At 46.6% G+C, this 144,179-nt stretch overlaps 4 protein-coding genes across 4 annotated transcripts in view; 2 read left to right on the top strand and 2 right to left on the bottom strand.

The window, feature by feature from the left end:
• The first annotated feature begins 24,945 nt into the window (after positions 1-24,945).
• Positions 24,946-47,534, top strand: LOC120836004 (elongator complex protein 5-like). The gene is made up of 8 exons (XM_040222004.3): positions 24,946-25,128; positions 26,385-26,445; positions 30,310-30,390; positions 31,536-31,723; positions 34,916-35,079; positions 42,212-42,292; positions 45,766-45,860; positions 47,343-47,534. Exons 1-8 carry the CDS (start codon positions 25,074-25,076, stop codon positions 47,440-47,442), a joined length of 825 nt encoding a protein of 274 aa, XP_040077938.1. The 5' UTR covers positions 24,946-25,073; the 3' UTR covers positions 47,443-47,534.
• A 3,958-nt stretch (positions 47,535-51,492) lies between these two features.
• LOC120849770 (28S ribosomal protein S22, mitochondrial) lies at positions 51,493-72,013 on the bottom strand. Its single transcript, XM_040222003.2, has 8 exons — positions 71,533-72,013; positions 71,225-71,409; positions 65,945-66,109; positions 65,280-65,423; positions 61,937-62,020; positions 60,762-60,907; positions 53,230-53,332; positions 51,493-51,955 (listed from the first exon to the last, which is right to left on the bottom strand). Exons 1-8 carry the CDS (start codon positions 71,651-71,653, stop codon positions 51,830-51,832), a joined length of 1,074 nt encoding a protein of 357 aa, XP_040077937.1. The 5' UTR covers positions 71,654-72,013; the 3' UTR covers positions 51,493-51,829.
• Positions 72,014-85,211: 13,198 nt separating this feature from the next.
• On the bottom strand, positions 85,212-109,465 carry LOC120849772 (glutathione S-transferase 1-like). The gene is made up of 5 exons (XM_040222005.3): positions 109,325-109,465; positions 97,003-97,061; positions 92,071-92,212; positions 86,519-86,683; positions 85,212-85,355 (listed from the first exon to the last, which is right to left on the bottom strand). The coding sequence occupies exons 1-5, from the start codon at positions 109,463-109,465 to the stop codon at positions 85,224-85,226; spliced, it is 639 nt and encodes a 212-aa protein (XP_040077939.1). The 3' UTR covers positions 85,212-85,223.
• A 32,557-nt stretch (positions 109,466-142,022) lies between these two features.
• The window catches only part of LOC120849776 (WAP, Kazal, immunoglobulin, Kunitz and NTR domain-containing protein 1), a 3,243-nt gene continuing 1,086 nt past the window's right edge, over positions 142,023-144,179 (top strand). Inside the window, exon 1 of the mRNA XM_040222013.2 lies at positions 142,023-142,153. Within this exon, the coding sequence (XP_040077947.1) occupies positions 142,084-142,153 (70 nt within the window). The 5' untranslated portion in view covers positions 142,023-142,083. The remainder of the gene's footprint in view (positions 142,154-144,179) is intronic.

The raw sequence follows: 144,179 nt of genomic DNA, 5'->3' as shown, positions 1-144,179 counted from the left end.
TAGTGTTCGTGTGGAAAAAAAAAATTGAACTGAATGGTAAGAAATCGTGACAACCGTATAGCAAACGTAAAGGTATACGCAGGTCAAGTTCTATATGGCCCTACAGTCCCTCGTGCTGTCACCATAGCGATTGCACTTTGTCAGCAGTCAGCGTGTGCTTGTGGCAGTGCATAGAGATTTAGATGAGGTGTACGCGGTGTCGCTTCTGCCAGCATACTATGCGTCCCTTTAATTCAAAAAACAGCCGACGATACGAGCTAATGGGAAATGAAGCAGCGTCAAAAGCTCAAGTGACGTGAAGTTGCTGTGTATACGTTATTTCATGTCACGCTGCTGGTATTGCTGTGCTGATGTTCGGACGTCCTCTTCTTGGTCGTTGACGTGACGACTGCGTTGTTCCGGAAAATAACTCGGTGAATTATCTCATCAAAGAAAGCACTCCACATAAACTTCCATACTTAACCGTCGATTCTCCAGTGATTCCGAGTTTCATTGTAGTTTTCCTTAAATTCAGATTTGTCACTTTTTTTCTTTTTTTTTTTCCTCTTCAATTTTTCTTCATGAAGCGTGCAATACTTGTCCGGAATTATCATCGACACGTACGATGGGAACGAAGCTTCTTTGGAGGGCATTCCTCCAACGAAATTGGCCCTGCGTACCCGCGAGTGTGGGATGGCATTTCAGTTCGTCCCATCGGCGCCAACACACGTAGGCGTCACTGGTACGAAAACAAACGCAGAGCGAAAAGCGGCAGTGTGGAATATGCCAGCCGTGCCGACACAGTGGCAGATATGATCGGGAGACTAAAATTCTCGCGTAGTACGGCACGGTCCATCGTTGTCGCTGTCCCGCAAAACATTGGCGAGGTGAAAAACTGTGAAACTTTGTCCCCACGAGATACGACGCATAACTATTGAAGCACTTGACGACACAGCACCGGCAGCACTTCATGCTGTGAACCCAGAGCAACCGCACCGCTCCTACTTCAATGCAATGCGTACCAACGTACGTGGCGTGGTTTCGGTTTCGTTTTCTCTGGGTTCTCACTGCCTACCTTCGGTAACGGCCGCGCGGCGGCGCGCCAGTCGCGTTGCACGGAGTGTATAGAAGTTGTCACCCACAAATAGCGCCAAATCTGGAAAGCACCGGTGGCCGAGCTCTACATCTTGATCGCTCTTCGGGCGCGCAAAATTTCGTATAAATATTATAAACCAATAAACGCAGAGCCTTCTAACATATTCCAAAAGTCTCTTGAGGTGGTGCATTTAGCATACTCCAATTTAATTAGTGTAGGTTTCAAGGGAAAAATGATATCGCCTCTTTTCCAAAAAATAACAAAAACAGAGACAAAAGAGAAACGTTCTCTTTTTATGCGCCGGAAGCAAAAAGGCACCTTTTAACGGGTAATAACAGCGCGGGGACACGAGCAGAGTAGAATACGGAAAACAAACACTGCGCTGACTTACAACTAACCTTTAATGAATCTGACAACGCGTATAAATAAAGCATTTGCCCGAACCAAAAGCAAAGAAGAGAAATGACACTTAAAGGAGCAATGCAACAATTTTTGTACTTTGCGCAAATACCGCTTAAAACGGATCCCCAACGTTAATGACCTGTGAAACACGCGTTCGTTTTTCACCCCACGCAATAGAAGTCCCAGAAAAAAATTAAAGAAAAACGAGCAGCGTTCACCCCCTCAACTCGCAGCCAGAACAAGCGGCCACGCGATCTGGAGCCGATTATATGCCGCCAATGTTGATCATAGCCACGCGCTGGGGTTGGCAAATCACAGGACACGCGCTGAGTTCCAGACATTGTTATGGCTCGGCTATTGTCGTCGTTGCAGCGATTGGCGGCGGGCGACTACCCGAGTGCTTCTCGAGCTAGTAATTATCACGAGCACAAATCGAGTGCCCACGCAGGGCTCGGGTCCAATCTATGAACCGCATTCAAATATCGTCACTTGGGTGTTCTGCGATCCCCACGTTACGTCATCAAATTTTGCAAAGGAGAGATTGAACGAAAATAATTGCCTTTGTCCTTGAAATTTCACCCCAACAAAGGAGTTTCTTGGCCAGTGGCGTTGCGTGCGAGTATCCTTGAGTCCCACTAGTGCCAGTAAGCTCATGTATAGTGAAAACCATTCCAACTGAATATCGTTGCACAGCTCCTTTAAAAAGGACGACACGTGTTCCTAGAGTCGTGTGGGCACACTGCTGGTCGCCAATCTACAAGGAAACACGCTCGTCTTTACCGACAAGGCAAAAGACGGCGCTCCACCCCCCCCCCCCCTCACCCCCCAAAAGGGGGGGGGTGAGGGGGGGGGGGCGCCCATAACAAAATACTGTATGAGGGGGATGGGGAAGAGGAGGTCCCAGCAAAATGGAAAATTTCGGAGGGGGGGGGGGGCGGGCCCTATGCCCCCCAAAAGGAGGGGGGTGAGGAGGGGGGCGCCCATAACAAAATGCTGTATGAGGGGGATGGGGAAGAGGAGGTCCCAGCAAAATGGAAAATTTCGGAGGGGGGGGGGGGGGGCGGGCCCTATGCCCTTCCCCCCCCCCCCCCCCCCCCCACCCCCCGGCTACGTGTCTGTTTCGGGTGTTCATCTCAAGGATCCTTTCACGGTTTTGCTATGTGTTGTGCCGTCTGGGAGTTCGCAGCGTCAACCAGAAGGTGTTTGCCGTTTCGCTCCCGTCGTAGGAAAAGAAAAGATTTTTTAGGCTTAATTTTATTTTATTAAAACCTATACTCATAAAAAAAATTAGTATGATAAGTGCACCTTCAAAAACACATTTGTGAAAAGTTTCAGTGCAGTCTGTTTCTTGTTTTATTTATACGAACATTTTATCCGGCTTAATAGTGCTCGAGAACACGCGCAGAATGGGCGGTGAAAATGCCGAAGCATTGCAGTTATCTGCGAAACGAGTGTCACTGATAAAACTATCGGTACTGAGCAGATTTATGTACAAGAATAAACAAAACGAAAAGCCGCGAATATTTGTTTGCGGTGAACCTTTTTGTTGTGTCAGGTACAATGCTAAAAGACAAGCTGTTCGTCACTGCCAGACGCAGAACATCTTGCGCTAACAGATGCGCGCTGGCATTCCTGGAAAGTCCTCTCTCGCATTCAGGCAGGTCTCGTTATTTCTCGTCCGGACGTTAACAACGTCATCACACAGTACTCCTTGGGAAACGTCAGCGCAGCCTTACATAAGGTGGACGGCGCAAATGATATAAAATAAGATAGGTTGCTTTGTTCCGAAGAAGTTTACGTAAATACTCTCAAAAGCCTCTGCTCGCCAGTGGCGAAACCAGGGGGGTGAAGGCTCCCGAGATCTTTGAGCGGCCCCCCACTCCCCCCCAACCCCCCCTTCATCACCCGCCCCCCCCCCCCCCGCCCCCCCCCCCCCCCCCCCAACCGACGACGCTGCGCGGACTGCGCAAACCAGAACCTGGCGGGAAGCTCTGATGAATTCAAAAGGCTTGTATCCGAGCACAGGAAATCCAAACTACAGACGAACCTTTGAGATGTTTGTCCAAACCATGACCTGGGGTCGTTTCCTACGACTTTCCAGTCAAGGTGATAAGCAGGGGCCCCAGGCGTCGAAGCGCACCTGCATCCTCGTGACAATTCGCGCCGTATAAAAACAAACAAACAACGAGCCTGCTTTGATTTGGAAATTGGCTTTAGAGTAGCGACCTTCATCGTCGTTCTCGGAGGGCTTTGCCCGACCAGAGGGGATTAAATGTCGCCATTCTACGAACAGAAGAAAGAATGTCGAAAATACGCAGATTTGAGCATGACAGAAATATGGAAACCTACCGCGGCCGTCAGGGTGTCTGGTCTTTGAGGGTCATTACTTTCCTTCGAGCACCCTGTCCAGGAGAGTTGCCTTCAAACTACCATTAGCACTTCTGAGTGGGAAAGGCTACGGATTACCAACTTCGAAAACCTCCTGTTGCCATTCACAAGAATTCACTCAGATAGGCAAAAAGGGAGGAGCTAGCGTTATTGTGAAGAATCTCAACGTTATTGGCTGTCACTCCGATCTCATGTGATACCCGCGTAAAGACATAGATGGAAAAACGTTTGGCTTAGACGAAGGTGGTCAAGCCTACGGCCTCTGGCCACACTGAATGACAACGAGCAATTGAATTTTATTCCCGGGATTTGTGATTGGTCTTTGTTTCTGTATGGTGTCAGAGTTGACCAAGTCTTGCTTGCCCGTTTCGACTTTATCGGATACATCACTCCCCATCCAGTACAGCGAAAATGGTAGGCTTTGGTTCTTTTATATTGTCTTTAACTTATTTGGTGCTTCTCTTTCTGGTTATATGTTAAAACAACCGAGCCAGCTAGATAAAAGAGTAGTACTCGGGAGATAATTTGATAAAATGTTCTAACTTGTTAAAACATTTTATCAATTACACATTCTGCTGTAAAGCTTTTAGGCGAACGTTTCGTCAGATAATAGCCCACGTACAAATTTCCCGTGGCAATTTCAAAAGCTGAAATTTCTCATGAGGATCGGAAAGAAATTGTCGCACATGAGTAAGGTTCCGTTTTTTTTTTTTTTTTTGTTTTTTTTTTTGTTGTTGTTGTTTTTTGTAAAAACTTAAAAAACTTGAAAATTAATCTCACCACTGCTTTTATCGAAATCGAAAAAAACGGGGAAAAAGACCCGAATTGGAGCTGTCCTTGAACATGAAAATCCGAAGATTCACAGGAACAAAACAGTTATTACAGCTTGATTTTGTTTTGAACGGGGACACGGCCCATGCTGAACTGTCCGTGAGGGATAGGCCCTCATGTTTCTTAACTCCACCTTACCATTAAAAATAACAGACTGGAATAGCCTGCCTAACAATATCGTGAACCAGACAGATCATAACACATTCATATCCGAACTGACCATTCATCTGCATTTACACTAATAGCAAAGTCAGTTCTTGTTTATAAAAATGTTTTCCTTGTGTATTTTTCTGTTTGATCAGCTGTTTTTCCTTAAAGATATTTTGAGTGTTTATTTTTGTTCTGTTTTTGTTGCTTTATATAACAATGTTCTTCAGCATCTAACCCACTTTTTGTTTGTTTCTTTATATTATGTTTTTTTTTTTCAGCAGCTACCCCCACCTTGTGTAATGCCCGTAAGGGCCTTCAAGGTTTAATAAATGATGATGATGATGATTTTATTGAAAACGCTTGACGTAACTCTGATCGATAAATCCTTATGTGCTACAATGTTTCAGGAAGTGCTAATGAGGTCTTTTTCTAGCACCCCCATCAGTACAAACCCAAGCTATCACACTGATTCCTTCCCGTTAATGAATCCCATCATCATCTCTCCCGATGGTGTTCTGAGCATCATAAATGATCTTGAGCTGTCTTCGGCGAAAAAATTTACGGTTGAAATTTTTATACAACATTTATCATGAAGCTACTGGTATTAATAGATCATCATACCTCTTAAAACCAAATTATTTTTCCAAACGTAATGATCATGTGCACAAGATACGCGAATACTGTACTAGGACGGAGCTCTGCAAAAATTCGTTTTTTGTGAGGACGGTCAAGGACTGGAACGCTTTACAGGAATGTACAGTTTGTGCTGCAAATGTTGATATGTTCTTTTCGTTATTATTCGCCCCCTGCAATAATGCCTTCTAGGCGCTGCAGGAGTTCCCTGAATAAAGAATAAAGAAAACTAACTCAAAATTTCATAAAGCTACAAACCAAAACTCCTCCGTGATCCCCGCACATAGTTTTCAGCACTCACTTGAGACATCATTGATACCATACCACTGGAAAATTGGTAAAGTTATTCCCTTGCAGAAATCTGGTAATAAGCACGTTCCTATCAATTATAGACCCATCTCACTAACCAGCGTTCCCAGTAAAGTCTTTGAACACATACCCTATACGCCACTTGTTAACTTCCTAGAATAAAATTTATTTTTCTCCTCAGCTCAACGTGGCTTTAGAAAGTAGTTGTTTAGTGAAATGCAACTTCTGTCTATCACCAGCAACTTTCATTCAAAATTTTACCAGGAATGTCAAGTAAACCGCATATTTCTAGACTTTGCCAAAGCATTTGACAAGGCATCGCACCAATTTTTATGGATCGACTCTAGCGTGTTTCACTGGTTGGTATCATTTCTAACGAATCGCTCGCAATTTCTAACGTGTAGTGGTACTAACTTCTCCTCCGCCCCTGTTTCCTCCGGGGTACCTCAGGGGTCCGTTCTGAGACGATTACATTTTATATATATAATAATGACTCACAAGTGGTGATTTATTCAATCAAACTCTTTGCTGGCGACTGTGCTATTTATCGTGTAATATGTAATGACTAAGACTCACAAAAACTACAGGACCTAAACTCCATACCACACTGGTGTAAACTCTGGTCAATGGCGCTGGATATTAAGAAACGCAAAATGATGCGCATAACAAGTAAAGCCAACTTCACTTTTGGTTAAAGTGTTAATAACAGCAGCCCTAGAACTTATAGACTCATACAAGTATCTGGTCGCGCTTTTAAGTGCTGACCTTTCCTGAAAACTTCATATTAACTATGTGACCAAAAACACCAATCGAATGCTTGGCTTTCTCAAACGTAACTTTCATCTCGCCCCATCATCATTAAAAATATTTTTTGATAAAACACTAGTTAATTACTAGTTAGCTCTAAGCTAGAGTATTGAGCTTCTATCTGGGATCCCTCTACTAGCTACATCATTGATTCACTTGAAGGGGTTCAAAATATGCTGCACGTTTCATCCAGGCTACTTTTAACCACACCGCAAGCGTAACATCAAGGAAAGATAGTCTGTTACAAGCCTCGCACATCGTCGTACAATTTCTCGTATTTGTCTTTTTCATAAAATCTGTGACCATATTCCTCAGCTCAAGTCACAACTAAAAATCGCCCTATTTTGTTTCCGCACGCCTTGATCATTGTCACAAAGTCAGTGTCCCATTTTGCCAAAAACGCTTACTATGACTCTTTTATTCCCAGAAATTCCCAAGACTCGAACCAGTTACCCGCATCGCTCACATCAATTAATGACCACGTACTTTTTTCTACATCTATATACAATTTTATCTTCCCTGTTGTTTAAGTAGTGTAAATATTGTTCCTTTGTATAATAATAATAATAATCTCTATTACCTAATTCTTAGAATCAGGAGCAAGTTCCATGTCTTGTAAAAGCCTCAAGGGCTTGTGGGACTAAACCCAGCAGTAGTCAGAAGCATATTAGAAATTTGCACATCGTCACGTGCACACACTCACGCACACGTACACGAATCACACACCGATGATATCTTCTCCTCAAGGCACATGTCACATTTCTGTCGGTCTTGAAAATGAGCGGGAAAACATACGATCTCATCAGAAGAAGAATCGCGCACATGTGCGCATACACTGTAGACCTAGACGGCAATAGACACCGTAGTCGCTTCGGAAGCAGGAGCCACCTGTCGGAGACCAATTTATTTCCTCACCAAAGAAAAAAAAAATCTTTAAAAAAAGAACACGCACACACACTTGTACACAATTGTTTTTTTTTAAGAAAGAACAAAAGAAAAAGCGTTTCATACTTTTCAGGAGGAAAAAGAGGAAAAGATATTGTCAAAATTACTATTAAAATTACATACACGATAACTTTTCACACAGAAAAAAGAACTTTTCATGTTTTTTTATACTTTTCATAAGAAAAAAGAAACAGGAAAAAATATTCGTAGGCAGATACAAATATTTCTTCCAATCAGTTTTTCAGTGATTGCTCGAAACGTATAAAAAATAGAGGGTAACAATGGGGAGAGAGAAAAAAGAAAGGAAGATGGACGTTTTGTGTACCGAAAACCTTCCCACAAAACTAAGGTGGAAAAAAAGAAGAATGTATATGTCACTGTTTCAGCACATCAGAAAACATGCCCTTCAGACGTGTTCTTTTTTTTTTTTTTTTCAAAGCTTTGTTGGAATTGGATGGAAAGCAGTGATTCTGAAACGTCATTAAAAATGTTTGGCACATAAAATGTGCGCAAACTTTCACCATAGTGAGTTCTCACCCTCGGAGCGAGGAAACGTAGAGCAAATCTGAGTTCACGAGATGGACTAGACGCGTGTTTGAAATCACTTTCCCAGAAATGCCGCCAGATGACACTTTGATGGAAAAGCGAGTAAAAGGGCGGCAACTTGAGTGAAGCAAGGAGGTTGGCCTTGGATGAAAAGTCGCTGTTGTATGCGACAATTTTTAGAATTTCTTTTTAAACTCGGTCAATTTTTAATTTCCAGCAAAGTGGACAATAGAGAAAGACAGTTATGCCGTACCTTAGTACGCTGTAAGCTAAGGCGTGCATTACGTTCCTTCTAACTGACAATGGTATAAAGCCTTTAATGTATACATCATGCACGACACACTCCTCAACCGTTGGCATACGTGAGACATGTGAGTTCTCCATGTAAGATCACAATCAAAGTGAGGACCCAAGTATTTGACTGAGTTAACATATTCCACAGGTTTACAATTAGAACTTCAACAACTGGGGTTGTGAACAAATAGTGGAAAATTTAATCTTACATTTTTTAAAGGACTACGAAGCTGATCGGTTTTGTTTTCGAAGCATTTACGCGTAGTTTGTTTTCCGAAAACCAGTCAGTTATTTTAGTTGCATCTGCCTGAAGCATTTCCATCGCAAGGTGGTAGACTAGGTGCCGAAAAAACAAAACAGTGTCATCCGCATATTGAAAATTCGTTGAATTTGCCGTTACCGCAGAAATATCATTTACGTAGAGGTTGAATAGTAAAGGAGACTGGCAAATCTTTTTTGGTCTGAGGTCGACGCTTTGATCTAATAAAACAAACTACTTTAATGGACCTTTTCCACATACCGACGGCACCAGGCGGTGGCTGCACGAACTAAAAATCGAGGAAATGATCTACCTGCGCTACCAATCGATAATGGGAGCTACGCTACCAGTTTCTTCGCTCTCTGAGCAGCGGCTCCTGCGCAACGCGACTTTAAAGAGGGGCATCCGTGGCGTCCCCCCAAACGTCGTGTTTTTCTTTCCGTCGACGTTCTTTTTTTGTGTAACAGAATTATATATATGCTGCAGTTACGTGTTCTACTCGCTGATATACAGCCTCCTTCCGAATTTCCTCGATTTTTCGTTCCGACTTCCGCCCCTTGGCATCGGGTGCTCGCGCGTGCGCAAAACACTTCTCGGAAAAGGTCCATTGTCCGACATCGGGTACAGAACTGTCAACGTCGTTCGGGAGCCATCTCATCTTCTTTCTTCTCTTCGTAGTGCACAGCTCGTGATCAAGCGTTCGTGGTCGTGGCAACTCCAATGCTTTGGTCGCGTGCTTGCTCCCTTTTCCCTGTGTCCTCGTGCGCTCTGAATAGTTCTAACCACAGTGTAAGATAGACTTTTTAGGTGAGGACACGGCGGGGCTGAATGCGCGGCGCGAGGAACCAGACAGCGTTCGTTCGACGGGCATCCGAAAGGCTGCATTATTCCGCGGCCACCATGCCCGCTGCTGACAGTGTCGCCGGCGGCCAAACGGCGAAACTGTGTGAGAGCGAAAAAAATTATCTCGTTGCCATGACACCCCGGTACACCGTGGTCTTTCTGCACGTGCGACAACCTCGCTGGAGCTCTGCGTGTGTGGAGCATGAGGCGGCACGAGCCGTCTTGTGCACTGTTGCCTGCCTCCTGCGTCTTACACCGTGCTCACGGGTCGACGAGTCATCTGCCGCTTGAAACCATGCATAGTGATAGAGAGAAAAAGAGAGAGTGAAAAGCGAACTTTATCTGCACTGCGCGAGGAGTGCGCTGTCCTCACCTGAAGGGTATTATTATCTTACACCGTGGTTCCAACAGAGACAGCATGGAGCCCTGCGGAACTCCGTTTCATCTTTTATTTGGAATTGACATTCAGAACACTGGGCGTAAGTTTGTTGAAGAATGCTGGGACATTGTATTTGCTCATTTTTTCCATATCCCGTGGAACAGCGAGGTGTCCAAAAGCTATGTTTGGGCCTCAGGTCACGTGCAGGGACGTGGGGGTCTTGTGTGCCCAACATAGGTTAATATTGGGACAATCTATACAGCCGGAAGATGTTACCAATATTATTCAGTGTAAGCCAATATTGGTAGATATTGGGACAATTTTGTTATGGCTGCACATATTACCAATATTACTTGTAAGTGAACAATATCGGTAAACATTGGGATAATCTTGGTATAGCTGCCCAATATCATCCAGTATGTGCCAGTATAGGTAAATATTTGAATAACCTTGGTCTAGCTGGAAAATATTTCGAATATTATTCAGTATGCCCAATATTGGTAAATATTGGAATAATCATGGTATTGCTGTCCAATATTATTCAGTATGCGTCCAATACTGCTCAGTATAAGGAGAATCTTGTTATAGTTGGACAATATTACCGATAATATCCAACATGTGTCCAATCTTAGTAAATATTGGGATAATCTTGGTATTGTTGTCCAGTATTATCTAGTATGTGTCCAATATTGGTAAATATTGGGACAAGCTTTGTATATTTTGGCAATATTGTCACAAATGACGAGGTGATGAACGAGGAATAACTGAGGAAACTGATTTATTGGGGCGAACTTGTGCCCAAAACAAAAAGGAAACAGATTACAATCTGACTATGCCGATGGTTTAAAGAGCTTTTTTTTATGTGTGTGTATTTGTGTGTGTGTTTGTGTGTTGTCGCACGCGCGTGTGTGTCTGTGTGTGCATGTGAGGGAGGTGTTGTTTTCTTGCTGCTAACTCTAAGCAACATTCCTCAAGGAAGGAGAAAGCAAATATAACAATTACTATAAAAACAAAAGGTTGAGAGCAGTCAGCGCGTTTGTTCCGCGCTGGCAAAATCTGGAGGCGCCAAAGGGCGAAACCGCGACGAGCGCGACAATGCGGTGCCGGGCGCCTGAACGCCAGTCGCCAAGAACCCTGGATGCTGCTTGAAGTTTTTTTGTTTTTTTTTATGTGTGCGCGCGTTTTCTAGAAACAGCAAGGCTCCCGTTGTATGTTTGTCCTTTTAATGCGAAATCATTAAATATCTCATGGAGAGAGCTGACGTCATCAGTCTGAAGCGCGAAAACGGCAGATATATAGTTTCCTTCGGTTTCATTGACTGGCGCGCATCGATGGGGCTCCCATTGGCCGCTGCGCTCGTCAGTTTCCACGACCGCTCACCCCATGGCGCTGCGTGTCCATCAGCGCGGAGCGTCCAAGGTCACCAGGGAAGCACACGCGCCGACCGGCGATCGACGAAAAGTACGCAGCAGAAGGAAAAGGGAGCGGACGAGCGGCATGCATTCACAACTTATGAGGAATGCTTAGGTACACCTCGATCTTTTTTAAGGCGAAAGCTTTACTTGTCCCATAACCCGGAAAGCCGTCGGCGTTGTTTCCGAAAGATGGTCATAAAACTACGTCATTAAGCACGCGCCTCAGAAATAAAAGACAAAGAAAAGCACAGCCACGCAGATGCTTTGTTACGGTAGCCGTTGTGAGGCTGGCGGTGTTCGCCGCGCCTGCGCAGTGGGGCAGCGTGATGTAACCGCCGGAGCGCCTTGTGCGAAAGGAAGACATGGCGCGCTGCTTGTAAGAATGCGCTGCGTGTAGAAATGCGAAAGCATTCCTACACGTAAGCAGTCTTAAGTGTCTTCGGCGAGTTTTTGTTTTAATCGTCTTTCGACGGGACTTCGCCACCTTTGCGCTCTTTCTCTTCAACTCAGCCGTTCGGTTAAGTCGTACGGCTGTGCGGTATGAGCAGTTTGCCGCTTCGGTCTGGATGGGCATCGTACCAAGGCAGCACAACATTTCGGGCCAGTATCGGGGTAAATACAAAACTTGAAAGTATAAAACAAAGGGGACGAGGACGGGAACAGGACATCTGTAAAACATGCCAACAAGTTCGTAGAATGCGAAGAAAGGAAGGTTTATTCGATTCCACTAAGCTGTGGCAGTCAGTACATATGACAGACTGGGAGATGCGTCAACCACCGACTCAGAGAACATAACTTGGAAGCATCAAAGGCTTCAACTGAGTCGTATCACCCCATTGTCGTTCACAGCCGCACATGCGATGACTGTACTCCTTATTTTTCTGAAACTAAAATACTGGGCGGGCACAACAACAGATTTGGGAGAGAAATTATCGAATCATTTGCCATGGGGACTGTTAACAACAACATTTCTGCACCTTCATTATCATTGACAAAGACAGAGGTCGAATTCTTAACACCAGAGATGACTAGAATATTGACACCTCGTCGTGACGCTAGAGCTTTTTAAAATATTTTATATTTATAGTACAATTCCCTTTTTGGACTGCAAACAAGAGTAATTCTTCATTTTCACTGACAATGACAAAGGGTGAATTCTAAGTAATCGGAGATAACTAAATTACTGATGCGCTTTTCAAACTTTTTTTTTTTAGTGTATTCTTTTTTCTTTATAACTAGCATCTCCTTTCCCTCTTTGAGAACGTTGAGACCCTTGGGGGGCGGTTTTATCGTTGTGCCATTCTATGTTGTTGCTAAAAATGAAAGATGTCCTGTTCCCGTCCTCGTGCTCTCTGTTTTATACTTTCAAGTTTTGTATCTATTAACCAACACGCTCGTTTTTAATTGTAACTGATATCGGGGTAAAATTGGGTAACTTGGCCCAAGCTGGACCGGCTTCCACAATATGAACCCAATATCTATAAATGTAGGGAAAATCTTGCTATAATTGGCCAATATTCCTTAGTGTGTGCTCGATATTGGTAAATATTGGAATAATCTTGGTATAGACGACCAATATATCTACGAGTGTGTGCACAATAATGGTAAATATTGGGACAAGCTTGGTATAGATGGACAATATTATCTAGTGTGTGCCCAATATCAGTCGATATTGGTATAATCTTAGTATATCCGTCCAATTATATATACAGTATGTGTCCAATACTGATGAATATTAGAAAGAGCTACGTATAGCTGGACAATATTGTCCAGTATATGCCCAATATTGGTAAATATTGGGACAATCATGTTGAATAACCTGAGACTGGGGCAGAAGTGAACAAATAAGTCCTTCGACTTATTTGTTCACTTCTGCCCCAGTCTCAGGTTATTCAACGTGGTTAACATTCACCTGCTCGCCTGCGCCCCTACTATATTATCTCTAATTGGGACAACCTTGGATATGCTGGACAATATTACCATATTACAGAGTATGTGCCCAAATATTGGTAGATATTGAGATAATCTTCTCATAGCTGTCCAATATTATCCAGTATATGTTTAAAGGGGCCCTGCAATCATATTTAAACGTCTGCCTTTTTTGCGATTTCCAAGTCTTTTGGGGTTCGGGCACGTCAGCGGGCACGGAGAGAGTAACTAAATATCTGTGCGTCATATTTTAAACGGACGACGCGAAAACCTCCTCCACCTACGGGGGCGACCCGCGGTACCGAAAGCGCGCAATATGTGACGACATCGTGTCGTTTTAGGTCCTGGCCTCTCTACTGGACAGAGCCGCTAAAAGCTTATTTTTAGTAAAATACAAAATATAAGTGGCGCGAGCCGTTTCAATTATTTATAAAAGTAGTTTTTGTCCAGTGTTTTAGGTCAGAAAAGAAACAAATGCAGTTTATAAAGTACGGAAACAAGAAATAACCCGTCGACATACCTGCCACGAAGCGGTGGAAAGGGCGGCGCATACTAGAATGGTGTAGTGGGATCAGGCACCGACGAACGGCGAGCGTATAAAGGTCCCGGATGTACGCGGCTGCGCTGCAGTCGAGGATCCGACCGGTTCCGAGCGTTGCGAAGGCCTTCGGCGAGCAGCCTTGGATTGCGGTTTGGCCCTTCGGCGGTATGGCAGCGCGAAGTGGCTCCCGTTCTGAACTGATCTTTACCCCGTGTTCGCTGTCGTTTGTGGCCAATGAAGTGTCGTGCCGAATTTGTGTTTAATCGCGCAGCAAATGCAGTGCGAGCCGCCCTGACTGCCCGCTTCATACAGCCTATCCAGAAGATGCTTCAGTGGCGCCCTCTCAAGTCGTCGACACGGAGTGCGGCAGCCGTGAGCGCTCGCTGAGCTCACTACCCCTCCACTAGTTCACGGCCGCTCAAGCAACCAAGGACGTCATGAGGGAGGTTATTTTAGATGCGGAGCATCTCTTGCTCGGGTCTATGTCCCGCGGCGTCGTAGTCCGCACTCACACTACGCATGCGCAACTCTCCTCCTTCCCTCTCTCCAACAGCTGCGCGTTACCCTCTCCGCTCTCTCTCTCTCTACCAGCTGCGTGCACTTCGCGTGCGTTCGCTTCTACTCACACCGCGCGCGCAACTCTCTTCCTCTATACTCCGCGACAACTTTTCTTGGCAATGCAGTGGAAGGTACAGGCCCGCGTCCCCTCTTCCATTTTGAGTGTGCGCGGGCTCTCCTCCTCTCCCCGGAAATGGGGGAGGAGGAGAGCCTGCGTACACTCAAAATGGGAGAAGAGACGCAGGCCTGTACCTTCCACTGCATTGCCAAGAAAAGTTGTCGCGGAGTATATATTCTCCTCTCCTTCAAGTGTGAATATAAGCAGCGGTAGCGCGCTGCGCGCGTTCAGTTCACCGCTGTTGACTCCACTTCACTCCGTTCTTCCGATGAAGTGTGACCCCCCATTCACACTGGAAGCGAATCCGCGTTCGCGAAGCGTTTGCGAACGCGGTTGTATAAAGATCCAGTGCAATTGCACGCGCATTTGATGTCATCAAATGCGCGTGCAATTGTACTGAATCCTTATACAACCGCGTTCGCAACCGCTTTGCGAACGCGGATCCGCTTCCAGTGTGAATGAGCCCTGATGGAAGCAACAGTCCCGTCAGTTAGTGGGTTGGCGCAAGCAAGCGTCAGCACCACCCCACAAACTAACGTAATAACACGCAAGTTAAGGACGTTACTAACAACGTCACTAACACCGTTAGTAACACCCTTAATAACGATCCGCGATGCTCCGCATCACCCCATGGTTCACCTCGGGAAGATTCCCGAGGTGAACCATGTTGAACGTGTAAGGGTAGTGCCGAAATGCCGTCGGCGAAACAGCGACAGAACTCTTGAACAACCAACCAACTTAAAAGCTTCTTACTCCCATAATCGAAAAGAGGAAATGGCTACGTCCCAGGCATGTCCAATGTTGTGAGTTCATGCTTATGCAGGATATTTGTTTTTATTCTTAACAGAACTTTACGGAATTAATTAAAAGGCGGTAGTAGATACGTGTATGTCGTCTGCACTGTACATTCGTAGATCTCTGCGGACCCTACATGGCTAAATAACCGTTGCAATATTTTGATTACTTAGCCGAATATGGTAATTAACTTTTTAATGAACGGTTTAATGGGCCATGTCGCAATTGCAGCTGTAAAGGGAGCCATTATTAAAGGCCAACCCAATTTAGAAAGTTCGCGAACAAACAACGAGCTTCGAGATATTCATCGCTAAAATTTTGCCTTCTTCGCTTAATTAGAAAACCGCGCACTGAAAGCGCGAATGAGGTTGTGCTGATATTGATGCGTAGAAGAATGACGCAGTTGTTTCTGTTCCCTCGTCACTAACTCGACAGCGTGTTTTCGGTGGACTCACCGGCGTCACACTTCAAGACGACTAAGTCACTATTCTACCTATTTTTTTCATAACGCGGTTTTTGACTCAAGAGAAGAAAGGCAAACTTTTACGATCAATTTCGCGAACCTCGTTGCCTTTTTGGCGAATTGTCTAAATTGTGCTTGCCTTTAATAATGACTCCTTTTAAAACTGCAATTGCACCATGGCCAATAAAGCCTTTAATAAACAAGTTAACTAACAGATTTTGGTTAATTATTAAACATTGCAACGGTTATTCACCCATTTATTGTCCACCGAGGCCTACAGATATAACGAAAGACGGCATCCACATATCTGCCACATCCTTTTTTTGTAAAATATGTAGAGTTCTGTAAAGAATAAAACAAAAACACCCTGTATGTCTCCGTGAACCAGATACGCCCCCTGTGGAACCATTGGTCTTTCCGTTCGAATACCCAGCTCAGGCGAGACTTACCTGGTTGTCAGAAAGCAGCTGTAGGTTAAATGTATTGTTATGAGCGCGTGGGTTTCAGATGCTTTACCCTCAAGAGGATGATGCGCTGCTTGTTGTAACCATGTACGCGCTGAACATTGTAACCATTATTTCAATGCCGTGCTGTAAACTATTACAACTTTTCCATTGCCTGATCTACGTGTGGTCTCGTTTTGCTTGATTTCTTCTTTGAATCTTATAAAGCATGCTTGTACAGCCCACACTGTTTCAGTTTTTGGACTTAAGTTCAGTATTAAAACGCGTGATAAAAATTGTCACGGCTTATAAGCCATTTCTTACAAGTGAACGTTGGGTGGTCCTCGGATGGTCGTGGCAGCCATGAAGAAATAAAAGATTCTCACCCCTTGCGACCGTCGCTTGGGTGGTTCGTCGCATAAATGAACACAAAAATGAGTGACAAGTGAAGCGAGCTGACTAAGGTCAAGAAAAAGAAGACGGGCGGAGAAGTTAACCGGGGGTATTAAAAACATACTAAAACAATCTCGGACTTTAGTATGTGCCGTTTCGTTCCATTATAAAATAAGATAAGAAAAAAAAAAAAAAAAAAAAAAACTGCTTCCGAGTTTTAGATATTCCTTTCAAATATCTAATGTTCGGCGAATGCGACCAAGGAAATGAGCATTTCATTTAAAATGCTCACCATCCGACAACCGAAAGTCGCAGCTAATTCTACGCTGAAACAGCTTGCAATCCGCTTCTTTAAAGTCGCCAATGTTTTTATGTAAAGGAAGGATAATGCAGCTTGTACCGTCCAATACACTGAAGCCATTGATCAGTGCGCTGCGTGCCGCAGCGTACTGATGCCGCGGTACGACCGCTGGCAGGTAGTAGCTGTCTCAGAAATCCCATGTGCACTCCACCAAAGCGGCACCAAGGATTCATATTTTTGCGCGTGCAGCCGCGCATGCGCACACCTTCTGGATAACGCGCCGGTGTCGACACCTGTCGCGATCAATACCACGCGCTTCAGGCGAGCCGAGCCCCTCCGGTCCCCCCAACACTACCCAAATGTTCTAGTACACTGTAGCGCAACTGAAAGCATGAGCAAAGCCTGTAGTTCGTCCCACTCGTTCCTTCTAGTATGGTGCCTGGAACGCGTCTCCGACTGGTGTGCTTACCGCGGCCAAAAAAGTGGTCCCTCGATTTCCGCCTGATGACGTCATAAAAGTGTCATGCTGTCGCCGGTCGCGACCCTGGTGGCGTCCCAACAGTTGTGGTAAAACTGGCAGACGCCTGTTCTGCTGCAGGTCGCTTTCCATTGTGACAGTTCACGGAAGCTAGGGCAGCCGGAAGTTGGGATGCCTAAAGCGACGCCGTGACGACAGCGACACTCACGTTCGCTCGTGCTTTTCGCCAGCATTTCTACGGCCAACCGCCAGGATCGCGACAGGCAACAGCATGACACTCGCGTCATTTGTTGCCACATCGGGACCACTTTTGATGTATGGGCGGGATAGGACGCTAAACACACCAGTCGAAGACGCGATCCAGGCACCATACTATGGTGTACTAGAACTGGGCAGTGTGTCGTCCGCGCCGAGAAGCAACGGAGGGAGGAGGTCGGCGCAGCGATGACGGCGCGCAAGAACGCCAGGGGGCGCTGCGGGTAACAGGCGTGCTTAGGGAGGCTGTAGTGAGGGTGGGCGCAACTCAAAACCTGGTGAGCGTTTGCAATTTAATGGCGGCGCCTGAGGGAGAGGATTCGAGAAAGGATATGGGCCAGTGTTGCCTGCACGAGAGCAGGCGCCCGCTCTGTTGCAACTCTGTTGCTCCATGCGCCTTTCCTCCTCTCGCCTCCCATTGCAAGCAACGAGCGCCTTGGCGCAGCCTCTCTCGCTTCCTTCTCGCACCAAGAATTGCAAACGTCGAGCGGAGCAAGCAAAGTTGCCAGACAAGCAGCAACGTCCAAGATGGCGGAATTTACCATTTTTCGCGTTTAAAAAATACTTAACCTATCGCAACAAAACTGGTGGCTATGGAAAAGTAATCATTTATACCTTGTGTAAATTATTCAAGCACCTTAATGGGCTTTTATGACCCGAGTTAGGAAAGAAAACGACCCTTTGCCCCATAGACTCCCAGCAAAATTTAGCAATTAAATGGCGTTCATGTCCCGTGATCGCCGATCTAGCAGTTGCACCCACCCTCACTTGAGCCTCCCTAGGCGTGCTCCTTCCCGCTCGGATTGCTGTGTGGTCGTACTGCTTGTGATCGCGTGGTTCGCGTCGTCGCCTTGTTTTGCTGTAGTTTTTTCTTTTTTAATGGTTGAGTGAAATGGATTGTGATCGGCGCCGTTCAGTGTGATGTAGACAACGCGTGCAATGACGAAAGAACGGCGGGACAAGAGAGACGGGACGTGTTTTGCGTCGGGGCAGTGATTTCCCTACACCCCTCTACGGGGGTGTACTCCCCCCTTGTTTTTCCGAAAGCAACCCTTTAATTCGCAACGACTCTTATATTCTCAATGCCCCCCGAACACCCCCTCCCTAACCTCAATTCCTGGGGCCCGTGCCGGGTTGCAACAGTGGCTACCGGTCCTGCAAAGAAGACCGTTCCCTTTTTCGTGCCCCTCTGGAGTTCGATCGGCGTCAGTCGTCGTCCCGCAACATTAAAAGGAGTGACAGGGAGACTCTGCTTCATGTAATGCAGGCAGTCATGACAGTCGTCCTCTACATTTTTTTTTTTCGGACTTTTTGCACTCTAAAGTATCTGCTAAATCGTTTGGACACACCGAAGGGTCCTGTGCACGCTGACTGCATCAGAAAGGCTTGGAGAAGTGACTGTGAAAATGTGACGTTAAAGGTTATGGCCTCAAATCAGCAAATTATTTTTTTTTCCTAACAGCTTTAAAAAGATGAGGGTTGGCCCAGCACTCCGTCTCTTCAATGAGGAGGTGCTAAGAGGCCTCTTTTTTGTTTTTTACCGCAAGAAAATTCAAGGGCCTTATGGCCCAGCGAAAGATACTGAGTCATTTACCCTGAAGATGTCGAAGCTCATCAAGATCATAACCTCACGTTAAAGAATGTAGAGCAGGGGTCTCAAACACGCGGCCCGCGGGCCGCATGCGGCCCGCGACTGTTTGGGATGCGGCCCGCAAGCCTCCCGCGGATTCGAACCTCAATTCCCATACCTCGAGCGCCATTAAATATAGTTTTATATTTTCGATTCATTTTCGACCGAAAAAGCTCTGCAGCCTGCAGCCTCTGCTCATATAACATGTACACACATTTTATACTAATCTGTTGTGTGTGTGTGTGTGTGTGTGTGTGTGTGTGTGTGTGTGTTTGACGGAGTATTTCTTTTGTTTAAATATTTGCTTCTTGGCCTTTTCTCATGTAAATTAACCGGAACGGCACTTCCACTAGTAGGCCACAAGTGCGAGATCTTTGCTCACAGAGGCACATCGGCTGCACGAACTGTTGCTTAGCAGAAGCAACTGCCGAAGATAAAGCTATGAGCTCGGGCTTCTAGCTGACAAAAAAAAAACACATTTAAAATGCAAGTATTTTCTCCCTTGGAAAGAAAAGAACTCCCATATGAAGATATTCTTTTTATGCCCGTTGAGCCTAGTGAGTTATGCGACGGGTCAAGGACGGTGTGCTTGTTCTCGATTTAATGAAAACTGCCAGTACGTTGGTGTCTTATAACATCAGGAGTTGTCCCAAAGTAGTTGTATATGCAAATGAAAGCTAAAGATGGCAAAACGATGGAGCTTACAAAAAGCGGAAAGCATAAGGTTCCTTCTCTAGAAAATCTCTGGGGTGTTACTGTTACAGTTGACGTTTGCAGCGTGAAACAACACCGCTGATTGTTTGTTTATATTTTTATTACAGAATAGCAAAACATTGCCCCGAAAAAACGGGAGCCAACGAAGAGGGGGGGGGGGGGGGGGGGGGGGGGGTTCTGCGTTGGCCCCTTGCCCTTTCGGGGGAGAGCAATCTGGGCCCCACACTCGAATGAGTTTGAGACCCCTGATGTAGAGGTACAAAACGCCACAGGCGCCGACTACGGGGGAGCTCGGGAGCCCCCCTCTCCCGAGCTCTTGGGAAAATACCGTCGCCTCCGGAATCCTTGGGTGCACCTCATTAATCTCACAGTGCGCTGGTGCCCAGTGTATAATTAAAAATTTATATGTGCGCCCTGGTGCCCACACATATCATATAGCTGGCGCTCAGTGGATAAATAAGAATTTATCCACTGTGGTTACTACCAGAGATGGTTGAGTGGATACATTCGCTGTTTCTTTTGTGTAATGATTTTTCATTTTTGTTTATGAATTTGAAAAGTTTCATTGTATAATTCCTTGGCGCCTGCTTTGCGACTGCTTGTTTGGGGTGGCTAAGGGCCAGTCAAGCTGTTTCTACAGCTTTTTTCCTTAGTCGCCTTTCAACTTTTTGTTGGAAAAATAAAGGAATTATTATTATTATTATTATTATTATTATTATTATTTTTCTAACTTCGCACAGTCCTGATTGAAGACCCTACGCAGTAACAGCAAACACGATAAAGGCTAGTGCTGGAAATTCCTTCGAAAGCCCGTGGAAGTAGTTGCGAGAGTCGAAAGTAGCACCTCCATGCAGCCTACGGAAGTAGACGTTATAATACGTTTTGTAATCCCCATTTTGTTTTCCCAAACGCTGGAACCATTCATTAGGGTAGTGCGCTTCAACCACGGAATTCATTGATCACAACTACAGTGACAGCGAAATTATAGGGTCACAAAAGCACATATTTGTTTAGGTATCATGCCATCAGCATGCTTATCCTACGTTATCCAGGGGATTACACACGTTTGGGACGTCTCTTTCAAGAGACTTCCCGAACGTTTTCCTGGGGGATGGATTTCCTGCCTATTCAGAACGCAACATTGTTAGCGCAAAAAAGCGATTGCCGGTTTTTCTATGAGAAACCAAAGTATGTCAGCAAAGTTCTAATTGCTGGGGAGAAAGTTCATTCGGGTCTCTAATGCAGGTGATAAAAGTTCATCCTCACTAATACTCTTTCGAAGTAAATCCGAGAAAGCGCCAATGTCTTGCTCGCGCTAGCAGTGTCGGGATGTGTACTGTGGCGTCCTGCCCGAAGATGCACGTCTCGGGCAAAGCATTTGGCAACGAATTAGTGCGATAAATAATATGTGAAACAGCAGAAATAAAGAATACCGTAAAGAGTTAGCCAAACAATACGAAACAATCGAACTCGTGAGGAACGCCAAGCCAGCCAAGCAGTGTTGCCGGATGGAGAAAAGAAAAAGTCAGCAGATTGATCCCCGAAAAGTCAGTAGATTTGCACAAAAATCAATAGATTCAACGAAATCTGTGTTTTGCCATGTTTCGCTATTTCCATTAATCCACACTTCGAAGAAATAGTACAGAGTAATAAACACAAATAAAAATGAAAAAAAAAGAGACCAGTTCTCGAGTAATTCTTTATGGAAGGCAAATTAAAATGGCACCGTAAAGTTTTTTTCTTCTTTTTTTTTATCATTATTGATTAGTGTTGGCTATTTCTAGGATTATTCTTTGAAATCGAGACTGAGCCATTTTTGGGATCAACAGATGAAGGCGACAGTGCGACATCCACATGTCGCCATTATTGAAACGAAACCAAAACAAGACATTCCGGCAAGCGCACACGTACATGTCCAATGTAAGTCCTCTGCAAGCTGCCATCTTTCCTTACTGGGCTGTGGAATGTTTTTGAAGCAACGCTGTCGGCGCGGAGCACTGTTAAGGCTGCGCGTCATCTGTACGGGCTTTTTTTCTTCTTTTGCTTGATTCAAAGTTTGCGTTTAAACGGGGAGAAACTTAATTCGTTAGCTTTTTAAGCCACCGAGGAATTACATTGTATCATTTTCTTGCGAGAGCCTCCCAAATAAAAGTAAAGAACCGAAATTTGGATGTCGATCCCATGCATTCCGCCGGGCGAATGAATGAAAATGGGGGCCCTCTCCGCTCAGCTGGGAGCAGCCGGGAAGTCATGCGCATGCGCTCACGCCTCTCTCTCTGCGCCGCGTGCTGAATGGCTCACTCGGGAAGGGGGCGAGATCATAGACTGGCCAAACTCTCCAGATGTCACCGTCGAACCTGCCAACCTGCCGAACTTTCTCTGGGTGAATAGATAGATGAATATACGCCAGAGCCGTATACGTAGAGGGTTTGGCCATTCGTTGAGAAGTATAGGAGACAAATGAGGAGGCGCCATTGGCCGAAAGCGGGCTGGGCGTGTTCCAGGGCGTCTTCAGAAATTCGAATGTGACCAACCAGAAGCCGGAAATAATACCCTGGCGGTGGTCTCGAGAAACATACCTGATAACTGCATTGGAGTAACTCTCGATGGCTGAAAATATGGTACACGTGATATTTCAATCACGCTCATCAAAAATGATGGTGGAAGAGTGCGACTAGCGGAACGATCGACATAATCCGTACGCCAAACGCCGAGGGCTGGGAATCTGCCGTCCGAGCGGTCACACTCTGCCCGCGCAAAACAGAGTTGAGCGGCGCATTCGTTTCTTACATCTTTCTGCATGATCATGATCAAAACAACACGTGCACCCTATTTTAAACCACAAAGAGTTATTACACTTCACTCTTACGCACTTATTAAAACCATATACGAACATAGACCTTCGATCAGAACTGTTTCTCGCTACCACCGCTAGGGGATTCTTTTCGGCTTCTAGTTGGTCAAGAGAGCATGCCAAGCCCTCTTTCCGAGTCTGCCGCACGCCCTGGCTCTGCCCGCACCTCCCGTTGACCAAACTCTCTACGTATACGGCTCTGATATACGCCTAAGTCACTCGAATAGGACGGGCTTCTGGGCCGTCTAGCCAGTGCTTCCTTTTTAATCCTGGGAGTATATGAGTTTCCTTTGATGGGCGACTCTGGGAACTGAAGGGTCCAAATAATACATTTTTAATATGTTTACTAAAAAAATGTCAGTAGATTTTCTTTTTTTTCAGTGAATCAGTAGACCCGGAACGAAATCAGTAGATCTACAGATAAATCAGTAGACCTGGCAACACTGCAGCCAAGCGCTACCGCTGCCTGCGCTCCGCACTCCGGCAGCACGCCTACTACACGTCGCGCCCTCTCGCGGCCACCGATCCGGTCATCGCAGAAAGAGCCCCCCTTCCGCCGGGGGAGGCACTCACTTGATCGAATGACGTTATATAGCGAGTTCGTTTCACGGCACTCGTGCCCACGCGTGCCCACTCGCAGCGTGGAACGGGTTCGTTTCGGCCGGCACTCCACGAGTGGTTGCACTCTCCGAGTTCGTTTCAGCGCTGATACCCCACGCGTGCATGCACTCGCTGCACCGAGAAAATCGGGAGTGCGCCAAAATGCAATCCCGTCATGCCTCGCTCCGGTGGGGCCGGCGAGGAGCGAGAGCAGGCGACGAGGGTTCGTCTGCTACGATGTGTCGCGGAACCGAACGGAACAAAAAGTAGATTTTCTGATAGAAATCGCGTCCCGCGGGCCACGAAATCAAACGCGAGCTTGAATTGTGAGCGTCTGCTATTTCCCGAAGGAAGCAATTGACAACCCGTGATTTATTTGCAGGTTTTAAATCGCTCTGTTGCCGTACAAACGCTGAAATATACCAGTGTGTAAAGAAATGCTCAGAACAAACGTAACAGCGGCCCCCGAGATGTCTATCATCATCCGTGTGCGGGTGGAAAATTTAATATTTGTCGGCAACACTCCCCCAGCAGAAACCTCTGTCTGCCCAATAAGCATCAGAGAAAGCTAAAGATGGTAACTTTACCCGAGGATTGGGCAACATCATCATGTTTAACATTTACCTACGTCAGCTAACTTGCCCCGTCGTATTTTGTTCGAGAAAGCTCTCGTTCTTGACGCCCTCACCAAGGCTAATTTCTGATCCACCTATAATGACAATCCAAATCGAAAGTCCCAGTTTTGCTGGATATTCCAACAGGCTAGTTTTAAGCCGTACCCTTTCAGTGGTTCACGCATAATACCATGCTCAAACGGATCAAGCTTCTGCTCGGACAGCATCATCAGTTTTCTTCAGTGTAAACGGTTATAAGAATTGAAAGATCGTAACCAGCTGCTTTGTATAAAACTGGGTGCGAAAATTTACGCCGTCTGTAACTATCTCTACGGCAGCCGAGCTGCTTGAAGTCATCGCAACTATAAACTACAGGTTGCAGCGACCACAGTTTGTAGATAAACATTGGTAGCCGACTGCATTCTCGCATTCCCACGCATCACTCTGAACAGAAAGGCGCTAGTTTCGGTTTGAAATCGGTACCTTTTCTACAACATAGATGGCGGAAACATCAGTCTTCTGCACGCGGTGCATTTGGCGAGTTCGTTTGAGTCCAGTTTTCCGTGCAACACTCTGTGAGTGCGATGCATTCTGGGAGAGAACTCGAACGGTGCCAGTGCGTGTGAAACGAACTCGCTATTAGCGAACGCCCACGTTTCATCGAACGACACTTTAGCGAATAGTCAGACGCCGCGAAGCGGCGTTTTCGGGTGGGCCAAGTGAGTTCATATTTTTGTAATGAGTTGCCGTAGACTGTCCACCACGCAGTTTCGCATATTGTTTACAGGTTTACAGGGAAAACCGACCTTCGGTATCCGTAATTTTCAATTTTTTTCTAAGTTTTGAATTTTCACATGTATAATTTCGGAGAAAAAAAAAAAACACTTTTTCTAAGGGTGCATGCGCGCTGGTTATTGCTAGTAGATGTCGTTTAGCGGGAGAGATTCTTTAGGTCTCTAAACACTGTACAAAATGGCGCTCTCCAGTGCTCACGGCTGCTTACTGTTGCGCGACTTGCGAGAGGCGCGTGCTTGTAAACGTTGTAAACGCTGTGAAGACGTCGCGATGGTTCGACAAATTCATAATTGATCCTAGCGAAGAAATACTTAAAATGCTGCAGTGTGTTCTCGGACGCCGGGATTTGTCCGGGCTCCTGCTGGTTGAAGGTGGGTTCGGTTGGGCACGTTCGTACGTTTCCGCTAACCGTTCTTCGTTGCAAACGAGGCTCCTCGGCACGCGTGAAATAGTTTTCCTAAATTAGCGGCCGGAGCTCGGCTCAGTAAATTTCAGACGTCTCGTTGGTGAGTCTGTCTTGCTACATCGAGAGCAGTTTCGCCGATATCGCGAGTTGGGCGAGATGCGCTTTGTATACATGCTTTGCATTGGACGTCATTCCGTCAACTCTCCGGCCACCACCAGAGAAAAAGGGAAGGAGGAACTCCCCTCTAACCGCGGCTCTCTTTTTTGTGTCCCAGACAGGGACGGCGCCAGGATCTTCATAATGGGGGGGCAATCGGGAGGCGAACCAAATTGTGGGGAGGGGAGGTTGCTCTGAGGTGCTGTCGCCCACGGGCTTAACGAAGATAGCTTATGCGGTGTGCTCATTGAAAAGGGAAATGCGGAAACACGAGAATGAAGAGGGGTTGGGGGGGGGGGGGGGGGGTTATCACAGCAGGGACCTCTGCCACCTGTGCTCAGACTCGCAACCAGGTTTTGCTTCCCTTTCTGAGACAGTCCGGAATTCCCCATGACCTCGACTTTAACTAAGCTCGCCTCCGTTCACGTCTCCGGTCTCCGCTGAAGATAAGCACCACAGAGCAGAATACGGAGAAAAAAGCCAGCAGGCGTCACAAAGGGGCGCTGCTTTTTCTAAAGTGCTTGATAGCTTAATTGCCCGCGGTACGACTTCCAATGACTGGAAGTTAATAGAAAAATAAAATAAAAGGCATGAACGGGTCTAAAGTCTGAACACTCGTTACACTGGGTCCTGAGGCCGACGTCGTAAGCCATCGTTTGTGTACAAAGCTGCTTCATCTTGGGGTGGCAGAAGAAATTTTAGGGGAGGCGCCCGCCACCCCTCGTCTCCCCTTGGCGCCGTCCCTGGTCCCAGATGTGCCCAGACGTCGCTGTTCTCCCTCTAGATGGTTATAGAAGATTAACCCGTCACTCAAAATTCGTACAAAAGCAGCTTCCCCCTCTCTCTCTTCCGTGGTGGTGTGAAATGGATAATGTTCCATCACTGCAAGGCATGTATTAGTATTCTTTAGTTGCGGGGATATAAATCCATCGATGATTTGTGAATTATTACTCCCCTAGTTGCTGTACGATTAGAGAGAAACGGCAATTCTAAACACCATTGACAGTACCACGTTTTTGCCACACCGTCTCACTGTGCCGACATGTTTGTGTCCTGCCATTGCAGACAGCCTCGAGGAACCTAGCCGTGCCCTCGCACAGTGTTTGATCACATCTTGGGTGACGAGGTAATCAAGCACTCTCTTGTCCCCTGTGCACAGTGAACCTCGCTGAAAAGGCTGCTGGTCCCGTTAGCACATTGAAAAGGTTGGCTTATGGCCGATGTCTAAGCTGGCTACTTTTTTTGTTGCACTCAGCTAAAAAGTAAGAGGAATGCTATGTGCCGAGAAAAGGGAGGAGACGAGTGCGTGCAAGTCCGTCAGAACGCTGAGCTCTGATTGGAATGATTAGTGGGTAGATTTAAAGCTAGTTGCCTTTGTCTCCACTGCACTCGTCAAACGTGTTAGAATGCGAGAGTCGAGGCTGAACCGATTTGGCGAGCGACGAAACGTGCAACGGAGACAAATGAAGAGAGTCGGTGACGAGCGACAGATTTCTCATTGTCGCTCGTCGCGTCGCTCGGTTCTGGGTTTCTAGAAAACGTTGCTCATTGCCCATATGTGGCCGAAGCGATACCACGAAACGGTCCCGTTTGACGTCACTACCAGTTTGCACGCACTACTGCGTGGCTGTTAATGATTGTGTGTTGTTGAGAAGCTTCGTTTAATCCACGACCAACTCTATATTTACGACCATGTCACCCAGATCGCACCTACAGGGAGAGCTGTTCCCTGATGCTGTTGATATAATTTTGCACTCTCCCACTAGATGGCGCCCTAACTTAGCCGTTCAAGCCGTGCTAGAAATGCTTAGGGTGATGGACTTATACGCACCCGTTTCACTCGCGAATTGTCTACGAAGAGTTTTCTTTCGCCACATTAACACAAATTCCCCGAAATAACGATGCTACACTCAGAGCACCCTTTAATAGGGTACTTTGTTGATTTTTGAGCTACCCCAACGAACTATATTTTCGGAATCCCTGGTCTTTGCCCTTTCCAGTATGCTATTTGGTATCGCTAAATTCAGAATAGTTATTGTGAAATTGGCAAGTGAAAATGATGCCAAAACCAACATGCAAATATACTCACACTTTTCAGTGTTGTGATGTCAGGGGAAGGCAGGCTTGCAAATCAAGGGGGTAGTCTAAAAACGGACTATGTGGAGCATTCGTATCGTGCAGCTGCGCGGGTGCTCGAGCGAGCTTCCAAAGCATTTATTTGACACCGTGAAACTGCCTGCAGTCAGTTGGGAACAAAGTCTACTGCCCAAAGAGTGAACCCCTACTTTCCCCTGAAGTCACTTTTTCATCGTTGCCAGTAGAGACTTTCAGTTTGAGAAACACAATGAGGACCAAATTGTAATTTCAATAACTTTGCGAGATATATTAATTTCGGCTCAATATTTGGGTTACTATTTCAGCGATGTTTGTTGGTGTGTTCAGCAAAGTTTCAGGAAAATCGGAAGCTATGAAGAAAATGCCGGAGTACCCCTAGAAAAATGGCACATAAACTGAGTTCTATTTTGCCCTACAGGGTCTCATAAAATTATCTCGTAAATAAAACAATGAACAGAGTGCCATGAAATCTTTCACAAAGGTGCCTTTAGGTGGTGCATCTATCGTATTAAGCTTTTGTTAGTGTAGGCTTTTGGGAAAAAGCTGAAGAAAAGAAAAGCCTGTTTTCCCTATGCGCGGGAGAAAAACAGAAAGAGACAGTCAGTTTGATTCTGCTACTCGTGTATGCTACCACACATGCTTGGATTTTCTGAATCTGCTTTAGGGTGCTGATCTCTAAGAATATTTAAAGTTTTTACATCATGTGGTGCCATATGTAAGTAGCAGCATCAACCAGACGGTTTGCTTCCATTTTCCGAAAACTCAAAGGAAAAGAAGAACATTTTTTTATTTTTTTACAATTTTTCACAGAGCTCTACACTCGCAGATTTTAAGTATGATCCGTGCACCACCTAAGAACACCTTCGTGAAAAGTTCCATGGCACTCTGTTCACCCACTTACTTATACAATTTTTTTACGCCCGAATTGTCTCGAAAACAGCTTGTAGGTATTTTAGTGTTAACTAGCCTTCAAAAAATATCACCATTAAAAGACAAAAGTTTGTTTAGAGTGTTGTAATAAAAATCGTCAGGAAAGCAAGGATTGCCAAATTAACTCATTATTTTTTAGAGGCATGTTGAGCTTGGCCAATTCCTGAGTGGATTCAGCAACGGAAAAGACGGCGTACTTGTTCTCTTGTTCTATTAAAAATGCCAACACGTTGGCGGGGCTGTGTCATTTTAATTCTTGTTATCACATCAGGTCAGGACCCAAAGTAGTCATATATAAAAATAAAATCTAAGAGAGTCGCAGGCAAAGCTGCCAGTTTACCGAAAGCATAGAGTATGAGGTTTCTTCTCTTTAAAATTTTTTGAACACCCTCCCCACCCCCTTTCCCGTCTTACGTTGGCTCTTGACCTTTTCGGTGTGGGCTATCTGGCCCTCCACACTCAAACGAGTTGGAGACCACTGACCTCGAGTGTAAACAGATTTAAAAATGGAATGCGCATGAAAAAGTATGCTTCTTGTAAATTCGCGATCACCATCCAAATCTGCATTGTCATGGCTCTCAACGTTTTGGTGTGCATGCAATGTTGGGAACCAGTGGAGTGTGAGGTCACATAATCTTGTACTTGTTGAGGACATTTTTTCGAACCAATTTTAACAAACTAACTTAATGCGCACTCTCACCAAGGGGTTGAGCAACAACGTTTTAGCCCTGATTTCTTCAATTGGTTTATGATGTCATAATTTGTTTAACTATCCTTGACTTGACTTGCTCTATCATGAGAGTGATAATTTACTAAAATTTGGCTGGGTATTACCGTAATATCCCGAGTCATCGCCCACCCCCCTACCGCCTGAAATTCGTTAAAAAAGTGGGGTGGGCCATGTCTCGGTGGGTGAGCACAAACACTTGGAAAAAGCGGAAAAAACCGCCTATTTTTCTCTGCGTATCTAGCGCTGATGCACAAGAGATACATCAAACTCAAAACTCGATTTAGTTTCATTGTTTTATAGAAACAAATGCTCACGAAAGAATATTTTACTATAGCGAAGTCCGTTGCTTGCATACGCGCTAGAAACACCGCCGATCTGCATGTAGCACGAACGTTTGTTCCGTGAAAGAATGTCACCATTATGTTCTCCTGCCTAGTAAAAAAAAAAGAAAGAAAAGTCTACAAGAAAATAGAAAAACCGACCAGGCGCAACAAGCGAGCGGACCAAAGAAGCGACCAAGAGCAATGCTGGGAAAGCGGGAAAGCCGGCGGTCGCGTTGGCAAATACTTTGGCGTCGGGCCAAGTCGGGCGCCTCGTCAATTGCAAGCTCTTGCGCAACTTGTTTGGTGCGTACATACGTGCGTCCGTGCACGGCGGGCTATCAATGCACGGTTGGGACGCTCAGCATCTGTGTAGGACGTTCCAGCAAAGCTTTATTTACGCTTTGGCTTTGCCTAAAATATTGCACAACCGCGGTCGCGACGGGCGGAAGAAGGAACGGGTTCGCGGTGACCTTACTTCGGCGGAGACAGACTTTGACCTAACACTCCGCGGTTACGTTAACAAACTCTTATTTTGTTATCTCCATCGTTTTCTTTTCGCACGGATACACGACCACTTTGGGGTCGCTCACGGAGGAAATGCGTAAACAAAAAGAAGTGTCTTTCCCTCCTTCATTTTACTTTGTCACGGATGTCCTCCAACTGTAAGGTCCGCGACCGCGTCATTCGGGTAGGATGAGTGTTCGCGGATCGCAGAGTCCGCGCTGGGGTATTTGAAGGGGTGGGCGATGACTCGGTGTTTTTTCGGAAATCGATATTGGCCCAAAAAATGGGGTGGGCGATGGCTCGGGGATGGGCGATGACTCGGGATATTACGGTAGGCATGACTTCCTCTAAATTTATTCGATGATACTTTGTTCTGTTTCTCTTTCAGGGGTGACAGCATTCAGGTTCTTTGCTTCGACAAACACCCACAAGACTTTCTCAGGCCGTTTCCAGACAGTGTCAAAGACAAGTAAGGTGCTTGGCTTTCCGCTGTGATGCTGAGGAAGGCAGTTAGGCATCTCAGCTGAATGCTATCAGCCATGACAGCATTCAAACTTATTTCTTTTGCTGAATAATTTATGGATTTTTAGACTTCATGAGGTATGAGGGTCATCCTTGAGCTATCGGAAGGTTATTTCGAAAACACTCTGGCCATTAGTTCAACTTAGTTTCACATCAGATATCAAATGCATACCTGACAACTCTCTCGTATTACCCGGAAGGCTCTCGAATTTCGACCAATTTGTATGGTTGTACGATTGACAGAAAAATCTCCTGGAAAACACGAATGACCCCCTTCTCCCCACACTTAAATGAGGAGTTTTTGTTGTCACAACGACCTCGGTGGCTCCAAGGCAAGAGCGCTGGCTTACGGATCCCTATGTGGCGCGTTCGAATCCCGGCTGAGGTGCCCGCAATCTGACGGAGGCTTTTTGCGGAGGAGGCGCCGTGTAACCGAGCTTTCGGTTGCGCGTCAAAAGATCCCCAGGTGGTCCAAATTAATCCTCAGTCCTCCGCTGGGGCGTGCGAGATGCCCGTCATTGGTTTGGCACGTAAAACCCCCCCAAATTTGACTTTTTGTTGTCACAACGAATGGCTGCAAAGGTAGCGAGGTCCAGCTGTATCTCGCTAGCATGAGCAGTGCAATATAAATGTAATGAAATTGTCTTCATGTAGATTTGTCATCAATATTTATTTCTAAAAACTTTAACGCCTCCCTCTGCTTAGAAATTCTCCCGGATTTGAGTTGTCCGAACTTGGCAGGTATGAAAGTGAGAGCACTGTAGGCTTTTACCTTGGATAACACACCTTCTGTATGTAACCTCCTTCAAGGCTTTCTTTAATTCTAATGATCTATGTATTCAGTCGATGCCACACATTTCTGATTTCCATGCAGCTGAATAGGAAAAAACAAACATTGTACAAAGCCAAAGTCACTTTGTCAATACAGCGTATAATTTGGGTGGATGTTAATAGAAATTACTTCCTGGTGCGTGCTTCTATGAACTCAAAAATTCTGTGAAAGATTTCGGGGAACAACTTTGCGTTTTTAAACTGACCCAACAAGTCGGATTAGAAGACATTGTTAAAGCTAGTTTGCATTTTTGCTCGCAGAGTGAATGTGCTTGACGGCTTTACCGAGCAGTCCTCCCGGAGTTATGATTTCTACTCGTGGATGGAGCGTCTTTCCAGCCAAAAGGAGCCATTTGTCCTCGTAATTGACTCCCTCACCACGATCCTCATGCATGAGGACTTTGAAGATGTCTACAGGGCTTTAATGTGCCTCTCGAGAAAAGCCTGCAGTAAGTGCTCTTCACCTTCCTCTGACTTCGGAACGAAGACAGTACTTGCTGGCATGCAAAGTTGTATTGTCAGCAATGCGAGTTGAGTTCCACATTAGATATTGCCAGGTATACTTACCAGATTGCCTAATGTGCAGCACAGATAATGTCTGCCTCTGTCTGTTTGTCTGACTGAGTTCCAGCTAGTGAGTGCGGGTAAAATTGAGAGTGAGAGCAGGAAAGCCTAAGAGGTCAGGCCAGACATATACCTTAATTCATACCTGGTACTCCGTGTGAACTTAAAGGGGTTATGACACGAAAATTAAACGGATAGATTATTCTTGAAATGGAATGCTCATAGGCTACTTAGTATATACACCAAGTTACGCAATTTTTAGAGCTCTGATAATTGCAATATTCAATTTACGAATTTTTATAATTTTCATCTGGCGACCAGGCAACACTGCTCAAGTTAGTCACACCATGGTGTCCATAAACCACGTGACCATGAACACTCTCTCATTCTAGGCGCCCCCATGATCGCCCAAGCTCTTCTCGTCGCAGTACGAACAAAACCGCTCAAACAGCTCGGTAAACTGAAAGCTATTCTCGCTCTCGCCCCCCGGCCAGTTGACCTTCCAGCCTGCATGCGCCTGCGAGACATTCCCGGACGACGGTGACCACGGCGAACTCGTCGTCGCTGGAGCTCGTCGCCAGCGGGTCGCAGTCAAAATGAACAGCTTCCAACGTCCCTTGATAGCAATTACTCTCATCGCTGGTGCGATCATTGTCGAACACTTCGACAAGGCGATCGATGTTGTAGACGTAATCGTCAGAGACCGGATGCTGGAAACGAGGACGGTGGAAGGTAAACGAGGAAGCTGAGGCTCGATACGCCAAGAGAGCCAAGTCTGTGAGTGCGTGCAAGGAGACACCGCGCTGGAGGCTGGCTACGTCATCAGCCTCCAGGTCCGCCCGGATCTGCCCCTCCGAGGGGCCCGCATATAAATCGATTTATCCACGAAATTATCGCGCCTTTTTCAAAACAATTTTAGCAGGATTATAGGGACATACAATGGGTCCTAGCAGTATAGTTATGTAATATTTTATTTTTGGCGTGTCATAACCCCTTTAAGAAGTGTATAAAACAGTTCCTAGTACCCTGTTGCAGCAAACTGGGGCTCTAGGACCTGTTTTATGATTTCCTTGATTTGTTTACTCATTCTACGGTTTCATCCCAGCCCCCTCTGTATTACCTTCGGGCCCCAAGGGTACAAATAAATAAAATAAGGCAAGTAAGAATTATTCTAGCGGGCTACCGCACATCGAGGGAAAAGGAACGGAATATTAAAGCGGAGGAAGAAAGCTTGCAGTACCTGCGACGACTGACAGAGCCCGCATTGCAGGAACCATCGAAATGCTGCCAGATTAATTTGCGCGTGGCCACAGAACACCAGCAGTTGTTTTGCCGCTCGTTAGATAGGTGAAGCCAGTAGTTGTCACCAACTTCTGTAGCATTCAAACTGGTATTCCCAGTCTCATGAGAGGTGATGCAAGGATTCCCATACAGTAGCATCCTTGCTTTTCCCAAGGCCACTTTGTTGATTCTGCAGCAATAACTGTTATGGGTTTTTCCCACCACTGGAAATGTTTGTTGCTGATGTTGTAGTTGTCGTAGTGGTAGTAGTAGTAGTAGTAGTAGTTGTTGTTGTTGTTGTTGTTGTTGTTGTTGTCATTATTGATGTTGTAGCTGGCATTGGAGGGTGTCCGTCGTCGATGTTGCCAAATCCACAAAAAAGATTTCCCGCTGCCCGCGGAAATCTAACCTGGGTCCGCTGCGTGCAAAGCAGAGGCGTTACCGCAGAGCTAAGCCACGGCATTAACAACTTGTTCTATACTTGGAGATATTGTAGTACCCAATGCCCACTGCGTGCGCCCTCTGAAAAAAAAAAATGGCTGACAACAAAATGTTTTAGCACTGTCAAAGCCAAGAGCTTGTGTCGGGAGATGCGCTTCCGTGCGCTCCGGAACAAGTAGATACAAAAGCGTTCGGGAAAAAATGGTGAGATGTCTACTTTGTTCCAAACGCTTTTATTCAGAACGTGACGTCGATGCCCAACTATTTCACTTGTCGCGGCCATCGCCGTGATTGTGGGTTAATGCGGGACTGCTCAATTGCTTTTACGTTCCCGTTGCTGCCGAGTGATTTTTTTTATTGGAAACTGAGAGGCTCCAGCTAAATGTGCAGCACTAGAGTCACATTTTTTGCAAGATTGACGCTAAACTCTGCAGACCTATTAATATTCTCATTTCGACGTGGTCCCGAGATTCAGCCGCTTCTTTTGTAGCTCAAATTTTCTGCGTCCTTATTGTTAAGTACCAATGCTTTTGTAGTTTCCACCAAAGAGGCAGTGCGGTCCCTCTGGTATGGGTGTAACGCCCGACTGCAGCCGCCTTACTTCCCCGAGTTGAATGAATAAACATGCAAACATCGAGGGTTTATCTGAGCAGTGCATCACTTACCCTTACCCTTCTTCAAATGTTCAATCTTTTTGTTTTGTCCGTACATAGTTCTCGTTAAATAAAACTATGATGCAAGTTTTTTTCTTTTAATTTGGCTGACTAACGCTAACACTAACAAACAATTCACATTCGTAAAGCATTGAAGTGAAACCCTTTTTTCTTTACAAACACTGGTTTTTGCAAGAAGCGCATTATTGGGCTCGGGTTTCGTTACCTCCTCAACTCCCCTTTTTGCCTCAACCGGATGGCTGTGCCTCCTACTTAACAAAAAAACGAGGAAAGGTATATCTCTCGGCAACGGACAAACCCCTCACGAGCAGTTTCCGGAGGTCGAACGCAGAGGGGCCGTGAGCCTTAGAAACGGTGAGACAGGAAAAGGAGAAGCCGCCACAGTCAACCACCGCTTCCGAACGTGGGGCATCATGCGGGAGGCTCGGCGTCGTCCCGACGACGCAGTTGCGTGCGGCAGGAAAGGCTCGTTTGTTTCCCCGCGGCCAGCTCCCGTTTCTCAGCCCCTTAACAATGTCTGCAGGCGTCTTGACCGCTCACGTCTAGCCGGTGGTGAGGGCTCTCGAGCCGACCTGCGTTAGGGAACCGCGCTCTACGCGCCACTTTTCCCGACATTCGGCGCTCACGGGACCTGGATGGCGTGTTTCTTTTTTCGATCGGCCCCTCCCGTCCTCTCCGCAGTCCAGCTGGTCGCGGCCCTGGTTCACCAAGACGTCCACGGGGAGCGGGAGGTGGACCAGCTGCGCCGCCTTGCCACCACCACCCTAGCACCGGTGGCCACGGCGGCCGGTCCGCCCCTCTGCCGGGTGGTCCACCGCAAGCCCGGAGGACGGGTCACGCGAGAGGTGAGCCGACGCCTCCGACAGGCGCGTTTGGCGTCCCTCCTATACGTCGGTCCTCAAGTGGCGACAAACGACGACGCGTCGTGGTGTTGGAGGTCCTCGCAGTCGGTGCTACGAGTCCCGGCAAAAAGTGAGAACGAACGCAATGCTACATCTACCCCCGCTGCTGTGACACTGCCAGGATCGCAGCCGCGAACAATGTGACACATGTAGAACGTCATCAAGCAGAAATGGAGCACTTTTTAGGGTGCTCCATTTCTGCTTGATGATGGTCCAAGGTGCCCGGTCCCGGCGATCGACGACACTCGACGTCCGCAGGGTTGGGAGTCTGTCAAGCGTTTACTCGTCGATGTCTGAGAAACGAAAGAGCAAATTGGACATCGTGGATGCTCGTACGGCGAGAGGTCGGTGCGCCCTCGAGAATCGGCTGCCTCAGTTCGACAGTAGAGGGGTGGCCGCTGCAATGTGACGGCTAACGCGGAGTCGTCAATACGCTTCTACTTTATGAGGACGACTACTATAGTCTCTCGTCGGTTTAGAATAGCGAAACGAACTCCGCCGATAAAGCCCGCAACCCCTTTCACTATACCGAAGCGAATGCTGGAGAGCAGGCGACGGGAGAGGTGGAAAGCGCCAATTGTGGCGAGCGGACAGCGTTGTGCAAGGGGCTTCCCTTCCCTTGTTACGTTGCAGCAGGCTCTGTAGTGCCTTTACTGATGCGGAAGAGCAGGCGATTGAACAACTTCCCGGCCTCTACTCCCGAGAAAGGACCCGAAGTCGGAGCTTGCGGTGGTCGGCGTGTACTGCTCCCCCGCGCAAAGAGGACCCACGTGGTTCACTACGAAATGTGCACCTCCATGAAAGAAATGCCTCCGGCCAGGTCGATCCTCTGATTCCAACTGTTCCGTCCCTAGCACGCGGCTGGTGGGTCTGCGCACGGTCGTCCCTCTTTTCCTCCCTGGCTAACACCTGATTCTTGACAAGCAACGGTGTGGTCGGCCGTTCAGTCTATTGTTTTCTCAAAAAGCCCTCAGCCTTCCATTCCCCTCACAAACATTCGGGCCAAGTCTCGGGGCAAAGGCAGAAAGCCACAATCTCCTCCTTCGCTATTTCTCCTTCCCGTAGGTTGTTCAGGGTAGAGGTGCAGAAATCAAAGTTTGTGCAGCACACACATGCACAAACGGTTTGTTCGGGATTTCGTTTCACCCATTTTGGACGCAGAGGGTAGAATTTAGTCAGTCCTAATTTCGACTGGATTCGCCTTCCGAAACAGCCGGTACGTCTCTCGGATTGACCTTGTCACGTAATGCTTCACAATCATCTGTGATTCCCCGTCTCTCATAATCTTAACGGCGTCTTTTTTGTTCGGGCTTTGCTGCGGGCAGTGGAGATCGTCGTCTGTGTAGTACAGCGTGGCCGACCGTACAATGTCCTCACTTATGCCTGCTCCATGCTAAAGCTCCGGACGCTCCCATATGGCGAAACGTTGGCGATGTTGCTTTGATTTTCTCGGGATTTATCTGGATGGCTTGGAAATTTGTCGTGCTACCTCGCTAGTGGCTGCACTTTCAGGCAGAAGCGTGAGAAGCTGGCTTCTTTTCTGGTAAGATGGTGCCTTAACAAAGGCCTCTCTTAGGCTCCCCCACCATTCGTCACAGCTGAGACATGTGTGATCACTGCGGGCACTTGACCCACTCGCCTTCGAGTCATACACGGTCACCAACCTTTTTCAAACTTGGCGGCTGTGAGATTCTTCATGTCCCGCTGCTTTCTTTCAACCTATGACTGGCGGCTCTTCAGATTTACCCTAGACGGCATGCGCAAAAGAGTTACTTCAATCGCAACAGCGGAAATATCCGCGTTGATGTCTGCGACTACTTGGCACTCTTTGAGGAAGCTTGCTGGGGAGCTTGACCCCAAATCACTAAAAGCGTGAGTTGCAAGTTGCTCACCGGACCGTTTGAAGCAGTTCTGGCAGAGCACATCCGTTGTCGTAACACCACCGATTTTTGAAGGGGGCAGGATCCTCTTCGAGGCATCTATGTCGAAGTCGATGATATTACGAAAACGCCTGTTGTGGTAGATCTTTCGCCTACGTATCTCAAAGTACAGTAACTTCTCTTCGAGCTAAAAGCAGTTGCCATGGCTTAAAGATGAATGTGCAAGGCTTGGAAAGTCCGAACTGGTGTCTTCCTTGAGAGAGTTTAGCCTTCTCCTTTCACTCGTTTCTACACTTTACTAATGTGAATTCAATGCTATCTGTTCTCTCTCTCTCTCTCTCCGGTTGTATATTAGCTTTGTCGGGAGTATTTCTTAAAGAACAACTCCATTCTATTTTTACAATTTTTGGGTTATGATCTGTTTAGTCGAAGTTGGTGACCCTGAATCACGAGATATAATTTGTTTTTCGGTAGTGTGCGTAGTTTTGTAGATATCGCGAACCCAAATATCGTTATGGCGGCACAGCGAAACCGAAACTACCGGCTGAGGCAGCCTGGCAACACTGATACTAGTGGCGCGTCGTCGGCATCACCTAGTTCTCGTCCCGCGCTCCCGAGTCGATGCACCGACAATGTCGGTTCAGTCGCATGTGGAGTTTCAAAACGGAAGTTAAGTTACACATTTTCTTTTTTCCCGCTTCACTTTGTTAATATGCACCAAATGTAGTAAGTTTTAGTGTGTATTTATAAATTTGCCGGCCAAAAAGCGAATCCGACTGCTATAAATATGACGGGGTCAGCGCCGGCGCAGCGTGACTGTATTTGTTTCTTGCTCGCGGACCGAGAGAAAAAGAAATAATAGGAGATATATGGACAGATGTATCCACAAGCGGTCTAAGTTGTTAAAGCTAAGGTGCCTTTATGTGCACGCTAGTTAGATCAGCCGCGACCTGCTGCGTCCGGCCGATCGTGCTGGAGTAGCCGGCGGACGATACGCGAACAGCGACGGCACCGCATCGTTCTTCAAAGACGCGTGTTTCGTGGAGAAACACGCAATAGTCAGCAGCCGCAGATACCGTGTGTAGGTGTCTGACGTAGAGTGCTGGGAGCAGTGCTTCGCGTTGGAGCACGGAGTCGACGGTCTTCCGAAGTCTATCCGGCGAACGGCACCGACCCACACCTTGCGCCTCTTCCGGTCTCTTGGGAACTTGTGGAACCGCAGCTCCGGGTTGCGCACCGGATTGTTGGTGCAACCCATAGCATTACAAGTCGTGCTCGACATTGCCCAACGCGAGTCCGGTGAGTCTCTCCGGCTCCACAACACGCGCGTGAGCGAGCATCATCGCTTCGCTCTCTTCCGCACTGTCGCGGAAGCAATGCTGGAGTTAAATGAACTGCCTCGACGCTAATAAAAATAGGAGAACACAGGATAACGTGGTAAGCACCTCTTGCCGTCAGCAGAACCGCAGAATTCCACGGAAGCGAAGCGTCCGTGGAATTCCGCGAAGCGAAGCGTCCGTACGAGAGTGTAGGACTAAACCTACGTCATTGCCCAGTGTTGCTTCACTAGCTCACCCAGTGCCAGCGTTACTCACCCTCTTTCGGGCCGCTAACCGAGCCGGGAGAACATTTTTAATATTGATTTTAATCGGTAATGCGGCGTCGGTTCGACGTGATATTTTGGGTATGGCAGTATTTTGACCCCCTAAAGCGTTATCAGTCATTTCGATAGGGTCGACTTTTTGAGTGGAGTTGCCCTCTAAAGGGCAACTCCGCTCAATTCCGAAAAATTTAGGCTTGCATGTGATTTCATTTCACAAAGCACTACTAAACAGCTCTGCGTCTTCGGATTTGCGAAATGTGGAATATTATTTGTGTAATCTTAATTTAAACATCAGCTGATACCGAAACCGAAACTTTGGTTGCGTCAGGCAACCTTGGTCTTGTGTTGTCAGAGTCATGGCCACGTCACGTCGAACTACGTGGTCTTGTGACGTTCGGAGGGGCGAGGGACAGGACCCGCGCCGCGGGTAGGTCGCTTCGCATGGCGTGGACAGTGATGGCCCGGGGTAGAAGGGGAAAAGGAGAAGACGAAAGAGGAGAAGGGAAGCGGAGAAATAGACCGATAAGCGCACGTGATCACCGCGTTACGGTGATCACGTGGACGCCGTTCAGCCAACACCTGGAGGAGAAACTCATGACGTCATCATTCAATTTCGCTCAGAGAAGTAAAAACAAACAAAACGTGAGAATGACATAGTCATGCCTCTAACGTAGTGGCTCAACGTTGGCCGCTCCAACTCCGTCGCAGTGACTGCGCTGACGATTGCGCCTCACGTCGCACGCTAGAGTTGGCAGATTTCGGCGACTTGGCTCACTTGAAGGTTTGCTGGCCAGTTTATTAAGGGGACACACCCCCTAGGGGGGTCAACTTTTGAACCCTTGTCTTAAAATTAATGAAATATAGAGGGTAGGCTGGTGGTCATGCTAGAGGGTGTATAACAAAATTTCAGGTCTGTCGATTAAATGAGAAGGAAATTAGAGTGGCTTCCACCAGCAACACGCCTACATTGGTTAGTTAATCTATCGTGATAAAACTATAATGATATTCAAGATTTTTATTTGCTAGATATGTAGCAGAATGCTTAGAGGGTGCTGCTATAGAACGTTTTTTCTAAAAAGTAATTTATTTCTATAAATTTTCTCTTTTGCAAAAATGGTCAACTTTTTGGTCTTCTGTGTCTTAGACAAAATGTCAACATTTTTTTATAAAAGGCATCGTAAAGTGACAAAGTTCCATAGCCGCATTCCTTGTTAAATTTCAGTCAGGAAAAGGGAATATTGAACCATCCCTGTTTTGCCATAATCAAACAATAGATTGACTAAAATGGAATTTATACCAAAAAGTGAAACGGAGAAAAATGCATCCAAAGTGCTCCAAACCCTACCTTTTCTTTAGCTTTGGTGGACAGAAAATAATTTATAAAAAATTAAGTATGCAGTGAAAATTAATTAAACTTTTTGGGAATACTCTCTAGATGTTGGTGGATGTAAATATGTCATTTTTCAAAATCAACTTTTTTTGCAGAGTCTTTTCTTTCTGTGCAGTGTCTCCCCTTAAATATATAGGCGGAATTAGATTGTAATATTTGACATGGGGGTCTTTCTATATGATACTGAAGAGGGCTACATAGTTTTCTAAATATCAAAAATGAAGCGGAGTTGCCCTTTAAATTATAAACACCGATATACATCACCGACAAAAGATGCTGAAAATGCCAGTTTGTCTGCTGTTAACTAAAGAAGAAAGATAAATAAGAGCGGAACAAAAAGGACCAAGATCAAATTTGGGCCTGCTGGAGGATAACCATCAGTCAAGGAGAAATGTGTGCAAACAAAGAGGTGAAGCTAGAAGAGATGCACGGAAGGGATCTCCTTTTACTGTTGTACTCACATGTCCACACTCGTCATGTAAGCACATATGTGTCTTCTTACGAGTTCTCACATGGCGCTACATAGGTATTTTGGTATGAGCTGGGAACGCAGACTCTCGATCGAGGGTCACCACTGTTTTTACGAGCGGGGTCCCACGAAAAGGTTTCTCTCTCCTGGCTGGAAGATAGACGGCCTTCCAACAGCGCCTCTCTACCTTGTTGCTAAAACAAGCCACCTCAAACTCATTCTCGACTCGGCCAAAGTTACCTTAAAACACGTCACTTTAGCTCAGACAAGCACAGTGATTATAACTGTTTATACACTATTTAATTAAAAGTTTTCTCAGATGTGTTTACAGTGACAATTTTCTCCACGACCACGCTATGTTGTTTTCAAATTTGTATTTCACGAAAATAAATGCATGTTATACTGGTAATGACCAAAAAGAGAGGCGGTATTTCATATTCCTATTTTGAGTTGAAAAATTCTTGAGTGCTTCGCTGATGACGTGGTGAAGAAACCATACCGGAGCCAAAACTTTAGAAGTAGCCTAAAATGTGCTTATTTAGCTGGCTGTGCAGAGAATAAAACACAAAAAGGTGAACTATTAAGTTTGCCCCGTTGTTGCCTGTACTCGTAGCAATCCATAAAAAAGTTTGAACAAAATAAAAAATAGCCTTTTCGTAAAAACCGAATTCATAAATATGAAAATTGAAGGTTTTTAATGATTTCGGAGCCAAATATAAATATATTTATAAATATGACTTACATGAAATGCACATTACCAGATTGCTGACGTTAATAGCTACATATTCATAGTCTTTTTATGTCGCTGGCATTAATGGTTCGTCTGCTGCAGCCATCCCGATTTCAAGCGAAAATTGCTCAAGGTAGCAAGTTTTTGATAGTTTATAAAAAAAGCTATCGAGAATATACAGTTAAAAAATTTCGTAAACAGGGTCCGCATTTTTTTCTTTAACCTAAAATAAATATTAACGGCCTAAGTAAGTAAAATAATTTAACAAATAAACACACTCGACAGATATTCAAATTGAGTTTTTGTTTCACTCCATAGCAATTCAGATTTTTTTTTTCTATTGAACAGCTTACTTGAACTTTCTTGAAGGGCCATTTTGTTCATCGCAGGAACAGAGCTATCACATATATTAGTTTTAAAAAAAATCTAAAGACCTCCCCCCCCACCAAGATTGTTTGAATTTAAGTGATACCACCCTGTAAAGTTTCCAGATATACAATATGGACAGCAAGGCTACTCGCCAGGACAGTGGCAGCATCACAAACTGGTTTATGCCAATTTTAAAGTTTCTTAGAAAACGTTTTGGTGCCTTCAGTTTTTGTATTGAACCTTATTCATACGGGCTCCGTGGAAAGTTGACTGTAGCAAAAGTCATTGGCACCCTCCGCCGCTTTGTCTCGTCGCCTCCTCTGCCGAAGAAATGAAAGCCCTAACAGGGGGGATCGGTGGTCGAGTGTGTTTTGTTGCGCAGCAGAACCTGGAGATCCTGAATGAGCACCGTACCGGCGTGTGGTCGTGCATCACTATTTGGTGATGGCTAGCGGCGGCTGAAGTTCTCGTCTACGGTAGAAACACCGGACACCCTTTGGGACTGACTAACTTCCCAAAATTGTTAAAGCACAAACTACCATTGAACGTTGCTGCCTGTGGAAACCTACAGTTTATAAAACCGACAAAAGGGGTCTAACTGGAAGCTGACGCCGAGCCCGTTTTTTTCCCAAAGGAACAAGAATTCACCGTGGAGGCGGGGTTCACCATCACAAACATTAAAAAAGTGGAGCAGAAAAAAGTGGCCAAGGAAGTGGTGAGTTCCCCCACTGTTAACATTTCTATATAGAGACGACAAAGTGGTGAGAGTGTGTGTGGTGGGTACCAACCACACAAATGGCTGCCCCAAGGGCCCCACCAGGTTGGACAGTTCCAACGGGGGGGGCTTAAGGAACTAATTCAAAATAATAAAGTTGCCGTAATTAATTACAATCTCAGTAACTACATACTTCCCACATTACGCTGCAATGGAATTTCAGTTAACTATAACTGCAATGGGTAGTTAAGTTTTTGGGGCAATTTGTATCTGTTATAATGGCAAGGAGCTAAATCATTCATGCTGATTTACTAAATTTAACATCACTGCCTCGGACTCTGCCATGAGTAGAGGCGTGAATTGAGATGGAATTGTGCCGATATTTCTTTTGTTCACAACTGAACCCTTGGTCAGCAATGGCGGCAGACCTCAATGTCGCAGAATATTTAGAAAGTTATTGGAATGCGAGCTGGTTGCCTTAAGTAGGTGATTACAATTAGTATGTAACAAAGTCCTATTCGACTGGCCAGAGGGTGCTCCAAAGCAATACTAATGGCGCCACGCCCTGGTGAGAAACCGCCCTCCATAGCAGTACGGGTCCAGTTGCAATATTATTGCGACTTTTTGTCTGTTGAAAAACTTTGGTAATTTTTTGGGGGAGGCACACCCCCCAAAGAAAAGTTGCCTGTGTCTCTTAAATGGAGGAGGTAATTTAGGCATAAGAACATAAGGTAACAGTGACGTGCATCTCGCAAGTGAAAGGCAGCATCGCCTATGACAAGATAAATGCTGCTTTTCTTTATGGTTTCGCTCGCTCTCGTAAGTCAGAGGTATTTGGACAAAGATGAGGATGCTATATTGTTCAAATTGTCTTTCTGCACGCGGTTGCGCCATAGCACACACTGCTTAACTCGGGCAAGTGCTCTTAAAAAGTCGGAGTTACCGACTGTCGGAAGCATGCCGCAGCTATTTTAATAGACCTGACGCAATACATGCAGCGCCACGACGAATGGGGATTTAAAAAACCCTCGGTACAGATCATGCGCTTTGTCGTTGCGTCTACGCGACTGTGCATCAGTCGCGGCAGCTACCGCCAGCAGCCGTGGTTGTGAATATGAACGTAAACCAAAACTATACCTGCGGCAGCGTAAACACATCGCGACGGGGGAAGCTATTCATTTGTTTGAGTAAAAACTTACCCTCACGTCTTGCAGCGTCATTGAATCCACTTATTTTTCACCGCAACCGTGGCAGGGTTCGGAAGGTTCAACAAAGCAGCGTAACACAGTGCCGTAGCCAGGAATTTGTTCGGGGGGTTGAGGTGGCTGGGAGGTGCATGACTCGGGGTGGAGAGGGGGGGGGGGGGGGGGGGTGGAATCAAAATGCTTGTGTATATTATAAGGTCGGCTGGATTTCAGGCCTAATTGGGACAAGCATGTCACAGAACAAATCTTCTGCAAAACCAAACACTGTTTTTAGCAATATTTACGCCACAGAACATACTTTAGTCAAAGTTACAACCTCTCCACATTTGAAACTCTTGCTTTTTTGCCCCACTTGGAGAAGTATGCCCCGCCCCTCAATCTCGGATTCGCTCTTGGATTGACTTGGCTGCGGAGTTGAACGGCGTATGCAGCGTCTCGACTCCCGGTGCGTCTTGCGTGCGTACCACAGCCTTTTGTCGCTTCTGCGTTCTGTGCGAACTACACGCAAAATGGATCCTGAATGGAAGCGTCAGCTTCTTGGCCACTGCGAGCAACTGGGTCTTCGGCCATACAAAGATACGCCGCGGAGGACGGCTGCCAGCAATGAAGACAGCACACCGCCTGAGCCTCCCGAGCCGTCGGCGCGCTCGGTAGGAAAAGCGTCGGGATCGCCCCGCGTCTCAGTCACGGACGTTTGGTGCACTCGGTGCGAATCTCGAAGGCCTCCAGACCGAAAGGACGAGAACATACCTGGACAGGTTTGTCGCTACGCGAACACCCGATTGCCTCCAGCCAAATAGTATTCAGCTTGTCATCTTTCGGGGCGACATGGCTGCTGAAAGACTCGCTGTCGCGATCGCTCATCTGGCAGCACTTTACTGAACAACGGTGCCGCTTTACAGGAGCTGACATCGGCAATGGTGTCGGCGCGAAAACAGTCATAGGTCGCCTACAAAAGAAAAGTTGTTTTGGTTGCGGAAGATATCGGTAACAGTGCTGCCGGACGACAATTCGCCGTAAATGGGGGCAGCATCCGCGGATGGAGATGACGAAAGCAAGCTCTGTTCGCGTGCGACGGAACGAGAAGAAGCTTTAAGAGCCCAAAGAATGGCGTGTTCGCCGACGTCGAGACAAGTCTTAGTGACATTCTAAAAGAGCAACGTGAACCAACTTCGTAAAAGAGCAGCGTGAACGGCACCTCGCCATAAACGTTGAGCTGCTGCATGAGAACTTTGGCGAGCCGACATTGGTTCACTCGGTTTATGCGCCGCGCCGGGTTTTCACTGCGTCTGCGCACGCTCGTCGCTCACTCTTTCAAGAGGTGCGGGATTTCAAATGCACTCGATGGCACTTTGGGAGGAGGCGTTTGGGAGGAGGCGTCGGACAAGGAGTCTGATGGACGTGATGACAATGATTAAGGTTCAATTATTACATGTGGCCCATGTTTTTTCAGGAACATGGGTCACATGTTGTCTTTCATCGCTAGACAACGATTTGCACAGAGGAGGAGGCAGTCAAAAATCATTGAATGGATCGGTTCCCCCCCAGTGGTGCATGAAACATTATTTTTTTTCTTCGTTTGGCATGATAAGCCAAATAAATGTCCCTTTTTAAGTATCTCTTCATTGTAGGCCTTCTCATTCTGTGTTTATTGGCCAACAGCAATTTAGACATGCCCAGCATGATAATTAGGGCACTTCTGTTTAGGCGAACATCGGATAAGTCAAACAAATTTTAAGGTTCCCTTCGTGTTTGTCTTAAAGGGAGTCTGCTGGAATACCAACTTTGTGGAGCGCAATTTAAAACGGACGAAATAGCCGCAAACTAAAATCAGTCTCGTGCAATTAATATTGCTGTAAAAGAATTATTTTTTCGTGGAAAAATTGTTTTGCGAGTCTTGTCTCAATTAGACTTTTAAAAAAACACTTTTTTTCTTCGCAGTTGCCCTTTAAGTTAGACCGCATCCCATGTTCCGACGGGGCCAGTCAAGCAGTGCCAAAAGTGCATCGTCATTATGACCGGCTGAACCAATCACGTGCAGCGAACGCGGCACGATCCTAGGCTTTTTTCTTCGCACGATTGGTTTAGCCGGCCATGGGAAACGCACAAAGACTACACACTTCTGGTGCCGCTTGGTTGGCTGCGGTCAGACCGGAAATACAAAGTGCTCGACGCTGCCCTCGTGTTGCGGGGCAGGTGGTCCTTCTTGCCGACCTCTTTGGCAACTGTAGGGAGTGCCATCCGAAACCGGACTGCTTTGGGTCGCAGGCCAAGCCGGACCCGGCTGCCAACCTGACGTTCAACCTGCGACTGACCAGCGACGAGAGAGAGGCCAGGGACGGCCTGGTCCTGCCTTACCTCAAGTAGGCGGCTCCTCTCTGTGACAGTACCGCCTCCTGGGAATTGTGGCACGAGCGGGGGAGACATTCCGCTCGTTCGTCTCGAGTTGGGGACGTTGGCCAGCGAGCCAATACACGCTTTAGTATACCACTCGTCAGTAAATAAATGGAGAACCGGCTCGGGGGATAAAGTATCTGAGGAACGAGTTTAGACGCTGCGCGAAGTGTGTAACGGTGCGAGAGGCATTAATTGAATGGGCGCGAGATGAACAAAGTCTGTATCGTGTATGGAGGACACACTGGTGAATCGAGAAGCTCTAACTCTGTGTCTCACTGCCGACAGTTTGTTTTTTGGGAATTTCTGATTTGAACTTTTATTTAATATGGATTATTATTCTGCATGCTCGATCGATTGACCAGGTCAAGGATCAGTACTCTGGTTCTCTAGTCATTCTCATAAAGACTCGTGCGAGTCTAACATTTGCTCGGACCGATATTCTTAGATGTATCAATTGACAAGTTACGTGGAAGAGAGTTTCTCGAAAATGGTTCATCTCGGTTGCCTGCACGCGAGCAAATATGGGTGGGTACCATTCCTAGCTCCACGAGTGGCAATGCCTCTGCGGACAATGGAGAGGAACCGTTTTTGAATGAAAATTGTTTACTATAGAAAACCACAATTTCCGCTGTGCATGCAACGTTTTGCCGGTTTTGCCGTTTCTGTCCATGAGGATGGCCTATATCAAACTCCTCGATGCATTTGCATTTGTCTGGCAAGTAGCATCAAATGCGCCAGTGCACGAGGCCCGTGTCTCAGGCGGCCCTTGGAAGCAAATGGCGGCGGAGCACCCGCTCGTGGCACATGTCTCGCGCGTTTCCACAAGAATGGTCGGTGGTACTTGTAAAAAAACGCCTTTATCAAGGGGCTTCAGGCCGATATAAAGCCCCTCGATGTGTTTGCGTTCGTCTTGCAAGTAGCGTCAAATGCGCGAGTGCACGAGGCCCATGTCTCGAGCGGCCCTTGGAAGCAAATGGCGGCACAGCACTGAAATGAGCGGGCCTTGGAAGCGAATGGCGGCGGAGCACCCGCTCATGGCACGTGTCTCGCGCGCTTCCACAACAATGGTTGGCGGTACTTGTAAAAAACGCTTTTATCAAGGGGCTTTAGGCCGATAGCGTATCCAGCGCCACCAAGTGGATGCGCTACGAAAAGGCTTTGGGCGTTCTAGGGGGCTCATCAACGAACTTCGATCTAGAAACATTGGCTCTATACAGAAGTAAACTTTACCATGTCCCGTATGTTTGGAGCAGATTTTCGGGTTTTTAACAAGATGACTGGCTCTGCCAGTTTGTCTATAAGTAAAGATGCTCGACCCCCATCGATTACCGACAGCAGCTTACGATTTTTCTTTCCTCCAAAATAGGCTTTCGTACTCGGGCAGATCCAATAGAGACAGATCATATGCCTCTCACCGAGGTTGGAGTGACTGATTTTTTGCCTTCCAGGGCACCCTCTGCAGGCGGCAGCGGAGAGATCTCGTACGTGATGGAGCGGGAGGACGACTTTGACGAAGAAGACGACCCGGACGACGACCTCGACTTCTGAACCGCAAGGCCAGCCCGCTGCCGAGACGCCCGGCCCAATTCCACCTCCGGATGTTTGGTTCTTCCGACGCACGCCACCCTGGTTAACGCGACTTGTCTCCGCGCAGTTGTAAATAAAACGAGCGATTCCGTAACTCTGCTGAGCCTCGCACGCGTCTTACCAAGGGAGTTTCCGAAGTTGTATAGCACAAATTAGATAATCTACCTTCAGATTAAATCCGTAGCAAAGGCCAGCTCTTGGACCGTACGGTCGGCGATCGCTCTCCGAGTGGGGACGGCAAAGTGGACTACACGCACTACGAGGGCCCTCGCTTGCACGCTATGCTTCGGGCACACCGAGGCAAAGAGGAAGGAGCGAGGGACAAGGCTGCAAGACGATAGTGCCGGGGCCCGGCGGCGACGGGAAGCTGGTTGTCGTTGCGTGGCGGCCCACTGGCAGTTTGAGTCCGTGAACTGGCAGTTTACGGACAATCTAATCAATGCGGTGCATGACGTTTGTGACAGACTCATTTCGGGCAGATTCAACAAAGAGCACCCTGAATGCGTTGCATCTGGAACACCTTTAGCCACGTCCAAGGGAGTTCTACCTAGTAAAGCGACTGCTTGAACGCTAAGGTGTAGCATTTAGAACACTTTCGTGAAATGCGAAAGAGACAGCCAATTTTTGTACATGCATTGTGCGCAGACAACTCCCTGTTAGCCCACACCAGGTATGGGCACTGCGTGTGCAGCATCAGATTCGCGCGAGATGAAGCGTCTGCGCGCGTGCCGACAGCAGTGCCACTGCGACGTCGGACATTGGTCCAACCGTGAGGTCTCAAACTGGCTTCCCCAGGCTTTTGCTCGGCTGCCTTTCACATTTCGAGCCACGTCTTGGAAGACACGAGCCACCGATGCCATGTCCCCTAGCATGCGTCTCTGCGAGGGCTGTGGGCTTCTGCAGTGCTTCGCTGCATCGGTATCGCATCAAGTTTCCTAGTTGCCATTCGAGGGAGATGGCCATTCCTCAAGATGGTTCGAGAACCCCCGGTCGGTATAGAAGTAAAAAAAAAAAAAAAAAAAAAGTGTACACCCACATTTACTTTGGAGCCAATGATTTGCATTTCGAACGAGGAATGCTACAGTCAAACCCGGATATATCAAACTCACAAAAAAATGGGAATTTGATATATCGTGTAATTCGATATAAGTTTTAATGAATTTGTCTCTCAAAAATCCACTTTCTCCTGACAATGAAATAGTCTTGCATCTTCTGCTTTTTCTTCACTGCATCCGCGATAACGATATTTTTCTACGCTGTCGACGGACTCCAAAATGCTGAAGCCGCTGCCTTCTATATTAGCGCCGAACTATGCCGAGAGCCCGGAGCACGTCCGAGCGGGAGCACCTTCTCCTGCAGAGTGCCGTTTTGCTCTGCAAGTTGGCTTTCCCCTACAACAGGGTGGCTGCGTTGGGGGAAGCTAACTAGCAAAAGAAGCTGGCTTTTTTTTTTTCTTCCGGGCGGCCACGTCAACCGCCCGGAAGAAAAAAAATAATATTCTTTTGTGGAGCAAGGAGCACCCTCCCGCGCTCCCTCCGCAAAAGTTTCTTTTTCTTTTTTTTCTTCTTCCAAACAACAACGCAATTGCCCCCCCCCCCCCCCCCCCCCCCAAAAAAAAAAAAAAAAAAAAAAAAAAAAAAAAGCCAGCGTGTTCTGCAAGCTGGCTTTCCCCAATGCGCCGCTCGCATTTGGGGGAAAGCCAGCTTGCAGAGAAAAATGGCGCTCTTGGCAGTTCGATATATCGGTAGCGGCTGCTATTTTTGTTCGATGTAACCGTAGCTTTTGCGATATATTATCACTAGGTCCCCGCATATCCGCAATAAACGGGCGGATGCGGATAAAAATTAGACAAGTTTTGGCGGATTGCGGATCGAATGCGGATATCCGCAGATCCGGATCTAAATGTTTGCCAAGGTTGCCAGGTTGGGCTATCAATAGCCAAATTAGGCTACTTTGTCAAGCATTTGGCAACGAAATTTGGCGGTTGGCTATGTGGCTATTTTTAGGCTATTTCAAATCCTAACGCGACACTTTTCTTCTTCCTTTTTTTTTTTCCTTAGTTTAGACTGAGATGTACAGTGGCGTACCAACTTGTTTTTGAGGGGGGCAAACCAGACCAATCCCCCTCCCCCCGCCCCCAGGGCCGGAGAGCGGTGCCCTTGGTATCCCTTGGGCGCCGCCGGCCAGTGTTTGCCCTGCCCAGTGGCGGCTGTTTCAGGGGGGCGGGGGGCAAAACACACGGCTTGCCCCACCCCCCCCTTGCCCCCCGGTTGGTACGCTCATGGAGATGTACAAAAGACACTTCAGTATGGACACAAAGCGACAGTCTACCCTTTCTGGATTCCCACTTTCAGGGATTTTCTGTGATAAGATTCAGCTCCGACGACATCGCTTTTGTATTAACTGTGGCTTATTTTATGCTCCCAAGTTCTTTCTGCTTCCTGCTGGCGTCTCTTATTTTCTCGAGTTTCCCGCCATCCTCCTACAGGAGGCAACTCATCCGAGGTAGAATGATACTAAAGACAACTCAAAACATCCTGCAGAATTTGATGTCGCCCGATAACGCGTGCTGTACCGGATACAACAAAGGAGGCTTTTCCGCGAAACGTGGAGTTTTCTTAAAACACCGTGAGCCATAACAAAAGACAACAGATTTGGGACAATGAATATTCCGAACAAGGCCAAGATCAAAGCGCAGGAGCAGCTCTGTTTCCGTTGCTATCCGAGCTTGCCATCCCGCTCCCGACACACATGCCGAATGTTGCTGTGGAGAGAGTATTCAGTCACGTGTCCCTCACAAAGTCAGGCCTAAGGAAGAACATGTCCCTTCTAACTCTTCAAAATGTCCTCTATGTAAAGTTTGCTCTCATTGGGAAGAACGAGTGCTGTATGGACATCAACCCTACTGAAGAAGTTTTTGCCCGTTTTAACACATGAATCATGTATGAGGTGAGTAAGCCGGGCGCGAGTGAGTGCTTCAAAACTATGCGACTGTAAAATTGCGTGTGGAAAGCTTTTGTGTTTGAAATAAAACGTTCAATACATTTCAAGATGTCGTAGATCTTGGAAGCTGCTCCTAATCCCCAGATATGCAGACGCAGTGCCATTAAATTGAGCTCGTACATTCCAGCGCACAATATTTTGGGCTCTGCAGAATATGGCTACTTTTGGCCTACATAAATCTCTTGCATTTGGCTACTTTTGGGCTACATTGTCTGGCATTTGGCGGTTTGCGCTAGAAACTACCTGGCAACCCTGATGTTTGCCCGGTGGCATTCAGTTCGTCGACTAAATTTCACCGGGCAGTTGATAAAAAAATTCTGAGACGTGTCGTCGTACACAACCCTGCTATTTTCGTAACAAACTTTGCGTCTCGCCTCGATTACAAGGGGAGGGGGCGTGGTTTGTTCAAGCGCGCCTTAGTAAATCGCGCGCTAGCTTTTAGCGGCTTAGTGATGGAGTGCGTTGTCGACGAAACGTCACGGGTATGTGCCCACAAAAGGTACAGCTTCGACGAAGCGTGTGCCCATGAAATGTGTATACATGAAAAGTTGTCTACGAAACGTATTTCCACAGAACGCGCTTCGAAGAAACGATAGGGATCTTAAGAAAGATCTGATTCTCACTGAAGATCGCTTCAGTAGGCAATTATAAGCGCGAATGTTGCGTCGCCCTAATAGGGGAATACCAAATACTGCGTGGCCACTTGGTGCAATGAAGTTCTAATTTTGTGGTATGCTCATAGAAAAGACACATTATGCAGCTGCAACCTTATTACATACACGCAATATCATATTTCCCCACAATAAAATGCTGTAGCAAGCTGCAATCAAATGCCATGTATAGCAAACTCAACAAAAATGATAGTCTAAACTTGTCACCCCCCAAAAAAAGCAAAGTTGTGCACACAGTTCATACGCTACGTGACATGGTTCTTGAAAGCTTGATCACCATTAAAACACCAGCAAATGGAAGTTCTAAAGTGGAGTAACAATTGAGTAATGAATGTTCCCCAGTGTCCAGAACATCTTTATTGCATCATCTCTAGAATGGTACTTCTGCTAATGAGTTTCAGCGAGCCAGAAATCGCCAATTTTAAGAAACGCTTGACCGCACCAACCCAGGCGAGGCTAGTCTCCCACAAAGGAGAGTGGCTTCACATCGTGGGGCAACCAACTCTGCGGTCGGTGGAATCTTCACAAAATGGTGCCAAGCGCGACAGTTTCCAACCAGTACCGTTTGGCTTCAAACGGTAATTTAATGGTTAAGGTGGCTACCGTTGGCACTAAAGATTCGGGAGTCCAGTTCTTTTTCTTCCCGGAATGTGGCGGCTCCACTCTGGGGATGGTCACTGGAGTCCCCTAGCTGCAGCCAGGCCCGTGGACACCTGGTCTCTGCTGCTCTTCACCTCCAGGTAGGTCTGCATGGCCAGCTCCAGGTGGGCCCTCTTGTTCGAGTCCTTCCGTGTGAACGCCTGTCCAGAGATTCATGCTCAAACTCCCCAAAGTGCTCTAAACAACTTTAAACAATCGCTCCTTAAATACTGGACTTTGTGCATTGTAGGAGTGAAGGGTCGCTGCTGTTTTTTCTTTCATTGTTGAAGGACAGCAACAAGTTGAGGTTTAACCGTTTTTCCTGATCCTCGATAAAACCGACTTGGGGGTGATGGAAGCGACATTAGACCTTTGGTAGCAGGTCCTGTAGCAGTCACAATATTGGTCTGGAGCAGCCAAATCACTCGAAAATTAAGCAATTGCATCGCTACATGAGTCCATCTTCGATAATGACCGAGAGTTCCTTTTTGATACTGGAGCAGATTACTGCCTTTTGTAATAAAAACGGAGCACAAAAAGAACACAGAGCCTTCTTTTTAGGGTTCCCTTTACAAATGGTACTAAAAAAAAGGATGAAAAATGAATCGTAGCGCGACATTTGAGTCGGGATAAAGCCCCTCTCCCCTCCCACTTTTACATTTGATAATTTATTTAGCCCATAAAATTCCTGTAAAATGCCAGCGAAAACCAGCATATCCGCTAACGTGTCTATCAATAAAAATGCTTCCCCGCATGTTTCATGAACCTACCAAATTTGACTAATATTATAACCTGCAAAAACAGCTACTCACAAATATTATGAAAACCTACAATTCTGCTTTGAAGGTGGTGCAGCTGTTTAGCGGTGTTCGAACCAAAATGAGGTCAGTTTGCAGCTCTTTTTGATCGACAGCTGCATGAAAACTACGTTGATTACCATGTTTATTCAATTGCAGACCAGTGTTGTTTTTTTCTCCTGGCACAGCGTTTTAAAATTGGAGATCAACCTACAATCAAGACTAAGGCCAACACCTGTGATAGTACCGGGCATAATTTCCGGGTGCTCCTAGGTGATCACCGACGTCAGCCGCTGCTCCTAGCACTCCGGTGCAAAGCGTAGTAAAGCTCAAAGCACGCAAGCTAGTGAGAGGCGGCACACGGGCATGCCGCGGGCATGATAATCGAGTGATCTCATCGGGAGTACAAGACCCCGATTCTGTCTTATCATGGTAGCTGCCATCCTACTGTCTTGCAATGTTTTCTCGCGACCCTTAGCTCCTGCCATTGCCGACATCGTCTGGAAATTTAGACGATGTCGGCGATCAACGAGCCAATCGCCAAATGCGTCTGCTGCGCACCAAGTACCAAAATGGAGGCACCCACGAGAAGAACATAGTACCAACTATCTGCATCCGGCGACTGTTGTTGCGCCCACCTGAACGAGCTCTACTCCATCCGCCCGGTCGTCCACTTCCGACGCGTCGCTCCGCGGATGCACGTGGTAGAAGAGCCTCACCAGGTCGGCCGCGTCTTCAATCCTGCCGTAGAAACAAACGACGGTCACCGAGAGGCGAGATGTCCGACAGGCTTTTACAATCTCCGGGCGTCCAAGACGGGCTTCCGAGCCGGACGAAGACCCGCCGTTGGAACACCCGCCCGAGGGAATCCGAGGACCCATTCGCGCCTGCCTTTCTTTAGGACCGAGCACTCGCAATCTCTCACGAGGAGAGAGCGCACTGGCACCCTGCAACTGCATTTCACTAGAGCCAAAGTTTCACAGTATTGGCGAGGTTGAATGTACGTTCCATCTACGAGAAAGGCTCGTCCGTAACATTGTCAAAAGATTTCCGAGCAAAGAGAAAATGATGCGCAAAAAAACCTACGGGGCAACTGCGAGTGTTGCACCCGAGCAGATGGCGCCTGTGCGCTTTCTCTGGTCGTAAGGGAAGGCAGACGGTCGTAAGCAGTGTGCGTGACGACCGGCCACCAGTTCGAGCGCTCCACATGTTTGCCCAGAAATGCCAGGGCCCCTGGAAACCCACCTCCACATTATACCCAAAAGGAGATGCTGGTACGGGCGTGCACCAATCACTTTCACTCGTGGGAAATGCCGCAGTAATTAATTAAAACAAGTTTTAATAAAAGGCCGCAATTATGTATGTGCCGTCTTTACCACATATTTACCGGGCTCGGCGAGGGAATGACCGTAACGAGGAGGCGGTAAATGAACTAAAATTCGTTAGTTACTGGTTTTATGGGTCCAAGTATTAAATGGCCGTTGCGAGAGGCTTAACCAACTTAAAGTGTTTGCCAAATGTTAACAAAATTGGAGATATTCCTGGCTTGGTTAATTTTATTTGCCTCGTTCTGGTCGTGGAAAGAACTCCGAAACATCTGGCCACAATGATGCGTATGAGCGTGACACGGTTGTTTCATGCACCTCATCGTTACCTCGGCACCTGGTGGATGCACCACTGCTGAGGCCAAACGAGTGTGCCACTCCTCAATGCCTTATTCTTTCTGCATCCATTTCGACGACAAGAACGCAAAAACCGATAATTGATTCTCTGAAATCTAATTGTACGTATTTACGCAAAGTGTACCAATTGGTTTAGCCCCTCATAACGATTGTCCCTAAAACTAAAATTGCAACGTGGCCTATAAAATTGCTCTTTAAGAAGTAAATGAACCAATTTGAGTTGATCGCCTAACTTATCAAGGCAGCCACCGCACCATCTCATGGCTGCAGAGCCCCATAAACACATAGTTGAACTTGTACTATTTGAGTGTGTTGGTGCTTTTTAAACATTAGAAAATGGAGACACATACGAAACGATACAGACAAGACGTCTGTATCGTCCCTTATGTGTCTCCACTTTCTAAGTGTTTACATAGTTGAAAACCACAGTAAAACTTTCAAAATTGAAATCTGGCTATTGTGCGAGAGAACAGGTTAGGCACAGATGTCCTGACAACCTGCATTCATAAAACTTTTTATTATTATTTTCTCAATTTCAAGACTTAAGACAAGATACATATTTGTATATATACTACTAAGATTTGTAAACCCCCTTGATTATATATAGCTAGGCATCTCCACAGTATATGTATAATTTTATATGAAATGTGTCGTTCACTCACTGTCCCAATGTAGGCAAAGGACTTTCTGAGGCTAGTCCATAAATATAGTTAGATTAAAATTAGCTTAGAAATGGACAAGAGAAAGCATGGGAGCAACCTTCACGAGTTTAGCTGGGTTTTCGTTTAAAAATGGTGCAGTAGTGAAAGGCTTGAAGAAACTATTTGATATTCGACTCGAAAATATTAGGCCAAAACCACAATTCGCTTTGAATTCGCTTCAAACTGAACATCCACCATTTGCAAACGCCTAAAGAATATGTCAGAATCAGAAACGAGCACCGTGCATAAACACCGAAGCCTTCGTAAAGTGCCTTCGTAGTAAGAGCCACACGAAAAGCTTGAATTTATGACAATGCTGTAACTGCCAGCCACTAATAGGCCTAAACAGGAGTGAAAAGAAGTCGACAATCTAAAGCACACCCGAAACTGGAATAAGCATTGCTAGAGATGATGCAGAAAAATGTAAAATACTGTAAACAACATTATTTTCCAGGGCTCAATATTTCGCAAATTTTGCGATGTGCAGATTTCGGGAATATTTTGCGGGCACAAATTTTCGTGATTGGGAGTGGTTTGGTTTGTATTCATTATCATAATGTAATAGAACAGCGGGATCCATTTTTTGCAATATTATTCGTCGGAAAATTCTCGAAAATTAGGTCCTCGCGAAGGTTAAATTGTTTACAGTATTTGCTTTGCTCCCAACACTGGATGCCATAGAGTAGAATATACATGCACTAACGCAGTATCTTTTTATTGTTCAGACATGATGCTTCACGGTCTAAAAATCAACCCGAAAATTCCTATAAGCGTCCCTCTTTATTATAAAATGCTCAACTGAAGTCATACCCTCTTTTGTGTCGAAAAAGGAAAAGCAAAGAGTCCTTTCCTTTCACGAGATAAGAAAGATAAGATACAGTAGCAGGGTGGCTGAGCGAACAATTTGAGGCATTTAGACTTCGTCAAGTGTTCCAATCGGAGCCATAAAAAGACCAAGTGAGGAACCACTTTAGTGTACCTTCAAAAGGAACTCTGAAAGGTCGGTTAAGACCGTCCCACTTAGCAAAAATTAATCTTATCGGAAGACGACTTTGAAGACACGCACAAGCATTTGTGCAAAGTTAGTTTCCTAGGAAGTACCACCTACCACAGGTCCATTCAAAGAGGTTCTACCACGTACTTGGAATTGTGAACGAGTCAATGACGAGGCCATTAATTTCTTCGCTGCCAATAGGGGTGTGCGAATATTTGACTTCGGAATCCGAATCTAATAATCATTATCGGTATAAATGGATTTGACTTTCAAATTCCTAGTATTTGAGTTTTATACATAGAATATTGGTACTGCTGGCAAATATTTGGGTTTATTCAGGAACGCCATTCATACGGTGAAATACTCCTCAGAGGCCAGTGTTTATCTAAATCGAGCCTGCATTCAGCGGCAAAAAACTACTTCCACAGAAAGTAGTTTGCTCGTCGTGTTCCTCGAACAAAGCAGTAATGCTCCCAGCTTTTTTGATGTGCTGGACGAAACCCCTAAAACCAAGCATGTCACCCTTTCCAATTCAAGGGCCTTGCGACACCCGCAGCCAGCTTTGTGCACTATATAAACCCCGGTTGTTACGTCCATAATATGACAAAAATATGATCAAAATCCAAAACAACGGTAATGATTAAACCGGCCTCTTACGCTAACCTGTCGCTCCCCAGAACGTTGAGAAGGTGACAGGGCAAGGTGGCACAAAACGTCACCCGAATCAAAAGGTTAACCTATATCCGTTCATTCACTCAGCATGCTGTTTAAAGTGGCACTAAGATGGATTTCGAGATCATCCTTTTATGGCGCAAAGTCTGTCGTATACCCTAAGCGTCATATAACACCTCAAATTACGATTACGCGTGGCCTTTTTCACAGCGTTGGGAAGTATTTTAAGTACATTGTAGTTAAAGTACTACTTCAAGTAGGTTTAAGAAACTTGTACTTTACTTGAAGTACAATTCCTGACTTCAAAGTACATTCCCCAAATTTTATTTTGTTAAATTTGTATCACGAAATGATGCTTTGTTAACTCCAAAGTAATACTGGGAGGGATATTCTACTCTCACCAGAAACGTCAGCAGACGGCGCTGTAGTATTCTGAGTTTAGCGTTCGTACGGGTATGTATTTTGAATGAGAGAAGCGCGTGCCCCACTCGCAGTGGCGCGTGCTCAGCTCGTGCTAATATTGCTCTAGAACAGTTGACCCTGAAATTTGGAATAAAGAAGTCAGACAGTCACCGGTGTCCTTCCTCGCCCTCGGCGGGGCCCGCGAGGACGCGGGCCCCCGCCGTTACCGGGTCGCCTTCACGGATGAGCCCGACGTCTACTCCCCGACCACGGCGATGGCTGCAGCAGCGGCTGCCACTCCTTTCCCGACATTGACAAGGCAAGACATCGCCACCACCGGCATTCAAGGCCATCCACGTAGCCTTGCGCCGGTACCCGACATCACCTCTCGGACCAACACCGGCCACCACCTCCAAAAATACAATATGGCGACGAGGATGGGATTTGAAAAGGGCAACGGCAATTTCAAGGCAAGCACTGCGTCCCGGTCGCATAGTTGGCAAGAACCGGCGCTGCGTCCAAAAAAACCAGTAAAGCTACAAAAAAAAAATGAACTCGGCGTTCGAAACGTTAGGCGTACAGGAGTTCTGAGACGCTCTGGTTCGGAGAAACGAGTACTACCTGGCTCGAAGTAGGCCCCGCACGAAAACAAACTGACAAAAGGAGAAAAACCAAACGCTAGCTCGACTGGCCTGAATAGTCATAACGAAACGCTGCAAGGCTGCGAAGACAAAAATGTCCAAGATGCGCCGGTTCTTGCCAACTATGCGACCGGGACGCAGTGCTTGCCTTGAAATTGTCGTTACCCTTTTCGAATCCCATCCTCGTCGCCATATCGTATTTTATGAGGTGGCCGATGTTGGTAGTGAGGTGGTTGTCCGAGGGGTGCTGTTGGGTAACGGCGCAAGGCTACGTGGATGGCCTTGAATGCCGGTGGAGGCGATGTCTTGCCTTGTCAATGTTGAGAAAGGAGTGGCAGCCTCTGCTGCAGCCGTCGTCGTGGTCGGGGAGTAGACTTCGGGCTCATCCGCGAAGGCGACCCGGTAACGGCAGGGGCCTGCATCCTCGCAGGCCCCGCCGAGGGCGAGGAAGGACACTGGTGACTGTCTGACTTCTTTATTCCAAATCTCAGGGTCAACTGTTCTAAAGCAATACAGTATAGACCACTTACAACGTAATCGCTTATAGTGCAGGACCGGGTATAACGCGGTTTTTTTAAACCACCGGTTCACCTCCCATAGAACTCCATGTATTTACATACCGCTTAATATGCAGGCGCGCGAAGGGAAATACCGGTTATAGTGCGGTTTTTGGCACAGCCCGCCGACCGCGCCGACGACCGGAGCAGCAAGCTCGCTTCCCTGTGCGACACTAGATAATGGCGCTGACGGCGCGAGCCACAAGCTGCACTCGCGGGGCAAGGAGGTTGCTCGAAAACGCGGGGAGAAGCGAAGAGAGAGGCTTCAGTTGCCATAGCAACGGAGGGACGCACGCACGAGTCGTTCATGTGCGTGCGTCCCACCGCTGCGTCGGAAACAAAGAAACAAACAACCGCAACGACAAACCAATCGCAGGTCGAGGAGAAGTGTTCGCGCGCGTTGCATGCCCTTTCCCCCCCCCCCCCCCCCCCCCCCAACCTCTATTACAACGCTTCTCCTCCTCCGGTCGCGGGCCGGCTGCTTCTATTCTGCAAACATGGCGTCGGTTGTGATCGTCGTCGTAGACGGCGTGCATTTCATCGTTCTGCGTAAAAGCGCTATCCTTGACGGTGAATTTTCGTTGTGTGTCGCTATGATAGACCAGCACATACTAGAAGGGAAGATCCACCTACTCGTGCGGCGATGTCGTGGCGGCGCTCTCAAGACGGCAGAAACGCCCGTGTCGTCGTGTTTGTTTACTTCGACTACAGTGGTGATTTCTAAGCATTTGTGTCCTCGAACATCGCCCGGATTTCTTATTTGGCGCATTTCATGTGTGTGCTCAAGTTCAAGGTATTACTGGCGCGTACCGTAAGAAGGATGCGAATTTTCACGCGTTTTCATCTCCGGAGAAAAGTGATTAGGGTTAGCAATCCTGAACGCTTGCAACGTCCGTCCGCAACCCGCGACGCCGTTAAAAGGCTGCACCAGGCAAAAGCCGCTCATTTCTTTCAAAATGTGTGACACACTTGAGACAGAACTGTACTAGTCTGGTGAAACACAGACTTTCCTCAAACTAAGCTTTATTTTTCATCTAACATAAAATAAATTCTTTTACAAAGGTAAGTTGTCTCATGGCATGTACTTTGGCCTAAAAAATTGATGTTTTGGTTATAGTGCGGTACCGCTTATAGTGCGGATTTTCGCGACTCCCGAGACATACGTTATATGCGGTCTACACTGTATTAGCACGAGCTGAGCACGCGCCACTGCGAGTGGGGCACGTGCTTCTCTCGTTCAAAATACGTACCCGTACGAACGCTAAACTCAGAATACTACAGGCGCATCGCTCCGTTTGTTCTGGGGGTGGCTTTCCCGTAGCTTTTTGAACTCTCGCTACATGTCGCTTGATTAGCGCAAGCGAGGAGGTTTAGAATATCAGGAGAGCAAAATTAATTATAATGAAGCAACTGAGACTGTGGTGTGGGAAAATTACACATTCAGGTCGAAGAAAAAGACAACAGAGGAGAACGTCTCAATATTTTCACATTCTCTTTTGTCTTTTCCTTCGATTTGAAAGTTCTTTTATTTTTTTGCACCTCAATCACAGGTGTCACATTATGATTAATTATCGCCAGCTCGCTTGCATACTCACTGTTTGTTTCAATAAGGAGAGGACACTCCTTTATGAGGATTGCTTGCAGAAGCTACGGGGCTGACGTCATGCTCTCTCCTAGTAGTACATTTAACCCGCTTGGGTGCAACAATCCAGTGCAAGGGGCGTCAAACTCAAAAGACGGACTTCTGTATTTGGCTCCATTCCAGAGAATAACAACTCTGTGGCCACTTGACTTTATCAAATATTTGTCGCTGTTTTTTGAAAATAGGTATTACACCCCTTATTACCCCTGGGCAATGCATACAAGTTAAAAAATCACTGTATAGGGGAATTAAAGGACATCATGAAAGATTGTGTTAAATACTGGCACTTTGAAAGTACATTGTATTTATAGTACTTTACTTCAAGTAGATTGCACCCAATGTACTTACTACTTTACTTGAAGTACATCACTTCTCATTCACTTTGCACTTTACTTGAAATACCTTTTAGATGTACTTTACCCAACACTGCTTTTTCACACTTAGAAACGCGACCAAACACACAACACATTTTTTCCAGACTGCTCGTGATGGTAATTTTGAATTTTAAAGGATGTTTAGAGTGCATAGACCAAGTTTGTGCCAAAAAAGACAATACTGAATTCCACCCTTTAAGTTTGTAGCCTAACACCCTTCTTATTTGTGCTAGCCTCTCTTTGTTTTCCATGTCTTACAAGGATGGGCTTCTTTCTCATCCCTGTGATTTTTGTTTGATTTTGCAAAAAAAGCTTTTAATGTTCGTATTAGAATTTTCGGCCACTATTTGACACTTTGAATTTGATTCGAGTTGAAATTTCCCAATTCACACAGCTCCAGTTTCCAACTCTCCCGCTGCCTACATGACCGTTCACCTTTGGACCACGAGGCGTTTAAAATGCTCCAAGTAGAGAAAAAAACCTCGGAGAAAGTGGTGGCACTCACATGTCCCTCTGCAGGGTGTCGATGAGCAGGTTGTCGATCCTTCGCACCACGACCAGGTAGAAAGCCATTGGCCCGAAGTGGCGCGTCGAGCGCAGGTCGTGGAACTTCCGCTGGCTGTCAATGTGGTCGTAGGTCGCGTGCGTCACCTGAAGGAAACCGCCAGTTGTAAGATCCTCTTGAACCCGGAAATAAGGAAGGCTCGCAATAACCTTTTCCGGTTTTTAGGGAATAAACTAAGCTGCCTTGAAGACGTCTCCAACCGATGTGTTTAGCGTCCAATTTGCATCCAAACTGGTTCACCACTGCTGTTGTGACAGCGGCTGTGACATCACGGGGCCCATTGAGAAACGACTTGTTTGGACGCAGTAAACGTGCGTCAAAGCCACGTTCCAGGCACCATTCTCGGGAAAGTATTTGGTAAGCAACCCAACCGTTATGTAACCGACCAAACGAGCATGTTGGCTCTTTGTTAGAAAAAGGACAGGCTACACCTTTTATGTGCCCGTGTTTTGTCCTTTTCATGCTATTATTCTCCGTGGGCATGCACGAGTCGCAATTCGTCTTAATGAGTCGTATATTGGCGGTCCCTCAGTTAAAAGCGAGGTGACATTGACCGCTCATTGCTCATTTCACTCACCGAGTGCGGTAACGACTTTTAATGTCCGATATATTACGTTTCTTTTCGACAATTCTCGTACCACAGGATCGCCGAGCTTGAAAGCGAAGGGGTTGCCCCTGGGAGACAGAGTTGCATCATTTCTAAGTCCTCCCGGCAAATCCCCAAATGGGAACCGTAGAGTTAATATAGCAATCTAAAGGACAGGGTTCCGTGCAGTTTGGCCGCTTCAAAATGGTGGGACACGTCGGAGGTCCCGATGGACTCATAATGCTGGCAACACTTTGATATACGCAAAACAAGAGAGAAAACATAACTGTTAAGGTCTGTATCCAGTGCTTTTGCTAGCTCTATTTTGCGCAAAAAGAAAAACGTCACGCGCTGCATAAAAATAAAGTTTACTAGCACACTTACAACTTCAACGCGTTGCAGCAAAACGAACGCGCCTGACCTATAGCCTACTTTCTCCCTCTGCTCTTCGTTGCTCTTTCTCATTCTAGGGACCACCAATGTGAACACTCACAGTTTGGAGCATTGTGCTCCCGAATGCGGAACGTACCCTGATGTAGTTTGGATCGTCTGGCTCGAACTGGATGCAGGCCCTGTCCAGGACGAAGCCGTACCACTGCCTGTCCAGGACGTCCTGCAATGGCATCACGCAGCACCCAGGTTACAGATCCTCTCTGAAGCGTCCCCCTGTAGTCGGTGACAGTTTAAGAGTTTGAGGGAAGCTTTTTCTGCTTTAGAAGAGCGAACGCTGGAGTCTCAGCTAAAGGGGAAGGAGGTGGGGGGAGCCAAACTCTTCACCCGTCACCCACCACAGTGCATCCGCGAAAGCTCCCCCCATACTCTAGATGCGACAAAAACAGAGCCGTAGGAAGCCCACTGCAGTTAAAAGAAGCGACGGACAAATCTCAATATTCTCGTTACACAACTCAAAACATGCAAATCCAAAAACCAACTTTTCCCCAAAAATTTTAATTTTTTCTTTGTGCATGTTGTGCAAAAAATCAAAACAATATTTGCACGAAAAGATTATGAAAAATTCGTCTGACCAATTCGTGGCAGGCCGAGAAATCGCAAAATTTCCCGAATCTTGCCCATCTTTGAGCGGCTCCAACTCACAACAGCGGCGCCGCCCACCATTGCTATTGTTTGGGAGGGTAGTCACAACCTTCCTCTCGCTGGCGGAACATCCGTCAGTTTCGTATTTCCTCAACCAATAATAATAAACTGTGCGTTTTTGCGACTGCCTTTGGTTGAGCAGCTTGCATGATAGAAGCAAAGCCTACGTGTTGCTCTCGCGTCCCTACGGCGCAAATAAGAACCACGGCGTTTCTATGTTTTTCCGACTGTATTAGCGACGGACAACTCTAGAAAGCACAATTTTACTGTTCAAAAGTTCCATAGCGAGTACAAGTTCAAAGGAAGGCGGCATAAACTCGAGCGAAGAACGCCAGGGGGCACAAAGTTTACCAATGCCCGAAAAGCCTAACCCCAGCAACGGTGACTGTCTCAACAATTCCACAGAGACCCACCTAATTGATGCTGCATTCAGGTTTGTCAGTGCTTCAAAAAACAAAATAACAAAATCGGGTTCTTCGGAAACGAAGGGAGAAGTGGCAATGGCTCTGCGAGTGCGGTGGTGTGTGAGATTGGTGCGCTGAAGACACTTGTGAGAGGTGTGAGCCGCCCCGCTTGTCACAAGGGCGAACTCTCCGTCCGGAAGTCGGCGAGGAAGTGTAAGGGACTTGCACCGTTCCTTGCACTGCACCGTGAAAACAGCAAGTGCCCCGCATCGGTTCTTTCCTCTACGTTTACGTCGAAACGTGTTACTCCCGGTGGAGCCGGAAGCGGAAACGGACGCCGCGACAGTGGGAGCTTGCGCGATGGTTTTGCAGTCCATGTGAAGGCTGTATTGGCCACGCGTGCGATAGATGCAGGACATGACCTACTTTCATGCTTCTGTGCTATTCTCGGCCTGCCGACGCCCATGCACTACAAGACCTTAGATTCATACAGTGCGGGAGACTTTTAGCCACTGCGCATTCTTTCTAGACACCCTGATGAAATTCCAGCCAAATTTCGCGTAATTACTGTTGCTCTTCGATGGGAATACATCTTTTGAACTTCCAACTGCATTTTTCTCTCGCAATTTAGGGCAATCTTCACAGTTTGTGGGCTTCGTTTTTGGCACTTAGAATCTTCGCATCACCAAGAAATTTTTCACCTATGATCTTGGGTATATGTAGAGTGCTAGTATGTATTTGAAAATGCAATATCTCAATTATATCTATAGAAACTTGAAAAAACTTGTAATGGGCTTCTAGAATGGAAGTATCGCGAGATATTTTTATTTCAAGATTGGAAAGTAATGTGCAGCTTTTGACTAGTCATTTGCAATCTACACTTTATAAAGAGCTAAATGAGCTATTGCCCGATGCTCTTTGTAAACAACTAGTATGTCGGACCGTGCACATGAAAAATACAGTCGCCGACCGTTTTTTCGGACTCCGATAATTCTGACTTGTTCGATATTTCGGACCTAAAGGCGGAACCGTGACTTACCCCATAGAAATAGTGTATATTCACAACCAATGTTTCGGACAGCTTAACGTTCGAAAGTTCGATTATTCGGACAAGATCGTCGCGAGCGATCAGCGGAAAACACCGTCGAGAAGCGGCTATTTTGAATTCTATGTTGGCTGCCAATGGATTGGCTTGGTTTGGCAGCGCTACTTGAGCACTCCTGAGTCCTACCACTAGGTGACGCTACGCTAACCCTTTTTCCCCTTTTTTCCCCATTTAGCTGCATGTCATCATCATCATCATTATTATCATTTTTCTTTTTTTTGCATTCCTTCGCGTCGCCAGTCGCCATTTTGCGCTCGTGGATTTGCGTTCGGACAACGCTGGCTTGGACGTCATGGCCCCATCTGTTGTTCTGCTACTCGACCGTAACGCTAGAAAAGAAGGCAGCGATTCTCAAGCTAACAGAAAGTTGCTGAACGGAAACGGAGGCATAACCTAAAACAAGGCATTATTTACGGCTTTTTTAAGCCCACTTGGACGTAATAAAGGCAAGTTTTTCAATCTGCTCATTTTTTGGACTGCTCTATTATTCGGACGTTTTTTCGGTCCCAGCGAAGTCCGAATAATCGGTCGGCGACTGTTCTTTTTTCTGTCATTGGGTGGGGCACTAAACAAAAACTATAATCCACATTAAAACTGATTACTGTTTTGAAAAGAGCAGGCAAAACTCTGAATATCTGAAGTTTTATTGTTTTCGGGCAAAAATGAAAAAAAATCTGTCTCCGCGTAGCATGTTCCCTTAATACGTTAAAAGAAAAATGTGATGTGTGTCAAAAACATATTGAGACAAACGAGCTTCCATTTCTGGCAGACTTCTGAACTGAACACTCTTTAGAAACCACAAATGGTGATGCAAAAAAAAAAAAATCACCTTTCTCTTTGGAGAAGAAAACAAAAGAGTCTCCAAATCGAGACTTCTGTGCCTCTGCGTCTTACATTGACAGCCGTTATTGGTGAGGTTTGGCGGTGGATCCCTGGGTGCGGTTCGTGAAAGACCGTAGCCATCTGCCAAATTTAGCGGCAAAATTTGTCATTTTCTTTTAACGTGACATCAGGTAACGTAATGTCACGCAAATAATGCGTGACACTACAACAATTTTGAATGATGGAAGAGAACGTCTAAGTGCGGCAGTTCGTTGACGGGACGCAGCAAGGTCCTGCGACCTTTGTAGTTCTACTTCCCCCGGGTATTCCTAACAGACCGGCTTGCCGACGCTATTACTCCGGGAGATGGAACCTGCCTCTTCCCACCTTCCAAGTTTATGCCGGGGCCCCAACGCGAGTGGACGGGGGCCGTGGAAGGGACTCGCCTGCAGGTGGTTTGGCTCAAACATCTTGGGCATGTAGAAGGACTTGTCCTTGCTGGTGAAGTAGGACTGCAGCATCCGCTCCCGCTCCTCCCAGCTGGCCGTCCGCAGCAGGCCGTTGGGCTCTCGCACCGCCACAATGCGCTCCTGGAAAACACAAAGAGAGGATGCAGCGTGAGTGGTGCGCACGCTTCCCGACGCTTAATGGGATATCCTACGCGCAGCTATAAATCAAAGTTTATGCTCGCATCCCACGGATCACCACGGGTAAATGAGGCGCACATGCTGCATGTTTCGTCTAAGTTTTCATCCACTGTTTGTCCCAAGTTCGTTACAGTTCCGTGCCGGCTTCCTGCAGTATGACTAATAAACTTTATAGAATGAAGCCACACAGTGTGAGAAATGTAAGAAAAGCTGCACGGTGAATCGTCAAACGACGACGCAAGCAAAACGAATACTGCGCTTTGTCGCAGAAAAATGCCGTCCGATCAATGACACACAAAGATGTAGCGAAAGTAGTTGCGAGGTGATTGCACTTCTTTCTAAAATCGCAAAGAACCACCTTTTGAGTGGTAGGAATTCTAATTGTAACAAACTGCTTTCGGAGCCAGGTAAGCAATCCGTCCTGGCACGTCATCCAGTATGCCATTTCGGCGGTCCTCCCTCACCCTGTCGGGGTATCCGTATGAGATGTCCGTAAAGATGAAGGTGCTGTCGTCGTGGCCCTGGATCTCTGGGTCCTTGGCAAGGACCTCCTCGCACGGCCGCCGCTCCCGCAGCACCGGTGGCATCTGGAGTTTCCGGCGTGCTTTCTGGTGTGCCTCCTCATACTTCTGCAGGGGCAAGCGAGGGCATTCTGAAGGTGGGGATCTTTGCAACCGAGCCCAGATTCCTGTCCGATGCTACAAGACCGCGTATGTGGGAAACAAAGAAAGCATCACCGCCGTGTAATTGTACGTCGGATTTGTTACGTCGCTGCCGGCACATCGAGCATCTCAAGCACCAAGCTTCATGAGAAACAGACATAAGAGTGCAACACGACCTAGCGCACGCTAGTGGACCGTAATAAATGCAACTTAAGCGGCGGTAAAAGTCCTCTCGCCCGCCACTGCGTGCCACTGTCGAAGTGGATGCCTGACTGGAGGGGGTCGCGGAAAGTGGCGTCACTGTCGTTTTTTAGGTTTGTATGTCGTACATCCACACATAGCACATCAGCAAGCCGGGGACATCCTTGACCCTCCCGCTATTTTAGGACGTACTACTACCGTGTCTGCAGGCACGCTAGTGTACCTGACTGCGACTAACGCTGCTTCCGAGCAGTTTCGAGATGCAAACTTGGGACTTCACGCGTAGTGTAAGCAGAAGCAAGAATTGCAGAAACTTTGCATTTTCACCTGGAAGTGGCATTATTAGTGACAATGGGCTGTGAATATTTGCGAACATGATGCTATCGGAAAATTTGGATCGGTGATTCGCGTCATTTCGAGCATCAAAGGCGTAGCACCTGGCCTGCAATGCGTGCCAAGCGTGAAGAGGGAACGCGGAGCTTCCTGAATGGTGCACGAATGAGTTATTTATGCACATTAAGCTTCTCTTTCTCCTCAGCCAATGATGCTGCTCGCTCTCCCAGCGCACGGACTCCGCACATTTATTACGTAGCCCGGTGACTGGCGTAAATGGCTTTTGGCGGCTCACGTTCACATTCTTACGCACAAGACACGTTTTGGTGCACTTCCAAAGCCTATTTTGGATGTTACGGAAAATTATCCAACGCCTCAGTAAAGCAGTTCCACAGATACAATGAAAGGGTGAAAGTGAGCTGGCGGAGGTAAAATACGGCAAAAGCGTAGCTGAACTTCACTGGAGAAAATCTCCTAAAAAGAAACTGAAGAAACATTTTGCATAGCAATTACTTGCCTATTCAAAGCACGAATAACGCGTCTTTGTGATTAACCGAGGAACACACTGGACTAGGTACTAGTCTTTCGCACTGTGCTTGTGCTCGGGCCGCGAGGTTTGACTAGGCACCAAAGTTAGGTTTTGAGTAGAGGCGGAAATTCTCCTCCTACATGTACCTCTAGGGCTATTGTCATCGACCGCTTAAGAAACACAGGGTATAGCTCAATATGCTCACGCTTAATTATGCGAATGCCGCAATCTGATTGGCTGCGATAATCAGATGCTCGGGACTCGCCATGCCCCACGTTTCTCAAGCCGTCAGTGATTATATGCAGCTTGCGTCAACGTCCCATCAGCCACCATTGCTCCATACCATGCTGCCATGCCCATACTTTCTGCAGCATACATTTGGCACCATCCAATTTGTTCTCGAAAATTCAATGGTGCCAAATATATGTTGCAGAAGGTACGGGCATGGAAGCATGGTACGGAGCAATGGTCGCCGGTATGGTGACACTTGACACGACATGCAAGGCACATACAACCGTGCTAATGGTGGCAATCAGTTCGTTCAACCAAGTTTCAATGACGATTCGTATTGCCGACACTGCGACGTTTCATTGAAAGTTTGTTTCATCGAAAGGTCCCCAGGATCGTTTCATCGACGCGTTTAGCGATATATTGTCGAAAGCGTCTTTTCATGCGCATCGCCTTGGTCGCCAACGTCCAGATGGTAGCCTACTTTGCCGACCTCTCGGTGGTTCCGACGAGGAGTGGCGCAAGCGCGGGCTCGAGATTATAATCAGGGTGTCTAGCAAATTATTATTTTGAAATTTCCTGGCTTTTCCAGGTTTTCCCTGACAATTTCAGGTGAAATTCCCCGACCACTGTAGAGGTGGTTAAATATATAAGACCATTACAACAGAAAGCATGAAGCATTAAGCACTGTGAGGATAATTTTGCATGGGCTTAATCCAACTTGCATGTTCCAAAATATTCGGGTTCGGCTAGTCCGTATTAAAGGGGCCCTGCAAGGATTTTTTTGCTGGTTATTAATTTGCACAGAATCTGAGCGTACCGAATGTATTAACTTAATGAAGCTTTTCTTTTCTCGAATTTCGCTTTATTTTAAAAGTTATAGGCAAATTAAAATTACAAAAACAAGCAAAAAATAACCTCCTTCATGACGCCCTCAGTTGCTTGAGGTAGCTGAACTCACTACCCCCTTGGGGAGCGAGCAGTCACGGCTACCGCACTCTGTGTCAACGGCTCGAGAGGGCACCACTAAAGCATGTTCTGGCAAGGCTCTATGAAGGGGGCAGCCAGGGCGGCTCGCATTGCATTTGCTGCGCAATTAAACACTAATTCGGCCTGACACTTCATTGGCCACAAACGACAGCAAACACGGGGTAAAGGTCAGTTCAGAACGGGGCCACTTCATGCTGCCATACCGCCAAACGGCCAAACCGCAAGCCAAAGCTGTTCGCCAAAGGCCTTGGGAACGCTTGGAACCGGTTGGATTCTCCAGTCCATACGACCGCAGCGCCACCGTGTACATCCGGGACCCTTCTACGCTCGCCGTTCGTCGGTGCCTGATCCCACTACATCTTGCTAGTATGCGCCGCCTTTTCCACCGCTTGGTGGCGGGAATGTCAACGGGTAATTTTTTGTTTCCATACTTTATAAACTGCATTTGTTAATTTTCTGATCTAAAATACTGAACAAAAACTACTTTTATAAGTAATTGAAACGGTTCACACCACTCATATTGTGTATTTCGACTAAAAAGAAGCTTTTAGCGGCTCTGACCAGTAGTAAGCCCAGGACCAAAAACGTCACATTTTGCGCGCTTTTGGCACTGCGGGTCGCCCCCGTAGGTGCAGAAGGTTTCCGCGTTGTCCGGTTCAAATATGACGCACCAATATTTAGTTACTCTCTCCGTGCCCGCTGCCTTGCCCAAACCCCAAGAGACGTGGAAACCATAACTGAATGGCAGCACGGCCGCCAGATGCACGCTTTCAAATACTTTTGGCTTAAGGCTTGGATTGGATTGGGGTCTGCGGCTTTCCTGTTTGTTACTTATCTAGAAGCTTTAACTGCATCTAGCCTAGCGTCACGCCCTCAATCCAATTCGATCTAAAGCTTGGACTGGATTTGTTGGCTGTTTCCTTTGCATCGGATAGTACACTCTACACCGGGTGAGCAGAGCCCGCACTTCACTTTAAGCAGAATTTATTGCCTATTTTTCTGCCCCCAAGTCCTCAAGCCTTTGCTCAGGGCACCCGATGGCATTTGCAGCTCATTTTCCCTGACTGGGCTCGCTTATTGACAATATCCCTGACAATTCCCTGATTTTTCCCGTAATAAAAATTTCCCTGACAATTCCTGGGTTTCCTGGTTGCTAGACACCCTGATACTATTAGTTTCTTCGAGTGGAATGAGGAATGACTACGCACAGCGCCGATTGTTTGACTGTACTGCCGCGTCCCGCATACAAGCGTACCTACGCTTAAGCGGGCAGGATTGTATGAGAGTTTTTTCTGTAATCAAATAAACTTATCTTAAAAAAAAGAAGCGTAGGAATTAGGGCTCGCGAATTTGCTGTTGCCTTATCCAAAGCGCCTGGATAAGTCCACTTTAGTTCTGTATGCTTCCAGCGAACGAAATAAAGCCAACAATAGAATCCACTAAAAAAAAAAAAAGTTGTTGACAAAATGTTGCAGATGCAAGTGTTCATGAAATTCCCCAAAACATGCAGTGTTCACAAAACATTTGTCCATTAACGTGTTTCCATTAGGGGTGTCGCGAACCGGCTGAGGTTCGAGTTCGACCGGGTTCGACTTTTTCGAACTTTTAGTGAAAATTTCGACGAACCTTGTATTGCTGTTCGACTCGTGTGCGCATGCGCGACAAACTGGCCAGTTGGCTTCGGATTGGATGGTGATGGCTAAGGGATGAATGAAGGGCAGCGCTGATTAGTTATTTTAGTTAATACAGTATAAAAAATTAAAGTTATTAACTTTTTCAGTGATTAGAATTGGTTTCTTTTAATTGCGATTGTTCATAAAATAAAATAACTCTTTGCATAAAAATTTTTTTTCCAAACCTAGACATGCTTGTATTAAGGTATGGCCACACTGTACACAAAGTCGAACCAGTCGAATCTGGTGAAAGGTTCGAAGGTTCGTCGAACCCCGAAAGTTCGACCAAAAAATCCGGTTCGACAAAAGTTCGCGACACCCCTAGTTTCCATGACAAGTTATCCACGAAACGTGTTTCCATGGAACGTGAAGGCCTGTCCAAACAGGAATCGTGAGGCGGCATGCCTCCGACATAAGTCGTGCGGCGGTCCGCTTTTGTCCATTTTTTTGGCCAGAAGAAAGTTCCCCCCCCGTCAAATTTCACCCGTATTCTCCACGGGGGTCTTGATGATGCTCATCACAAGGGTCCGGACAGCCACTCAAAGGCTCTGTTGGCTGTCGGTCAGTCGCTCAAGGCCTCCGCTTCTCTCCAGGTCCCGAAAACGGGAAGGGCTGTGTTCGAAATCTTACCCAAATAGATCCGTGCCACTCCGGCGGGTCATTTCACGTGATAACACAGAGCGACGTTAGACGCGGGTATGTTTTCGAACGCAAGGGTACAAACCCTCACTCTGGAGTAAGACGGAGGAAATTTCAAGTCCAATGATACGAGGGCCCAGCAGAACAAATAGTCAGCAATGGCAGGTGGCGTGTGATGTCAAGTCTGACGAGCACCGAGGTCACCAAAATGCGGAAAAAAATCGTGATTTCGGCTTGGCGGTATTCAAACAGACATAGCACTGCCGGACGCTTCAACTTTTACATTTTTTGCGGGAGTTGTGTCGTCTCACGATTTCTGTTTGGTCAGGCCTTGATTCGACGAAACGATTCGGCTCCTCATGCGAAAGCGTCGGTGCTTCCCTTTTCAGCGGCGCTCTCTGCGGACAGCTGAATGCTTTTCGCGCCCCCTTTCAAGTTCCCTTACAAAACGAGCAGACTTCTCATATACCTCTTGGAGCGTTTACTTGCCTTCTCAAGTTGCTCGTCCGTGAGGAATTCGTACCTCGGGACGTTCAGACGTGTCTGGACCGGTGCGTAGATCTTCTCCAAATCGAAACCCGTCAGCTTCTTTAGAAAACCCTGAACCTTCCTGCTGATAAACAACTCCTCGATGTCCATCTTTTCCGCACTCTTGTACGGATCTGGAAGGCCTCCTGAGAATAAATAAGAAAAAGCTAAGTGCTCGAAAGCGGTTGATGAGGCCGATGCAGCAACAGGTTCGCAAAACGGCTGTAGACACACAATTGCTGAAGTGAAATTAAGGTTTCCAAGCTTACCATGCCCACCAGCAGTACTGCATGTCCTGATAACATGAGATTTACTTTTCAGTGAGGAATTCCGCAGTAAAACCTTACATCTGTAGCCAAAACTGCACGCCTTCGATGTGAGGGACGCCATTTTGCGAACGGATGGGTGGACGAACGTTAACGGCTATACCTTTTGTAAAGGGCGGTAGCTTGCGCCACCTAGCCTAAGTACGCTGACGGCAGGCACGTTCTTCGTGCAGACATGTCCGACTCCTGGTCGTGGGCACCGTAGGTTCATTCACACACGCATGCCCGAAATGCTCGAGCATAAACGGCGTTAACTACTTTCCCTCCTGGCGTGCAATGTCAACGTTAACGTCACCCGTCACTACGGCAGACGTGTCGTCGCCGAGCACGACCCAGCCGAAGACGTCCATCATGAATGCTTCAATGACTCTCTTGAATGTCGTGGGGGGTGGGGGATGTACATGACGGCGACCACCGGACCATCGCGCACCTTGACGGAAAGGCTGGAGAGGTTGCCGCCATCTACCAGAGACGGCGGCAACCAGTTTGTTCGTCTGGTTGCCGCCGTCGCTTATAGATGGCGGTAGCTGTCCAGCGTTTCGTGTAGTCTCGTGTCGACATTTGTTTGGTACCGGACATGAAACTGGGGAAACTAGCGCTCAACAGCTCCGCTGTAATATGAAAATAGACCGAACTCCAAATTACTTTCCTGGCTCCAAATGACGGGTAACAAATTTCTCGTCCCTCTACGAATTTTGAAATTTGGAGCATTAATGTGCTAGCTTCGTCTGAAAGTGAACGAGCTGCACATGACGGCGCTTGTAATAGAAACTTAACATAGAGCACCAGAAAAAATAACACATTGTTGCCTCTAGTAACGTTACACTTCACCACACCACAAGGTCCTCGGACAAAACAGGGTGAAATAAACATTAAACTGAACCTCCTTCACACTCGGTGGAACGGAGGAGGCGGGGCGTTTGTTGAAAGACTATTCTTAAAGGGATACTACAACAAAATTTCTGTGCTTCTTTTTTTGGTCTATACATGTTCAAAAAAGCAGTATTATATCGGACACACCAATATCTTGTTAGAAGAGATACGAAAAGGAATTTTAAAACGAATTAAGCGATTAGCAAAGAGCACCTGGTGGATGTCGCTAAAGCCTCGTTTCTAATGCCCGTCTAAGAACCTTGACAGGCAGTGACGTTAACTATAGGCTCCTTGCACTGACGTCACATCGCATACTTTTGAACACCATGTAAAAGGAGGAGAGGGAAGCTGCTTTTGTAAGAATTTTGAGACAGGTAAATCTTCTATAATCTTCTGAGAGGAGAATAGCGACGCCTGTGCAATTCCGGGAGGCACAAAGAAGGAGCTTGATTAGAGGGGAGCTCCTTCCCCTTTTCTCTGGAGGTCATCAGAAATGACGTCATGTGCTTTGAACCTGATATCATCCCGACTAGGGAGCCTTCATGTGCGCTTTGCTAGGGTGATGCCACCCTTTGTAATACCACTCGCCGACAAACCAGCAGTCATTTTGGTTCTCGGCGATAATCCGTGGGGCTTTATAACCCTCCCGGAAACAAGCACCTTATCTCACAAGTTCGGAGCAGCGCTGTGGAACCCACGGTGGGAGGATTAGCATTTTCCCCCTTGGATGGGAGGGCCCATGTACACAAAGGCCACTTTCCGGCGCACGGGGAAACAATGAGAGTAACAAAATGGCGGTGGAAGAGGGCGTGGGAAAGGGAAACAGGCAGTTGGCATCACTCTATGCGAAGCGCACATGAAGGCACCCTAATCCCGACAGCTCTACGGCCAGCACAAGAGGATAGGGAGGGTCCCCACTCAACGGGACTCTCTTCTGTGTGTCCCAGACGTCGTTACTCTCCCTCAACAAGATTATAGAAGATTAAACCGTCACTCAAAATACACACAAAAGCAGCTTTGCGGTTAGTTGCGGTGGTCCGATCGCTGGTGTGCTTCGACCGCTTCGGTGGCTGAAACGGCTAGGGCATCCTGACGACGTCAGCCTCGCCTCGGGTTTGCTCATCCCGAGACAAAGTACGTCACAATTGCGCCGGATGTGACGTGCTCCCGCTGGCTGCTGTCCGAGCGCTTGCCAGAGTGGGCCGTTTATAACGAAAAATACAGCCATCAGGCTCAAAATAGAAACGTGCGATTTTCATTTACGGAAATTGTGGATCATATTCAACCTATTTCTGAACACGACGGTTATATTTCAAATTTTGTTGAAGTATCCCTTTAAAAAGGCAACTCGTAGCAGGACTGTTGGGAACATGGAAGAATTCGTCATATGACACTTCGTCACTGGATCAGCTGGTCAAATACCGATAAAAGGGTGACATGGACGTGTACCTGTAAAGATAAAGTTTCAAAGAGCACTTTATTTTTCGCACACTTTGTGATTTCGGAGCTCTCAGCCACTTTTGTTTTTTGGGTTCCAAGGTAATATATTTTCTTGTACTTTTTCAGAACTTGGAAATAATAACACGAAAGAACCCCAGGAGCATTTGACTTTGTGGACATATCAACCCGATGGATACCTTGACGGTGGACATTTTGACCCTATCGGACGTTTTGTCTTAATGGACATTTTGACTTGGTGGACATTTCGACCCGATTGGACACTTCGCCTCGATGGGCATTTTGACACGCGTCTCACGTGACCTGTTGGGAATTTTGACCCGATGGACATTGCGTCTGGATGGACATTTTGACCAGAAGCCATTTAGGAACTTCGAAGGAACATGCGCATAACCTGAAGACTAGGGGAGCGTTCCAGTACCAATCGAAGGAAGCAATATGGTTCCTGAAGAAAGTAGCAGCCTCCTGCATAGTAGTTACTGTCTGTACGTCGAATAAGCACCCAAATAAAGGTGTAGGTGAAGATTGCTTTCCACGAAACTTGTGCTTTTTTTTTATGCAAAGAGCACTCCAATTCAAGCTTGTGGTTTTTTTTCTTATTTTGGACAAAACGGGCATGGGGTTTATTTTTCTGAGTTATGCGGTATATACCGAAAACACGGAACCCTGGAGATAACTATATACCTGGCCTCACTGGACGGCCAGGCTATTATAGTGGCTACTGGAACTCGTCGCCATTTTGCGTGTTTGTGAAAGGGGTCCGAGGAAAATTATGAAGTGGAAACGGTCAATCGATCACGAAGTACATGGCTGTACTCCGGAGCAACGTTCAGGGGCGTGTACACAGCGCTCACATCTTTGATCAGATAGCCTGAAAACGATTGTTGAGTAACGCATCAACGGCACAGCCAGAAACATATTTTTTCCCCTTTCCTTTGGCATCGGAACTATTCGGGAGAGGGGGGTATGGAATTTCGAACGTGCATTTTGTCGTTTATGAAATGGGTAACGAATTTCGACAAAAGACTTAGATTGAATTTGAGGTGTTGTCACGGACGGCGTGACCGTGGTTACGTGATTTGTACCAATAAATCCGCTCAAGTGAGGTGAAAAATCTAAAACCTTTAATCACCACAAATTCCTAATATTTCAAAACTCTTGCAAACTTTATTTAATCGTAATTGAGTTGTCAAATCTTGTCAAATCTTTAATCGACAGAAGGCTCTGATACAATAGCTCTAACGTAGCTGCACAAGTCGCTTCTTTTTGTAGTGCATGCTCAAAGCTATTCCAAAAAAGAAAGCTCGAGGTACACCTAAGCACGTCTTACGAGTTGTGAATGCGAAAGCACGCAAGCCGCTCGTCCGCTCCCTTGTTTCGTCTACTGCGTACTTTTCGTCACCGGTCAACGCGTGTGCTCCAATAGTGACCTCGGACGCTCCGTGTTAACGGCGCGCTGATTGACACGCAGCACCACGGGGTGAGCGGTCGTGGAAACCGACGAGCGCAGCGGCCAATGGGAGCCCCGTTGACGCGCGCCAGCCAATGGAACCGAAGGCGATCGTGGAAACCAGGTGCCGTTTTCGCGCTTCAAACTGATGACGTCAGCTCGCTCCATGGGACAGTTCACTCTCAAGAAAAAAGGGTGTCAAAGGGTGTAACGTTACACCCTTTGTCCCATATAACACCCCCCAAAACTTCAATTCACCGTACAGCGCCCTACAGTCAAACAGACGGCCCGAAATTTTACGAGGGGCTTGATAGCCGTGTGGTACAACTTATTAATATAGCTAATGTACGTTTTACTGACCACAAAGAAATAATCGAGGTTTTTTTGGCCCTAGTGTAAAAACTCGGTGTTTTCATTATGTGGTCTTTGATACGTACTTTAGCTATTTAAAATGTTGTACCACACGGCTATCAGGCCCCTCGTAAAATTTCGGGCCGTCTGTGCGACTGTAGGGCGCTGTAAATCGAATTGAAATTTTGGGTTGTATTTTATGGGACAAAGGGTGTAACGATACACCATTTTTTCTTGAGAGTGTTAAAGGGATTGTCCGGTCGAAACAGGAAGTACCTAAGTTGTTGCGCTCGTTGCATCGAGGGAACCTTCATATAGACAAACGTCATTTTTATTTTGGTATGTGATCACCCGTTATTAATTAAACCTTTCATGAGCCTATGTACGAAACTGCACCCCGAATTTCGGCAGTGTCAATGGCTGACATCCGTAGGTGCTGCGTGACGTCACAAAACGCAAAGGTTTGTCGGATGGTGGGGATAACAAGCGTTGGTGGACGGGTGTCTTGTATTTTGTTTCCAATTATATAGTCTCCTAGGCAGTACCCTACTGAAATACGGTTATTTTAATGCAGTTCCCAAGCACGTGCAGAAAAAGTCCCGCCTTTTAGCAGAATATTACTCGCAGACAGCCATAAGCTTCGAGCAAACGTATGCTGTTTCGCGCAAACACAACTGAGACGGACGCCGAACGAACTATAGGGGCGCTTGCAAAGCAAAGGATGCAGATTTCGCCTCTTAAGTGGCACAGCTAGGTACACGAAGCGGCATCTGGGCACATATTTCGGCGGATCCACTGGATCGGTGATGAGGCTGCGGGTCGTTCCCTCAGAGGCGATGTCCGCGGGCCGAAGGCAAACGGCGAACCGTTCAAATGCATATCGTCACTTGACTTGGACGAGGTTGGTGAATCGTAGTCACGCTTCATTTTGATATGCGGGTCAAAGAGATATCGGGCTGCACGCGTGCTAAATACAAGTTCTGGTATCATTTCGAGATGGCCTAGCTGTTGGTTTCGGTTTCGCTGCATAATCAAGGTCTGTTCGATTCGGCCAGGAAGTTCTGGTAGCGGCAAAAGCCCCTCACAGGGAATCTTTGCATTTCGACGATAGGTTCGCGGCATCAGGATGATTTTACGTCGGGAGTCGCTGGCGGCAGCGCGCGGTCGGTATACCGGTCACCTCGAAGAGGAAGGCCTGACGGTAGCGTCTTGGCCAAGACAGTTATCGACCGTAACTTTGGCGTCAAGTTGAAGCGAGAATCGGCAAAAATGCCGATTCTCGGCGTTTTTCCCAGGCCCGTTAGTAGGCGTCCACAGATACCAGCGGACAAAGCATGCAGTATTATGCTCAGCTACGGGGACATGCGAGTGTCAACGCACTAAATCCCAGACCTCTGAAATGTATCGGATCGTCAATATGCATCCAAGAGCAACTGAAGGCGGGGACTATCAAGAGGGCAATACCTTTCCTGTGTCTGTAAGTAAGAATATCAACACTGTGAATCTCCGCATAGCATAAAAAAGAAACAATTTACGTGAGCCAATATTTCAACACTCACCACAGGGAGCCAAACCTACGCGAGCAGGTGCCCAAAACGCTTTCAGAATATCACAATCAAGCAAATTCCTACCCTCGGTTATGATCTCAATTCCGCATCCACCGCGGGTACGTTATTATCATAAATGAGAGGAAATGCAACCTCCGTATCGGCGTTATTGTTAAACATTGCAGACATTTGAGCAAGAGCTGCGAAAAATGGTACCGCGAGTAAAGGCGGACGAGGAGTGTCGTCTGCTATCACCGTCTGCTCTTGTCGTCTGCTTCTGCACGGACGCTGAACTGAGTCCGGAGCCGAACACCGGTGCAAGATCTTGAGGAATTGCGTCTGAACTCGTTCAGAACTGGGATGAATAGAACGCGCCAGTGCAGCGGTCGTGCAACTTCCGGTTGAATCGAATGCACCAGTTCCTGCACTGCTGAACTAGTTCAGCCAGTTCAGGCGAATCGAACAGACCTAAATTGACTGGCCCGATTTGGGCGAGAAGTGGGTGGACGTATTTCAATATCGTTGGCACAGCATCACACCTCAGCTTACAACCCTTCTGTCCGCTTAGAGCTCAGCTCGTAGCTTTCTTCTGTGAGATGATTGCTGCATAAGCGGAATCTCGATCTTGGCGGGAACCCAGTCCCTACGCACGACGACGATCCACTTTGCTCGTCACTGCACGTCTCTCGCGGAAAAGTGTGGAACGTCATGTCTTGGCTCGCATGTGCTGCCCGGTGGTTGTGGCACCCAACCGCACAACAAAAATCTCACCCAACCACGAAAGAAGTCGAGCACAACAACAAAAACGAAGCACGCTGAGGCGTTCACTCGCAGGCAAACGACGAGACAAAAATGCTCGATTTGTGTTTTGTGACGTCAGAGCTTCAATGTTGCCAACGAAAGCAGCGTTTGCGATAGAATGCGATTGGAGCAGTATAAATTCAATTACTCACGCAGAGGTGCATATAAAATTCAGATATTGCACGTACGATGCGTCTCGAGGCAATAGCAATAATATTCAATTGTTTTCTCGAATACAAAATTTGACCGGACAATTCCTTTAAGGCTTTCGCATTAAAAACAGTGGTGTACACAGGAGGAGTTGGACGAGATCAGCGCTTAGACTAACCCACCCGAACAAAAGAATTACGAAAGAGCCAGCAGACGCTCAGCAGTAACCTTGGTATATTGAAAGGAAGAAAAATAATCTTTATCAGTTGCTTTTTTTCCTTGGGAGGTTTCCTATGTTCATTACCGCCGAGCATGGTTCTTCTGTCGCTCATTGTTGGTAGAAAGCTCTCAATATATTAGAGCAGGGTTCTCCAAACCCCAACCCGCGGAGGTCTTCGGACCGGCCCGCGGCTCCACGCAGTCTTCACATGACGCTGCTCGTTTCATTTCCACTGCTGCTACCGACGGAAAAAATAAGTGAGCGGAAAGTATAGCGGCGCCGCGACGCTGAGCAAACTCATCGCATTCGTTCGGATTACTAGCTGATAGTACTGTGCCATATAACATATATTGCCCTCGAGTCGCCTTCTGCCACGCCAAGTGTCCCTTGTACACCTTGTGACAACCTGCTTATGTTCTATAAGCAGGTTGTCACAAGGTGTACAAGGGACACTTGGCGTGGCAGAAAGCGACTCGAGGGGCACTGACACATCAAAATCATATTTTTTCTTATTATCTCAAACGATTGAAATCGATGCCGGGACATTACCCTCAAAATTTGAGATTTGGGAATTGAGTATTCGTGAAGTAAAAAAACAATTTCAAATGCCGAATTCGAAGTTCCCGCGCGATCGGCGCCGGTGCCTTGACGTCAAAAATTGCGGAGACCTGAGAGTCCACTTCCTTTCACCACTCCCTGCTGTTGCCATGGCGACCCAAAGCGAGGAGGAAGGGAGTGAGCGGCGGCGTTGCGGCGGACCGGTTTTGAGCGGTGTCGCCTGTTTTCTGTTGGAGGATACAAATCCAGGAGACGGCACCACAACGAACTCCCGATCTTTAGTATTTCAAAAAGAAGGGCCGTAGTGCGTTCGCAATTGCGTTAAAAAACATGTTTTAGGATTGCCGTAATTAAATGTTATAGAGATGTCGCCTACAAAGCTTCTAAATTTCCTGATTTTTGACGTCACCGATCAAAAGAAGCAAGGAGGCGAGAGGCGGGAAAATCAAACGCCAAAAATAAAAAGGCGCGCGCGCGCGCGGAAAAATTTTTTTTCGCGATGCGTTTTTTTTTGCGTGTCTATGACTACAACTTGCATCGTTTTAGACAATAAAAATAAATACGACCTTTGGGGTGTCAGTGCCCCTTTAAGTCATTGTCTGGCGTGGTAGACAGACTCGTCTCGAGGAATGACGACATGGAGAACTGTTCGCGCAGAAATAATCTAATCTTATATGGTCTCACAGAAAGGGCACACGAAACTAGTGAATTTTTACTTTTTAACGTATCAGAAATATTCTCGGATAAACTGAATATAAACTGCCCACGTATTGAAAGGTGCCATAGAATAGGTCGAAAACACGATGATCGTTCACGTCCTGTCATTATGAAACTCCTTGATTTCCGCGAAAAAATGGAAGTATTGAAAAATTCTTTCAAGCTCAAGGGTTCAGATATTCGTATATCGGAAGACTTCTCTTGTTTATGTCCGTTCTGTTCGAAAGAAAATATGGGATGCATCGGCCTCTTTCCGCGACAGTGGCTTCTCCGTCCGCCTTCGATATGATCATGTGTTCATTAATAATGAGCGATATAACTGGAATGATAAAACTAACACTCTGGTTAAGTGTTCCGACTACACCGCCCAGTCTGCTGCCAACGCCCCATCTACTGGTGGTCGTTGACTCGGCCGCGGTTTAAAAGACGGTTTAAATGACAATCTTTGTGTCTTGAATGTTAACGCCAGAAGCTTAGAAAATAAGTTTCCTGATTTTCTGTTACTAATTTTTTCCCACTCTGCTCACATTACTGGAGTCACTGAAACATGGTTACATGATGGCATATATGACATCGAAATTACACCCTCTGGTTTCTGCGTGGTTAGAGGTGATAGGAAGTATACGGGCGTGGCGGTGGCGTCGCGCTCTTTTTAAAGACCAATATTAAATTTTCAGTAATACAGGGTCCTTTCCAGATTCAATCTGTGTGGTGCAAACTTAATGTGGAACATATATCTTCAGTTGTTGGCGTTGTCTACTGCCCTCCCGGCTCTCCCATTGATCAGTTACACGCTTTATGTGACTTTATGTACGAGCATAACCTGTCTTCTTCCAACTTAATATTAATGGGTGGTTTTAATTTACCTGGCATCCAGTGGTCGTCTTTTTCGCTATCTGGTCCTGACGTTCAAATATCTAGAGAGTTAGTGAACTTTTCGTTGTCATTTGGTTTAAAGCAGATTGTTCAGGAGAGCACGAGAGAGTCGGCAGTTTTAGATTTGGTATTTCTTAGTATACCTCTTCTAGAAAACCGTTTCGAATGTGAAGTCGTTGACTGTATATCAGATCGTAAGGCAGTCTTTGTTTCTGTTGCTTATTCTGTTCCTAAAACACGTTTTGCTTACCAAACTTTTCCTGATTTTAACCGTGCCGATGACGTGTCCATAACTGACTCATTAAGCTATTCCTTTGAAGTGTTTGAACAACTTAGTATTTCCAGTGACGTGAATGTACTCGTTACATTTTTTGAAGACTTGGTTAAATCGTGCATCCAGCGATTTGTGCCACTCAAAACTAAAAAAAAAAAAAATAACGTTGTCGCTTCTTGGATAACAAGGGAATTATTACATTTATCGCGACGGGTCGGCAGGCTGTGGCGGGGAAAACGTTGCGCTGACCCTGTAAAGACTGCTCAGTTTATTCAAGCTAAGGAGGAACTCCGACTTAAAACTAATTCCGCGAAAGACTTCTATTTCTGTGTTACATTGCAAAACTTAATGAAAAGCAACCCTCGAAAATTCTGGAAATCTGTTTTACTAGGCAGCACGACTTCAAACTCGTTTATAATTAACGACGTAACTACCATGGACGTGCTGAAAATCGCTACAGCGTTTAAAACATACTTCCAGTCAGTATTTACAGTTGATAATTTCGAAGTTCCTCCTTTTACTCATGTTTTGCAGTCTGCGGTTGACGACATAGATGTGAACGTTCGGGGTGTACTAAACCTGATTTTGAAGTTAGATACTAAAAAAAGTCCTGGTCCTGATGACATTCCTAATTCATTCGTTGTCCGGTACTCCCAATGGTGCAGTCGGTATCTCACGGTTATTTTTCAGAAATCACTGTCAACGGCCACAGTTCCTTCATCTTGGAAACTCCCAAAAATCATTCCCGTATACAAATCTGGCAACTCACAATCACTGTCAAACCACAGACCAATTTCTCTAACGTCACATTCATGCAAATTATTGGAACATATAGTCTACAGGCATGCAATGGAGTTTCTCGATGCTAACAATACTTTATGCGATTTCCAACATGGTTTTCGACGCGGTTATAGTACTATGACAAAACTAACAGAATTTGTTCATGATATCGGTCAGTCTCTTGATCTCGGTAACCAAGTTGATGCGATATTTATAGATTTGTCAAAGGCTTTCGACACAGTTCCTCATTCTAAACTTCTACACGAGTTTAACCGAATTCTAAATAATCATCACCTGGTCAACTGGATATCCAGTTTTCTTTCTCGTCGGTCACAGTTTGTTTACTTTAACTCATCCAAATCCAGTACAGTTGATGTATTATCAGGTGTTCCACAAGGATCAGTTCTTCGACCGCTACTTTTCCTGTTATACATCAGTGATTTGCCACGCTATATTTCCACTAAGATACGACTTTACGCTGACGACTGCGTACTATATCACGTGATAAACTCCTCCGATGACCATATAACTCTTAACAATTCTTTTGTGAATTTTTGTACGTGGTGTAAAACCTGGCAAATGAACCTGAGCTATCGTAAAACCGTTTTTATGATCTTTTCTAGGCATTCATCACCTTCTGTGTTTAATTATTCATTTGACGGGTTATGCCTAGAAAGAGTTTTTGAATATAAATATCTTGGTCTCCTTTTCACGCCAGATTTATCTTGGTCTGAGCACATTGATACGACATGTAACAAATCTCTTAAAAGACTTGGATCCCTGCGGCGTATCTTACGTGTGGCACCACAAGATACCAAGCTTTTAACTTTTAAAACTTTGATTCGCCCAATCCTCGAATATAGTTCTATTATTTGGTTTCCCTACAAACAGTCTGATATAAATAAAGTCGAATCAGTTCAAAAGAAATCGGTACGTTTTATTGGTCGTCGGTCTGACAGACTTTTCTCCTTCTAACCTTTCCGTGTTAGGCCTAAGACTTCTTTCTGAGTGTCGTGGTATTGAGCGTCTAAAGTCTGTATTTCATGATTAACTCATCACGTTTTGACTCTTTAGGTAGCTACATAAAGTTTCTCAAGCCAACTGCAACAAGGAGCCACCACGAATTAAACATTTTACCTTTTCATCCTCGTACTGATATGTTTAAATACAGTTTTTTTCCTCACACCATTGAACGCTGGAATTTGTTACCAGGAAACATTCGATCACTACAACCAGATGAATTTCTGTGTGCCGTTGACAGTGGTCTATAGTGATGTCTGGACCGTCTGTGTTTAACTCCCATTCCTGCCATAGCCCCACTGGGGCTGCAGTATGTATAAATAATAAAAAAATGCATGATCACTATTCTTATACTTTGTTTCACCCTACGATGGACTAAAGGCCAAAGCCAAGGGCCGCCAGGTCCAATCACGTTCCACGCTATACTATGACACGCTTAACATTGATTAGGGGTGGACGAATAATGCTCGAATCCAAAAGCGCCGCATCATTTCTATAGTTTCGACGCTGCAAAGAGCCTATGTGGCTTTCTTTGCGATGTGAAATCGTTGAGTCACTCGGAGCTCTTCTATTTGAACCACTGTCCATCCGGGGTCCATACCACATGAGCGAATGACGTTTTAGCGAACAGCGACATTTGAGCGAATCGGCGTTTTAGCGAATAATGGGGATCGCGCGTTAACCCATCCGCCGCGCTGCGCTTTCGCCGCATCGCGGCGACAGCCTGCGGCAGCTCATTACAAAAATGTGAACCCAATTGGCCCACCAGAAAACGCCGCTTCGCGGCGTCTAACTATTCGCTAAAGTGTCATTCGGTGAAACGTGGGCGTTCGCTAAAACGTCATTCGATCAAGTGAGTGCCTCCTGTCCACCGTCCCCTCATCAGTGATCCAAGACGCGGGCACCAACACGTGCATCGAAGCTCAATACCGCACAATTTCTGAGTGGCTCGTGATTGGATCTGGCGGTCCGTAGCGTTTGCCTTTAGTCCATCGTAGGGTGAGACGAAGTATAGCTACGCGTTTTATGTCTGTAATTAATTCCGTCGACTTATCATGTTTAGTGTCCTCTATTAGAAGTGTCATAACATATTGTGTCATCATCACTAGTTCTACCATTCTCGTTAGTCTTCTGCCGTGTGAGAATAAGCTAAGCTTATTCACACACAAAATAAGCTATAGGCTAAGCTTTTTTGTCAAGTGAGTTAAGTGAGTTTTCCTACCACTGGAAGGGGGGGGGGGGGGGACGACACGCACCACAGTGATGCATGCGTTACGAAGTGTCCTTACAGCGTTCAATTCGCGTAACGAGTGTCGATGAAACGATCGCGTCGACGAAACGTGTGTCCATCTGTCCACGAAACGTAATTCTCCGAAATGATAGCGACCCTCAACACTGACAGCCTTTGCCGTAACATGGCAACAAAAAGGGCACTGCTGTTGAGAAGAAAAGCCACCGGAAACCTCAGGAATGCAGCTGTAGAGTATCTTCAACGCGGAAACGCCCAGAAACCCGAGAAATGTGGTGGGCGCTTATTTGTATATACATACTGTAAAAATGAAAATGACTTCCTTGAATATCCGGGGACATGTTTTACATTTATTATTAAAAAGAAAACAGTGACTGTCAGTTCATTCACCCAAAAATTGTAAAAAAAAGTTTTGTTTTTCAAAGGGGGAGGGTATATTAATACTGCGTACACCGCTTCAAAGAACACATTCACCAACCCGATCGTTTCGATCCCATGTAGCAGCCAAGACGGAAATAGTCCAGTTTTTGCAGGCGACTAAACAAGATTTGTGGGGCGGCCCATGATGCTCAGGGATACGTGGAAGCGCCGCCGGACGCTCATCCTCGGCCCAAATGGAGCGCGGTTCGAACCGATGCCAAATTTTCAAAACCGTTATCTAAAAAAAGTTAAGGAATTTTCTGACAATTTCAATGAGGAAAAGGTTCCAGTCTCAGAGAAGACAAGGTTAGTTAACAAGCGGGCTGATGAACGTTACACATGATTCGAACCGGCGACCAGGGACGACGAGGCCCGTACGAAAATGTCAGATACAGGCCGGAATGAAAAATGCCGGTTCCGCCTGTACCCAAAATTGGGGCACAAGTTTGTATCCAGCCTGGAACCGCGCAGTTCCAGGCGGGATACAAACTGGTGCCTTAATTTCAGACCCATGCGGTGCACCGCCGGAATTCCCGCTGCGCTCACCACTGGACTCTACAAAAGTATTTCGCGCGATGCCCTTAGCCGTTACAACTGAAAGATCGTCGCGATTTCAGACCCAGGCGGACTGGGTCTGAAATCGCGACAATCTCTCGCAAATAAACTCAAATGCTCGGTAACGGCGTTGTTCAGCTCCATGTATTCGAGGATTATAGTCAGTCGCTCTTTTCCCACTGAAATATCCAGAAAATCATTCTAACTTAGTTCTAAAACTTCGGCAGTTAGTTCGAACCGCCAGCGCTACATCTGGGCAGACTAGCGTTTGGCGAAGGTTAAAAATCTTTATTGAAACCTTTAAAAACATCGGAACGGATGGTTCGTAAAGAGGTTTACGTGCGGGCAAAACACTTGAGCGTTGAAACTTGAACGACGTTGATCTGGCGGAAGTAGGGAAGGTCCCTCTTGAGGGCGGTATAGTAGTCGCGAACCTTCGGGAACTGGTTCATCTTGAAGCCGACCATCTGAAAGAGGAACGCATGGTTGGAGTCGCCGTGGAACCGTATCTTAACACCTGCGCTGAAGAATTCAAAAGTATAGCGGAGACCAAACGCGCAAAGGAAGGCGAGAAAAGTAGTCACGATTATATAGGGGACAGCCGAGAAAAGCGAAGTGTTTTTGCACCACAAAAATTAACTGCGCAGTCATTCATTCATTTGCGTTGCGAGGGTTCTGAGAACGACTGTTATTCTGTTCTTGAGCGGTACCTCTGCCAATGTCGTTTGGGGTGAGTATATAGTGGACAGGAAAGGAGAAGGGAGGGTCTGAGCCGCCGGAAGCTCCAAGATGCCAGACTTTCAGGACATTATGCTATAATCAAATCAAGCGTTAGGAGCGGTGTTTGGGAATCTTCAATGAGAAGTCTGCGGTATAGCGAAACGTGAACTGTGTGTGTAAAAGAAGGGGAGGGGGGGGGGGTCACACACAAAAGAAATACAGTAAAAAACTTAATGTTTATACATGGTTAAAGTCAGCGAGCAACGCGAGGAAACTCATCGGGAAACAGGGCGTCTTGCCCTATTGCTAAACAACATCCGTGTTGAAAAGAAACCCAGGAAATTCTACTTGTGCAAATACATTCGACTTACAAAGAAACGCGCGTGGTCACACGCAACTTTCATTTAGCTGTGCACACAAGTTTGGGAACTACCTTATTATGTACTGAAAGGCGTGCGAGAAGGCGGGAGCACTGGTGAAATTGGGCATGGGCAGAGACTTGATTGGTCTTTTCGGTTGCCGAGTGTTGGCGCATCGACGCTCGGAGCATGTGGGGTGAAAGCTCGCGCTCCCCACCTCTGCCCATTTCGCATTTCGACCTACAGGGTGGCCCCTCCCAAGAAATGGCAAGGTTTTTTTCTCCACAAAAATAAACTTGCACTGCCGAACGCCGATTTTCCACCCAAATATCTTCATATAAAAAAAAAAAAAAAAGGTTGGGCGCGTAGGTTTTATACACTTTGTGGGCAAATGCCCTCGTTTGTAAACAATGAATTGGTGTATAAGGTCAAAGTGACATCCCAACTTGGCGTTTGCAGCCTGCGATTGGCCCCTTTTGCTTAGTGTCTGTCCGAGCCCACGGTTTAACTAAAGTCGGAGTTGAGGAGACAGAAAAGTGGGGCAAGCGTACGTCAGCCAGGGACAGGGAGCCCGCCACGGCGATGTCGGCCAGTGTGATTTCGGAGCCCGTGAGGTACCTGTTGTCTCGCAGCAGGTTGGACAGCTCCCGCAGGGCGTGCACCATGGCCCTGCAGGCCGTGTGGCTCACGTTGCGAGAATCCAGGAAGATGGGGAACTGCATGCAGACAAAGGGGAAACGATGGAGTTGACGCTATCCAGCCTTTGGCTGCCCCTGTCAAGCGACTAATGTCGACTTTAGCACAAAACCTTTAAAAATCTTTAAAAAAAAAATAAAAAAAAACACGAGGAATTTGTTTGTTGCGTTAACTGTTTACTGCGCTCTGATTGGAATGTGCTGTATGTATTTGCAAACTGGCTCGCTCAGATCATTTGGTATGCACAACACTCACTGGGACACTCGGGTATTCACTGTCGTGAGTGTGGGTGTGCTGCCGATTATAGAAAATGCCCAGTTATTAGAAGAAGCCGCAATGACCCGACTAAAAAAATCATCGAAGCGGAGATGATTATGCACCCAAAGAAAGATTGTAAGTGCCCCGTCGGTTTCGTTATCTGGTAAACAGCTACAATTTATATCACGACGACAGCGACCGCGATAAGGGTGCTGGATTCTACTGGTATGGAGACTTACGTAATCCGTCCCAGGTAACGACATTACTTGAAATTGCTTACATTTATCAGTAACTTTGTAGGGAAAAAACTACATATTTTAGAAGGTGAAAAGTAATTTTTTTTAAACTTTTTTTATGTAAGTAAATGGTGTGATCGTTACATTTTTTTTTTCATTCAGGGAGGAAAGATGTGGGCATTTTAAATATTGGCAACAAATAGTAAACAAAGCTATATTTACCAGAATTTCTCACCTGATCTACCAGAATCACATCGCCATCTCTACTTAAAAAACGCAAGGTATGGCATTCTTCAGATGCTCAAAGCCTTTCTTCACGTTACTTATAATCTCAAATCAAATCAAATGTTTTTGTTGTTTTGGCTTGGTTGGTTACAAATCGTAACTCGTCAGCTTTCTCGCGCACAACGAAGGTGAAAGGACAATGAGTCAATGACAAAGAACCGGACTTTTTGTGCAAACAATATTAGGCAAACTCCCGAAGTCAAAATGTTTCGCTTTAACCAAAAAGATAAGGTCAAGGTGCACACGAGCTAGTGTAGCTAATTTGTGTTCGCCTTTTATTTTTGCCCTTTCACTCTGTCTTTTCTTTCTTCTGTTCAATGGAAATAAGTGACTTTTTATCGACGAGGATAATTTACACTGGGGACAAAAGCGAAGTTTGCTGGGGCGTATCTAGGCCATAGCGTCCCAATGGGCCAGCAGGATCTAGCTGACGTTTTGGGTGTGTCGAACGGGCAGAGAGGCCTTGCGAGCGCGTTGTTTTCTAGCCTCTCAATCTGGAACCCAGTCGCGAGTCCAGATGGCAGCACCCATTTGGAAAAAGGCGGATTGGAAAGTTGTTCAGCGCGGCGGACGACATCTTCGCATAGAAACGAGGCGAAATGTCCGATGACACTTTTGGGAGCCAGATGTTGCTCGAGGCCACAGAGGTGTGGGTTGCGGCAACAATAAACGCTTCCATAACACTCGTGCTTTTTTTTTTTTTCTTGCCCTATTAGCCTTGAGAGCGAACACAAGCGTCGCTGCGGTCGCCGCGCCCTGATTGGGTGAGGTGTACCGTGACGAGGGAAGGACTACGCTCCGCGATCTCGCATCCGGCTTGCTTCCCTGCACCGGTTTCCTGGTTTGGCCGTTGTGTGCCTCAAGAACTTCGAGGAGCGGGACCTTGTTTACCCGGTGTACAAGACGCCGGGTTAGGCCGATATTGACGTGCTTCCCCGTAAATTTTATAAGCCTGCTTGTCACTTTTACCTTTATAATTGTATTACAAATCCCGATGCTATCGGCGGAGGCAATTCCGCCGATGAACCTCTTCGTCCGTCTACACAACACAAGGCAATAATGCGAGGGGTCGGTGAAGCGGCGGCGTAAGTGTTTCGGACGCTGCAGTTCTGCTCCTCGCATGTTCATGATTTAGGAGCATATTACATCCCGCTTTGCATGCATTTGAAATGGCATTTATATCAAGGGCCTTTAGGCGATCGGCTAATTAGCTCGCAACCCCGATTCTGTGCGTGTCACTCTGCATGCGCTGGTTCGCAGATGTTTTAAAGGCCCTGGGTCTGAAGGCCTTTCAAGTGCTCGTGGAACAGGATTGGTTTACATAAATGTAGCTACTTCGTGAATTAATGATATAGTTCACACACGTATGCAGGCATGTTTTATTTTTTCGAAGATGCAGAATTACTGGAAATTAGTTTGTGTGGTAGCAGGCAAAACTACAGAATTGCTCCCAGTTGCCCGTATAAGATGTATTGAACTGCCCAAAATATGCGCAGCAATAGTACTGTAATTTATAATGTTTATACTTTTTTCTGACATTCTTTATTCCAGCCTTGGGTATTCGGAAAATACACCGTTTGGTTTGAATTGTCATTTCCAATTAAGAGAGACACTGCTGCAGGTCCCCAAAAGCTTCCTCAGCCTCCAAACCCCCTACTGCTGAACTCTTTGACGACAGAGGAAAACAGGAGGAACAGCAAGCATCCGAACGGCTGTCCAGTGGTAGATGCTGCACTAGAAGAAAATGTGGAACCCGTGAAGGGCGACAGTTTGTGTGAGGAAGCTTCTGGTATTTTAGCTTCAGGACAATTTGATTTAACTAGAATCTCAATTTGAGAGCCTAAGGAACTAATAACGGGCTAGACACCTTCGCTTACGTTTGTTGTACATTACTTGAGGGATGATATAAACAAGTCCACTGATATCACCAGTGGAGTCCATTAAAATACTATCCGAATTTAGCAAAAAACAAATACGAGCAATATATATAAATAAATGTTCCTTTTTCTCTTTACTTTGCCCCTGTGCTTGGGCTGTCTCACTTGTGATTCTGTCTCCATGGCCAAGACTGTATTTGGCTCAAGCAGCATGCAGCTTTTCTGCTTCTGCGATCTTAAAAAAACAAAGATACAGGAAAAAAAAAAGAAATAGTATACATAACCTGCCAATTCATTTAGATCATTGGCAGCATTTCTTCTGTGAGATGTAAATCTATAGTGATGCTCCTGCAATTGTGGCCTGTGGCCATATTTCTTTATTTTCATATACCAGCTGCGATTCATATGCTTTGCCTGCCCTGTCAGCCATGCCTGAAATGTTGGTTGAAGTTCCACCTGCAGCTACAGGCCATACCACAATAAAGCAACATATGAAAATTTACACCTCCTACAAAGAAAATGCACACACACAAAAAAAAATTGGATAGAAACGAGCGTGCCGACAGCTAACGCCGTCACGGCCTCCACAGGGCGAGAGGGGCGAGTCGGGGAAAAATTCTGTCCTCGCCGTGACGTCACACTGGTTCGCCGTAAGGGGGCGCCACGCAAACTTCTCGGGCCTACAGCAGGGTTGAAAGTCACGCCGCGAAAATAACGTATCACTCTTTGAAGTAAAGGCCATTTCCTTTTATGCGAGCGTAATTGTAACTAATATGTTACAACTGAGCAATGTATAATTGTAATTGTAATTCCTTACTTCTTTTTGTAACGTGTGCAAGTCTTCGTGGTATGTCATAGTGTGTGTGCGTGTTTTTTTGTTGTTGGTCGTCGAATATCAGGTTGCGCCTTGACGATTGAACTTGAGTTGTAAGTTTAACGATTTTTTCTCCTCTTCTGTCGTGTCACTGTGCACTGTACGTTTTAATAAAAATTCACCCCCTTTCATTGGATATTAATTAGACTTGTAAGGGAGCGCCAGGTTACTTTGACTTTTAATGTGCTCGAAACAAAACGAATAAGAAATAAAAAGAGAAACATCGAAGGTGCTGATTTACAAATTACACAATGTTTCTGCAACCTGCTATCAGGAAAGCGTCTTCTTTCTCGTACCAATATGTTGGTGGAAGCAGAGGAGCCTCGTTTCGGCCAGAATAGTCCTTTTTTTGAAAATCCATCGAGCAAGATTGGTGGTCGATATTTGTTGGACCGAGCAGACTACTTCAGTGGAAAAGAAGGTGAAAGAGGCAAAGAGGAAAATGTGGGAGGGAAGAATGCAGGATAAATCAGCTCTAACAGTGTACAGGTCACAAAAGCAGGAGATAAGAAAGGAAAATGTGCTTGACAATTCACTAGGAGGTTCATTGCTGTTCGAGGCGACAACGGGAGTTTTGAGGACGAGGACGTATAGGGCTAAATTTTAGGATATAGACACATTATGTGCTGCCTGCAATAATGAGAGTGAGACACTTGAGCACTTGGTATTAAAGTGCACAAGGCTTCGTCCTGCCCTCCCTGAAGGGGTAACGGATCTGGCCGGGGCCCTGGGGTTTGCTGGCGACGATGGAGGGACTGAGGAGAAGAGAATTACAGTCACAAAGAGGCAATTAGAAGATTGGTGGAAATTATCTAGGGAAAATTGAATGGTGTACATTAACTAGCACAGCTGGGGACACGCAAGACAGAGGAAACTTTTGATTCCTTCCCGCGTGGCTCCGGCCCAAAGTCTGAACACTGTCCCTTAGTAGGTCCGGTGTAGGGGTAACGCCGACAAGGTTTGACCAGAGGACAATTGGCGACTCCCTCGCCGGGGAGAAGAGGCGGGGAGTGATGTTTTTCAGTTTTTTGGCCCGATCCCCCCAAAGGTCATCCTGGTGATATCCCACACTACCTGGTGATAGTTAGGGGGTAGAAAATTGGCTTGAGGGGGTAGAAAATTGGATCAGAAGGGCGGGAGGAATCAAATGTTCGTCTTTCTTAGACTTACCGCTCATTCACACTGGAAGCGGATCCGCGTTCGCAAAGCGGTTGCGAACGTGGTTGTATAGACGATTGCAAGCTGGGTGACTGGCCGCCGCCATGTCTCTGCTCGAGCAGGCACGCCCGTGCGATTACGTGCTTGCCAAAGCTACGTTCACCCGCGCGTTGCACGCGCTTGCACGCATGGGGCACCACTTGTGGCGCCAGGCTTGCAATTGTCTATAAAGATCCAGTACAATTGCACGCGCACATGATGTCATCGAGAGCGCGTGCAATTGCACTGGATCTTTATACAACCGCGTTCCCAACCGCTTTGCGAACGCGGATGCGCTTCCAGTGTGAATGAGCGGTTAGGATGGGTGGCGCAAGCTACCGCCCGCTACAAAGGGTATAGCCAGTAACATCCGTCCATCCATCCATTGGGCACGAAGCGTGTGAGGGAGTCCTTGGAGAACGCCGACGCAGAAATTGTTTTCAAATTTGACGCAGCCCTCGCGTCCATTGCGTGCTCCGAGTAGTTGCCCAAACAATGGCCAACGTGGATAATTACAGCAGCAGCAACGAAATGTCGCGCACTTTTGAAAAGGGTCTCTCTTAGGGACAAGCTTTGACAAACTCGTAATGCTAGAGTCAGGATCGTGGACACCTCAAGGTGGCCGCATGTTGAAGACGAGCACAAGCGGTCAAAGCAGGGGCGACAGATAATCAACTCACGAAGAAGTTGGAGAGGCTCCTCTGGAGTGTGCCGATATCAAAGAACAGGAGACTGTCGATGGTGGCTCGTTTCTCGACGTTCCGAGGATAGAGGGGGCTGTCTGGCGCGTACTTGTCCACCAGGTACGTGATGATGGCACGGCTGCGGAGACAGAGCGTGCAAAGCGGCCGTCACACTCCACATATCGTACAAATGACAGTCTGCATTTACCGTCTGAGATATATGGCGGTCACCATGGTCCTACAAAAACGGTACGTGTCCGAAGCATACATCTGTACCAATGAAACGCGCTTCCAACATGCGTGAGGCGCACATAACGCTGTCATGACGTCAGCAGCGAACACGTTGTCTTTTGTATGTGCGATGTGAAGAAATAAAAATTATGTACTAAAAAAGGGGTAAAAAGAAACGTTTCGAGCGTCAGATGGGAGATAAGATGGCGGAGCCCATCGAAGCGAAGTAGTACGCTATCCGAGCGCCCGCAAGACATGCGTACGTTGTTCCTGAAAGCAAAGCGGACGGCGAAGAAAAATAAATTAATGAAGGAATGTAAAATTAAACGATTAAAACGCATTAATCGCTGAATGATTTGGCAGCGCCGTAATTGTTGTCTACGCATCACTCACGAACTCCCATTGCCGAGCCGTGCCGGTCCCAATGCTATGCCCCATATTCTAGTACACTAATTGGGGGGGGGGGGGGGGGGGGTTCTCAAACCGATATTTTCCTCCTAGCCACATTGATCCCGGCGAAATGGAAGTCGTAGATTTGAAATAATATTAGGTAGTGCTCGTCAAGTCCGAACCCTTCACACAGTGTCTTTGACCGCTCACTTACCTGGATGGCCCAGTTCACTGGTTCAGTGACAAGCCTGGGGACCTCGTGGCTGCCAATTTCCTTTCCACGATATCGAGTTCGTCTTTCGCTTCGCCTTAGCGTAGAAAGTAAATAACAACCCATCGAATGCACAAACCAACTTGACTACAGATTGTCCTCGTCCATCCACAGGTGGAAGTAGGCAAATCCCCTCCAATATGGCGGATCCGCGTGGAATGATGATGATTGCAGGAAGTTCGCATATGGCCTATCATGCGGTTCCTTCGAAGGCCTAACGTGCCATCGGGTCCGCGCAACGTCTAGGCCAGTGCCGGATTCTCAGCTCCCGGAGGCCATCGCGAGCACACATTGGACGCCAGCGCCGCGTCAGCGTTCGGCTGGCTCCCGTGTCCAATCAGCGAGCACACGAGGTTAGTGCTGCCGTATAGCAATCGTATCCAATTTCACGCTGGGCTCCGGTGACAAAATCCAGGGGCCCTATGTTGCGCTTTTTGGACTCCCACGGCGACTAGGGAGAAGGAAGTGACGTCAACAACGCAGCAAACGCAGATTGGATGTTGATTGGCAGAGTCGCTGATGACGAATTTCCACAGAAGAAAACAAAGAAAACCTGAGCTTTGTTTCCTTCTGCGGAAATTCGTCATCCGCGACTCACCAATCATCAACCAATTTGCGTTTGCTGCGTTGTTGACGTCACTTCCTTCGCCATAGTCGCCGTGGGAGTTCCAAAAAGCGCAACATAGGGCCCCAGCGCTACGCTTGCGGTGTTTAAGAGGTCTTGGCCCACGCGGCTTCGTAGACTTGCTCCTTTCAACCGACCTCGTACTTCTCGTCGCAGTAACTGCTTCGCTGATTTCTCAATCTGGTGGTTTTAAACCCGGATGCAATTGCGGAACCATTCGGGATCAGTGTCTTGCTGAAACACTATCTAAATAGTCGACAGTCTTACAGGCTCCAAAACAATCGAAAGTACGGCACTCGTTTCTGTTTGCAGAAAGGAAGCAACGTCTCGGTGCCTCACTAAAAAGAAGACAGAACAAAAAGACGTTTACAATTCGCTGCAAGCCCGAATTAGAGCGCAGCTCTTGAGGAGGAAGAAGGGGGGGTACGGAGGGGAGGGTATGCCCTCCTCCCCCTCCGTACCCTCCCCTCCTTCTCTCCTGCTCCCCTCCCATTTAGCGGGAAATTTAGCAAAAAGTTTCCGACTAAACTTAGCGGGAAAACTGAATTGGTGTTAAGGTCACGTGACGTCAATTTCCGTGCTAAATTTAGCGGGGCAACTTTTCCGCTAAAGTTCACGTGACGTCACATTCATTCATGTGACGTCACGTGTGACGTCATTATGGAAACGTCCCATAATGCAACGCACGGTTATGCCGACGGCGACGGCAACGGCGACGCCGCTCAACCCGGAAACGGGCGCCTAAGAGCTGCGCTCTAAAAGTAAAGGGTGTAGACGATTCCAAACAGGGCATCTGGCCGCCGCCATGTTCCCGCTCGTGTAAGTAAGCACGTGCAATTGGAAGACCACCAAAGTAACCTTCAAGGCCCGTTGACACACTTGCAACCAAACACGGACCAAGATGGCGACCATACGGGGAGCTTGGCGCTACTTTCCCAGGATCCAGTGACTTTACTCGAAGGTAGAAACCTCGCGTGACATGCAGGGACAACCGAAGCTTCTCCCTGCCGTTCTCAGCTTGTTGGCGACTATAGGGGGTACCCACTGGACGCCATATTTAAGTGCACTATTCACTGGGTATGTTCACCAGAAGCTTCCCAAGGTAGGCAACCTCGATAGTGTGCACTGCACACTATCAAGGTGATGAGTGGAAGCTGAGTGGGAAACAGTTATGAATAGTTTTTCTAGATATTAAAAGGGCGTACGACAATGTGCGTCAGGAAACACTCTGGGTACAACTGAGAGAGAATGATTTAGATGCACACTTGATTAGGTTTTCACAACAGATATAGACAAATAAGTTTTTTATAACATCGGAAGCAGAAATAAAAAAGAGGACTCAGGCAGGGCTGCCCTCTATCACCTTCTTTTTTATGTTATACCTGAGTAAAGTGGAAAAGACATTAGAAGAGTGCAATTTAGGTGTTCATTTGTCATATATGGAGAGAGGGAGAAAAGTAAATCAAGTTGTACCGGGAATGTTCTACGCAGGCGTCATTGTACTGTTAGCAGATAGCCGGGATATGTTACAGGAGCTAATTAAGATCTGTAAAGAAGCAGGAGACTCTGGGCCTGAAGTTGAGTAGCGGCAAGTAGGAAATAGTTTATAAGGATGAGAAGATTCGAGACTTTTTAATAGAATACCTGAAGACAAATTAATAGCTAGGATTATAGCTGAATGAGGGAAAACAATACTTAGAAGAACAAGAAGAAAATATTCAAAAGAAAGTAAAAAGGAATGCAGCAATTATGCAGGGGCACTATGAAATTACAATAAATGAGAAGTTGTTAGGGGAATATGGAAAGGAGTCTTGGTGCCGGGGTTGTCTTGAGAAGTTGTTTTGCGGTATTATGCATGCAGCCTGAGGTCCAGTCGAGCTTCGAGACCCGGCAGAGAAGCGCGGGTAGACTGGCACTGGAGGCAGCTGGGAATACACCAAATGAAGGAGTGCAGGGGGTCATGGGCTGGGCATCTTTCGAGGCTAGAGAAGCGAGCAGTAAGGTGAAATTTGAACAAAGACTAGATACCATGGAGGATACATGATGGTCGAGAAAGGCATATAAGCATCTAGATATAAAAACTTTGAACATTAATAGACAAATCAAAAACCGAAAACTGAAATTAAGATACGAGAAGTCAAGTGCTGGGACACAGCAGACTACCTCCGTGGAAAAGGAAGTAAAAAAGCTGAGGAGAGTTTGCGGGAGGAAAGAATGCAGGGAAAATTAGCTTTAAGTATGTATAGAGGACGAAGACAGGAAATAAGAAAGGAATATTGGTATGATAATTCACGGGGGAGCTCGCTGTTATTCGAGGCTAGAACAGGAGTATTGAGGACTAGTAGGAGATAGGGGGCAAGCTATTAGGAAATGGATACGCGTTGTGCCGTTGCCAAGGGGAAGACGAGACAATAGAACATCTGGTGTTGAGGTGCACAGGGCTTGCTCCCGCCCTCCCAGAGGGGGTGACGGACTTAGCCGGAGCTCTGGGGTATGCAGACGAGAGTGGAAGAGTGGATGATAAGTGCATTTGAATAATAAAGAGGTGATTGGAAGACTGGTGGAAATTATCTAGGGAGAATTGAATGACGTACAACTAACGGACGCAGGTGGGGCAGGCAGGACAATGAAAAATTGACACTCCTCTCGCGTGACTCAGGCCCAAAGTCTCTAGCCAAAGTCACCCAGTGGGCCCGGTGTCGGGGTAATGCCGACTAGGTTTGACCAGAGGAAAATTGCCGACTTCCTCGCCGAGGAGAAAGAACGGGAAGTGATGTTCTTAGTTTTATTTTTTTTTGCCCGATCCCACAAAGGTTATTCTGGTGATATCCCACACCGCCTGGTGATAGTTACGAAATTGCAGAGGGTAAACAAATTGACGAAGGAAATAAATCATACATTTGGCTCTTAATTTTCGGCTAGGTGGCACAAGCTACCAACCGTCATAAAGGCTACAGCCGTTAGCATCCAACCATCCATCCACGTTGCAAAAGCACCCTGGAAGCTCGCCGTCAGCAAGCGCTGAGCAGCTGCGCACTCAACTGTGGCCGCCAGTGAATGCTCCCTATAGTGTCCGAACTGAGACTGTAGTACACGAACCGTCAGAGACTAAACCATAATTGTAGTTCTTATATTGTTCAGCTCGCTGGCACCGGAGTATTGTCACAACGTTCGACTGATTTCATGTAACAAGAACTCGTAAATTAGCAATGGAGTTTTCGGGCATACACCAATTTACATCTATTCAGATTGCCAATGATTTCAGTATTGATAAAGCCTGTCATTAGGACGCAGATACTAGCAATTTTTAGAGGCCATAACGTATAGATAGGCTCTAGAGACCCTATGTCGGTACTAAAGTACATCTATCTATCGGGCATGGTCAATTTCATTCACTGTTGAAAACACTCACCTTTCAAATAGGGTTAAGCTGCCGTCGACGATGCTGGGTGTCGTGTGGGCGGGGTTTATCTGTTGTAATTATAGAAGGAACACACGTGTCAAGTTTACGCCATAGAGGACGACAGGCAAAGCAGCATGAGGCTTTGTGGAAACTATTACCAAAGCTTCTTATAGCTGAGGCTATTCCATGACGTACGCAACTGAGCAAACCACAAGATGCAACCGACCGGACAGTGGGCAGCTGATAATGAAAGTCTAAATACGAATTAAATCGTAAAGCAGCAAAAGAAGGCAAACGTGTCCTATCTGTTCGCTGACTTTTCCAAAACTTGCGATTCGCCAGATCTAGCTGATTTCACAAATTGTAACGAGTGAGGGCGCCGCTTTTGCGGTCTTGGAAAACAAAACTCATCGATAGCACAAAATTGCGTATGCTCCCAACTTGCGAGACACCCGTTTCAGTCATTAAAGGGGCGGTGCAACGGTTTTCAGATTTCGGCTAATAAACTGCGGAAATTATACTGTCACCCATGGAACGAAGAACAGAAAACAGCATTTTCTTGCGAGCGCTAGTTTTTATGCTAAAAAATGAAACAAATCGAAAGGTCAAGGTGCCTCTCAACTCTCCACGTCGCCTTTCGAGGGACGTAGTACTCTGGGGGATCACGTGGTTTCTCCTTGGGTTCTTTCTTCAGAGACCCCAGCCGCTTCCTCCGCGATTAGCGACTTCTAAAGGATTATAGCATCGACGAAGGTCGCGGCGAGCGATCGACACACAAGATGGTTCACCACGGGGGTGATGGCGAGTGTAGCAGCGGAGGTGGACAGGTTTTGTTCACTTCCGCGTATCCCCCAGAGTGCATCACACCCCAGTTCCGTTAACCACCCCAAGCGGCTGCAGATCGACAAATACTTCGTTTTCTTCTTTGCGATTGCGCACCGAAATAGCAGTTTTTTGGGGCAAGGTGACGCGTTTTTGCCAACTTGTGCTTGGATAAACAATATAAAAAAGAGAAATTGCCCATTTCTTCAACACTAAAATCATCGCACTACCCTTATAAAGGGGTACGTAGACGAAATGACGTGGCCGCAATCTGCGTATCGCGTTCGTGACGTCAATAGTTCTTCCACGGTCAAAGGTACTGTAGTTGCGAGCCTGGCCGCTTGGTAGCGTCAACGCGTGAGAATCTTAGAGGATTGGAGGATAGACTAGAGAATAGTGGGCTTGGATTCGACCTTTTGTACAGTAGGCTAGGCCAGAAAATTCAGCAATCCTTGCCGGGATTGATGTATGCGGATGATATCGTACTAATGGCTAACAACAGGACAGAGTTGCAGGAATTAATGAGCATATGTGGTAGGGAAGGAGAGGAAATAGGTTTAGAATTCAGTAGTGAAAAATCAGCAGTCATGATTTTTAACAATGATGAAGTTGAGAGGAATATTACAGTTGAGAGAGCTAGTAACTACAAGTATCTAGGAGTATGGATATGTGATGGTGCGGAATATCTCAGTGAGCGTGAAAAGTATATAATAGGTAAGGGCAACAGAAATGCAGCTGTAATGAAAAATAGAGCACTTTGGAATTACAACAGGTATGAGGTGGTGAGAGAGATTTGGAAAGGGGTCATGGTCCCTGGATTGACTTTTGGAAACGCAGTGCTATCACTGCTATGCATGAAATCCGAAGTGCATGCAAGACTAGAAATAAAACAGCGCGGAGTAGGTAGGCTGGCTTTGGGGACACATTGCAAAACGCCAAACCAGGGAGTACAAGAAGACATGGGATGGGCGCCATTTGAGAGCAGGGAAGCGGTGAGCAAGATGGAATTTGAGAATCGGTTGAGGCAAATGGATGGGGACCAATGGGCACAAAAGGATTTCAGCTATATATACATGAGGAGTATAGACACAGAGTGGAGACAGCGCACTAGGAAATTAAGAGGAAAGTTTTTAGGCTATAGTGGATTTACAGAAGAGCAGGTCTCAGTTAAGAAGAAAGTTAAGGCCACAGAAAGAGATCGGTGGCTAGACGGAATGCAGACAAAGACGGCTCTGGAAAGCTATAGATTAAACAAAACAGTTATTGCCAAAGAAAGCATTTATGACAATTCTGGGGGAAGCTCATTGTTGTTTGAGGCGAGGGCGGGTGTTCTGCGAACCAGAACATACAGAACGAAGTACCAGGAAATGGATACAGTGCGCACTGCTTGTGGAGAGGAGGACGAAACGGCTGAGCACTTGATGCTCTACTGTAAAGGGCTTCACCCTATGCCTACCGAAGACAACATAGATTTAATAAAGTCATTGGGTTTTAGACAGAGTGTCGAACCGAACCCGAACCGAACCCGAACCGAAAACCGGATCAAAACAGTTATTTTTGACCGAGCCGGAACAAAACCGAAACCGGAACGAAACCATAATTTGATGTGGCGGTTACCGGTTCAACGAAAACGGTTCAGGGCCAATTGTGTCAATAATTGGTCTAAATTGGAAAAGTTGCGGGAGTTTATTTTTCTTATGTCGCCAAAACTAATCCTACACTCTGTGAAATATTTTTACATTTCGTTTTTATTGCATACGTAGTCAAAAATACATCATCGTCTGGAGAGCTTCAACTTTGCTTTGTTTCTTGGATTGACCCTGGCCGGCCCGGTAGCGGCGGCGGCTATTTCAAAACCGCTTGGCTACGAAATGTCCAAGTGTCGGAGCGGATTGCGCCACTGTAGGCACGGAGGCCGTCCGCGAATGTTTGACCTCAAGATGGACCGTAGTTGCAGCCGATGAGCCATTTAGCCAATCGAGCACCGTGGGCGCACCACGTGCGCTTCCGCTTGAGTGCAGCGACACCCTGAAGGAAGGGGGGACAAGTACCGCGCTGCTTCGGCAGTATAGTTTATAGGGTCGCCTGTGGTCCATTTCAATAGGTTGTCGGAGGCAACGTTACTCGACGATGATTCGCCGACGCACCGTGACCTGGAAGGAGGCCAGGGGTAGGAGGAAAAGGGGGGGGGGGGGTAGGAGGAGAAGGAAATGACTATTTTTTTGTAGGCTTGTCAGAGTAGCAAGGCCAGCATATCGCCTGTTCAACCATTTTCTCATTTTTGTTTCAAGTCCTCTTTCATCGTCTTCAACTGAATATTCGAGAAACGTCGTTCGCTGTGGTGGCATTACCATAACTTTGTTCGGTGGCTGACAGGTACAAATGAGCCGGTCTGAGTCCCTGAGACCGGGTCAATTGCATAGAGCGTTGTTTGCGATAAAAAGTCAAAGTCACTAGACAAAGCATCACCATGAGATCTTTAGAAGAGCGTTTTTCCCGCCGGAACCCGAAGCGCTGTGAAGATGTGGTCACATCTCATTATGCATACGTGCGTGTTCACGTGCCCGGTCACTGACACATCGGCCAGTGTGGCCGACGTATACACGACCACAGCTTAACGGGATTAGCTACACCACTCCAACTGCGCAAGCGGCGTACCTGTTTCTGTGTTTTACGGCACATTTCTTTCCTCTCGTGCCCCTGTCAGCCACTCTGGGGCATAGCTGTGACATCTTACTGGGTGCCAAAAGCAGGTAGCGTGTATAAAAACACGTGTGTGCAAAACAAGCAAAACAAACCAAAACCTACGGAGGACAAGCAAACTAGCTAAAGACCTTTTACTGTTCACAAAGTCACAGCCCCGCGTGTGATCTTCACAGCCCAGCACGTGCGTGTTTGTCGCTTCGAAAAGCGAGCAAAGCACGCGCTATACGCACGAAAACTAAAGATGACACCGGCCACAAGCTCTGTTTTGGAAAGGTCTATAGACCCGTCTCGAAAATACGCCCTCTTCTGGCAGAGCTTTAAGTACTGCACAGCTGCACGTGCACGACACCATAAAAATGAAAAGCCGATCACTTATATGCAGATAGCCTGGCCACATAAATGGTGTCTTGCGCACGTCACTGTGCAGAGTTTTCATATCTTCCTGAAGACGGAGTAGTATTGGGATGGGGTCTATTGCAAGTATCTCGTGCTCAGAAAAGGCTGCAGTGAGTGTTCGGTCAATATTAAAAGGTCGAGTTAGGAACCGGTTCGAACCGGTTCGCGTTTATCAAAACCGGTAACCCGAGTGATATTATGTGCGCTACCCTAAACCGGAACCGAACCGGAACAAAACACAACGTTACTGAACCCGAACCCGAACCAAACCGAAATAATGACCGGTTCGACACCCTGGTTTTAGAGACAGCGAAGGAAAAGTGGATTTCAAGACAGTAGAGATTACCAAGCAAAGATTAAGTGAATGATGGCAGAAAGCGGGAGAAAACTAGGTATTTTCTTATTAACTAATGGCAAGGCGGTTTTATAGCCTCACTTTCTTCTCAGTGCGGAGTGAACATAGTTTTCAAATTTAAATATTCTAAGCTTAAATGGTAAAACCAAATAGTTAGGTGGTGTAAGCTACCACCCGATCCAAAGGGCTTAGCCGGATTCATCCATCCATCTATCCATTGCCTATACTTCGTTTCCCTTTATGTGGTACCGCAGCGAAGGCTGGAACCGCGAGCTCATGGCGTTGGCAGCTGCTCTCATGGCTCGTTCACACTTGCGAAATACGCACTCGCCGCCGACTGGACTCGCTTGCCGAAAAAATATCGGGCGGTCCACATTTGTTGCCGCCTGCGGAGTGCGCGGCGCGAGCGTCTCGCAGTTTCCCGAACAGACGAGAGCTGACGAGAGCTCCCGAACCTCCTCCTTGCCCGCGCGCGTCTCGTTGCCATCGTTGCCAGCTCGTCAGCGGGGATCTGACATCAGCGCCACTTCCCCCGTGCGTTCTGATTGGCTTGCGGCGAGAGAAAACATTTTTCCGGCGTTCAAAATTGGTCCCAGAGCGATATTGCTCTCCGCCTGATATTCTGCCTGCTTCTGTCGCCGGGCGTCAGAATTCTCGCGGATCCGGCCGCCGGTTCGCAAGTGTGAACGAGGCATTAATTCACGAGACCTTGTGCCGCCGAGATCTGCCCCAGAGCAAGAAGCTTTCGCTTGTAGCCTTTCCTGCGGTACATTATAAGGTGAAACAGAGTATAGTAGTAATATCTGCGTGAGGACTGTACCAGAGCCATATATGTACAGAGTTTGGCCATTCGTTGGGAAGTTTAGGAGAATAATAAGGAGGCGCCATTGGCCGAAAGAGGGCTGGGCGTGTTACAGGGCGTCTTCAGAAATTTGAATGTGACCAACCAGAAGCCGGAAATAGTACCCTGACGGTGGTCGCGAGAAACAAACCTGATAAGTGCATTGCGGAGTAACTCTCGGTGACTGAAAATATGGTACATGTGATGTTTCAATCACGCTCATCCAAAATGATGGTGAAAGAGTGCGACTAGCGGAACGATCGACTTAATCCTTGCGCCAAGCGCCGACGGCCGGGAATCTGCCGTCTGAGCAGTCACACTCTGTCCGAGCAAAACAGAGTTGAGCGGCGCATTCGTTTCTTACATCTTTCTGCATGATCATGATCGAAACTTCACGTGCACTCTATTTTCAACCCCGAAGAGTTACTACACTTCACTCTTACGCGCCTATTAAAACCACATACGAACATAAACCTTTGAGCAGAACCGTTTCTCGCTACCACCGCTAGGGGATTCTTTTCAACTTCTGGTCGGTCAAAAGAGCATGCCAAGCCCTCTTTCCGAGTCTGGCGCACGCCCTGGCTCTGCCCGCACCTCCCATTGACCAAACTCTCTATACACACGGCTCTGGACTGTACGCCATATGGCCTATAGACGCTTTACACACGCGCCAAATTACAGCCGCCATTGCTGACCTTCTCTTGTCTCACCGAGATGCCGAGCAACTGAAATGGTAGTTGACGATCCTCTACAAAGGCCGATGCTTTAGAAAAGGACACAGTTGAATCTAATATGCCAATAACCTGGCCTGCTATGGTAATGATGAGGTGAAATAAACGGAATAAGAGGAAACAAAAACTGAAGGTCATTTATGGCGGCGTCCATGCACAGTTGCTGCAAAGCGTCTATACCATACCCTCCACCACTATACTGACAAAACCTGGCAGATTGTCACGTGACGCGGCCACCAAAAGTGAAAAGGTAGAGTGGCAGACAAGAGGCATGTAACGGGCGCCCCGCTGCGGCGAGACGCCGAAACACACTTGTCCCGAGCGATGGAATGTCTGCTAATGCTTCTCGCGTTCCTCGGGCTACCGCTCCTTTCCCCTCCGGGTTTGAAAACCATGTTTCGCGTCCTCGCCGCTGCAAAAGCTGTGCGCTGAAGACCAGACTGCCCTAAGGTCCCAGTATAGAGGGACTTTAGACTGCCCGAGAAATGCTCTGTGCTACCAGATCCTCGCGCTCCAAATGGGGCACGACACCGCCGCCGGAATGTGTCTTAAACATCCTGTCCATTCCCAGGTTGCTGTGGCTGTTACCTGTGCTCTTCTTTTTGGTTCGCCGATTTGGTCGGCACCGGATCCCGTTTTCCATCGCACCGGAGAAACCCCGCCACTCCTTCAAACCTTCGGTCCGCCATCGTCAACTTCAGTTGGATCCCTTCCACGATGCTGGCAACTGGGGCAAGCCGGGCAGCCCTATCTACCCGGAGCATTTCTTCAAAAGCGGGTTGCTGTGGCTGTTACCTGTGCTCTTCTTTTTGGTTCGCCGATTTGGTCGGCACCGGATCCCGTTTTCCATCGCACCGGAGAAACCCCGCCACTCCTTCAAACCTTCGGTCCGCCATCGTCAACTTCAGTTGGATCCCTTCCACGATGCTGGCAACTGGGGCAAGCCGGGCAGCCCTATCTACCCGGAGCATTTCTTCAAAAGCGGGCACAACCCTCTGAGTGCCTTGGGCACGACACCGCCGCCGGAATGTGTCTTAAACATCCTGTCCATTCCCAGGTTGGTTTTTCATCATCATCCTACCGATGCAATAACGTGTGCATCATTGCGGTGTCGTGCCCACCTTGTGTGTATGATTGTGTGTTTTCAGCGCGTTCCAGGCTTGTTTCTTTTGTGTCAGACCTGTGTCAAATTGCTGATAGCATGAGAAGAAAACTTCTCTTGTCCGGAGATATTGAGGCCAACCCTGGGCCCGATAACAAGCCTTGTGACGACACATCGCCAAATCAAATCATAACGCTACTAAGCAAGTTATCCAACGGCCAAACGGAAATCCTAGCTGAAATTAAATCCATGCAAGAAAAGCAACGTCATACTGACTCTGTTTTAGCAACCCTCAAATCTAAAATCGACGACATCGACCGCGAAATTTCGAGCCTTAAAACAATCAAAGAAGACGTGGCTGCGGTATCAAAAATCACTGCAACAAACACATCCGCGATAGCGGAAATGACACGAAGGTTTACCACTCTTGAGGATCACTCGCGACGAAACAACTTGCTTTTCTTTAACCTACCTGATGCGCGTGGTGAGACCTGGAAGCAGTCTGAAGAAAAAATAGTTTCCTTTTGCGAGGAAAATCTTGGTGTCAAGATACTCCCCCCTTGGATCGAGCGGGCGCACAGAATTGGGTTTTTCAAAGATAACTCCACGACAGCCAGACCCATCATCGTAAAATTTAATTCTTTTAAAGATAAAGAACTCGTGCTATCACAAGCAAACAGACTAAAAGGTACAGATTTCCGTTTGAGCGAGGATTACTCGGAAGAGACCCGTAAAGCACGAAAAGAGCTTCTTTCTTTTGCAAAAGCACAAGCTCGTGACTTCAAGCTTCGCCACGATAAACTAATTATCGGAAATTTGCGATATATTTTTGACCGGGAAACCGCACGTGTTATGCAGCTTCCCTCATAGCTACAGGAAACCAGAAAGTCATCCTCCCAACAACAGAAAAGACCATTATCAACCCTAAACTTTTTTATTGCCAATGTTAGAAGCGTTTATGCCAAACAAGAAGTGCTGCATTCTGCTGTCCACTCCTGCTCTGCAGACGTTGTTATCATCAGTGAAACTTGGCTAACTCCGGATATTGCAGATAGCGAATTAATCCTAAGTGACTCGTATTTTATCATCCGGAAAGATAGGATTGAGCGGCGGGGAGGGGGAGTGTTGATTGCTGTTAGAAGTACTTTGCATGTTGAAAAGTGTGATATAATATCAAGTTTTGAAGGTGTTTGGGTAAGGATTAGGACGCCTACTGTTTGTATTTTAGTAATCGCATGTTATAAGCCACCTGACTTGTCAGACTTCTCGCCTTTACTTTATGATTGCTTAGAGACCCTTGCTCGTTCTTATCCAAATGATCTCATAGTTCTCTCCGGTGACTTTAACTACCCCGAAATAAAATGGCCGGTTGTTCCAAATGTCATATCTTTTGATGCATGGTATAAACTTTCAAAGCAAAGTCGGGATTTTGTTGATGTGATAAACGCCTTCTTTCTTTTTCAAATGGTTGACAAGCCAACTCGTAACTCTGCTTTCTTGGATCTTTTTTTCATTTCGGAGGCAGATTTTATAGCTTCGGTAAACTTTATGGAACCGCTCAGTGATCACACTTCCCTAAATGTTGAACTTGCTCTTCCTACGCAAAAGCACAGTCCGCTGGTAAAAGCTATTTATGATTACTCCAGGGCTAACGTCGATGACTTCTGTCGTAGCTTGCAATCTTTTTCAAGTATTTACATGGTTGGCTTTGACTCTAGGACAGTTCACGAAAACTGGAGATTATTCAAACAAAAGCTACTTGATCTATGTGATCAGTTTATTCCAAAAATAAATATACAGTCTTCTATTGAGAAACCCTGGTTTTCGAACCGCCTTAAACGACTACTGAATAAAAAGCGGAGACTATTTCAAACAGCTAAATTGTCTTTGTCCCCTTCTGCGTGGACAAAGTATGACGAATTCCAATTAGTATGCAAGACAGAGATACGTCGAGCGCAGAACAAGTTTTACAACGAAGACCTCCGCAACCTTATGACAGCTAACCCCAAAAAGTTCTGGAAAGCGGTTAACCCTAAGCAAGTGTCGAAGCCTCACCGATTCACTAATCCTGCGGGAGACGAGCTCGATGTGGGTGCAGTGTGCGAGGAATTCAGTCGTTTTTTTAGCGAGATGTTTTCTGAAGATATTTTCCCCTTACCAGAGCATTCGCCTAATTACGACATAGCCACACAAATGTGCCCAATCAGTATGTCTGTGAGCGGAATTCAGAAACTAATAGAACATCTCCCAACAAATTCTGCCCCCGGTCCTGACAATATCACGACGAAGCTACTTAAGCTTAGCAAATGTGAATCTTCCGCAATCCTCTGTTCTATCTTTGAGCAATCCCTAACTAGTGGCCAAATACCTGCTGACTGGAAAAGGGCAAAAGTCACCCCGGTCTTTAAAAATGGTCAAAAGAATGAATTCACGAACTATCGACCCATCTCTCTGACGAGTGTTCCGAGTAAATTAATGGAACATGTTTTATTTTCAAATATCATGGATCACCTGTCAGCCAACAGCCTACTTTTTGTAAACCAGCACGGCTTCCGTCGGTCTCACTCTTGCGAATCCCAACTTTTTGAATTTGTAACTGATATACACAGTAACCTGCATTTTAAAACTGAGACGCATGCAATTTTTATTGACTTCCAAAAAGCATTCGATAAGGTGCCGCATCATCGACTAGTTCTAAAATTACGTGCTTTCCAAGTGGAGCCATTCGTGATAGACTGGATATCGAATTTTCTTTTTAATCGCTCGCAAAGTGTTTGTTATGATTACAAATCTTCATCCCATCAGAAAGTAAAATCGGGAGTGCCGCAGGGGACCGTGCTGGGTCCATTGCTCTTTCTTTTGTACGTGAATGATTTACCCGATAGTATTCTTTCAACCATCCGTTTGTACGCTGATGATTGTGTGGTGTATAGGAAAATATCTTGCATTAGTGATTGCATTCAACTTCAAAATGACCTGATTACCCTAGAAACATGGTGTAAAAAATGGCAAATGCAAATCAACATCCTAAAAACAAAATTCTTAAACTTCAACACTAAGCGAAGTGCCACAGTGTTTAGTTACTCTCTTTTTAATACACCCATTGAACATGTCCACACGTACAAATATCTCGGGGTTCATTTCACGTCAAACTTATCATGGGAAGCTCATATTAATCAGATCGTTGTAAAGGCAAACCAAAGCCTCGGTTTTTTGAGACGAACACTACATATGGCTAACCGGGAGACAAAACTCGTAGCTTACACTGCCCTTGTTCGCCCGCAGCTCGAGTATGCATCTACAACATGGAACCCCCACCAGGCTTACCTAATTCAGAAATTAGAGTCGATCCAAAGCAGGGCAACTCGGTTCATTCTTAAAAACTATACACACACTAGCATTACTACGCTAAAAAAAGAACTCGGCCTTCCACTGCTCGCGGAAAGAAGGAAACTGACCAGACTAGTTTCATTGCACGCTTTGTATTATCTGGCCCCTTTAAAGAGAGAATTGTACTGTCCAGCGGCTCATCACATTTCTCCTCGTACAGACCATTCTCAGAAAGTTCATCTGGTAACACCAAGGACCAACCTTTTTAAATTCTCTCCACTGCAATTATCACTTTCAGAATGGAACTCTCTGCCAGAACATATTGTTACAATTCAAGACTCATCTGGATTCAGAGCTGCACTTGCTACTTTTCTCGATATTTAGCAACCTTTAATCCTGTTTTTTCCTTTCTTTGTTTGTTTTTGTTTGCTGCCAAAGCCCCCCCTTATGTAAAGCCCTACGGGCGCTTTAAGGGAACAATAAATGAAATGAAATGAAATCAAATCTGCGACCAGGCACTCTACGGCTCCGTCATCGAACTGCCAGGCTTTGTGAGTATGGAGGAGGCTACGGCTATACTTTGCTTGCCCGTAACGTCTTTCGCGGCCATGCCGGTATTTGATGTGCCACGAGCGTTCGGTTTACCGCGTTAGTTTCACACCGCAGCAGTAGTAGCTCGAGGGAACCAGTAAGTAGAAATAACCCTCAGTACCCAGCAACAGAGGCACCTGCAAGCTACGTATACAAGCTGTTAACTGGGTGCCATATTTGACAGGTTGTTCACAGGGTATCCCCGGGGGAGGAGGGGGGGGGGGGGGAGGGGTGCTGGGAGTGGTATGGTTGGCATGGCAGAGGTCCAGGGGTTTTCCCAGGAGCGTCTAAATTTCTAGGGGGGGGGGGGAGCATTGAGAATAGAGGAGTCGTTGCAAATCAAGGGGGTGCCTTCAAGAAAACAAGGGGGGGGGGGGGTGTAGGGAAATCACTGCAGAGGTCCTCGCATCCTCAAATCAAGCTCCTACCTAATTTCTGCAAAGAACGCCGATCTTTATTGTGGGGAATCCACGTTGCGGAAGCACTGGGGAAGTTAACATATACAACGTAGTAAACTCATTAGCGTTCTCCGCCAAGTCACATTCAGGACTGAGCAACTCCACGAGAGAGCTATACTGCCGCGAACTGGCGCTGCTTCTTAGAGGCCGATGACGTGACGGCATTCCAACGGATCTTCACGGACCGCCAACAAGCTCAATATTGTATCTGTTGATTCGTTTTAATATTAGTTTTCTTGACTTTTCTGCCGGTAGCGCAGAAACAATAGTCTAGACTAGTGTTTCTGGGCTGCCGGCTACAACATCATATCTAAACAAAGAAATAAGGGAAAATGTTCGTTTCCGTACCCCTTTAATGGAACTGAAACGTGTAAAGATTGGTTTCAGCACAGGAAACCGTCTGGCCCGACAGAGTTTTAGGCGTTTGCAAAAAATAGGCTTAGCGCCAGCGATAGACTAGCTTAAAATCCATGTCCCACTGCTACTGTATCATACAAAAGACAGTCCGTAGACACTCTGAAGCGTGTTTCTTCCTTTTAGGGCATTGGTCGTGCGAAACCTGTACATGTTGGAAGCATAAAATGTTGAAGCAAAGGACATGCTTCAGGCATGACCGCTGATAGTTGGTTACTGTGTGTCGCGAAGAGCGTGTCCTGTATGACTGCGGCTGGACAGTCTTCTACAAATCCAAGAGTTCTCGATAACCAAGTATAGGAAAAGGAACCGACAACATATGACAAGGCCTTTCAATGCCTGTATTATCTTGTTACGTTCCTATACTTTGTTCTTGTGCCCTCTCGGATTTTCGGATACCTAGTCTTCGCTCATGAATAGCCGTGGATTTCCGGATAGTGTTCAACGCATTCCATAGATTCCCAATCGACATTGTTCAATGTTCTCTTCATCTCGAGACTCAAATTCAGCGCACAAGCTAAAACAAGAACATGCATGCTTCGCACAAATGCGCATTAATCTGTGGCGGAAGAGGCGACATCTTACCTTCATCAAGTCGTGCTTCTGGTGCACGCAGCCGAAAATGTCGACTTTCTTCAGGGCGAGCGGAAGTCCGATGTGCTGGGCGACCATCCTGACCACGCGGCACGGCACGCTATACTCGTAGTTGTACAGTTCCACGGGCATGGCGACGGGAGACCTTCGCACCTCGCACGTCGGAGAATAGTGCCACTGCAGTCAGGGCCTCCCTCAAGGGGAATCGCGTAAACGGAAGTCACGTGAGTCTAAATTACATTCACATCGATGGCGTCACGTTCTTAGGTTCGTCATTTCACGACCGGTGTGACTGGCACATCCACAATCGAGTTTAGTTTTTACGTCCTTTGTTGCTTACCAGAATGATCTATCAGTTTCCTTTTGCGTGTTAAATGACTCAATGCGTCAGCATAAAAATACCACTTCCAAATATGTATATCGACCGATGCTTGTGTGTAGACACAACGATTGCCAAGAGATAACTCTCGCGGGTTTCAGGTTGAATGCGAGTCACTGGGAACACGGAGATGTTTTGTTCACGATAAACCAGCCTCTAGGCTAACGTGGTCGTAATGCCTAATTTTCTCGTGATTTGCAGCATGATTCTGACATTATGTAATAGTTGAGACTGTTAAACAGACACGATCTGAATTGCGCTACAGCCGTCTCAGCAAACACGTAGCCAGGATTTTGTTTCGGGGGGGGGGGGGGGGGGGGGGGGGGGGAGGGGGGGGGGGCGCCTACGACAAAATGCTTCAATAGTGACAGATAGGCCAGTTGGTACATGACTTATTTTGACAAAATGCGCCGCAAGACAGGGACAGAGTAAGGAGACAACACGAAGCGCTTGTCTTACTTACTCTGTCTCTTTCTTGCGGCGCATTTTGTCAAAATAAGACAAAAAAATGCTGTATGAGGGGGAGGGGCAGAGGAGGGTCCCAGCAAGATGGAGGATTTCGGGGGGGGGGGGGGGGGGACAATGTGTGTTTGACGGAAAGGTGTAGAAGAGTGATATATTTTATGAAATAAAGAAAAACGGGCGATTCGCCTTCTGTTCTCGAGAGATGCTAAATTTAAGGACTCTTTATACTTGTTATACTACAGGTGGTTAAATAATTGCGCGTTATAAACCGGGCTGCTTTATTTTGGAGAGACTCTAATTAATTAAGTAGATGGGCTTGGTGGGGATTCCAAATAACTGACGCATATTCTATTTTGCTTCTTACAAGGGATGTATATGCCATTAGTTTTGTTTTTGTGTCAGATAAGAACAAGTTTCTTCTCAGGAATCCCAGGGTTTGATAAACCTTTCGTAATATTGTCTCAATATGTAATTTCCAAGATAACTCGACTGTGAGGTGAACACCTAAGTACTTAAATGATTGCACCTTTTCTCTATCTACACCATTAATTTGATAAGTATGCTCGGGAGTGTTGGTTTTTGTAGTGAACGTCATATGTTTCGTTTTATCCGTATTTATCTGCATTTGCCAATCAACACACCATAGTGAAATTTCGTCTACATCTGCCTGAAGTAAAGAGCTATCTGAGGGGGAAGATATAGTCCGGTAGATGACGCAGTCGTCTGCAAAAAGTCGGATCGTGGACTGAATGTTTACGTAAATATCATTAATGTATCGTAAGAAAAGGTGTGGCCCAAGTACTGATCCTTGCGGTACACCAGATTTTAGGGCTTTCGGGGGAGAGGTTATATTATCGATAACGACACACTGACGTTTATTTGAAAGAAAGTCTGAGATCCATTTAATGACACCCGTCTCTATATTAGCATCTGTTAGTTTTTTCATTAACATTGTAAGCGGAACACGATCAAAGGCTATAGAAAAGTCAATAAACATTGCGTCAGTTCCGGGGGAGGAGTGAATACTTTTATGAAGGTCCGTAATTAACTCGAAAAGTTGAAGTTCACGGGAACGTCCCTGTTGAAAGCCAGACATCTTTCCAGACATCGATGTCTTTTCAGACATCGCAGTACTTCTTCATGCTTTCAGGCTTCCTTTTTCGCAAAAGGCACAACTGAGCTCTCAAAACCTCCACTTGGCTGATCCCTTCCTCCATAGCTTTCCCGGGGCTGATGAAAACGGATGAAAACTTATTTGGCCGAAAAAAGTTGTTCGAGTGCTTCTCAGCGTTTCCAGATGGTCGCACAACAAACCGTCAAACGCCTAAATGGAGCCAAAGCCGCTAAAGTTGGACGTTATCTCGAAATGAAATCATAATTGACTTATAAAGTTCCAGATATACACGGTGCCCAAAATTTTCCCAAGATTTTCCTTATTGCCACATAGACCCGAATACTACCTTAATCTTGGCAATTTCCCTCGGGTTGGCAGCCCTTTAAGCTGAAAAAGCAGACGACTGACCAGACTTGTACGATACTCATTACAAGAGTCAAGTTACTTGTAATCTCTTTGGAGTAATTTTGTCATAGCTTGATTCTATTGATTAGGAACTGCAATCACAAGAGTATTACTTTTGGAGGTACTAAACTTACTTGTACTTGTTGCTACCCCTCTCCTCCTTCCCCTTCTTTAATGGTGCCCCCGACGCGCGTCCTGAATTGCTGTGAAGCGTTGAGCGTGGAATAGTTCCGGATGTGCGCGGCAGCGCTGCGGTAGCATGGGCTGGAGGGTCCGAGCGTTCCGGGGGCTTTCGGCGAGCAGGTTTGGCTTGGCGGTTGGGCAGCGCGGACCTTCTCCCGCTCAGATCGTTCCCCCGTGTTTTTTGTCGCGTCGAATGAAGTGCAATGCCCTATCGAGTACCACGACGATGACATATGACGAAGCAAATGTATGGTGGCTGGAAATGGCGCCGTAAGCGCGCAATGATGAGGGGCGCGATAAAAAGACAGGTATCGTCGCCGTGTAACTCCGGCCGATCGCCATTGAGCCATCGACTGTCGTTGTCTTAACGAAAGTTAAGAGCGCTATAGTGTAACTAGGGTATTCAACTATTTAATGAAAAGCAGAATGTATCGAGGAGCGGCATGGATGCCCGACCATCCATGCCGGACTGTTTACATCACATCTTGCCGCTACACCAGAGATACGCGAACACACGGTAACATCCACGTGGTGGGCAGGACGTCAACCGCGTCGCTTTGCCAGACCATCCTCCGGTGTCCCTCGCATCTTTCTCATCCTCCTCGCCGATTCCCCTTTCAAACATGAATCGCACGTGATCACTGAATGGTGCATGCTTGCCTTCCACCGTGATGCTTGCGTCCAGGTCCTACCGTGGTTCTGTTCATGATCGCGGCAGCTGACTGCGCCTGCTGCCTTTTATTTGGTCGTGTAACGATAAACTCAAGCAATTTTTTTTTACTTTCCATTACCGTCTTACAGGTGGATAAAAGCGTTGTAACGATGTGCCTAACTTCATTTAGATTGAGAATTGTCTTTCGCATCGAAAGAAATTACAATATACTGGCGAATTTTGGCAGCGAATACATTGTGCACGCCCGTGTGGAATATTTTGTGGAGCGTTCGCACCATTGAGTTCACAATATACGGTTGGGGGTGTTCATGCATCCCAACCAACATTGATTCATGCAGTTGAGTTTGACTAGAGTGATTTATTAACGAGAATCGCGAACAACGCTAGATCAACTCAACTTGAAATGAACCCGCGGATTTTTCGCTCGGGCGTGCCAGATGACCTTCGTTGTTTTAAAGGAGCTGTGCAACGATATTCAATTGAAATGTTTTTCACTTGACACGAGCTTACTGGCACACCTGGGACTCAAGGATACTCGCACGCAACGCCACTGGCCAAGAAACTCCTTTGTTGCGGTGTAATTTCAAGGACAAAAGCGATCATTTTCATTCAATCTCTCCTTCGCAAAATTTGGTGACGTACCGTGGGGATCGCAGTACACCCAAGTGACGATGTTTGAATGCGGTTCATAGATTGGTCCCGAGCATTGCGTGGGCACTCGACTTGGGCTCGTGATAATCGCTACCTCGGGTAGTGACCCGTGTCCAATCGCTGCAACGACGACAACAGCCGAGCCATAACAATGTCTGGAACTCAGCGCGTGTCCTGCGCTTTGCCAACCCCAGCGCGTGGCTATGATCAACACTGGCGGCATATAATCGGCTTCAGATCACGTGGCCGCTTGTACTAGCTGCGAGTTGAGGGGGTGAACGCTGCTCGTTTGTCTTTAATTTTTTTCTGGGACTTCTATTGCGTGGGGTGAAAAACGAACGCGTGTTTCATAAGTCATTAACGTTAGGGATCCGTTTTAAGCGGTATTTGCGCAAAGTACAAAAATTGTTGCATCGCTCCTTTAACCTATAAAACATTAAGATTTGAACAGTTGCTTCGCTTTACTTAAGTTCAGAGCGCAGCCTATACTACGGGCTGATGATGATGTTGAAGCAGCACCAAAAGTGCTATCGAGGGCAGTGGCGTACCAACTTGTTTTTGAGTGGGGGGGGGGGGGGGGGGCAAACCAGAACCCCTCCCCTCCCTCCATGGCCGGGGCGGTGCCCTTGGTATGCCTGTGGCACCGCCGGCTAGTGTTTGCCGTGCCCAGTGGCGGCTTTTTCAAGGGGGCAAAACACATGCCTTGCCCCCCTACTCTGAGAACTGGGGGGGGGGGGGGGGGGCGGCCAGCGCCCCTCTTGCCCGCCCCCCCCCCCCCCCCCCCCCCCCTCCGCCCGGTTGGTACGCTCATCATCGAGGGTCACACCTGACTCGACTGTCGAAGTCATGAGATTTCATTCGAACAAAACTCCACTTGGATGAAGTCCACTCACTGTTGCCACAAAGGGCCGAAATCCATCGTTCGAGCAGCTCAGTGGCTCTCGGAAATCTAAGAGAACCGCTTATATAGGTTCACGTTGTTGCGAAGTTCAGAACGTAATTCAACGGGGTCGTACCGGTGAACGAAACTCGCCGCAGAAGAAGGTTTCTGCAGCTGTTCCCACTGCAAAGCCCCATCTCGGTCTCGGCATCGCCCCGCACTTCTGTTTCCTCAGACTGCTCAGCGGCTCGTTCTCTGGTCGTGGTCCGCCCATCAGGGTCTCGCACGTCTGGCCGGCCTTGCCTTCAGGCTTCTCTCGTGAAACGTACCAGACAGAGCGAGCGCAGCACTCCGGCGCGCACAGCTGATACATCGCACCGCGTCCGCTCCTCGGGTTCGGTAAAACCTTCCGGACGCACGACAGACAAGCTGGTCGCGTGGTCGTCCGCTCCTCGGGGCTTGGCGGCCTCGCTGGCCTCGCCGTCAGGGCCTCGGTCCTCGAGCGTTCCGACTTCGCTTCCCTCTACCGGATTAGAGATGGGTCGCTCAGGAGCGAGCCGGATCTTCTGAGCCGCTCTTTTTAAAGAGCGAGTGAGCCGTGGATCAGTAAAAGTGAGCGGCGGTTCTTTTGGGAGCCGGTTCTCTCTCGTTCAGTCAGCCGTGCCGAGTCCCGAGTCAGAGCCGGGTCAGGGCTGGGCATTGGCCGGCTCTTTTGCCGGGTACGATTTGCAAGCCATGTATTAGTAGTGCGGAAAGCAACTCCATTCCGTCCCTGCTGCCATGAAGACGAGCCTTTTTGTTGACAAAAGTGGCCCCTTCCTGCTAGGGCCGTAACTGAATGGGGCTTTGGCGCTAGCGTCGACGGATCAATGAAACATAAGTTTCGTGGATCTTAAGTACTGTATTGAATTGTATTTTTGTGCTGTACTTCAAATAATTTCGACATTAATTTGGTACAGATGCGCATTTATATAACTAAATAAATTTGAAAGAAAATTCACGATTTTTGTTCTTATTTTCACCAGAGTGAATTTTGAAGCACCACAAAAACAGAAAACCTAAAGTAATCACGATTGAGTTTTTTTTTTTTCTTGAACAATACATTGCATTCTGTCTTTTAGAGGATCATAAGCATTCTGTCCCCAATATCACAAAACAAAGGGTCATTACAATTCAAAAATCGCGCCTTTAAAATAAGAAATTGATAAATTTATTCTCCATACACACTGGAAGTACCTATAACACGGCTATTTACTAATGGATATTTTTTAATACCAAATAACCAGACTCCATAGCACAGGTTGCAGTGTAACCTGTGCTATGCATATATCCTTTGAAAAAGGATATATGCATGAGTTGAAGAACAGCAATGCCAACTCAACGGGACAAAGAAGGGGACAAAGAAGCCACAGTTGTGCTAAAATACATTCAGAATATTTCGCATAGGCTGAAGAACACCATGAGTAAACAGGAAGTCAGAAAAGTGTTATCAGTTCCTTTTAAGCTTTAAGGACTTTATAAGAAAGTGAACAAGCGGGATGATTACGATTTCGAGGCCGAGCTGAGTGCAGAATTCAACCCAAGACTACGTTTGTTGAGTGTACTCAAAATGTATTCTACAAAATACCTTTATCCTGTGGCAAATCCTACATTGGGCAGACGGGAGGACGCCTCAACGACAGGTGGAGGTGGCATAAGAAGTACGCGTGTGGACTGCTCCAGGCTCCAAATCAACCTAGCAGCACATTGCTCGAAATGCAATTGTAATGGCCGGTTCACACATACAGCGGAGCGCTAAGTTAGCGCTACGTGAGCGCTCGAAGGAGCGCTCATGTGGCGCTTCCTAGCGCGTGATGTAGCGCTCGGCTAGCGCTTCAGCAGCGCTTTGTTAGCGCTTTGTTAGCGCCCTGTTAGCGCTACAGAAGCGCTTTGTTAGCGCTCTCACGCTCCTTGTGCCGTGCTTGCTGCTGTGGAACAGAGCGTGCACGGCGATTCCTTTGTTGTTGTTTTTCCTTCGGCATTGAAAGAAGAGGAAGTGAAAGAGCCGCTCTCCAAGTAAACGGTCGGGCAGGCGATCCAGAGTCATGGACACTGAGCGACTAATTGTTTGGGTACGACCTCATCGCTTTCTATTCGATGTGCGTGACCCTGGTTTCAAAGAGACGCAGTTAAAAATAATCGCCTTCGAAAGAGCTGTATGTCTCCCAGCCTGGGACACCGTGGCCTGGGAACAAGGTTCACCGGGTTCCCGTCGGTATCTCGGCGGCGAAAGATTTCGCGCACCATAGACTGGGTAGTCAAACACCCGGAAAAGCCCGACCGGTTATCCTAAAGCTCCTGGACATTAGAGATAAACTGACAATACTAAGAAACTGTTCGAAACTGCGTGGCAGTAATATTTCAATCAACGAGGATTTTTCGAAGCGAGTCCAGCTAATCAGAAAGAAGCTCTTGAATTGCACTAAAGACAACAAAAGAGCGGGTGACAAAGTAGCGCAAGTCTATGACAAGGTGCGAATCAACAACGTGTTGTACGCGTGGGACGAAACGATAGGCGATAAATTCCCGGTTCGTGATAGAGTCACGGCAAGCGACAGCGCCCTATCAGGCCCAGCATGACAGCCCAAAAATAAAGAGCGTCGCCAAACCGAACTAAGAATCTTGAATTTAAATGCTAGAAGTTCAACTGATTGAACTCGAAGAATGTTTCCCGAGTAGCGACCCCGATGTTATCAGTGAAACGTGGCTGTCTCCGAGTGTCCTTAAAAGCGAGGTCGTTCCGCCCAACTACGCAATAATACGCAAAGATCGAGGTGGTCGTGGTGGCGGGGTGGCCATCGCTATCAGAGAGGGTTTCAAATATACTGAAACGTATGATGTTCCTGGAATTGAATCTATTTGGTGTAAAGTTTTTTCACGAGTGTTCATGTTTTGTTGGTGCCGCATACAGGCCTCCAGGCGCACCGCCGAGTTTCTTTGACACTCTTCACAGCTAGGTCGATAAACAATAATACTTGAGTCATCATGGCCGGCGATTTCAGCGTTCCGGAAATTGACTGGGAACGTCATCTGTGTGAAAAACCTGTAAACGCGGACGCTCTACTTGAAATGTGTTTTTGTTATAACCTCGACCAGACAGTAAGAGAGCCCCACGCGTGTTCATGGTTCATCTCAGTCATTACTTGACCTTATATTTGTAAGTCAACATATTGAAATACTTGATTGCACGGTAGATATTCTAGGCGGCATCTCGGATCACTCAATGGTCTTGGCGTCCTTCAAAACGCGACCACCAATTAAAAACTCCTCTCCATGTTCCGTACTGCCGGACTATTATAAAGTAGACGATGTTGGCATTCTCGATTTTCTTGATATGCAATATGATCCATTTCCAGAACTCCTTCTCGATGACCATGCTGCCGTAGGTAACTTATAGGATTTTTTTAAAGAAAACAGTGAATTTTTGTATGGTTAAGTTCACCCCCACCAAGAATAAAAGAACAAAAAAAGGATAACCCGTGGATAACTCGAGACATTATTCATACTAAACGTAAGCTAAGCCGACTAAGTAAAAAAGTGAAGGAGCAAAAAGTACCACTCAACAGAAACCAGTTATCGGTTTTGAATAGTAAACTGAAACAAGAAATAAGAACAGCCAAACAATCGTATTTGAACTCCACTCTTCAGTCATTTATTAGAACTTCCCCAGACAAAGTTTGAAGATACGTGAACCAAGGGAATCCAGCGCTACCGAATCACTCTCTCACGAGCACTCAGAACTTCCTTTGGCATTTAACGACTATCCGTATTTACAACAGATAATGGACGGACACCCCCTTTTAATCACAGCCAGACCCTATTCATTGATAACATCACCATATCTGAACCTGGCATTCTCTCCCTCCTAATAAGTTTAGACACTAAGAAAACCTGTTGCCCAGATAATATTTCAAACGCATTTCTTAGACGTTACGCGGAATGGTCTGCTAAGTATCTGACACAGAAACAGCCCAAATACCATCTGACTGGAAACTTGCGCACGTGGTACCTATTCACAAATCAGGTGATCAGAAAGACCCGCCAAATTATAGACCCATTTCGCTTACATCGTCTTGTGCCAAGATCCTTGAGCATGTTGTTCTAAAACACATCACTGCATTTATAGAAACAAATCACCTGTCAACCAGCCGTCAACATGGCTTTAGATCTGGACTTTCAACAGTAACGCAGTTAACGGACCGTGTGCATGATTTATTCTCAGCAATTATTAATCGTAGCCAAACTGACGTTATTCTTTTAGATTTCTCCAAAGCCTTTGACAGAGTCTCACACACGAAATTATTGCTAAAACTTAAAACCTTACTTCGCCCAGGACAAATTGTTAGTTGGATTGAAGCATACCTTACTGGTAGAAAACAGTTCGTCAAATTAAACGGGCACAGTTCACCGATAACCACAGTTACTTCTGTAGTCCCACAGGGATCTGTGCTTGCACCTCTTCTCTTCTCACTCTATATTAACGACATAGTAGACAACATTGATGTAAACATTAGACTGTTCGCAGACGACTGTATTATGTACACCGAAGTCAAAACTCAAAACGACCAGCTTTTACTAGACAGTGCATTGCAAGTGATCAGTGACTGGTGTTCTGATTGGCAAATGGTATTCAACGCAAAAAAAAAAACAAAAAAAACCGTTTACATGAAAATTAGTAATAAAAAAAGAACTCTGCTATTTCCCTACAGCATTGACAACACTCCCCTTCAAAAAGTCGAACAGTACAAATACCTCAGACTCCAATTTCAGCCGAGCCTTAGGTGGGAAACCCACATCGACTTCATTACTACCAAGGCAATTAGCAAACTACGGTATCTAAGAAGAGTCTTAAAATCAGCACCCCATGAAACAAAGTTAGTAGCCTATAAGGCTCTGGTACGTCCCATAATGGAATATGCTAATGTTTGTATGGTTCCCCCACTATAAAACACACGTCGCTCAACTAGAAAATGTGCAGCGCTTGGCTGCTAGATTTATTTTTAATAAATTTCTCTACTCTGACTCACCGTCCCACTTATGCGATCTAGCTCAACTAGCACCACTCGAGAAAAGGGCAAAGATATCAAGACTAAGCTTCCTGTTTCAAACATTAAATGACCAAACCCTTATAGATAAAACGAAATATGTTGTTTCACACATTTCCAGAGCTGCGAGAAGGAATCATGGAAGGCTACTCACAGAATATCAGAGTAGCAACAACTTCTTCAAATACTCATTCTGTCCGCGTGTAGTGTTTGAGTGGAATAGCTTACCTGACGCCATTGTTCCCTCCACATCTATATAGAAACATTCTCAACTGCTTCGGGCAATCACCTCATATGATGTGTAATACCTATTAAGATCCTCCCATGCCTCCACTGAGTAGCCCCATCCTTCTCACTGCCTTTTTTTTTTCATCATTGCACTATAAAGTATGTAAATTTTGTTTTACCGTGTAACCACCCTACTAAAGTTTCCGATGGAAACTGGTAGTTTTTCTAAATAAATAAATAAATAAATCCCGTACGACACGGCCGACCACCTACCCGATTTGCACAAAGACGTCGCCGAGCCGTCGCTCCTTCTCGTGGCTGAAGACATCGCTCGCGCAAACGTCAAGCACCGCACGAAGTGTGTACTTCGAGTTGAATATGCACGCGTATGATTTCTTTACAAGGCGCGAATGTTGCCAATGCGTGATGCTTCAACTTCGACCCGGGAGTGCTTTTGCTGGAGGAAAATCGGCAGCAAACTTTTCAACTTACAGTTTACTGGCTATATTATTACTGCGGAGAGAGTTCCCTGCAGTAGCTCAGTGGAAAGACGTCCGCTTCACACGCGGAAGGACCGGGCTCGATCCTTAGTGAAACAATACTTTTTTTTCTTCAGACATTTTGCGATGCTTACTTTTTTTTTACAATTATCACTAAGAAACAAACAAAAAAAATACAAACCAATGTTGTGGACGAAACGCCGCTGAACTAAATGGTATGGGATTTCCTTTTTGACACCTGAGAACTCATTGTAGTAACTTTCCACAAGATGCGAGGGGCATATAAATCAGGTAGCGTCCGCTTTCCGAGGTGCCCGTAAATGTTCTGCAGGAATTGCAGCCAGCCATTGGACCCGATCCCGTTGATCTTTCGGAAACTCTGTCGCACAATGCCACTTTTTTTCGAACGCAGGTCATGTCAGCTAGCTCTTCACGCAACATCTTGGGTGTATTCTTTTCGAAGCCGATCACGGCAATTCACCACGGGCACAGCCACTACTCATCTCCAACCCCTCAATGTACCAAACAACTCACTTGAAGTACAGAACAACGAGCGGAACAAACATAACTGCAAAAGAATCGCACAGCATACAGTTCCCGCTACGCCGCCTCGAATGTCGTCTACTACGCAAAAAGGAAAAAAAAAAAAGAAAAAAATAAAAGCGCAAGGTCGGGTTTAGCCACGAGACTTCCGCACTCACTCTCTCCTCTCCACTTTTCCGACCTCCGTGCGCTGGTTTCGGTTTCGGTTTCGAGCAGTTGCGTCTTTTGGCTGTATTAAAACTATACGCTACTCTGTTGCAAAATATTAATTGGGTAGTCCTCCGACAACCATAATGAAGCGCCTGGCAAAAAATATATTTTTGGGGGGGGTGTGTCAGTGTCCCTCTAAGGCATACGAAAGCTATCTCACCTCGATTATTAGGGAGCGCAAATTCCGGTGTCCGGAAACATACGCCTAAGTATGTTTATTTATTATTCTAGTTATGAATATATTGTAGTTCCGTAGAAGAAGCGCAAACTGTTTTTGCAGTCGGGTGATCAAAAGTGCAAAAGGGCAATATATGAAAAGTGCCCGTAGAGTGCATACAAATTGTAAACACTTACGCAACCAGTACGGCGAAACAGCGACGGCTGAGGTGTCACGTCGGAGCCGCAAAGGTGTCGTTTCGGAGCAGGTGGACTGAATGAACGGTAAAGGTGTCAGCGCGCCCCACAGAGTCCGCATACGTGTTTCGTGTTAATCCCAGTAACACATCGGACGAAAATTGCGTAGCGTTTAGGCACCGATGAGGGCGTAATAAATAGTGAGCGTTTCAGCTGTGTGCCTAAGAGTAGTGCGTGTTCTCGTACGTCACTTTGGTACAAATAGTTACACGGGCTAAACGAAAAGCGCCGAATAAACAGGCACAAGAAAGTAGACAAGACGAAGTGCACTCTCAATTGAAGGTTTATTGAAACAAACACGCACTATTAATACCATCTTTCTGATTATTTGTTTAGAAAATAAAACTCTGTATCTGTCCGGTGCATTGATAGAGCGCTAACGCACTTCCTTTCTGATACAGAATGGATCGTAAAATTCCAAGGCAGTTTTATCCGCGTATCTCCCTAGAATTGTTGCTTGTGCTAATTCTGGGTCCCCTGGGCACCCATCTCGGTGCACTGCCAGATTTCCCGGCGGGGACTGCTTTCCTGACCATGCATGTTATTTTACTTGCTTCTTGACTTGTTATCAGCAGCTCCTGCAATGTTTCAGCGGAGTGCCGGAAATGGCCCGCGTCCATATGGAGTGCGGTCGACGGCGTAAAACCGCAAAGTGCAAACTAACAGCTACTGCTAAAGATTGTTATAAATAAAGAAAAAAAAAAGCGTGTGTACGTATATTAATACTACGGGAGGAAAAGAAGTAAACGGAGTTAGTCTTTAGTTATCAAGTTGGTTTCGTTGACTCCGTCTCGGTAAAAAAAACACCGAAATGCATTGAAGCCATCCGGGTAGCAGCGGCATCCATCTCCGCACACTGGATCATGTCTGTCGCCTGAACATATCTGAAGAGAAGGGAGTAAAACCGGGGATAAGTCGTACGAATGTGAGTTCAAACTCGTAAAGCGTAACACTAAAATGCCACAAAGAAAAACAAAGCAATTTGCGCATTTAGGAGTACACGCGATCAGGTTTTGGTGAGTGTTTCATTATTATTGGTTCGTTTATAAATTATAATGCTTATTATAAAACCGCTATATTTCCGGTGCTAAACAATAACTCTTTTTTTGAAGAACCGAAATTCCTTCCGCTCAACTAGACGGTTTTCGATGAAACGACTTTGATGAAAAGGCGTTCGGTGAAACGGCTTCGATGAAACGGTGTTCGAAGAAACAGCCTTCCATAAAGTGTCCGAACCGTTGCATGGTTAACGATTGGCCCGATTCCGGGAAGTTTCGCAACCCCCCCCCCCCCCCCCCCCCCCCTCTGTTTCCCACTGAGTCCGAGCGCAGCCAACACCAATAATGAAAGGCTCCGCATGGCCTCCTCTCCCTCCATGAAACGTCATCAGAGTTCGCTGACTCGGCTATTCGCGACTCCAACTAACTATAGGTGGCGCCACTCTTTTTCCAAAATGGCGGTTATCGTGAGGGTCGGAGATGCGGGCCGCTGCTGAGCTTGTCTAGTGTGCTGGCTTCACTGAGCGACACAAATCATTTCTGGTAATACGAGGAAGCTAGGGTGTTATGAGCGCAGGTCACCCTTTTATCATGAAAAGAAAACGGTGTTTAGCTTAATAGTTACTCCAGGAAGCACGTTTTCATCCTGGAGCGAAGCAGAAACTAGCCTCTATTTTGGATTTAATTTCTCGATATGGGCCTTAATTTCGAATTCTTTTATAACCAAAGACGTGTCTCACATCGTAATTATCTAGTTAAAAAAGTTGTTCGTGGAAACTTTATTTTGTGACATACATGTTCGATTCAGGCACTTCAAATATTTTGGAGATTTCAGTGTCCCTTTAAAGGCGGTCCTTCATACACCTTACAAATAACATAGACTATTGTACTTGTTGAAAAAAAATCACTGCTGATATGTGTGCGTTCTCGCTGCCTTTTCTGGCTCAGATAATTGTCATGTGAAATATTAAACTGCGGGCCTTTAAATGGGTTTTGGGTATTTAGATGATTAGTTGCTTCAACATTACTCCCAGTACAAGAATAACAATATGTCCATGAGACGTATCAATTAATAAACGCTGTTCTCACTGCAACAACCCAAAGACAGATTCCGAGTCAGACAGCTGAAGTGTGTGTGTATAGCAACGCGTGACGCATAGGACTTTATATTGCATCCAGTGTTTGACTGTTTGTCTATCTTGCTAATGATATCAGAGTTTTTCATAAGCTAAAAAGAAAAACAAAAATAATACTTTTCTAGAAAGACTATTATGGTTAAATGACGTATTTTCGTGATCGTGTCGTTAATTCGGGGCATACATTACCGTGATTTGTATTAATAATAATACTAAAATTCAGATATTTTAATACGCAATGTTTCAAGCTCCAATATAATTTATTGCTTATGCTCTAAATTCAAACGCGGGAACAAGTATGACAATCAAAAGTTCGCTAATTATCTTCACTCAAATCAATCAAAATATTCTCGCTAATGTGAGAAATCCATGTAAAATTCTATTAATTGTGGGCAAAGCATATTTTGGTATCAAAGTCGTGACTTTGACAATCGGCATGAGTAACAGAGTCGCCACCAAAATTCTTCCAGACGTAACGCCCCCCGCCCCCCTTCCCCCCCCCCCCCTCCAAAAAAAAAAAAAAAGCTTAGGGATGTTTTTTTAAAATTAATGTTTATATAACATTTAGTTACTTTTTTACGCGCAGGCGTTTTGCCAATCTCAGCCTTCCCAGTAAGAAGGGACGCCTAGTTCCTCGCACCTCTGTTAACTGCAGCACGTTGCGTTTGCGTTGGAAGCCGGTGAAACAGTTGTGAGTTTCAGTATTGCGTGTACGAGCGAACACAAGCTCTGTTTGTGGGCGTTAGCGCGTGCGCGGAGCCCAAAATTGCGGTCTTGGAATGGCGTATGGCGATGAGGCGCACGCACAACGTGGGGCACGGAACTCTAACGCAAAACACACAGCGCTTCCGTTTGCTTCTGTACGCGATACTAAACCTCTCTCGTAAGGTGCAATCCTATACCAGCTGCAGCACTACGCTAGGGACAGTGAAGAGTGTTGTTTGCGTTCTGAAATGACATTTCGCCAGCCATGATCGCGCGAAGTTCTGCCCTGCCCGCTGAACAGGAGAATCGGGGGACCCTCACTACAGCGCTTCCCGTTTCCGCCGCGGGAGGGCGAGCAACGAGCTGGAGACGCGAATTGGGCCTAAGCCAGACCTTCGAGGCCGACTGATTGGACCCGAGCCCCAGACAGACACTGACGCAGAACTCGTGCCCAATCGGACGCCTCGATCGATCTGAACGTGATGACGCTGCCGAGGACTCAGGTGGTGTTGGGGCTCCTCTCCCTCCATGAAACATCATCAGAGTTGGCTAACTCGGAACTGGGCCTAAGCCAGACCTTCGACGCGCTGATTGGACCCGAGCCCCAGACGGACACTGACGCATCACTCGTGCCCAATCGGACGCCTCGATCGATCTGAACGTGATGACTCTGCCGAGGACTCAGGTGGTGTTGGGGCTCCTCTCCCTCCATGAAACATCATCAGAGTTGGCTAACTCGGAACTGGGCCTAAGCCAGACCTTCGACGCGCTGATTGGACCCGAGCCCCAGACGGACACTGACGCATCACTCGTGCCCAATCGGACGCCTCGATCGATCTGAACGTGATGACTCTGCCGAGGACTCAGGTGGTGTTGAGGCTCCTCTCCCTCCATGAAACATCATCAGAGTTGGCTAACTCGGAACTGGGCCTAAGCAAGACCTTCGACGCGCTGATTGGACCCGAGCCCCAGACGGACACTGACGCATCACTCGTGCGCAATCGGACGCCTCGATCGATCTGAACGTGATGACTCTGCCGAGGACTCAGGTGGTGTTGGGGCTCCTCTCCCTCCATGAAACATCATCAGAGTTGGCTAACTCGGAACTGGGCCTAAGCCAGACCTTCGACGCGCTGATTGGACCCGAGCCCCAGACGGACACTGACGCATCACTCGTGCCCAATCGGACGCCTCGATCGATCTGAACGTGATGACTCTGCCGAGGACTCAGGTGGTGTTGGGGCTCCTCTCCCTCCATGAAACATCATCAGAGTTGGCTAACTCGGAACTGGGCCTAAGCCAGACCTTCGACGCGCTGATTGGACCCGAGCCCCAGACGGACACTGACGCATCACTCGTGCCCAATCGGACGCCTCGATCGATCTGAACGTGATGACGCTGCCGAGGACTCAGGTGGTGTTGGGGCTCCTCTCCCTCCATGAAACATCATCAGAGTTGGCTAACTCGGAACTGGGCCTAAGCCAGACCTTCGACGCGCTGATAGGACCCGAGCCCCAGACGGACACTGACGCATCACTCGTGCCCAATCGGACGCCTCGATCGATCTGAACGTGATGACTCTGCCGAGGACTCAGGTGGTGTTGGGGCTCCTCTCCCTCCATGAAACATCATCAGAGTTGGCTAACTCGGAACTGGGCCTAAGCCAGACCTTCGACGCGCTGATTGGACCCGAGCCCCAGACGGACACTGACGCATCACTCATGCCCAATCGGACGCCTCGATCGATCTGAACGTGATGACGCTGCCGAGGACTCAGGTGGTGTTGGGGCTCCTCTCCCTCCATGAAACATCATCAGAGTTGGCTAACTCGGAACTGGGCTTAAGCCAGACCTTCGACGCGCTGATTGGACCCGAGCCCCAGACGGACACTGACGCAGAACTCGTGCCCAATCGGACGCCTCGATCGATCTGAACGTGATGACGCTGCCGAGGACTCAGGTGGTGTTGGGGCTCCTCTCCCTCCATGAAACATCATCAGAGTTGGCTAACTCGGAACTGCGCCTAAGCCAGACCTTCGACGCGCTGATTGGACCCGAGCTCCACACGGACACTGACGCATCACTCGTGCCCAATCGGACGCCTCGATCGATCTGAACGTGATGACGCTGCCGATGACTCAGGTGGTGTTGGGGCTCCTCTCCCTCCATGAAACAACATCAGAGTTGGCTAACTCGGCTACTGGGCCTAAGCCAGACCTTCGACGCGCTGATTGGACCCGAGCCCCAGACGGACATTGACGCAGAACTCGTGCCCAATCGAACGCCTCGATCGATCTGAACGTGATGACGCTGCTGAGGACTCGGGCGGTGTTGGGTCTTCACTCCCTCCATGAAACGTCATCAGAGTTGGCTAACTCGGCTACTGGGCCTAAGCCAGACCTTCGACGCGCTGATTGGACCCAAACCCCACACGGACACTGACGCAGCACTCGTGCTCAATCGGACGTCTCGATCGATCTGAACGTGATGACGCTACCGAGGACTCAGGCGGTGTTGGGCCTCCACTCCCTCCATGAAATGTCATCAGAGTTGGCTAACTTGGCTACTGGGCCTAAGCCAGACCTTCGACGCGTTGATTGGACCCGAGCCCCAGACGGACACTGACGCAGCACTCGTGCCCAATCGGATGCCTCAATCGATCTGAACGTGATGACGCTGCCGAGGATTCAGGCGGTGTTGGGCCTCCACTCCCTCCATAAAACATCATCAGAGTTGGCTAACTCGGATACTGGGCCTAAGCCAGACCTTCGACGCGCTGATTGGACCCGAGCCCCAGACGGACACTGACGCAGCACTTATGCCCAATCGGACGCCTCGATCGATCTGAACGTGATGACGCTGCCGAGGACTCGGGTGGTGTTGGGCCTCCTCTCCCTCCTTGAAACGTCATCAGAGTTGGCTAACTCGGCTATTGGGCCTAAGCCAGACCTTCGACGCGCTGATTGAACCCGAGACCCAGACGGACACTGACGCAGCACTCCTGCCCAATCGGACACCTTGATCGATCTGAACGTGATGACGCTGCCGAGGACTCGGGTGGTGTTGGGCCTCCTCTCCCTCCTTGAAACGTCATCAGAGTTGGCTAACTCGGCTACTGGGCCTAAGCCAGACCTTCGACGCGCTGATTGAACCCGAGACCCAGACGGACACTGACGCAGCACTCGTGCCCAATCGGACGCCTTGATCGATCTGAACGTGATGACGCTGCCGAGGACTCGGGTGGTGTTGGGCCTCCTGTCCCTCCTTGAAACGTCATCAGAGTTGGCTAACTCGGCTATTGGGCCTAAGCCAGACCTTTGACGCGCTGATTGAACCCGAGACCCAGACGGACACTGACGCAGCACTCGTGCCCAATCGGACGCCTCGATCGATCTGAACGGGATGACGCTGCCGAGGACTCAGGTGGTGTTGGGTTAGCCGACGAGCCGATGGAAGCAATCAAGCAGCCCTTGCACGGTCACTCTCCTGGCTGCGATAAGCAGAGATCGAAGATCCTTTCTCTGGAGTTCAGTGATGCCATCTTCTGCGGCGGCAATGGAAATTCGAGCGCAGAAGCGAGCAACGGACGAATTAAAACGCGGAGCCAGCTTGCGGGAAAAGAGAGCCACGAACATATCTTCTACCCGCTGCTAGCGTAGCACAGAAGTGAACACGTCTCTTCTAAACTACGAATTGGGCTACCTTGCATCAAGAGTTTTTGACTGCAGAGACCGAAATGCGTGCGTCAGTTGGTAATTATGATCTTTGTTAGTGTTTATTCATACATGCACTGCAACTAAATTTTGCACCAAATGAAATCCGGTAGTGCGTTATGGTCTAAGTTGTTCCGTAAGAATCATTCGAAAAATGTATTGTTCACTGTCGCCCCCAAAAAGTACCTCAGCGACGTAGACTCCATACAAATCTGTGTGAGATGCATTCTGTTTTCCGTCAATGAGGTTTCCGAAAAAAAAAAAAAAGATAAATTGGACAGCGAGTGTTGGTTAAGCATTTGCCCGATGCTCGTTGTTTTTCTTTCTTGTGCTGCGTTAGCTGTTATTTTCTTTTAAGTGGGATCTGCATAAGAATGTCTTTCCACCGCTCGCGTTTTTCAGGATATGGAAGAGCGGGAAGAGCCATTACTGTCTTCGGGGGGCTTAGCAAAAAGAAAAGCGCAAAACAAACTTTTTTAGACGCATGTCAAAGTAGGCATTTATAGGCACTCTAAGAACGTCTTTAAAGTACTTTAAAGTAACAATGAATACCTAATCATCCTGTGTCTACAATCACAGCCAAAGCGAGAGCAGCAGGGCGTGTCTTGTGAACGGCCGGCCTCCAGCACGTGCCCGATGCCTTCCGCGGTGCTTTGGCTGCGCATGCGCGTTCGAGGCACATGAGACGCCGAAGCTCATCGAAGGTGGGATGCTCGCGCTCAAGGTTGGATAACTCAAGCTCGTGCCCATTTTGTCGTGCAGTGACGAGAGAGATGATTTAATTGTTTTCGAAACGATGATTCGTCAGGAAAAACGATGTCGTTCTTACCGTCCACGGAAAGCACTCTCCGTTTGAAGAGTTCGGTTTGCTGGTAGGCGATTCAACTTCATTGTTCAGCTCTGAACGTGATCTGTAAGAAGCCCACATCATTAGTCGCAACATTTCTGCTCGCAATAATTTTACTTCTTTGGGCATTCCTCCAGCGGTTCCCAAGCCTGTGAGGCCCACAGTGACGTGACACCCATTGAGTTTCGTTAGTTTACCAGAAATGTCCCACCCCCAATAAAAAAAAAAAAAAAAAAAAGGGGGGGGGGAGGGTAGGCATGCTTTCACAACATGCATTTCCGGAAAGAAATATCAGAATGTCCAAATATAGAAGCAAGAGGGTTTGTATCAAAGGCGATCTTGTTATTCGGATGGAGATTTTTTTGCGGATGGGCCGTTTTACTGCCAGCGTGTCTGCGTCGGCGTAGAATTCGTCTCTAGTCTGTCAAGTGTGGAAACTGGCTTGGTTCAGCTGGGATCGGCCAATCAATAAGCGTTTCCACAAACTCTCGGAAAGACTCCCAAAAATTTCCCGATGCCACAACGGCGTGCGGCGAATTAGGAGAGGGAGCTCGGACGTGTTGTAAGTTCTGCGGAAGTGCGGCACCATCCACATTCTTTCAGCCTCGCGATTTAGAAGCGCAAAACCAATATCAAGACGGACACAACGCATATCGAGCGCACAAGCTCTGTTTTGCATTGTCCTGCTCTCTTTACATTTTAAGGTCAGATCAAATGTTAAACCCGCGAGGGTTTGAGTTAGACTTGGAAGTGGCATTATTTGAACTTGAAAACAAAACGCCTTGAACGCACAACATTCGTCGCAATCTGCCTGAATGCCTCTATGTTTCCGGTGCGTCAATAATTGCCTCATCGAAGAAGTCCAGCTTCCTGGTTGTCCTTGCAGTCGCCGCGTACATGCATTACGGAAATGGTGGAAATTACGTTCAATATCTACATAAGGTGAACGATGAACAGCATACTCACAAATGAACTACCGCAGCCAGTGCAAATAATATTTTTGCGATCAGGAGTTTCTTCGAGGGCATTTTTAGCGCCACAGACGAGGAATAACTTGGCCTCTTTATGTGAGCTGCGAAGAGTAACCTTTTGATGGCGTCGGCTTCCAGAACGTTCGAACTGAATCCCTGGGGCCCTATGTCGCGCTTTTTAAACTCCCACGGCGACTAGGGAGAAGGAAGTGACATCAACAACGTAGAAAACTCCTATTGGGTGTGATTGGTGATAGTCGCTGATGACGAATATTCGCAGAAGAAAACAAAAAAAAGTGAGCGTTGTTATCTTCTGCGGAAATTCATCATCAGAGACTCTCACCAATCAACATCCAATCTGCGTTTACTACGTTGTTGACGTCACTTCATTCTCCCTAGTCGCCGTGGAATCCAAAAAGCGCAACATAACACCCCAGCTGTACTTTAGGTTGGAAACAGATTTTGTACATGACTTCCATTGTGTTGTCACGGCGCGGATAATGACAAGAGATGTTTGCGATTCTAACGAAGAATCGGTGCACCCGATTGCCGCCCACCGCCGTTCCTGCAACGAATATCCGCCCAGGTTTGAGGAGGCGCACCTGCTCGGGCGCCATTGCCAAATATTTGGAAGGGAAGTTATTGGACGCGTAATTGTTAAGTTCACGTTTCTTTAAACAAAAACCTAAAACACATCTTAAAAAAAAAAAAGAGTTTTAGGCGAATTTTGAGGTATTTTTATCCCGTGAATCTGAGTGTCACGTTCGTTTTCCCCGAACATGAACCTAAACGCGGGAAACGACGAAAAACCTCCGACCAGTCGTGACGTCATAAGAGGATCTTTCGGCCGCTTAACGCGGGTCGCTCAAGGGCCACGCATGGAATGGCAAGCTTTCCACGTATTTATTCGCCCGCACTGGCGCCAGTCGTGACATATTTTTCTGACCTTTTTCAAAATAGCGAGAGTGTGCGTGCATAGCTTCGATAGGCCTTGGAGATGCGCGGAGCAGAGATTCCGAAAACTCCTTTTGTGACGTCACGACCCGGCAAGGAGGGGTTTCGGCGGTACTTCGAAAATGATTTTCTGCAGCCTCCGTGCACCACATTAAAAATCTAATATCGATATTCGTGATCCTGGAGGCCTTAACGAAGACGATTTAAATGTTTTCCCTCAAATAGAGAACCGCTTACATTTCCCCTTAAGGCTCTAGATTTGCGTTTGAGTGCGTTGTGACCAACGCAAGCAGCTTTTCAGCCGCCTACGACCGCCATTCCTGCTGATGCGCTACCTGTCGTAAGTCCTCGCAAGAGGCTGAAAAACAGGCGTCGAAGTTGGTCGGACGTGTGTAAATCAGCCACTTCCACCTCCTCCGACACTCGGAATTTCCTACTCCGAGCGCAGCAACTAGGCAGAGCATAGCGCGTACAAGACACACAGAAACTATCGAGGCCACTTCCGACCGTGCGGTTATGACGAACCCGGCATCTCGTGGATACGGAAGGCAGAAACCGAAGTAACTTCCCAGCTAAATTAAGGCCTGCGTGGGGCGGCAGTGTGCAAAGTGAAAAATGAAAGCCGTTTACAACTCCCTGTAACGCCGAATGAGAGCGCAGCTTTTGAGGAGGAGGAGGGAAGGGCACTGAGGGGAGGCTATGCCCCTCTTCCCTCATCCTCCCTGCTACTCCTCCTCTCCTACTCCTTCCTCTTCCTGGTCCTTCGTTCCGCCGCGGATGCGCTGCTATTAGAGAGTTGTAGGGAACCGGCACAACCGAGACGGTACCATAGGCCCTCCGGTACGAAGTGCGCATGCGCTCCCGGCAGGAGACTCGCACATGCCCAGTGCGTACCGGACGACCCATCGTACCGTATCGGATGTGCCGGTTCCCTACAACTGTCAGTTGGCAGGGCGCATGCGCGGAAGCTTCGCGGGAATCTGGTTCCTGCGCAGGCGCAGTGGCCACACCTCCTGTAGCGTTTGCCCTCACCTCGTGGGTCTGGAAGCAGTGGACCCCATACTCGAGTCCGATGTTTTGAGCGCATGCTCACAACGAGCTTACACTACTAGGCTGCTAAGACCGGTCATCTTGATGGTGCGGAATGCACGTTTCAAAAGAACTCTGCAAGCTCGCTGTTAGCACGCGCTCGTCAGTTGATCACGCAGCTATGGCCGCCAATGAACACCCCTAGAGCCACTAAATGAGCTGCGCTTAGAGTATCGGTACCACTGATCTCTATTTTAGTAGGCTGGATCGCGGATCGGGAGCCCGTCGGTGTCGCCACCGGCGGCCATTGCTTGACACCAGGCAATACACGGAAGTCTATGGGAGAAACGCACAAAAGTAAGCCTATTGAAGCATGTACGCTGTGCTCGGAGGCGAGTATTTTATTGTGCGCTGCGATCCTAACGTCGGGTGTTTGGAGATCGAATCGGTATTTGTCGAACGTCCGGTCGCCAAATAAAAAAATCAAACGTACCGGAGCACCTACGGCTGAGCAGGCAAGCTTGCTCTCGTAGTGGAGTAAACCAGGGTGTCGAACCGGAACCGAACCGAACCAAAAACCGGAACAGAACCGTTATTTTTAGCCGAACCGGAACTGAACCGAACCGAAATCTTCGCCGCCATCTTGGAACTGAACCGGAACTGAACCGAAAAAAAAATATAATGGTAACCGGTTCAAAACGGTTCACGGTATTTTTTTTTTTTGTTAGTATTACAAATTTATTATTTGGGAATAAAAAAATTGGCACGTGTATTCCTCTACGTATTGATCAAATCGTCATATACAGAATTGCAATGTATAATAAATCCTGTTTTTTTGCGGCGCTTTCTTATTGGCACTATGATTAGGCATGTGTCACATCGTCACGTGACGTCATGATGTCAAGACATGTTGTCAATTAATGTCACATCACGTGACCCCGTGACGTCACGTGACTCACCGCGTTAAGTCGATTCAAATTGAGGACGTCGCTAGATCTATTAACGTTGTTGATACCGTGACGTCACATGACATCACAACTTCGCACTGAGAGTCACGTGACACCATGATGTACCCGATTGTCGTGATCTCGAGTCGAATGCTCTGGTTCATGACAACCAGCATCGCCAAACATTCGGGTAACGGCTCGTGTTCAACTCAAAGATTATGATGGGCCCGAGTCCCACTAGAGCTAGAAACAGAAACAAACGACAGCGACAAGCCTCAGAGACATGCAGCATGTTCGCGATGGTACCTTTATACGGCTTTGAGTTGTTCGGTGCTCGCGAAGTTAGCACGAGCGTTTACAAGCTTGCAAATGGTACCATCGTGTGCATAATACTCGTGTTTGAGCATAGCCTTCTTTATTCTACGAAGCCTGTCAAATCGCGAAATACTCTGGTCTAAGACTAGCCGCTGTCGTTTGTTTCTGTTTGTCGCTTTAGTGGGGCTCGGGCGTTATAGCCCAACTAAAACTATATCTGAAGATCAGCCCATGCTCTCTGCTTTGCCAACCCTGCGTATGACTATGATAAACACTGAAGGTGTATATATTAGGACCAGATCACGTGGCTGATAGTCCAGATTGCGAGTTGAGGAAAGGAAAGCTGTTTCATTTCTTTCTTTCGACTGTCTGCCATTTCGCGAAGGGGCAAACTAATGGATGCTTTTGCAAGTTATTAACGTCAGGGATTACATCTTAGCGGTATTTATTGAACTTAAGGTAAAAAAAAAATGCTGCACGACCAATTTTACATGTATGCACGCCATTGAGGCTCCCAAATATGTTTTCGTTATTGCTGAACTGCCCCAGAAAGTTGTCCCGAGAATAGAAGTGTTAAAGGGTCTAAATGTGACGTGTTAGTCCGACGTTACATGGAACTATTAGTGTGTACGGGAGGGATACCTGAGAAGAAAGATCCTAGTGGCCTCACGCTGGGGACAGCCGAACGTTGGCAGCCGCTCTTAAGTCTCACAGGAGTGTCGTTCTCAAGTTCTCCAAGTTTCGACCGCCCTGTATTTTGTTTAAACTTCACAGTGTGGTGCAAAGTAAAAGCAAGGAAGAATTACTGTTAACAAGTGACACAAATATAATTGTCGAGTGAACACCACTCAATACGGAGCAGGCAATCCCTAAGGAATAAAAAGTATCTTGAGGAGCAACTAAAAAAAAAGGGAGTGGGGAGGGGGGTAGTTTTAAAGCATACTATTCACAAAGATTCCTCTGCCCCGCATTTTCGGCGCAGACTAGAAAGCGTGTCCTGGAAACGATAGTGACAGATGGGTAGTTGGTACAACTTTTATTTGTAAATACACTCTTGCCAGAAAGCACGTTTTCGTCGTGCCAGATACTCGCGCCGTGCCTAACGACGATGCACCCACAAGAAAAATGTGTGCCTCTCAAATACATAGCTTGCACTGAGCGCGAAACTTTTGTAGCGTGCATTTTGCCCCACCGGATTTGATTTTCTCAGCAAGAACAACTCGCAATGACAACCAGTATCTAATGTGATTACCTCACGTGCAAACCATGTTAAATACTTCAGCTTTCTGGTGAAGTGCGACGTTCACAACACTAGCAGTAGACGTCCAAGGTGTAAAGTTGTGTAGTATTTATAGCAGTCTCGCGATGATATACGGCAGCCTCATGAAATGTTGGAGCACATGACTGATAAAGCACAGAGTCGTGAAGTAAGGTTCCAAAACAAAACAACCTAAGATAACATTAGCCTCCCGAGGCAGTATCTCGCGACGTTTCGAGCTGAGGCAAGCTGATGCCCAAAAGTGATTTATATTAGGATTCTAAAAAATATTGTTTGCCCTGCGCGGAATCTATGTTTAATTAGGAATATCATTTTCTGCATTTCTATGCATCTCTTTTTGCAGTAAAGCGTTATGTAAGGGATTATTTAGAAAAAGTTGCGTGTCATCTCCTTATTTCTGCCCATTTCGTGTATTGGCCTTCCGATATATCATGTGACCACAGCGCTTTTTGGCATACCCTGCCACCCAGTATTTTACACTGCAAAACAGCTAACAAAAGCACGTTGCCGAAGACCCAACAGCTGGCGTATTTTCGAGTATCGTCCTTCCGTGTCCATCTCAGGCGGTTATGTGAACTTCATAAAGTCAAATTTATCGATGATAATAAAAATATACTTAATTCCCGTCTGAAGATTTGGCAGCACAAATAGAAGATCCTCACCTCAAAGATATATAAGTAAATGAACCTTTAAATTATCTGAACGATGTTCTGCAAATCTTTTTTGCCGCTTTTATCCTCTATAGACACGTTATAGGTGATTTGGAAAAGCTTTAAATATTTTTTTTTTATTTTGAAGCTAATTTAAATAACTATGTGTTCCTCACGCATATATAACTTCTCAAATAAATAGAAGTTTATTATCGCGTTTTTTATGTGTTTTTATTATCGCGTTTTTTTACTGGAACGAATGGTGGAACTATGACGATTGCACACTTAAACTCTCAGAAAGTGTCCGATTAAGTAGCTTCCGAATTGAGTAGAGCATGAAATCCCACTTTATTCTATTTAACAAAAATCATCAATTAGCGAGGGTGATGCTTATTTGCAAATTAAATTGACCGGCATTTTGTCAAGAACAAACCTCAACATCCAGGCTATGCCAGTTTATCCAGAATAAGAAAATGTTCACATGGGTAAGCACTATAGGTGAGATTCGATCTCAGTACGAAGGTGCTCATTGATTAGAGTGAACAATTTCAGCCACTCCTTTTCGCATGATTCGTCGCCCGCATCATGGTGCTGAGAGCAAACAATGCTAGTTAAAAAAACAAGCATTGCGATTGTCGCTTAGTGTTTCTATAAAATATAGACTGGAAGAACTTGTCCAGTAACTTTCGTGACATTTTGAAAATTATATTGCATTAAGCTCATTCATCTCGTCATCATATATATATTGTGAAACGTATTCCGTAAAACACATTTTATGGTATATATGGCGAAGAGGTGCCCATTTCATGATTTTATTCACTGTAATTAATTCCTTAATTCAAGGACAAAACCACGATTCAACATCTAATACTGCGATACAAAGTTGTACCAATTTAGGGTATTTTGGGCAACCAACTTCACTTCGTCAAAAACATTTCGATTCAGGTACAATGTATGTGACTCTGGTAAACGAAGGGATGTTGAGTCGTATAAACACGACGTTTTGTATGTTAATGTAGATTTTCTTTTCTTGTTGTGTAGGAATAAATAACAGAATTTTATAATTTTGGTACCTGAAAATCAAAATGGATTGAACAAACGATAAAAAAAGAAGAAAACTATATACTGTAAACGACTTATTTTTCGTGGGCTCAATATTTCGCGATTTAGGTCAAAGCTGAAGTTTTGGAATAATTCGCGGGTTGTAATTTTCTCGACGCGGTGGAATCTCAATATAAATTTTGATGTGTTTACATTTTACCGAAATTGTTCGTGGGACCCATTTTTCGCGAATTGTAGGCGATTCGCGAAATTCTCAAAAATAGGTCCTCGCAAAAATCAGATCGTTTGCAGCAGTTAGTTTCACGGCCTAAATAGCGCCTATTGACAGGACAACGCGGAAAATATATTCTCAATTTAGCGGTTCAAACCGGTTCGAACCGGTTCGAACCGGTTTGAACCGGTTTGAACCGTTATTTTTTGCGCCCCGGAACTGAACCGGAACTGAACCGAAAGCCGTGAACCCGAACCCAAACCGAACCGATCAAAATATCGGTTCGACACTCTGGAGTAAACAAAGGAACTTGCCGTCAATAAGACCGTCCTCAGGGAAGCCGAGAAGTTGATGAATGACAAAGAAGTTCTATCTCGACAGCGGCTTTCCGGGAGTGAGCGAATTCCGCGTTGCAAAACCTTGGAGCATGTCGTCTGCTAAACCCAACTCAACGAAACCGCCACCGACTCCGCGGTAACTCCAGGTAACTCGCATCATTGAGCTGCACTACTGCGGAGTCGCTCTCGACCACAAAATATTTATTTATAAGAATTGAGAGGGCCGTCAGTTTTAATGTTTGTAAACAAGCTATTTGACGGGCTTATCGAAAAGCATCCAAAAAGTTTCAGTGCCGAGAACAGCTTAGAAACGGGGGAAACTGCACTTTTTCTCGTTCTTCCCATAGCCATGCATTGGCTGGTGTCAATCAATGGCCGCCGGTGGCGACACTCGGCCCCAGCTGCCGAGGCCGCGATCCGCAATCCAGCCTACTACAATAGAGATCAGTGATCGGTACCCTCTTCCCCGACATTGTTGTGAGCGCGGCCATTTTGGTGCTTGTGCAGAGCAGACGCAACTGCCGATTGTCATGATTCAAAAGTGCAACTTACTCAGCATTAGATTCGGCATTAAGCCTGGTTCACATGCAGCGGTTTTGGCCCTAAAGCGGAGCGATTTCTGCCGTCGCGGCGCTCTGGCCAGCACCAGCGGTTGAGCGGCACGAGCACCGCAACGGCAGAAATCGCACCGCTCTAGGGTCAAAATCGCTGCATGTGAAACACGCTTCCGGAAGATAATGTAATATTGCTTTGCTTTGTTGCGAACCGTTTAAACATTTGTGGAGGACGCAAAAGCGTTCCCCGTGATTTCAGATAAAGCTTCAGGTAACTGGCAACCATAATTTTAAGCCACTATATGGCCAAGTGTCGTTACTCTGAAGCGTAGCTTATTTAGTGGCGCTAAATACTCCCTTGTTTTAAACACGCGCCACATTGAGCCGCCATTGCGGACCTTCTCTTGTCTTACCGGGATGCCGAGCCACCGAAGCAGGCGTTGACGAGCCTCAACAAAGACGTATGCTGAGGAAAAGGACTTGGTAGCGCCGAAAGTTTCAAAAACCTGTCCTGCTTTGGCAATGATGAAGTGAAGCGAACGGAATAAGGGGAAAGAAAAATTGCAGGTCGGTTATGGCGGCGCCCACGTACAGCTGCCTGGAAGATACCGGCTGTAGCGCGTTCATTGCTCAGGACGGAAGAGGTGGTGCGACCGACTCCGAAGCTTAGGTGAGAATGTTCTGTTTATCATCCAGTGCCGTCGGGCTCGAGCCGACCACTAACTTCGTTGCCTTTGTGGGTGCCGGCGCTGGACCGCCACACCACCGTTCATAGCACGTCAATTAATTTTCAGGCGATAGGCGCGAATACATTTTTTTCCCGCAACGCTAACTGATGTTTCGGATTTTGAATCCAAGTATCTTTATTCGCTGGGCTAAGAATTCTAAAAGGGGCAGCGGTCCGAATGTCTTGTTATCCCAAGTTTTCTGTCGCTGTGCAATCGGCACGCTACCGTTCAATAGATGAATTGGTTTTCAGGCGAGATGCAGGAACAAACCTTTTGCGGATCGCTAATAGCTGTCGTGGCTTTCAAATGAAATTGTTTTCGCCCGCTAGATTAAGCACTGTTGAAGTGAAAAAGAGCAGCGGTACGACAGTGCCCTTCGTCTTGACAACCAGCGCGGCCATCTTGTTTGTGGACGTGGCGTCACGGAGCGCAAAAAAGTCACTCGCGCTCCAAGGAACAAACGTCTTCCCTTTCTCTTGCCAATTTTCTCTAAAGCGCGTTGGGGAACGGCGATCGTAACTGAAAATAAAGGTTGTTGTGGATTGAAGAACGGTGGCCGTCTGTGTTTGGTCCCCTTCCCGTTTTATTATTCCCGCTAAATCAACGTCGAAAATTAGAACCGTTCACCCCTTAGCTCATGACATGTTGAACTTGCCAATTGGTTCCGAAAGACATGAAAGAAAGATCGCCACTTAAGTAGTCCCTGGGTGTTGTTGAAGCTGATCAGATCTAAGGATGCCAAACAGTGAAGGCCGTGAACCAAAGTCTATTGACTGGTAGGATGTTCCCGAGTCTTGGCTGGCAATGCGTCTTCGAAATAAAAAGTTTTTCAGTACCTGAATACATGTATTGGTGTACGAGAATCCCGTTTTCTGTATTTTGGAAGTATTTGGGAAATATCTTATTATGTCAAAGGCAAATGTTTTTTAGCATCTGTATTTTATCTTTCAGCGCATGTATTTCAATATTTGTATTACAGATAAGTTCTTTGAGCATCTCTGCCCAGCGTGATGTATCTTCTGAAAGCCTCAAATAGAGATAATGAGATATACTTGTCTTTGAAGTAATTGGACATTTTAAATATACTTCTGCAAATACTGTACAAGTGTGCCCAATATACAGATGCTAAAATACTTGGTTTTCTTTTCTTTTCTAGCAGCGTATCATATTACGTCACAAAAGTATTCTATTACTAAAATACAAATAGATTTCGCATATGCACCTTAGTACAGAAATAGGTATACTCAAAAGTGTCTTTAAGATTGTGTCTCAATACCTTCATGTCGTGATGTAGTTCCTTATTCGTTTTACACTGCAGCAGATGCCGGTTACTTGTTCAAAGATAAGATCTACATTCCCGTGGGGAGGCTGATGCTCATGGCCGTAACTGCAGCGAATAATAACAGTTGACGAGAGCAAATATGTTTTGGCCTTCTACATTAAAATATGTCGTGCTTTTTCCTTTTACCTAACGCAGGATGAACACAGCCCACCGAGGCAATCTGTCGTCGACACCAGGCAAGAGCTGGACGATACTGACTTTCTTCACCTTGTTGTGGACCGTGAGCGCCTCTTCTCCGTTTGTAATGCAGAAGATGGGCTGTGCATCTGTTGGCAGCATCTTGGCTGCTCAGCATCTCGTACGAACGCAAGGCTTTCAACACGCTGGTGGCTTTGGAGAGGCTTTTCCTTGGCTTGAGGGACACAACTCGAAGGACAGTAATAATTAAGTTTTTGAACAAAGTCTGCATACTGGTATGTGGTCGAGGAGATGTTTTGTGAGCCGTTTAAGAAAAAGTGTATGATGCCCTTTCCTCTCCAGTATTATTAGGTTCATTTTTATTTTGCTTACAGTACAAATGATAGAAGGTTTTATGGAGGCATGTTTTCTTTTTCTGTCTTTAAACGTTGGGTACTTTCTGTGATAACTTATGCTGACCTGTAGGCGAGGTGCTTAGAATTTAGCTGTAGAAGTTCCTCATTCATAGTCGTCTTCCATAGCTTTATAATTTTCCTTGTACATCAGCAAGAGGATAGCGTCTTCTACCGAAACATTTGCTTTACTGCCGTAGAGTGTAAGCTCATTCTGTGATATTGTTTATTACATGTTTGCAGATAGCATTCTTTATGTCATAGAATGGCGAACATTGTATTTTACATTTGTCTCTTAGGATCAATAAATGTTCAATTCAACACATTCCAATTGATGTCTTAATGAGCCTCATTTACTGAAATACTGCTGTGGTTCAGTCAAGGGCTAGACCACTTCCCTCTACCCTGCTTCCACTTAGTAAGCAGATGCGCATAAGGAAACAAGTGATAAGCGAAGCGTGTTTCCTGCAATCCTCTGAGACAAACAAAACATGTCACTTGATGTCCCAACAGGAAAGCTCCACATGCTTCGTTTGTGGCAGCCCATGATGCTTACAATTGTTCAACCGTGCAGTACGATGCTTGGGGTCACCGCTTGCTCACTTAGAGTTCGAGAAAGGGGGGCGACGTAGCACTGCCCAGTTACCCTCAGGGTTATGATGGGGTTTGCAAGGAGCTCTTTTGTATTACTTCTTCATGAAGTGAGTTATGTTCAGTGTGACTCAATGTTTGCTTATCACGTGCCTCGTATATAATGATGTGGCAATCACCCTAAGTGAAAAAAAGTGTTTATGCGTTAGGTAAACATGATAAGCTGTAAATCATAAAATACTAATATAAGAACATGCAATACCTTACATGACGTTTCTACAGTTTACAAGTTCTGACATGTGTATGTATTGGACACCTTCCTATACACTTTTCCCTGGGGCCTCTACCTCATTTTACCTTTCGTCGGAGCGCTGTGGACGCTACAGCCACCCAGCGTCGAGAGAGCGTCATGTGACCTTGAGCTCCACACGACCAAAACGTCGCGTGATACTCTCCCGGCGCTGGATTGGCTGGGATGGCCCAGCATCCACGGAACCACCCCAGCGGGCGCCCATTCCATATCAAGCACCCTTTGCCAAGGGTGTTTGGCAAGCACCCATTATTGATGGTGCTTGCCTGAACAGCCTAAGGGTGTTAGCGCTGGGACAAACTGACTGTGTAGCTTAAAGTTATATGGCCCAAGTAGGGTCGTTATCAAAAGAAATAAGTAATTTTAAAGTAATTGCATTACTTAAGTAATTCGTAATTCTAATGAATTACTCTTCACGTAGTAGTAATTGTAATTGTTGTTAAACTCCCTTTGGAGTAAAGCAATTATAATTAAATTACATTTTGGAAGTAGTTTACAAATGACGTATGGCCTCCTAGTTCAACTCCTTATGTCGGGAAGAGTCATTGTTCTTAGAGAGCGTGCCAACCACGCGAGACAAATAAATGCTACCGTCATTTTAACAGTAATATTTACTTTATCTAATTGGTTCTATATTTCCGCGCAATGCTCCGCGACTTGGACATATTTTTGTAACGAAACCGCAGTGCCCGAGCGATATATATATATATATTTTTTTATATCTTGTGTCTAGTTCATCCCTAAAAGCACAACAAAAGAAGGCGTTTTCTCAGCGGCGAGACTGAGCACATCATTAAAGAACTTCTCACAACTATTGTGTGCAGCAACGCTTAAGGGGCGCTAACTGTTTTAACACATCATACAAAAGACGGACACAGTGTGACTCGTTTCTTTTTCACGGCGCAAATTTCATCATACACTAAAAAAAAAAAAAGAAGAGGTGTCATCTTACATCCTTTTGTCCCTTATCATGCACCCCAAAACTTCAATTCGACGCACAGCGCAGCGCACTAAAGGCGAAGAGACGGCTCCTCATTTTACGAGGGGCTTGATAACGGTGAGAACATAAAAACATAAAGTACTTATCAAAAACCACAGAAAGAAAACATCGAGGTTTTGCAGTAAGGCCAAAAAAACCCCGATTATTATTATTTTTTTTGTAGTCATGCAGTAACGCGTACATTAGCAACTTTAATAGGTTGAGCCACACGGCTATCGAGCCTCTCGTAAAAGTCAGTGCGCTGTACGTCCAACTGGAGTTTTGGGGTGTATTATACGGGACAAAGGGTGTAAGAATACACCCTTTTTTTCTGAGTGTGTGCAAATATTGTCCGGAGACATGGTGGAAGCAAGAATGAAGCCAGAACGCTTCTAAGATGCTTTAGGCACATATTACTTTGTCGTCGTTTCTGGAGCTTGAACGCCTTGCCTTTTTTTAAGGGCAAACGCCGTTTTTCTTGAGTGTAACAAGAAATTTAAAAAAAAGGAGGTCTAGCGATAGTTGCTTGTCTTGTTCCGATAATTGCCGCGCTCGGCAGATCGTAAGTGCGTATTGACGATTGACCGGGACTCGAGAGCCTGACGCCTGTTTTTGCCCGCTCTTCAGCCTTGCGGTCATTTCGGCGAATCAAAAGAACTGCCTATGCAGCGGCTGGAGATAGCGCGCCCCAGACACGTGAAGGAGGGTCTTGGCTCTCGTTTTACGACGATGTTGCGATCTGGGCCGGAAACCTCGACTGTTTAAAAGGCCGGCTTGGCGTTGCGCTTAGTGTCTTTCCTGCTGATCAGCGGCTCAACGACAACTTCAAAACGATGGCAGCTAACTTTTCGGTCTCGTCCAAGGCGATGCTTTTGCTGGTACTTTGCTTCGCCGTCGTGTGCCGTGAGTATTGTTTACATTTCCTCCAACAGCCTACGTAGATGTAAATTACTCGAAAAAAACTCTTTGATAAGAGGCTTTTCTTTTCTTTTTTTTTTTGGGGGGGGGGGGGGGGGGGGGGCACAAATTTATTTTAAGCTTGTTTTCCAGTGTGTGCAGTCCTTTATTAGAAAGAAGGGGCCTAAATTGTCAACGAATGTTCCGCAAATTTCCGTTCCCAATTTATTCCAGGCTCGTACACAGCCCTAGTTGCGAAAAGATGTTCGCAGCAGAGTTTGGGAGCTGTTTTGCCCGGGCGATCCTACTTTGTCCTCTACACAGTGTAGGGTACCCTAGTTTAACCTAGGTTGTTTAAAGAGATACCTACAGAGCCACATTGGCCGAAAGACAACTATCTCGGTGTAGGTCCCATCATTTAGTGCTCATTCATAAATCGCAATGCAGCAATGTCATAATCTATGCTCCATCTCATGAGTTGCATGCAGCACAAGCGCCAGCGTGTAACTCGCGAAAGGAGAGCAAATCTGAAAGCCATGTGCCCTCGCCTATGCCCTTACCTTTGCTGCACACAACTCCCGAGACAGAGTATTGCGCAACATAAAAACTGCAATAAAAACTACATCCATTAAGAATAGAAACAAAACTTTTTCCGCTTAGCGTTTGATGCGCCGCAGCAGATTAATCGTTAGGCGAATCAAATAATTTAGAGAATAGATTAGCCTTGGACAGCGCGCTTAAAGCACGAAATTCCCCCGTAGAGGTGTGGGCACTCCGAGTCATGCGCATTACGGTTTCCAGGCTGTCGCGTTGTGCCGAGGAAGAAGGCCCCCGCACCGAGATGCCTGATTTGCCAAGGCTGTATCCACCGTCCCGAAGGCTGTCTACGACTCAGAATGGCCACAGCCAGCCCTTCCAACTAAAAAAAGAAACCTTTAGGCTGCGCGCGTTCAGCCGTCTCATAAACATCTGCAGTAAAGACGAAGGCATGGGCACCAACGAGTGGCTCTAGAAAGTGCCTCTGATGCAGGAGTCCTCGTACAATTACAAAAGCATGCATGCTGAGAAAGGCTCACGCACCGATGCCTTCGCCTTTGCTCCGGACACTTGTGGGTTGGAGATACGTTCGCTCCATTCAATTTTCCTGAATGAGGGTTTAAACTTCCTCCTTGTGAACGCTAAATTCGAAAAAAAAAAAAAGCGCTGACGATGTTTTTGTTGCTTGATGTGAACAAAATGTCCTGTTTGCAGTGAGTGGAGTAGTTAGGACGTTCATCTCTAGGAACTCAAAAGTGGAGTCACTCCCGCACTTTCTACGTTGCCACACATTTTAGCTGTGATAAAGCTCGGAAATTCTTTTGCTTAAAGTTCGGCTCGCCAACTATGAGGGAATATACTTACCCTTTCGCACCATAATCTGTTTCTTATTGCATAACTATAGCGAGTTTTGCGCGTGACTGTTGTATAATTTATTCTGAAGTTGTCGTATATCAATTATAACAAAAAGAAAAAAAAAAATGTTTTCGTCGTCGTGCGTGCCTCAGAAGCGTGAACGGCGTCACCCTGATTTTTTTTTTTTTTTTTTGGTGTCCCGACTGAGAGCAGCGTTTACTGGCTCCCTTTGCGCGTACAGCAGAGTAACTCAAACTTAAGTTACGAGAGCCGCCTCGGCGTCTTCGAGGCAATGTGCCGATCTACGGATCACCGGTCCCTGCCAAGATGCACGCACTTGGGCGGCTCATGATAGAGAAGTCGTTGTGTAACTCAGAGTTAAGTACACCTAAAAACCAAAACAAAAAAGAATCCGTGCCATTAAGAATTGTCTTCAGTCCTTTGCTGTGGTGTGCCAGAAGCCGTACTTTGTTGCCATGGCGCGTAAAACCCCCCAAGATGTCCGGCTTTTATTTTCACTGATGGGAAGCGCTATAGCATGAGTGGAGGGATGACGCCACATACGCCAGCTTCCACTAATCAGTCACGAGGGACAAAACGCATAAACCGTATAGAGCAGACACGTAAATTTCGCGTAGGG

This window comes from Ixodes scapularis, unplaced genomic scaffold (assembly GCF_016920785.2).
Source record: "Ixodes scapularis isolate PalLabHiFi unplaced genomic scaffold, ASM1692078v2 PGA_scaffold1__304_contigs__length_218370807, whole genome shotgun sequence".
Taxonomy (NCBI): domain Eukaryota; kingdom Metazoa; phylum Arthropoda; class Arachnida; order Ixodida; family Ixodidae; genus Ixodes; species Ixodes scapularis.
Note: the sequence above shows the minus strand (reverse complement) of the source record. Positions and strands in the feature narration are given on the sequence as shown.

What these genes read in the sequence shown, in the direction of transcription:
- LOC120836004 (XM_040222004.3), top strand. Translation starts at nt 25,074, where the DNA reads ATGCTGCAGTGTGTTCTCGGACGCCGGGATTTGTCCGGGCTCCTGCTG. An exon ending in CCAGACAGTGTCAAAGACAA is followed by an intron (nt 30,391 to 31,535) that starts GTAAGGTGCTTG and finishes TTTTGCTCGCAG; the next exon opens with AGTGAATGTGCTTGACGGCT. An exon ending in GAGGACGGGTCACGCGAGAG is followed by an intron (nt 35,080 to 42,211) that starts GTGAGCCGACGC and finishes TTTTTCCCAAAG; the next exon opens with GAACAAGAATTCACCGTGGA.
- LOC120849770 (XM_040222003.2), bottom strand. Translation starts at nt 71,653, where the DNA reads ATGGCGTCCCTCACATCGAAGGCGTGCAGTTTTGGCTACAGATGTAAG. An exon ending in CATACGGATACCCCGACAGG is followed by an intron (nt 65,424 to 65,944) that starts GTGAGGGAGGAC and finishes TGTGTTTTCCAG; the next exon opens with GAGCGCATTGTGGCGGTGCG. An exon ending in ATGGAGTAGAGCTCGTTCAG is followed by an intron (nt 51,956 to 53,229) that starts GTGGGCGCAACA and finishes ATCTCTGGACAG; the next exon opens with GCGTTCACACGGAAGGACTC.
- LOC120849772 (XM_040222005.3), bottom strand. Translation starts at nt 109,465, where the DNA reads ATGCCCGTGGAACTGTACAACTACGAGTATAGCGTGCCGTGCCGCGTG. An exon ending in AGCTTAACCCTATTTGAAAG is followed by an intron (nt 92,213 to 97,002) that starts GTGAGTGTTTTC and finishes CTGTCTCCGCAG; the next exon opens with CCGTGCCATCATCACGTACC. An exon ending in GCTCCCTGTCCCTGGCTGAC is followed by an intron (nt 85,356 to 86,518) that starts GTACGCTTGCCC and finishes TTCCTCTTTCAG; the next exon opens with ATGGTCGGCTTCAAGATGAA.